The sequence below is a fragment of the Balaenoptera ricei genome, chromosome 7 (assembly GCF_028023285.1).
Source record: "Balaenoptera ricei isolate mBalRic1 chromosome 7, mBalRic1.hap2, whole genome shotgun sequence".
NCBI lineage: Eukaryota > Metazoa > Chordata > Mammalia > Artiodactyla > Balaenopteridae > Balaenoptera > Balaenoptera ricei.
The window spans coordinates 57,854,239-57,974,672 of record NC_082645.1 but is presented as its reverse complement, the minus strand read 5'-3'; the positions used below and the strand labels follow the sequence as shown (position 1 = coordinate 57,974,672).

The window sequence follows — 120,434 nt, the reverse complement described above, 5'->3', positions numbered from 1 at the left end:
AGAACAAGAACTAGTGACTGTCCTTAGAATATGCCCATAAGGGGACTTCCCTGGTGGCACAGTGGTTAAGAATCCTTCTGCCAGTGCAGGGGACACGGGTTCGAGCCCTGGTCCGGGAAGATCCCACATGCCACAGAGCAACTAAGCCCGTGCACCACAACTACTGAGCCTGTGCTCTGGAGTCCACGCACCACAAATACTGAAGCCGGCGTGCCTAGAGTCCGTGCTCGGCAACAAAGAGAAGCCACCGCAATGAGAAGCCTGCGCATCGCAATGAAGAGTAGCCCCCCTCACTGCAACTAGAGAAAGTCCGCATGCAGCAACGAAGACCCAACACAGCCAAAATAAGTACATAAATTTAAAAAAAAGAAAGAAAGAATATGCCCATAAGGACCATGTGAGATACTGAAATGAATTCCTGAGAATGCAGGCAACCACCCTTCCATACCCGATAAAGAAGTGAGGATGTGGCAAACCAGCTAGTGTGGGATGGGCTGTGGTCTAAAGGGAAGGATGCCTTACTGCATCCCGGGAGAGAGGAGCGTGGACTCTGACACGAGGTGTGCTGAAACCCCTGGGCTGAATGGGAAGAGAGTCTCTAGCATTAGGACAGCTGCCTCTACTTCTCCGTCAGAGTTGCATGCAAGTTGAACTTGGCTGCAAGTCCTCTATTTTGCTGTATGTCAGTTTGAGGTTTGATGCTCATGACCAGGGGCCCCTAGTTAATCACTCTTAATCATTGCTATTTAAAATTGTGACATTCTCAAACATGTGCCTGGACAAGTGTCAGCGAGAAGCCATGAATGAGTGAATCAGGTCTAGATAGCTCACTGCTTTACAGGACTGTTTCACAAGCTAATTTTCTGGTGTCGTAAGGCATTGCCTAGACTTAGTAAGAGTGGAAATGAGGAGCCCTCAACAGCCATTTGCAACATAGCAATAAAAATAATGTGTCTGCCTTCACTCTTTCTCCCCCAAGCTAAAAATACTAGTTTACCAACATCCACCTGGATTGAAAAGCTTATAGAGAACTGGATCTTGGACTGGCTGCAACGCGTCCTGCTGGAATCAAAATTCCTTCTTTGCCGGTCTTTCCCTATTTAAGCAAACTAGAAGCCACTGTTGCCAACAAACAAAACATCGTTTTCTAGTCTCTCCTCTCAGTAGACATCTGGTCCTTCTCAATGCTGCCTGCATGTGTTCTGTGACCTTGCTCACGCTTTATTTCTGACCTGGTGCTTGTCCTACTTTGAGACAAAACTCAAATTTCCCCTCTTCTGACACTCTTTCTTTGATGATTCCTGTCCCCACTGATGTGTCACATTTTAAATACTTGAGACGCATTGAACATTTTGACATTTGATGTTGTTTCGTCTTTATTTTTTCCTTAATTGCTTTTTATGTGGAGCCTTATCTTCCCTTTAAGATTTGAACATTCTCAGGGACACTAACTTAATGTTTACAAGTTGGAAATCAGCATAACACCTGACATGGTGTCTTGCAAATAGATGTTCAATAATTTGTTCTTAAATGGTTCAAGGAATGAAAGTAATGGCAACTTCTTTTGTTTCTTCCATAGTGAGTGCCCACAGTGATCCTCAATATAATTTTTTTTTTTTTAACTTTTTTTTGGGTTTATTTATTTTATTTATTTATTTATTTATGGCTGTGTGTTGGGTCTTCATTTCTGTGCGAGGGCTTTCTCTAGTTGTGGCAAGCGGGGGCCACTCTTCATCGCGGTGCGCGGGCCTCTCACTATCGTGGCCTCTCTTGTTGCGGAGCACAGGCTCCAGACGCACAGGCTCAGTAGTTGTGGCTCACGGGCCTAGTTACTCCGCGGCATGTGGGATCCTCCCAGACCAGGGCCCGAACCCGTGTCCCCTGCACTGGCAAGCAGACTCTCAACCACTGCGCCACCAGGGAAGCCCCCTCAATATAATTTTTTAAACAACTGTTGGTCTTCATGGTTTGGGGCCTTCCCTGAGGCATTTTGGTGTATGATTTTGAAACATGGTCCAAACTGGTCTACAGTGACCTCCAAGGCTCTACAATAGAGGTTCTCAAGCTTCAGCATGCTGGGGGCCGTCCGCAGAGTTTCTGATTTAGTAGGTCTGGGTAGGGCCCAGATTTTCCAGTTCCAACAGGTGACGCTGCTGCCGCCGGTCTAGTGGCCACAGCCTGAGAACCACGGCCCTCCTTCCACCATACTGATACTGCCTGCTACTGCTCCGCCCACGTATTCTACTCTAGCTACACGGACTTCTTGTGGTTCCTTAAACTTACCAGGTGTGCCCCTGCTTCAGGGATTTTGCATTTGCTGTTTTCCCAGATACTCATGTACTTTCTCCCTTATCCCAGGTCAACATATTTCATTCATGTCCTTTCATAATTCCTGACATGTCATCTTCTCCAACCACCTGATTTAAAATGGCAACACTCTCCGTCCCCTCCCCTGTCCGCCACACGCACACATACACACATTCACACATACACACGCTCCCTATCACATCCCTTTCCTGCAATGTTTTCCTCCGTAGCATTTATCACCATCTGACATATATGTTTTATTTTTTTACTCTCTAGTTCCTCCCCCCACCAGAGTATAAGGTTCCTGAGGACAGGGATTCTCATCTGTTTTGCTCATTCCTGTATCTCAGAGGATAGAACAGTGTTTGGCACATAGTAAGCACTCAAACAGTTGATGTTTTAACTGGAGGACAGCAGGGACCACGACCTTACCTGTTTTCAGACCATAAACCATAAAGAAAACACACCTACGGCTGAAACAAAATAGGAATGATTAACACGGTATTCACTCTGCCTGGGCCAACGCTGTCAAGGGGCCAGAGTTGAAGGAGCAAAGGAAGATGCCATTAACACTCCCAGGGCCTCTGGAGGGGTCACTGCTCTGTCCTCACTTCTCATCTATAAGCTGAGGGGTGGATGAAATATCTGCCATGTTGTTTCCTGCTCTAAAACTCCAGGCTCTATCTTCCTCCTGGTCTACATGCCCCACAAAGGGAGGTCTTAGGACAGTAGGACCAGTGAGAAGCTCTGCTCAGTTTTCTCCTGAGCATTTTCACCCTTTGGCTATTGTCAACAGTTTCACCACAACAAAGTTAGCAAAATTCTATTGAGAGTCTTCCCCCAATCAAAGGTACAATCCCACAGCTGTGCTGCCTTTTTGGTTTTTGTGTCGATTTTTTTTTACTGGGTCCTAATTGGTGCCAAACCCAATATTATTATATTTGCATTGTCTCAGAAGTCAACCTACCCCAGGGATTCTCAAACAGTTTAGATAGGGGAACATCAAGAAATCTTTCTTGCCTTTGCTGACCTTGATGTATTGAGATTTTAACATCTAAATATAGTAACACAAAAAATTTGGGGCTAAATCACAAACTATCAAAATCTTGTATATAGGGCTTCCCTGGTGGCGCAGTGGTTAGGAATCCGCCTGCCAATGCAGGGGACATGGGTTCGAGCCCTGGTCTGGGAAGATCCCACATGCCGCGGAGCAACTAGGCCCGTGCGCCACAACTACTGAGCCCGCATGCCACAACTACTGAAGCCCGCACACCTAGAGCCCGTGCCCCGCAACAAGAGAAGCCACCGCAATGAGAAGCCTGTGCACTACAACGAAGAGTAGCCCCCGCTCGCCGCAACTAGAGAAAGCCCGTGCGCAGCAACGAAGACCCAATGCAGCCATAAATAAATAAATTAAAAAAAAAAAAAAAAAAAATCTTGTATATAGATTCCAGTAGAGACAAACAGTAGTGGAAGCTGAATTTCAAAGAGAAACTTATGGCCGAAAAATGTTTAATTGAGAAAATTTGATCTTATCATTTAATTTGATCTTGCTTTCTGCAAACTGGGAAGCATTGGTCCATCCACGGCATTTCAGAGCGTGGGGTGGAAGAGGGTTAGCTTAGAGTGGTCAGGAGCATAGGTTCTCGACCTACTAGTTGTAAGACCCTGGGTGGATTATTTCACCTCTCTGAGCTTCAGTTTCCTCTACTATAAAATGGGAATAACAATGATAACACTTAACTCCTACGGTTACTGAGAAGTCCAAATAAGGTGGTACAAGTTAAACTCTTCAACTGAGTCAGGTACCCAATAAAGTGATGACCAATATTGGGTATTTACTATTCATTGCTGAAGGCCATAGCGAGGAGTGTTTAGGAAAGGGTTCACTCAGGTAGGGAGAGAAAGAAGAAATAAGAGCATTTGAGAAGATGGAAGGACCAACAAGAAGAGAGAGGAACGGATATGGGTGGCAGCACAAAGCTGTTGGAGAAGCTATATGTGTTGATTTGACTTGGTTTTCTGTTCTTTTGAACCTTTAAAAAAATCATTAATCTTTACTTACACAGGGCTTCATCTGGTGGGTAGAGCCTGAGGTTATTGACTGTTCAGACCAGGGTGCAAGGGTCATCTGAGCACTCAGAGTTTTGAGCAAAAGGCTGTTTCAGGTGTTCTTTGAGGTTATCTGTCTCCACGAAACCCTGGGCCTGGGGCAGGAATATCAGCGCCTGCAACCTAAAGATTTTCCAAGAGTGATCTTTTAAATTGAGGAGGAAAAGCTTTAAGGTATTTTTTTCTGCCTTGTTATGTTTTCAAGCAACTCTTCAAAAATAATGGCCTATAAACAGAAGAGTTGGACATGGCCAGAATCACAGTGCTCTTGCTGGGCACCCCCTGTTGGCGTCTCACCTCTCCTTCGAAGCTGAATCAACACTTTCCAAAGCCTGTTGACACCCTCAGAGGGATTCCCAAGTGCACTCTGTGTTTGGGGTTATTATTTTGAGTGTGTTCAACCTTTCCTCAGATGTCATTGAACTCTGCTTAGACTGACCTTCAGGGCACTGACCCTTAAGCAAATAGATAGTGTTCTCGAAAAAGCTTGAATTCTGTTCAGTGCTTTACAATGATGAAAACTGAAGTTGGAACGGGTTAGAAAACTTTGTGACTCTCCACAGTGGAGTCCATTGTTTCTTCTGGCTTCTTCAATTTCACGTTCACAGGTAAGTGACATGTATCGTCTAGAGCATGTGAAGACTGTGTTCTGCAAATTCATCTCCTCTAAGTCTTACTTTGTGGCGTGTTGTGTTTCTGATTCATTAAAGGCTGGCCTCTTGTTATGCAATAAACAATGCTACAAGGCTTGGCTAGGAACTTGCAGAATACATTAATGATTTCATAATATTGTGTATAATACAGATGAATCTTTGTTGCTATCTCATTTATAGTAATACTTTTTTTTTATGCATCAATTTTCTTGAGAATGTGTGTGCGTGTGTGTGGTATCTAGGTGCGTGTGGTGCAAATGGGCAAATAGACTGAATAATCAGCGCAAAGTAAAAACGTTACTGAGCTTTTTAAACTTGGCTTTATGAAAGCACAATTCTGTATGCACTGACCACCACAAATCTTACCCCAGAAAGCTGGTGCTGGTTTAATACAGAACTATACCGACTCCATTCTTCTAGTTTTCAATAATTCAGATGCTGGAAAATATGAGCTCTGGATTCATGGCTAGAAGGGGAAAAGGTGGATTCTAGAATCTTATTTCCATTTTTCAGTTTCTGTAGCCAGTAGAAATCACATGTTGCTGATGATTTGAACACATTGATCAAATATCATTCACATTTAAGACTGGGAATAAAGTATGGTTTTTCTAACGTTTTGAAGGGGGGAATAGTTTTCTAGACATTTTAGAGGCAAATTATAATGATTGTACTTAGAACTCAATATTGGGATCTAATAGTGGTTATTACTAAACTTTTAAGGTATTAACTTATTTACAGGCTATTTCTTTCTTTTTTTTTTAATACATTTATTTATTTTTGTCTGCGTTGGGTCTTCGCTGCTGCGTGCAGGCTTTCTCTAGTTGCAGCGAGCGGGGGTTACTCTTCGTTGCGGTGCGCGGGCTTCTCACTGCAGTGGCTTCTCTTGTTGCGGAGCACGGGCTCTAGGCACGCGGGCTCAGTAGTTGTGGTGCACGGGCCTAGTTGCTCCGCGGCATGTGGGATCTTCCCAGACCAGGGCTCGAACCCGTGTCCCCTGTATTGGCAGGCAGATTGTTTTTTTTTTTTTAACATCTTTATAGGAGTATAATTGCTTTACAATGGTGTGTTAGTTTCTGCTTTATAACAAAGTGAATCAGTTATACATATACATATATCCCCATATCACTTCCCTCTTGCGTCTCCCTCCCACCCTCCCTATCCCACCCCTCTAGGTGGTCACAAAGCACCGAGCTGATCTCCCTGTGCTATGCGGCTGGCAGGCAGATTCCTAACCACTGCACCACCAGGGAAGCCCCTACTGGCTATTTCTTTTTTCTTTTTTCTTTTTTTTAATATTTATTTATTTTTGGCTGTGTTGGGTCTTCTGTGCGAGTTGGGTTTCTGTGCGAGGGCTTTCTCTAGTTGCGGCGAGTGGGGGCCACTCTTCATCACGGTGCGCGGGCCTCTCACTGTCGCGGCCTCTCTTGTTGCGGAGCACAGGCTCCAGACGCGCAGGCTCAGTAGCTGTGGCTCACGGGCCTAGTTGCTCCGCGGCATGTGGGATCTTCCCAGACCAGGGCTCGAACCCGTGTCCCCTGCATTGGCAGGCAGATTCTCAACCACTGCGCCACCAGGGAAGCCCCCTGGCTATTTCTTAATAGAGGTTCTTTCTGTGTGCAGCCAACCCTCACCTTATGCCCTCCTCCCCCAGACTTAGTTACCCTCCTACTCTGCCTGTACCACTCTTGTCATTATCTGCTTGAAGCCTCCATCTCCCTGCCTAGCGGTTTACATGCCCTTCTCCCCACTAGATTGTAAGCCCTTGAATAATTTGTGTGTCCTACTACTAAGAGTAACGGTGACAAATATTTGCTGATGAATGCTGGAAGTGGATTTGGAAGTAATCTAGGAAAAAACACTGCTCACTCTGTGGTTTTAAAAGACACTGAAATTGCTAGAAAATGCCAAGTTCCTTAGCAGGAATCAAGTATTAGGTTTACTTTGCTTTATGAAGGTGAAAGAACTACACATATAGAGACCAGGAAGAAGAACAGGGAGGAACTTTGGTGTTAAATCCTGTTTTCTCCAAGAGCAGTTCCTTAGTTCTCCGTCTCATTTGCGATTCTGTGAAGCAGGCCTATCCGTCTGCCCCTTGAGGATCACTGTGTATTGCTTTCCCTTCTCAGTCAGCTGTAGCCCCCCCCCGGCTAAAGGGCCTCTGTTTCATCTTATCCTGGGACAGTGTCTCCACGTTGTTGACACACACCTGCTTATCTGCAAGGCAGTATTTTTCTTGCTTCTTAGTATAAGTCAGTATTTCTTTTCTCCTTTAATGATCCTTTGGAGAAAGAAATCATTTGCTGGGTTTGATCATAATAAGGGTGCCCTTCCTACATACCTAAAGGTCAGCAGTGAAAGACTTGTTAAGGGCTTTTTAAAAAAAAATCGGAACTTGTGGCTTCAAAAGGGACTTCCAAATTCACTAGGGGCAGGAGCAGTTCTGCTCTCTCTGCGCAGCTCAGGGAAGGGAGAGTGTGGTGCTGGCGGCCTTGAATGGTTTCACAGAGGCGAAGACTTCACGAGAGATAAGCTAAAGCCAATGTTCACAGTGTGATGCGAGGTGGGGAGGGTGTCCCCGCCCCTCGCTGGCCTCCCAGCTCCTCAGTGGCTGCTAGAGCATTTAGATCCTCCTTGCCATCGAGACCTAAACGTGGACAAATCTCAGCCTCTTCCTCCTGAATTCAGTCTAGGCAACATCAACGTGTTTCAAAAATAGCATTCGGAAGAAAATGAACCGGAATGCAGAACAGATGTCCCCAGAGAAAATTCAAAGCCGAGAACACTGGTAGAGTTGAGAAGCTGTGTCCTAAAGTGACAAGAGCCTGGGCACCGTTGGCTTGGCTGTCTTGCATCACACAGACTGTCTCATTTGGTCACCTCAGGCCTGTCTGCCCAGGAGTGAAGTGAACTGCATATGCCCCTGGCCTTGGTAAACGAGGGGGCACCGCTGCTGGGCCTGGGAGATTTCTGTCCTTCCCAGCCCGATCTCCCTGTCTCGCTGGGTGTGGGCTTATCAGACTGTTGTGTTTTTTGAAAGTATAAATACGATCCTATCCTTTTCTTGCCTAAAAGCCCTTACTAGTTCCCATTGCCCTGGGGATAAGGGCCTAAGTCCTCAGCATTAAGGATGATGGGGCCCTGAGGAATGAAGAATCCACATCCCCCAGAGCTGCCCCATCCACGTTGCCTCAGACTCACAGGACACCCTTGGGTCCTTGAACCTATGTATTGTCTTTTGAGTCTGGGCCTTTGCATGAGCCTGAAACGGCCTTCTCTCTCCTGCTCCCTTGGCTAACTTTCCCCATGTTCAAGGTCCCATGCTAACTGTTCTGGTTCCAGAGCCTTCCCCTACTCTCTAGACAAGGGCCCTGCTTGAGGGCCTAGGGGAAGCCTGTACTTCTCTTCTACTCACAGTCACAGGGCTTACTTCTTACGTGTCATCTGCCTTCCCTGTCACAATGTAAGCTCCATGAGGACAGGCAGGTTGGAGGGCTGGTGTGCCGTAAGATTCTTAAGTTGGGTAAATCAGCTCTCCAAAGATTTCTCCCCGGGCTTTGGGCTGTCCTGAACTGACTTCATAATTCAGGGGTCTGCAAACATATCTGTGAAGAGCTAGACAGTGAATGCTGAGGCATTGGCGGGAAGGTGGGAATGGTCTCTGTCACAGCAACTCAACTCTGCCATTGTAGCCCCAAAGCAGCTAAGGGCAAAATGAAAACAAATGGGCATGACTGTGTCCCAAGAAAACCTTATGTACAAAAACAGGCAGTGGGCTGAATGTCCTGGTTATTATCATATCCTTCAGCCTGGAAGGATTCCAGCTCCTGGGAGAACTGTTTTTACCCCAACCTGTTCCTTCCTTCCCTCCTTCCCTCCTTCCCTCCTTCCTTCCTTTCTTCCCTCCTTCCTTCCTTCTCTCTTTCCTTACCCCTTCCTTCCTTCCTTCCTTCCTTCCTTCTTTCCTTCCTTCCTTCCTTCCTTCCTTCCTTCCTTCCTTCCTTCCTTCCTGTCTGCCTTCCTTCCTCCCTCCCTCCCTCCCTTCCTTTCTTTCCCAATTCTTCTGCAGTATCAACAGCCAGTTGCTAGTGTTGACCCAGCTTTTGGTGAAGGTCAGCCCACTCATCTGTTGCTCCAGGCTGGTGTCTTGAGGTCACACTAGCAGCCTTGGTGGGATGGCCCATGGTGGGCTCTGACGTGTTGGCCTCAGGATCTTTGATTTGCTCCTGGCACGGCCTATAGAGCCTGTATCTCCTCCAGCTTTGACAGCCTCAACCCCCTGTGCCGCTGCTCCCTTCGCCCCTTCTCTGAGGTCTCTCACTGTCCCAGGTTCTCTTGGGCGACCATCCAGGTGTTGCTCTCTGTCTCCTCTCTCTCCTCCCCGGCAGTTGTCTTCCAGAATGCTGTTGCTAATGTTCTAAGGTAGAAAAATCCTTGCTATTACTACCAATAAAGTTCAGGAGACTGTTCTCTAATGTGGATTTCTGTGTTGATAAGGTTACACATTTTATCAAAGAAAAAGAAACTTTGACCCTGGAGAGTTAAACAGAAGCGCATGTAGTACTCAGGGTATAGACCACGTACCATTTGGCAGAGGGGGAAACTGGTGTTGGCGTGGGCGATTCAGAATTCTTGGGGGATTCCATGATTAGGTGGCCAAAATCTGCTGATCAGTGCTTAGAAAGCTTGATTTCCTACTTTTAACTTCTAGATTCTCTTAAGTTTATTGAAAGACAATTTTTCTGGGAGACCTTGAAAATTCTCAATCTGTTCCCAAAGAGATTTTTTAGAGATTAAAATAATTTACTATATAAAAAGGCAGAGTGAAGAGGAAATAGCTTGGTAAGTTATTTTCAAATCTGTGTTCTTTTGTGTGGGTTAAAGTACAATTTTGTTATTGTAAATTGTTAAGAAACCCTAATTAAAGCTTCTTGCAATGCATGATACCCAAGTACCTTTCACACGCTTCAGGAAGCTCCAGAGCAAATTGTTAGCTTAAATGCTATAGATAATAGCTGAGAGAGTAGAATTAGATGACATGACATGTGCTTGCACTCTTAAATCATAAATGTACCAAGTGAGGAAGAGACATGCTCTCACCACCCTGTACAACAAATGTGCTTGTCACTGAAATCTAGATTCCCACTATGTTTCCAGGGTTTCAGAGACTAACAGAGATGTTCTCCAGCATCTGCTCTAAGAATTTCCCAGGATCTCATCTAATAAAAAGGGAATTAACCAGTGGGGAAAACATGGTCTAACGATACATCAGGATACACTTATAATGGTATGAGGCCATTCATCTAACATCTAATTTTGGAAACATCGTTTTTTTCTGTAAAATACCACAAGCAAAGTCTTCGTTTATTCTTTCTAGTAATTTTAGTATCTCATTGCACTTCTCCAAATGTAGTGTTATAAAATTACTACTATCTTTGTGGGTGCACACAAGTAATTAACATTTTCAACACAATGGCCTTTAAAAGTCATCACGGAATTGACCAGAGATAAGGCAACTAGCTTCCGTTTCTTTTTTTTTTTTTCTCTTTTTATAATTTATTTATTTATTTATGGCTGTGTTGGGTCTTCGTCGGTGCATGCTGGCCTTCTCTAGTTGCGGCAAGAGGGGGCTACTCTTCACTGCAGTGCATGGACTTCTCATTGCGGTGGCTTCTCTTGTTGTGGAGCACGGGCTCTAGGCGCACGGGCTTCAGTAGTTGTGGCTCATGGGCTCTAAAGCGCATGCTCAGTAGTTGTGGCGCACGGGCTTAGTTGCTCCGTGGCATGTGGGATCTTCCCAGACCAGGGCTCGAACCCGTGTTCCCTGCATTGGCAGGCTGATTCTTAACCACTACGCCACCAGGGAAGTCCCCTAGCTTCCATTTCTGACTGAACAACCGATGCATGTCCTGTAGCACTGGAGAGAGTGTGTCTTTTAAAATATAGTTCCTTGGAGTGGACTACCGAAGTCCAGAGTGATGCATTGAATGCTGAGAAAGAAAACAAACAAAAGAACAGTCCCAGATATTCGGTTGCTGGCCTGGCACTCACAGCTAAGCTGTGTTATTCTCCTATAAGAAATAAACAATCTCATAGAATACTAACTGAACTAGTCAGGGTTCTGCAAAGGAACAGAAAGAATAGGATTATATATAGATACATAGAAAGAGATTTATTATGAGTCATGTGATTATAGAGGCTGAGAAGTCCTACGATCTGCCATCTGCAAACTGGAGACCCAGGGAAGCCAGTGGTGTAGTTCCAGTTGGAATCTGAAGGCCCAAGAACCAGAAGTGCAGATGTCTGAGGGCAGGAAAAGATGATGTCCCAGCTAAAACGAAAGGGCAAATTCACCCTTCCAAAAAATTAATTAGTTAATTTTTTAATTGATATATAGTTGACATATAACATTGTGTCAGTTTAAGGTATACAACATGTTGATTTGATACATTTATTTATTGCAATATGATTACCACTGTAGCTGTAGCTAGTACCTTTATCACATCACATAATTATTATTTCTTTTTTGTGATAAGGACATTTAAGATCTAGTCTCTTAGCAATTTTGAAGTACACAATACAGTATTGTTGACTGTTATCACTGTGCTGTGTATTAGATCTCCAGAACTTACTAATCTTCTAGTTGCAAGTTCGTACCCTTTAACAACATCTCCCCAACTCCCCCCAAGCCCCCGGGCCCTGGTAACCACCATCCTACTCTCTGTTTCTACAAGTTCAGCTTTTTTAGATTCCACATAAAAGTGAGATCATACAATATTTGTCTTTCTTTGTCTGGCTTATCTCACTAAGCATAATGTCCTCAAGTTCCATCCACGTTGTTGCAAACGGCGGGATTTCCTTCTTTCTAATGGCTGAGTAGTATTCCATTGACTTAAAAGGTGGAGAAATCAGGGCCTGGAGAAAGGTTAAAAAACATATCCATGCACTGTTGGTGGGAATGTAAATTGATACAGCCACTATGGAGAACAGTATGGAGGTTCCTTAAAAAACTACAAATAGAACTACCATACGATCCAGCAATCCCACTACTGGGCATATACCCTGAGAAAACCATAGTTCAAAAAGAGTCTTGTACCAAAATGTTCATTGCAGCTCTATTTACAATAGCCAGGACATGGAAGCAACCTAAATGTCCATTGACAGATGAATGGATAAAGAAGATGTGGCACATATATACAATGGAATATTACTCAGCCATAAAAAGAAATGAAATGGAGGTATTTGTAATGAGGTGGATGGAGTTAGAGTCTGTCATACAGAGTGAAGTAAGTCAGAAAGAGAAAAACAAATACAGTATGCTAACACATATATACGGAATCTAAGGAAAAAAAAAAAAAAGGCCATGAAGAACCTAGTGGCAAGACGGGAATAAAGACACAGACCTACTAGAGAATGGACTTGAGGATATGGGGAGGGGGTGGGGTGAGATGTGACAGGGTGAGAGAGTGTCATGGACATATATACACTACCAAATGTAAAATAGATAGCTAGTGGGAAGCAGCCGCATAGCACAGGGAGATCAGCTCGGTGCTTTGTGACCACCTGGAGGGGTGGGATGGGGAGGGTGGGAGGGAGGGAGATGCAAGAGGGAAGAGATATGGGAACATATTGTATATGTATAACTGATTAACTTTGTTATAAAGCAGAAGCTAACACACAATTGTAAGGCAATTATACTTCAATAAAGATGTTTAAAAAATAAAAAAAATAAAAAAAAAAAAAAAAAAAAAAAAAACATATCCAACAACATAGAGTGAAGCCTTAGGCAGTACTGGGATCTGTGGAACTCCAAAGTCACAGGCAAGACACTATGCCAATGGCCTCTAAACACTGCCAAATATTTGCACACCAGTGAAAAGAAACCTTTTTAAATGAAGAGCTAAGCCAGGAAAAAAAATAATTGGAGACAGGAGTTTTAAAAAATGTCTCATTTTAAAATTAGGAAATGCAATATTACAACTATGGTTCAAGTTGTTTTATTATTTTCTCATTAACAAAGAGTTTCTTTCTTTGCTTTTTGAAAAAAAAATTTTGGTCAAAATTTCAAAAATGGTATAACCAGCAAACATTGCAGCCTGAATGTAATATTGTTATATTAAAGAAATTTTGTTGTTGGATAAAAGAATTCTGAATTTGGTTTTTTTAGTATGTTTTTAACTGACCTCATAAACTACATAGTTAATGTTTCACACTCTGCATTTTTTTTTTTGGCTGTGCTGGGTCTTCATTGCTGCGCGTGGGCTCTCTCTAGTTGCGGCGAGCGGGGGCTACTCTTTGTTGTGGTGTGCAGGCTTCTCACTGTGGTGGCTTCTCTTGCTGTGGAGCACGGGCTGTAGGCCCATGGGCTTCAGTAGTTGCGGTGCATGAGCTCAGTAATTGTGGCACACGGGCTTAGGTGTCCCACGGCATGTGGCATCTTCCCGCACCAGGGATCGAACCCGTGTCCCCTGCATTGGCAGGTGGATTCTTAACCACTGGACCACCAGGGAGGTCCCTCTCACTCTGCTTCTTAATATTGAGTTCATTTTTTAAAATTTATTTTGTATAAATCATGTTGATAGATACCATCATCTTGATAGTACATTTGATATGACGTAATGAGAAGGGTACTTTATCTCTGTGGTCTTCCTTCCCAAAACACACAACTCCTGACTAATCATGAGAAAAACAGCAGATAAATCCCAATTTCAGGAACATTCTATAAAATAACTGCTCATTACTTCTCAAAACTGTCAAGATCATCAGAAAGAAGAAATTTATGAGAAATTGTCATGGCTAAGAGAAGCTTAAGGAGATTTGACAACTTAGTGTAATGTCTTTATATCTTCACAACACTTTGCACTATTGGATATTTAATCTTTGCCAGTATTTCAATGAATGGTTTTAGTATTTGTCACTGATCAGTACCCAAATTCATTCATTGGGTTGCAACATAATGATTTTTCTAATTTTATGGGCTTTTAAACATCTGGAATGGATATTAATTTTCACTGAATACTTTTTCTGCATCTATCAGGATGATCCAATTTTTTTACATTAGACAATCATTGCATTTCTGGGATCAACATTGCTCACTATGTTTTTTTCATAAACTGCTAGATTATATTGAACATATTTAGCATTCTAAACTCTATTTTCAAAAATAATTATAATTCTATTTTTTTTCTTATAACATTTTTATTTGTTTTGATGTCAAGGTTATACTTGTTTTATAAAATGAATTAGGTAGCAGTTCTCCTGGTCCATGCTGGACTTTCCATATTCTGGATCTAGGAGCTGCATTTACAAAGGAGCACTGAAACCTACCCACCAGTATTTGGGTGTTGTTGGTCAGCTCTACTGACCCAAGAATGTCACCAGTTGGCTGTGCCCTTCTAGTGATTTTTATTTTTACTCATTTAAAAAAATCAATCAATCAAACAAGCAAGCACAAATAAGCAGAAAGAACAAATAAATAAAAAACAACTATCCATCCAGCAACCAGAGAAAGCCATAATCAATGGTATGGGTTTATCTTTCCTAATAATTAGACTCTTTCATGGGGTTATTAACCAATTAAAAAAATCTACTTTTGTCTGAGATTGTTAAGGAAGATAATTTCTTGAACCAAATTATTCTTTCACTTGACTACTTTGATTAAGGAAGAGAAAATAAATAATAATCGCAATGATTCTTTTATTTTATTTTCTAGCGTTGTTGGCTGTGGACTGCAATTACCATGTCTGACTCGGTAATTCTTCTCAGCATGAAGAAATCTGGAGAGGACAATCATGGTTTTGAGTCAGACAGATCATGTAAGTGGCCTTTTTCTCTTACTGTCTCTTGTACAAAGAGAGGTGAGAACAAAAGTGGAACAAGCTAGTGAAGGTTTAAGGAGAAGAGAAAAATCAATGGCAATAAGTAGAACTGTTACTGGATGGTCTTCTAACATACTCTAGGTGTTTCTCCCTAGAATCCATCTAATGGAATGGCTGAGAGTGCTAGGTAAGAATGCACAAATCCTGGGTGAGTGAAAGCATCTCACCTATAAATATCTCTTCCCTGGGTAGAGTAGGGTTGTTCTAGCATTGGCTATTATTATTACCTTTATTCGTATATTGTTATAATTGATTATAGTAGTAAATGTTTAGTGAGTGCTGCTCCCTGAGAGGAACAGTACAAAGACTGCTGGCCAGAGTGAGGTAATGTGTGTAGCACTAGTACATGGTGTGTAGTGAGGGCAGATGATTCTAAGCTATTATTATTTTTTTTAAATCCTATGATTTTACATTTTATAGAAGAGGAAACAGAGAGTTGGATACATTTTTGAAAACTTGGCAAAGATTGTGTGACTAATAATTAATGGAGCTGTAATCGTAATCTGGTTCTGATTCCCAAACCTAGGAGGTTAATCTCTATCTACACTGTAATGCTTCTTTACTCTTAATGAAATGAAATGACGTGAAATTTAAATGCCAGGGGAACCAGGATGTGCTGTCCTATGACAATGGTTGGCATTAGCACCTCGGGTTCCTTTTCTTGTGGTTTCCCTACACTCAGGACCCTGAGCTCCCACTTTCACCTCCTCCCCTCCATATACTCTGACCTATGCTGGGGAAAATAGTATGTGACTCAATCCTATGGCTTCTACTGGCATGGGGGTGTCAATGACATCTTATCGTTTAGTTGATTTGTGGTCCACATTTTAAGTAGACAAATTCTGATGTTTATGAAGAACCAAACAAGAAATAAATATTCATTTTATTTGGTAGTTCAAAAAATCAGACTTTCTTTAGCTAATTTAGAAATATTGGTCTTTAGTTGACATCCAGAAGGTAAAAAGATTTCATTTTCTGGAGAAAAGTCAAGAAATGTAGTCAAGGCAGCAGTCCTGAATGTGAAAAAATGTCTTCTATAATATGGAGAGAGAGAGAGAGAGAGAGAGAGAGAGAGAAAGATGAAAAAGCAAATAATTATTTTGCATTGTTCCATGAATAAAAGTAATTATAGAAATGTTTTTCCAGAGTAAAATTGTTAATGACTATGTTTCATTTTGTCATTATTATTAACTGCTTTATGTATTGTTTTTATCCTGACAGATGACAATGATAAGAAACCAAAGTAAGTGACTACTCAACAATGCATCACATCTTCAAAATAATTTCCTAGTATTCCCATAAAAGGCACAAAGCAGAAACAATATTTTTACACACATTGCACTGCCTACAAAATGGTATATATAATCCATTATTTTTCTCTTTTAAACATTACTATAATTTGATTTCAAAAACCTTTGGGAATATTCCTTCTGGATTAGGTCCAAATCTCCCCTGTATGTCCAGGAACACCACAGAATTTCTGACCTAAATGAGCAGAGGAAAAATTGGACAAGTATGATTTCATGGGTACAGAGAAGAAAGCCCAAATTCTTCCCAAAAGCAAATAGTAGAAGCCTAAAATGTAATTATTAGATGTTTCTCTTTAAGAGTTTAAATTCTCTTATAAACAAATGCCACTTAATCATACTCAGCATGAGGGCAGGATTAGAGGAATCTAATTTAGAAAACAAGAAGGTACCAGCTAAGTTTCTGAAATAGAAGTGGTGGAAAGGGAGAGGTTGAAGGTATTTAAGACATTTTAAGTAATTCATGGCAGCGGGAGGTGGTAGGTGTGGTAACATTAGCTTTGGACTTGGAATGGTAGGGTCAGCTGGGCGCAGAAGAACCGTTCTTTCTCACTGGGTGGGAAAGAGATGGAAAAGGGCATGGATGCAGATGAATGAGCTGCAATGAGGGTGAGCAGGGAAGCTGAGTGAGTGCTTTGGTTTTTAGAGGATATGAACCTTTCTCCTGATAAGTGTGGTAACGTAGGATGAGAAGATGACAGTGAAAATTTGATAAAGCTGCTGAGGGGAATGGGAACAATCTGTAGAGGGATGAAGTACAGTGCTGTGGGTTGAGCTGAGGCTGGAGACCATACTCATTCATTCATTTCACAAATATTAATTGAGGGCCTACTGGGCTTATGTGCTGAGGATATAGAAAAGAACAAAGTAGGCAAAAATCTCTGTCCTTGAGGATCTCACATGCCCTTGAAGAGCTCCCTCCCTTAGTGAGGGATACATAATAAACACTATAAATAAATAAAATATATAGCCTGGGAGCTAGTGATAATTTATCACTCCCTTTCTAAGAAGAAACAAGTAAACATGGAAATGGACATTTGAAATGGTGTAGGGGAGAGTTGAAATTTTAAAGACTTTGGCCATGGAAGATTCCATTGAGAAGGTGACTTTGGAGAGAAGGTATGAAGGAGGTGAGGGAGTTGGCCATGCAGATATCTGAAGAAGGAGCATTTTGGTGAGAGGAAGTAGCAAGTGCAAACACCCAGAGGTGGGAACAAATTTGGCATGGACAAAAGTCAGCAAAGAGGCCAGGTGGCTTGGGTGGTGAAAATTGGAGTGAAGTAGGAGAAAACAAGGTCAGAGAGTTAACTGGCCAGACCACGGAGGGCTGTGGATGTGTCAGCAAGGATCTGTGATTCTACTCTGAGCTGGAGGGGAAGCTTAGGGCAGCCAAGTGCTAAGCACAGCATGTGCAGCACCTTTCAGATGGTGGAGAGTTTGTCTCTAGCAGGTCCAGCAGCCTGGCTTCAGGAGAAGGAGGAACAGCTGGCTGACTGCAGAGATGGGGTTTCCAAGGATGGATTTGGGGAAAAGGATTGAGGATGATGGTGAAAGTGTGGTCCAAATGGCCAGCAGTGGGACCTAGGATGCCTGAGTAAGGAAACAGCATCTTGATGGGGTTTAGCGATTGTAAGTAAATGGAGAATTTAAAGGACTGCGGGTCTCAACTGAGATGACAAATAGGTATGGAAGGAGGAAGGAAGTGAGAAAACAAGATGCATGCTCAGTCCCAAAGAGCTGATAGAGTAGACTAGTTCCTGGTGAAAACAAGACCTGGGGTATATTCATGAATGGATGACTCAGGTGAAGTGGAGATCCCTGGAGTTGAAAAGTTCAAGAATGGGTTGAGTACAATTTTATGAGCAATAAAATGAATAAGAAATAATAAGTTGGGACTTCCCTGGTGGCACAGTGGTTAAGAATCCACCTGCCAATGCAGGGGACATGGGTTCAAGCCCTGGTCCGGGAAGATCCCAAATGCCGCGGAGCAACTAAGCCCGTGCGCCACAACTGCTGAACCTGCGCTCCAGAGCCTGCAAGCCACAACTACTGAGCCCGCATGCCTAGAGCCCGTGCTCCACAACAAGAGAAGCCATCACAAGGAGAAGCCTGCACACTGCAAGGAAGAGTAGCCCCCGCTCGATGCAACTAGAGGAAGCCCGCGCGCCGCAACAAAGACCCAATACAGCCAAAAATAAATAAATAAAATAAATTTAAAAAAAAAAGAAATAATAAGTAAATATGATTTTATGGGAAGTAGGGGAGTTTTTTGGAATTTTTTATCATATCAACACTATTTTGTCATATCAACACTAATTTTTTATCATATCAACAATTTTTTATCATATCAACACTATGTAAAAATTTTAAGTGTGAGAAAGAAGCTATAAATCAGATAATCCAACCACCTCAACTTATAAGGAAATGTAGGTAGAAAGAGGCCGAGGTTCAAAGCTGAGGTCCAATAGTTATTTGCTACTGTAACTGGGAGTACAGAGTACTTTTAATTTTCTCTCAGCACCTCTCAGAAAGACCTCAGTGAATCTCTACTGAACAAGAGATACAGCTATACTGAAATCTCTAGAAGAGGTAAATCTGAAAGTAATAGCCAGTTTAAAAAAATTTTTTTATTTTATACTGGCGTATAGTTGATTAACAATGCTGTGCTAGTTTCACAGCAAAGTGATTCAGCTATACATATACATGTATCTATTCCTTTTCAAATTCTTTTCCCATTTGGGCCATTACAGAATATTGAGCAGAGTCCCCTGTGCTATACAGTAGGTCCTTGTTGGTTAGTTTTTGTTTTAGTTTTTTTAAAAATAAATTTATTTATTTATTTTTGGCTGTGTTGGGTCTTCGTTGTGATGTGCAGGGTTCTCATTGCGGTGGCTTCTCTTGTGGCGGAGCACGGGCTCTCGGCTCACGGGCTTCAGTAGTTGTGGCTCAAAGGCTCTAGAGCGCAGGCTCAGTAGTTGTGGCGCACAGGCTTAGTTGCTCCGCGGCATGTGGGATCTTCCCGGACCAGGGCTCAAACCCGTGTCTCCTGCATTGGCAGGCGGATTCTTAACCACTGCGCCACCAGGGAAGCCCCCTGGTTAGTTTTTAAGATACCAGTTTTGGAAAGAATTTTGCAGCCAGTGAGGGCTTTCTTTCTTACTAAAGAATGACTCATAAAATCACCATCTAGGGAGAATTTCTCATTGTTTTGGAAAGGACGGTCTGTAAACCCCTGTGTTTTTCCTCCTCAGGTTAGAAGATAAGAAGAAGAAAGGTGGCAGCAGTCAAGTTGGCTTCTTTCAATTGGTAATAAAACTGTGCTGATTTATGGCACAGGTTTTGCCACTGTGAATTGTTCAGGTGGCGGAGGAAATGTTGTAGTCACATTGGCAAGTTTTTTAACTACGATGATCACTTTTTCAGTCGTAAACTGTCTACGTGATAACATGTTAAATAGCAGTTAGAAATTTATTGCTGATTAAACACACAAATTCTATCTGGTAGATCATAAAAGTGTTCTAGAAGATAATCACTAAGCCCCTAATTATCATTTTAGTAAGGAAAATTATCATGGTAATCATGTCATGTATACTTATTCTTATGACGTCTTTAGAAATTCCATAGTGTAGGTATTTTTCTCAAATTTTCAGAGTGGAGGCATTTCTGGGCACAAATAGGCACTCTTCATTGTCAATATCAGTTCTGGGAGCCAATTTATACAGTTGCTGAATAACCCACACAGAATATCTACATGGCAATATCATCTGTGCCAGTGATTGTTTCCCCCTTAAGCTGGGAATGAATATCTAAGAACTAAAGTCAGCTCCTGAGATAAAGAGAATGAATTAAGAGACTAGGAAAGAGATAACATGAACTAACAATGTAAGAGTCTAATGATTTAGATAATCGATGTACCATTTATTTCAATATTAGTGAGAACTCTGCCTTTCAATTAAGATGATTCCCTTAGACTTGGTGTTGAATACTATTTATCAGAATCTAGTAACTAAAATTAAATAGTCCTCCTACCTCTCCTGCTTTTCACCCATAGATGATCTCTGAATCCTTTGTTTTTCAAGTTTCGATTTTCTTCAAAGACTGACATTTGGCTGATGTTTGTGGGAAGTTTATGTGCATTTCTCCATGGAGTAGCCTATCCAGGCGTACTACTGATTTTTGGCACAATGACAGATGTTTCTATTGAGTATGACATGGAATTACAAGAACTCAAGATCCCTGGAAAAGCATGTGTGAATAACACGATAGTATGGACCAACGGCTCCCTCTACCAGAACGTGACAAATGGAACGCGCTGTGGGTAGGCTGCTATTTTTTACTTTTCACTTTTTTGGCTTGTATCTTAGATTGTAATTCAAAATGTGTGAAGAGAATCTTATGGACTGAGCTGGAGTGGTGTCTAACACAGAGCAAAAAGAAACATAAATTTACCCGTATTTCTATAAATTACTCTGCCCTGAAGTTCTTCCTGTCCTACCGGGTTTTTAAAGCTTAACAACAACAACAGCAAAACACAGAACTGGAAATTGCTCATTAAATACATCACCCAAATGTCACCACTTTGTAGGCCACAGGCTTGAGGATGACACTACCAATACTTGATGCAGTTGGAGGATGACCCATGAATTTTACTTGAGTCATTGTCATGTCTCATATCCAAGACTTCCTTTTCCCTCTTTCCTGTTTCCTCCTCCCTCCCTCCCTCCCTCCCTCTCTCCCTCTCTCCTTTCTTCCTTCCTTCCTTTCTTTCTTTTCTTTCTTTCTTTCTTTCTTTCTTTCTTTCTTTCTTTCTTCCTTCCTTCCTTTCTTCCTTTCTTCCTTCCTTCCTTCCTTTCTTCTTTCTTTCTTTCCTTCTTTCTTTTCTTTCTTTCTTTCTTTCTTTCTTTCTTTCTTTCTTTCTTTCTTTCTTTCTTTCTTTCTTTCTTTCTTTCTTTCTTTCTTTCTTCCTCTCCTCCCTCCTGTTCCCCAGCTGCTGTGGCCATGGCTGATGACCCACTTGATCCCCAGCCTTCTCTCTACAATGGGAATTTCATCATTCCTGTGCTCTAGGACTTGGAATAGGGGCCGCTGGTCTCAGTTAACAGTTGAGTTTCTGTGGAAGAGTGATGTGGTGCTATGAATAGAAGACAGCCATGTGGAATTAACCAGAGCTCACCATGCTCCTGTTCTGTCTGTGATAAGCCCGACAGGCTGCCTTGTAATCAGTGAGTCTGTAGTGTACACAGAGTTGACTCACTGTCATAGCATGGACTTTGCAGCCTGCCTCATGCTGCCTCAGGGCCAGAACAAGCTCATTTGCACGTATGAACCCACTCAGGTTCAAGAACCAAGGGCAGGGCACATCCTAGCTAGAAAGACACTTGGGATGGCACCCCCAAGTGAATTCATATTTTTCTCCTTCATTTAAAAATTTTTCTACAGACTTGATTCCAGATTATGACAAATCCTTCTAAATCACTGATGTTCTTCCATAATATTATTTGTTGTTAGCATCTTTCCTTCATCTACTAATTTAACCAAAATTTTTGGAACACTAATTATGTACCAGGAAAATGTGTAAGCATCATGGATACAGTGGTACCTTATGAATCATGGTCCTTGTCTTTGTGGAGCTTGGGTCTAGTTGGTGAGACCATAATGAAATCAATGACCATGCAAATAAGTATGTAGTTATAACCTGGTTAGCACTTGACAGGAAAGTACAGAATAACATACAATGTGCAGAATTAGCCTTAACAAATAATAAGCCTACTCATAAGATATAAATTTCCAATGTCTAAATATGTATATTTCTCTTCTAAATTTGGAAGTAACACTCAGAACAATTTGCATAGAAGAGAGACTGTCTTCAATGACAGTATTTTTTTTTTTTGGCTGTACCACATGGCTTGCAGGATCTTAGTTCCCCAACCAGAGATTGAATCTGAGCCCTCAGCAGTGAAAGCATGGAGTTCTAACCAATGGACAGCCAGGGAATTCCCAATGACAGTCTTTTAAGTCTTTCATTTATGTTGGAGAACAGAATTGAACTGATTTTTACAGAGTGGTATGACTACAAAATGTAAGCTAATCCGTTTTCCCCCTTTGAAAAAAATCCATTCAGACTTATGTATGATGTAAATTGACCCCAGTCATTAATAATGCATGAAGATAAATTCTTCAAGGGAAAATCCCTGAAAGTATATCCTGTTATGTCTTAAAAATTGGAAATAAATGTTAGAGGGACCAAAATTTGAGACATATTTTGTCTCAAATGCTCATAAATATTTATTAGATGAACTAAAGAATGAATCTGCCTTTAACATCTGCATCACTGGCATCCATTAGAAAGGAATTCACCATGGCTACCCATTACTTTATTCATTTTTACTGGGTCCTATACTAGAGGGTGAGCAAATAATTCAGAACAAATAGGGGCTTTCAGAAATTCCTTGGCTTTGGCTGAATTCACATGATACCAAACATGTAAATAGATATTTGATTGTGTAGACCACACCTTTCTCAGGCCTTTCCTTTACCAGGAACTCCATTGATAAGTTAAATATTTTAATTGTGGGTTATTATGGTCATTGACATGAATACAGTTTGTTGCACTTCTGAATAAATGTTTAGCTTTCATGTGGTAAGATCACTGTGAAAATGGACTTGGGTGGGACAGAAGAGAGGGAGGGGACATTTTCTTACCTGTAGGTAGTAAACATGCCTCCAAAATTACCCAACTCTTTCACAACTTTCTTTCTTGGAAAAAGTATATCATTAAAAGTACAATGTCTCCACTTATTATAATTGGTGTGTTAGTCTCGTACTATACAAAGCAACTCAATGATTTTATCAACATAAGCATGCATGTATAATGTAGGAGCTGGATTTTCTCTTTCATTGTATCGGTTTCCACATATCAATTGTAATCCATTGGATGGAATTTTAGGCTGGAGCCTTCCAAATGGCTCTCGGTGAATAAGGCTAAAAAGGATTACAGAACGTTAGGCCTCCTGATTAGCTTCTCAGAATTTATTTGCTCAGAATAGTCAAATAATAAGGTAACAGAATGAAAGAAGAAGAAAGAAGGAAATATCACAATGCAGTTTACTTTTCTTTCTTTTTTTAATTTTATTTTTAATTTTTGGCTGTGTTGGGTCTTTGTTGCTGCACGTGGGCTTTCTCTAGTTGCAGCAAGCGGGGGCTACTCTTCGTTGCAGTGCGCGGGCTTCTCATTGCAGTGGCTTCTCTTGTTGCAGAGCATGGGCTCTAGGCACGTGGGCTTCAGTAGTTGTGGCACATGGGCTCAGTAGTTGTGGAACACGAGCTCTAGAGCACAGGCTCAGTAGTTATGGTGCACGGGCTTAGTTGTTCCATGGCATGTGGGATCTTCCTGGGCCAGGGCTCGAACCCGTGTGCCCTCCATTGGCAGGTGGATTCTTAACTACTGCGCCACCAGGGAAGCCCCATACTTTTCTTTTCTTTTATCCAATTACAGTGTAGAAACTCAAATGGAGGCTACAAAGTCTTGTAACTTAATTGTGGAAGTGGCATACTATCATTTCTGCCATTTTCTGTTGGTCACACAGACCAGCCCTGGTATACTTTTGGTGAGGATTACACAAGAGTGTGAATATCAGGAGACAAAAACAATCAAGGGCTCCTTGGAGGCTCACTACCACAGCCATTGGGAAGTTTGTGTCCTTACCTGCCCCACATATGGATGCATCGATGCAAAAATCTAAGTCTGTACTTTCTCTTGGATTTCAGTCTATTTTCTTAGCAATGTACATTTAGCTTGTGCACTCAAGTACTATTTTGAAGTTAGACACTTTAAGACAATGTACTTTGAAAAACAGCTTTATTGAGATACAATTCACATACCATAAAATTCACCCACTTAAAGTATAAAACTCAATAGTTTTTAGTATATTCATAGAGCTGTGCATTCATCACCACAATCAATTTTAGAACATTTTTATTGGCACACAGCCCCCCTACCCCATATCCCTTAAATTTCACTCCCCAATTCTCCATCCCCCCTCAGCCCTAGACAACCACTAATCTATTTTCTGTCTCTGTAGATTTGCCTATTTTGGACATTTCATGTAAATGGAATCATATAATATGTGGTCCTTTGTGACTAGCTTCTTTAACTTAGCCTAATGTTTTCAAGGTTCATCCACGTTGTAGCGTGAATCATACTTCATTTCTTTTTATTGATGAATAATATTTCATTGTATGGATATAATACATTTATAGCGTGGATATATTGAGTGGATTTATCCATTCATCAGTTGATGGACATTTGAGTTGCTTCCTCTTTTTGATTATTACAAATGATGCAGCTATGAACATTTATGTACAAGGTTTCCTGTGGATATATGTTTTCAATTCTCTTGAGTATATACCTAGGAGTGGAATTTCTGGGTCATATGATAAATAAATGTTTAACCATTTGCAGAACTTCCAGACTGTTTTTCAAAGTGGCTGTACCATTTTACATTCCCACTAACATGTGTGAGGCTTCCAATTTCTTCACATTCTTACCAATACTTGTTAGTATCTATATATTTTTAAATTAATTAATTAATTAATTAATTTTTGATTGCGTTGGGTCTTCGTTACTGCGTGCGGGCTTTCTCTAGTTGTGTTGAGCAGGGGGCTACTCTTCGTTGCGGTGCGCAGGCTTCTCATTGTGGTGGCTTCTCTTGTTGCGGAGCACGAGCTCTAGGCACGTGGGCTCAGTAGTTGTGGCTCGTAGGCTCTAGAGCGCAGGCTCAGTAGTTGTGGTGCATGGGCTTAGTTGCTCCACGGCATGTGAGATCTTCCCGGACCAGGGCTCAAACCCGTGCACCCTGCACTGGCAGGCGGATTCTTAACCACTGTGCCACCAGGGAAGCCCCAGTATCTATATTTTGACTGTAGCTCCAGTAGGCTGAATAATGGCCCCCAAAGATATGTAGGATATCCCTGGAATCTGCAAATGTTACCTTGCATGGAAAAAAGAGTCTATGCAGATGTGATTAACTTAAAGATCTTGGGTTTCGGGAGATTATACTGGATTACCCAGGTGGGGCCTAAATGCAATCACTAGTATTTCTTAAAGGGACAGTTACTAAAAAGAGGCAGAGGGAGATTTGACTATAGAGAGAAAAATAGAGGCAAGGTGACTATCAAGGAGGAGACTGAAGTGATGTCTCAAGCTCAGGAATGCCAGTAGCTACCAGAAGCTGGAAGAGGGAAGAAACAAATTCTTCCCTAGAGCCTTTAGAGAAAGTACAACCCCGTCAGCACCTGAATTTCAACCCAATGAAGCTGATTCCAGGCTTCTGGCCTCCAGAAATGTGAGAAAGATGGAAGTATGTGTATATATCAAAGGGCAACAAGAGGAATCTTTGAATGATGAGAATATTCTGCTCTTCATTGTATTGATGTCAACATTCTGGTTGTGATATTGTCCTATAGTTTTGCAAGATGTTACCATTGGGGGAAAACTAGATAAAGGGCATATATAATCTCTCTGTAATATTTCTCACAATTGCATTAGCCATTCTGGCAATATGCTACCTTAGTGTGTGGGTATTCTATAAAGCAACTTTACCCAGTGATAAACCATTTGTCCATAGGTCAATGTCCCATGCATTAATGAACATGCACCTTTCAACATTTTGGAAGTAGGATATGGACACATTTCTGCCAGTTTAGGTTGACACTGATATTCACTCTAAGGTGTCAATGCTACTGGGTCTACAGGGCATCAGAACCATTGAAAGGAGTGCTCCTGGTGAGGCAATGCACCTTGTCAGAAAGACCTCATATCGTTGTAAAATATCTTTTACCTTTTCCCTCTAATTGTCATTTCTCTCCCCTCTTCTCTCTTCAACAAATGCGTCAGGGGAATCTTAATGTATCCAAGTAGGCATGTATCAATTTTGTTTTGTTTTTCTTTTTGTTGAAAAGAAAGACAGCCTGTGGTCCAAATCACCTGTAAACTTTACAGAATCCTTTCTAGGATTTTATAATCACAGGAGCTTTCCACCATGCAGATGATGAAGTCTGATGTGCAGTCAAAGGAACCAAGTTGACGTCCCCTTTTCCTTCCTATCAGTTTTTCTGATAGGTTTGCTCTGTTGTCCCAGAAATATTCCCAAGTAGTCTTTAAAACTCTAATGATTCTAATGACTTCTTCCCAGAATCAAATAGAAGTGAGTTAACCATTCATCTCTGGGGTGCCTCAGGAGTGAAAACAATCACAAAGTAGACATGTCCTATCCACAACCCCCGACAGTGATGTAATGCTCCTGAACTTTGCTCCAGTAAATCCCACAGCTGGGTCAGTGCTCAGAGCTCTTAGTCGAGTACATTCATTCATGACTGGCAGCTGAGTTTTTCATGACAGGCACTCTCACCTCTGCTTACAGTGTCTGTAGAATAAATGCACCGCAGGGAATCTAAGTAAAACTTTTTGACAAATACTCATACTTATCTGTTTTTGGACACCCAAATTTTATTTCACAAACAGAAAACCAAGAGTATGCACTCATTTATTTATTTAAAAAAATTTTTATTGGAGTATAGTTGCTTTACAATGTTGTGTCAGTTTCTACTGTACAGCAAAGTGAATCAGATATACGTATACGTATATTCCCTCTTTTTAGGATTTCCGTCCCATTTAGGTCACCACAGAGCATTGAGTGGAGTTCCCTGTGCTATACAGTAGGTTCTCATTAGTTATCTATTTTATACATAGTATCAATAGCATATATATTATGCATTCATTTATACATTAGAAGTCTTAACTCATAAATACTGCATTATATGCTCTATACAAAGATACTTAGCTTTTGTAAGGGCCTCTGATCATGGATACTTGTATACAAGTTTATGACTTTCTAGATCTTTTTCATTCTCCAGGTTCCCTTAAATCATCATGAAAGACTCGGAATGTGGTGAACACAGACATATTAGCTGGTTTGGAGATTGTCAGAGGGGTTGACCAAGGCAGTTGTATCATTAGTATTTTGCAAGTGAAAGAAAAGTCAAGAAACATTCACTGAGTACCTACTTAATGTGTAAGGTATTGTACCAGGCTTCGGGAGTGAGAGCAAGCAGCTTACCTAGTCTTTGCTGTCAAGTAGCTTGCAATTTACTAGCAAGAGAAACATGAATATACTCGATATAAATATATTCAATGAAAATATTGAATAATAGTGCAAGATGGCAATAAAATCTGCCATGGAATAATAGTTTGTTCTGAATTAAATAAATTATACTTAAATACTTGGTCTGAGTTCAGTAGAGGGAGAGAACAATTCAAGCTTGGGTCACAAAAGGAAGGCCTGATAGAAAGCAGAAAGCTGGTAGACTGAGAGCATCTAGGCTAAAGATGCTATTTTCTGATTCTCTAAAGAAATGGACATCATCTAGCTTATCCCTGAGGATCGGGTATATCAACAACCAATATGTTAATTTTTTAATGATAAAATTTCTTATTTCCCGAAAGCGATTTCAGAATCATTTTTTCTCCCCTCCCTGCCTCTGCCAGTTCCAAACCCTGTGTTGCAGTGTGATAGTTGTAATGGGAAAATACTGTGCAGTTTTCTTGCTTTCCCACAAGATCTTTGACTTCAGCCTTAGAAATTGTCCTGGGGAGCGAGGATTCCTGGGCTGTGGTCAGCACAAAGACTGGGTTAATAAAGTGTTTTTCTCTCTCTATGGGAAGATGACACACACATTTCTCCTAGTGTTACTCTGAGAGGAAGGAGTTGAAAAACTGGCTTAAGATTACTGGACGGGTAACAGTAAGCCTCCTGATTTACAGCACACATCTCTCTACCTGTGCCTTTTCAGACACTTGTCTGGCTTTTTAGAACATTTCTCTAACTGTGATTGCGCTATCACTAATGATAAGCATGAGTGAAAGGGGCCTCAGTGGACAGAGCTCTGGGCTGCCATCTAGGGTCCCCTGTCTTCCAACAAATGCCCATTAATTATTTCACAACCCTCGCATCTCTGCCTGTAAAAATGAAGGAGATAGGCATCTTTGCTATGATGGATACCGTGAGGTCTGTTTGGGGATTTGGATCGATTGTAATTCTACACAGGTAAAACGCCTTACCCATATTTAATAGAAACATACAATATGTATATCTTAAATTCCTCTGTACTCACAAATGCAATCTTTGTTAGCTAGATCCTACCTGTGAGTCTTACCATTTTTTCCCTCTTTTGAAGGTTTCTGGACATTGAAAGTGAAATGATCAAGTTTGCCAGTTACTATGCTGGCATCGCTGTCGCGGTACTTGTCACAGGATATATTCAAGTTAGTGACGCCTCCATTTTATTTATAGATCAGTAGCTGGGTTCAAAGACGTGACAATGAAATGCAAAGTGTGTTCTTTAAAGCTATTCAGAAGTCCCAAGGACTACAGCTTTATTTCAGGCAGACAACAGACGGTGGGGAAGGATTCTTTCTCTCAGTTGGGGAGGAGCGCTTGTCCAGAGAAATGGAGAATAGACTTTTAGCTTCAGTGTCTTGTTCTCCCCTGCCCTCCCTGCTTCATCCTCTCGTCTAAACTCAGAAATAGACAGTTGTGGGTGTGTTCGTACAGGGAGAGCGAGTACGAACCTTCTTCGTACCTGGAAAAAGCTGGGAGTGGGGAGTTGGAGGAAAGCAAACTTGACTTTCTTTTTCTCTGTTTTTGCTAAAGTCACACCAAAATGCAGTCCAACCCAAGTTCTGTAAACTGAATCCATATTCTAGTTTTCAGTTATGGGAGGGCTTGGAGTTAACTCTTATTAAGGAAGAAAAGTATTTCATCTTTTTCCTACTAACTTAGGAAAAATAATAAATGCCCCCTACTCTCCATTCATTTAAGAATTCCAGGAAGTTAGTGTTATTTGTAAAGAGAAATGAGTCAGTTTTCACCGTTCTGGCACTGGAGTTTTAATGACAGTCTATTTTTCTTGCATGGGGGAAACTATCAGCAAGATTCCCTGCTTATGTCATAATGTTTGTCTTACTTTCTCTGAAAATCATTGTCCAACAGCTGGAAAACAATGTATGAATGCTTATTGACAGCCTTCTCAGGGGAAAAATTCATCAGAAGTGGCATGCAAAAGTAGTGATTTAAGAGCAATAATTTATTTTTGGTGTGATAAGCCTTCTTTTACACATGAGGGAAGTGAAGCTTAATAAGGTTAACTCTGCAAGTGGCCGAGCTGGATTCAAACCCAAGCCTCTGGCTTCCCTGTTTACAGTGGTTCGGCTCAGCCCCACTTTCGGCAGCAGATGTCAGAGCTCACACCTTAATTCCCAACAAGAGGCGTGCTGTGAATTACTTTTGTCCTTTTCTCAACTGTCATAGTGAAAATATTTTCTTCTGAAAAGAGAAGGAATTAATGACTATTTTTATCACAATGCTAAACATTTCTTGCTCCATTTACAGATATGTTTTTGGGTAATTGCGGCAGCTCGTCAGATACAGAAAATGAGAAAACTGTACTTTAGGAGAATAATGAGAATGGAAATAGGATGGTTCGACTGCAATTCAGTGGGAGAGCTGAATACAAGATTTTCTGAGTAAGTGGCTGGTAGGACGTTTTAATGAATGTGTGATTTTTCGCTAATGAAACACTTGTTTCCAAATTAAATAACAATTGGAAACACATTTTCAGTTCTTTTTGATGCATTTTGTCTCTTAAGTTGGGCTTTTATAGGGAGCATGGCTTTTTTCATAGGTTTCATGGCTTCATCAAAATGACTATTATTTTTTTTTAACATCTTTATTGGAGTATAATTGCTTTACAATGGTGTGTTAGTTTCTGCTTTATAACAAAGTGAATCAGTTATACATATACATATGTCCCCATATCTCTTCCCTCTTGCGTCTCCCTCCCTCCCACTCTCCCTATCCCACCCCTCTAGGTGGTCACAAAGCACCGAGCTGATCTCTCTGTGCCATGCGGCTGCTTCCCACTAGCTGTCTATTTTACGTTTGGTAGTGTATATATGTCCATGCCACTCTCTCACTTTGTCCCAGCTTACACTTCCCCCTCCCCGTATCCTCAAGTCCATTCTCTAGTAGGTCTGCATCTTTATTCCCATCTTGCCCCTAGGTTCTTCATGACGATTTTTTTTTTTCTTAGATTCCATATATATGTGTTAGCATACAGTATTTGTTTTTCTCTTTCTGACATACTTCACTCTGTATGACAGACTCTAGGTCCATCCACCTCAGTACGAATAACTCAATTTCGTTTCTTTTTATGGCTGAGTAGTATTCCATTGTATATATGTGCCACATCTTCTTTATCCATTCATCTGTTGATGGACACTTAGGTTGCTTCCATGTCCTGGCTATTGTAAATAGAGCTGCAATGAACATTTTGGTACATGACTCTTTTTGAATTATGGTTTTCTCAGGGTATATGCTCAGTAGTGGGATTGCTGGGTCGTATGGTAGTTCTACTTTTAGTTCTTTAAGGACCCTCCATACTGTTCTCCATAGTGGCTCTATCAATTTATATTGCCACCAACAGTGCAAGAGGGTTCCCATTTCTCCATACCCTCTCTAGCATTTATTGTTTGTAGGTATTTTCATGATGGCCATTCTGACTGCTGTGAGATGATATCTCATTGTAGTTTTGATTTGCATTTCTCTAATGATTAATGATGTTGAGCATTCTTTCATGTGTTTGTTGGCAATCTGTATATCTTCTTTGGAGAAATGTCTCTTTATATCTTCTGCCCATTTTTGGATTGGGTTGTTTGTTTGTTTGTTTGTTTGTTTTAAGAAATTCACGTTCTTATTTATTTATTTTATTGATTGATTGATTGATTGCTGTGTTGGGTCTTCGTTTCTGTGCGAGGGCTTTCTCTAGTTGTGGCAAGCGGGGACCACTCTTCATCGCGGTGCGCGGGCCTCTCACTATCGCGGCCTCTCTTGTTGCGGAGCACAGGCTCCAGATGCGCAGGCTCAGTAATTGTGGCTCACGGGCCCAGCTGCTCCGTGGCATGTGGGATCCTCCCAGACCAGGGCTTGAACCCGTGTCCCCTGCATTGGCAGGCAGATTCTCAACCACTGCGCCACCAGGGAAGCCCATGGGTTGTTTGTTTTTTGATATTGAGCTGCATGAGCTGCTTGTAAATTTTGGAGATGAATCCTTTGTCAGTTGCTTCATTTGCAAATATTTTCTCCCATTCTGAGGGTTGTCTTTTCGTCTTGTTTATGGTTTTCTTTGCTGTGCAAAAGCTTTTAAGTTTCATTAGGTCCCATTTGTTTATTTTTGTTTTTATTTCCATTTCTCTAGGAGGTGGCTCAAAAACGATCTTGCTATAATTTATGTCAAAGAGTGTTCTGCCTATGTTTTCCTCTAAGAGTTTTATAGTGTCTGGCCTTACATTTAGGTCTTTAATCCATTTTGAGTTTATTTTTGTGTATGGTGTTAGGGAGTGTTCTAATTTCATTCTTTCACATGTAGCTGTCCAGTTTTCCCAGCACCACTTATCAAAGAGGCTGTCTTTTCTCCACTGTATATTCTTGCCTCCTTTATCAAAGATAAGGTGACCATATGTGAGTGGGTTTATCTCTGGGCTTTCTATCCTGTTCCATTGATCTATATTTCTGTTTTTGTGCCAGTACCATAGTGTCTTGATTACTGTAGCTTTGTAGTATAGTCTGAAGTCAGGGAGCCTGATTCCTCCAGCTCCATTTTTCTTTCTCAAGATTGCTTTGGCTATTTGGGGTCTTTTGTGTTTCCATACAAATTGTGAAATTTTTTATTCTAGTTCTGTGAAAAATACCAGTGGTAGTTTGATAGGGATTGCACTGAATCTGTAGATTGCTTTGGGTAGTATAGTCATTTTCACAATATTGATTCTTCCAATCCAAGAACATGGTATATCTCTCCATCTATTTGTATCATCTTTAATTTCTTTCATCAGTGTCTTACAATTTTCTGCATACAGCTCTTTTGTCTCCTTAGGTAGGTTTATTCCTAGATATTTTATTCTCTTTGTGGCAATGGTAAATGGGAGTGTTTTCATAATTTCATTTTCAGATTTTTCATCATTAGTGTATAGGAAGGCAAGAGATTTCTGTGCATTAATTTTGTATCCTGCTACTTTACCAAACTCATTGATTAGCTCTAGTAGTTTTCTGGTAGCATCTTTAGGATCCTCTATGTATAGTATCATGTCCTCTGCAAACAGTGACAGCTTTACTTCTTCTTTTCCAATTTGGACTCCTTTTATTTCTTTTTCTTCTCTGATTGCTGTGGGTAAAACTTCCAAAACTATGTTGAATAATAGTGGTGAGAGTGGGCAACCTTGTCTTGTTCCTGATCTTAGTGGAAATGGTTTCAGGTTTTCACCATTGAGGATGATGTTGGCTGTGGGTTTGTCATGTATGGCCTTTATTATGTTGAGGTAAGAAGTTCCCTCTATGCCTACTTTCTGGAGGGTTTTTATCCTAAATGGGTGTGAATTTTGTCAAAAGCTTTCTTGCATCTGTTGAGATGATCATATAGTTTTTCTCCTTCAACTTGTTAGTATGGTGTATCACATTGATTGATTTGCATATATTGAAGAATCCTTGCATTCCTGGGATAAACCCCACTTGATCATGGTGTATGATCTTTTAATGTGCTGTTAGATTCTCTTTCCTAGTATTTTGTTGAGGATTTTTGCATCTATTTTCATCAGTGATATTGGCCTGTAGTTTTCTTTTTTTGTGACATCTTTGTCTGGTTTTGGTATCAGGGTGATGGTGGTCTCGTAGAATGTGTTTGGGAGTGTTCCTCCCTCTGCTATATTTTGGAAGAGTTTGAGAAGGATAGGTGTTAGCTCTTCTCTAAATGTTTGATAGAATTCGCCTGTGAAGCCATCTGGTCCTGGGCTTTTGTTTGTTGGAAGATTTTAAATCTCAGTTTCAATTTCAGTGCTTGTGATTGGTCTGTTCATATTTTCTATTTCTTCCTGGTTCAGTCTCAGAAGGTTGTGCATTTCTAAGAATTTGTCCATTTCTTCCAGGTTGTCCATTTTATTGGCATAGAGTTGCTTGTAGTAATCTCTCATGATCCTTTGTATTTCTGTAGTGTCAGTTGTTATTTCTCCTTTTTCATTTCTAATTCTATTGATTTGAGTCTTCTCCCTTTTTCTTCTTGATGAGTCTGGCTAATGGTTTATCAATTTTGTTTATCTTCTCAAAGAACCAGCTTTTAGTTTTATTGATTTTTGCTATCATTTCCTTCATTTCTTTTTCATTTATTTCTGATCTGATCTTTATGATTTCTTTCCTTCTGCTAACTTTGGGGTTTTTTTGTTCTTCTTTCTCTAATTACTTTAGTTGTAAGGTTAGGTTGTTTATTTGAGATGTTTCTTGTTTCTTAACGTAGGATTGTATTGCTATAAACTTCCCTCATAGAGCTGCTTTTGCTCCATCCCGTAGGTTTTGGGTCGTCGCGTTTTCATTGTCACTTGTTTCTAGGTATTTTTTGATTTCCTCTTTGATTTCTTCAGTGATCTGCTGGTTATTAAGTAGTGTATTATTTAGCCTCCATGTGTTTGTGTTTTTTACAGATTTTTTCCTCTAATTGATATCTAGTCTCATAGCGTTGTGGTCAGAAAAGATACTTGATATGATTTCAATTTTCTTAAATTTACCAAGGCTTGATTTGTGACCCAAGATATGATCTATCCTGGAGAATGTTCCATGAGCACTTGAGCAGAATGTGTATTCTGTTGTTTTTGGATGGAATGTCCCATAAATATCAATTAAGTCCATCTTGTTTAATGTATCATTTAAAGCTGGGGTGTCAAAGTCCCCTACTATGATTGTGTTACTGTCGATTTCCCCTTTTATGGCTATTAGTATTTGCCTTATGTATTGAGGTGCTCCTATGTTGGGTGCATAAATATTTACAATTGTTATAACTTTTTCTTGGATTGATCCCTTGATCATTATGTAGTGTCCTTCTTTGTCTCTTGTAATAGTCTTTGTTTTAAAGTCTATTTTGTCTGATATGAGAATTGCTACTCCAGCTTTCTTTTGATTTCCATTTGCATGGAATATCTTTTTCCATCCCCTCACTTTCAGTCTGTATGTGTCCCTAGGTCTGAAGTGGGTCTCTTGTAGACAGCATATATACAGGTCTTATTTTTGTATCCATTCAGCCAATCTATGTCTTTTGGTTGGAGCATTTAATCCATTTACATTTAAGGTAATTATCGATATGTATGTTCCTATTACCATTTTCCTAATTGTTTCGGGTTTGTTATTGTAGGTCTTTTCCTTCTCTTGTGTTTCCTGCCTAGAGAAGTTCCTTTAGCATTTGTTGTAAAGCTGGTTTGGTGGTGCTGAGTTCTCTTAGCTTTTGCTTGTCTGTAAAGTTTTTAATTTCTCCATCAAATCTGAATGAGATCCTTGCTGGGTAGAGTAATCTTGGTTGTAGGTTTTTCTCCTTAATCACTTTCAATATGTCCTGCCACTCGCTTCTGGCTTGCAGTCTTTCTGCTGAAAGATCAGCTGTTCACCTTATGGGGATTCCCTTGTGTGTTATTTGTTGTTTTTCCCTTGCTGTTTTTAATACTTTTTCTTTGTATTTAATTTTTGATAGTTTGATTAATATATGCTTCTCCTTGCATTTATCCTGTATGGGACTCTCTGTGCTTCCTGGACTTGATTGACTATTTCCTTTCCCATATTGGGGAAGTTTTCAACTATAATCTCTTCAAATATTTTCTCAGTCCCTTTCTTTTTCTCTTCTTCTTCTGGGACCCCTATAATTCGAATGTTGGTGCGTTTAATATTGTCCCAGAGGTGTCTGAGACTGTTCTCAATTGTTTTCATTCTTTTTTCTTTATTCTGGTCTGAGGTAGTTATTTCCACTATTTTATCTTCTGGGTCACTTATCCATTCTTCTGCCTCAGTTATTCTGCTATTGATCCCTTCTAGAGAATTTTTAATTTCATGTATTGTGTTGTTCATGACTGTTTGTTTGCTCTTTTTTTTTTTTTAAAAGAAATTCACGTTCTTTTATTTATTTATTTATGACTGTGTTGAGTCTTCGTTTCTGTGTGAGGGCTTTCTCTAGTTGCAGCAAGTGGGGACCACTCTTCATCACGGTGCGCGGGCCTCTCACCATTGCGGCCTCTCTTGTTGCGGAGCACAGGCTCCAGACGCGCAGGCTCAGTAATTGTGGCTCACGGGCCCAGTTGCTCCGTGGCATGTGGGATCTTCCCAGACCAGGGCTCGAACCCGTGTCCCCTGCATTGGCAGGCAGATTCTCAACCACTGCGCCACCAGGGAAGCCCTTGTTTGCTCTTTAGTTCTTCTAGGTCCTTGTTAAACGTTTCTTGTATTTTCTCCATTCTATTTCCAAGATTTTGGATCATCTTTACTATCATTATTCTGAATTCTTTTTCAGGTAGACTACCTATTTCCTCTTCATTTGTTAGGTCTGGTGGGTTTTTGCCTTGCTCCTTCATCTGCTGTGTGTTTCTCTGTCTTCTCATTTTGCTTTACTTACTGTGTTTGGGGTCTCCTTTTCTCATGCTGCAGGTTTGTAGTTCCCATTGTTTTTGGTGTCTGTCCCCAGTGGGTAAGGTTGGTTTAGTGGGTTGTGTAGGTTTCCTGGTGGAGGGGACTAGTGCCTGTGTTCTGGTGGATGAGGCTGGATCTTGTCTTTCTGGTGGGCAGGTCCACGTCTGGTGGTGTGTTTTGGGGTGTCTGTGGTGTTATTATGATTTTAGGCAGCCTCTCTGCTAATGGATGGGGCTGTGTTCCTGTCTTGCTAGTTGTTTGGCATAGGGTGTCCAGCACTGTAGCTTGCTCGTCATTGAGTGGAGCTGGGTTTTGGCGTTGAGATGGAGATCTCTGGGAGATTTTTGCCATTTGATATTACGTGGAGTTGGAAAGTCTCTTGTGGACCAGCATCCTGAACTTGGCTCTCCCACCTCAGAGGCACAGACCTGACGCCTGGCTAGAGCACCAAGAGCCTGTCATCCACACGGAAAAAGAGAAAAAGGGAAAAAAAAATATATATCATTGCTCCCCAACCCACCTCCTCAATTTGGGAAGATTCATTGTTTATTCAGGTATTCCACAGATGCAGGGTACATCAAGTTGATTGTGGAGATTTAATCCGCTGCTCCTGAGGCTGCTGGGAGAAATTTCCCTTTCTCTTCTTTGTTCCCACAGCTCCCGGGGTTCAGCTTTGGATTTGGGCCTGCCTCTGCGTGTAGGTCGCCTGAGGGCATCTGTTCTTCGCTCAGACAGGACAGGCTTAAAGGAGCAGCTGCTTCGGGGACTCTGGCTCACCCAAGCCGCGGGGAGGGAGGGGTACAGAGGAGGCGGGGCGAGCCTGCGGCGGCAGAGGCCGGCGTGACGTTGCACCAGCCTGACGCGCGCCGTGCGTTCTCCCGGGGAAGTTGTCGGTGGATCACGGGACCCTGGCAGTGGCGGGCTGCACCGGCTCCTGGGAGGGGAGGTGTGGAGAGTGACCTGTGCTCGCACACAGGCTTCTTGGTGGCGGCAGCAGCAGCCTTAGCGTCTCCTGCCTGTCTCTGGGGTCCGCGCTGATAGCCGCGGCTTGCGCCGACTCTGGAGCTCCTTTAAGCGGCGCTCTGAATCCCCTCTCCTCGCGCACCAGGAAACAAAGAGGGAAGAAAAAGTCTCTTGCCTCTTCAGCTGCTACAGCTTTTCCCGGACACCCTCCCGCCCAGCTGTGGTGCACTAGCCCCTTCAGGCTGTTTTCATGCGGCCAACCCCAGTCTCCTCCCTGGGATCCGACCTCCGAAGCCCGAGCCTCGGCTCCCAGCCCCCGCCCGCCCCGGCAGGTGAGCAGACAAGCCTCTCGGGCTGGTGAGCGCTGCTCAGCGCCGATCCTCTGTGCGGGAATCTCTCCGCTTTGCCCTCCGCACCCCTGTGGCTGCGCTCTCCTCTGTGGCTCCGAAGCTTCCCCCCTCTGCCACCTGCAGTCTCCACCCGCGAAGGGGCTTCCTAGTGTGTGGAAACCTTTCCTCCTTCACAGCTCCCTCCCACGGGTGCAGGTCCCATCCCTATTCTTTTGTCTCTGTTATTTCTTTTTTCTTTTGCCCTACCCAGGTACGTGGGGAGTTTCTTGTCTTTCGGGAGGTCTGAGGTCTTCTGCCAGCGTTCAGTGGGTGTTCTGTAGGAGTTGTTCCACATGTAGATGTATTTCTGATGTATTTGTGGGGAGGAAGGTGATCTCCACGTCTTACTCTTCCGCCATCTTGAAGCTCCTCCAAAATGACTATTAAAAATTGAAAGTCGGGATACTATAATTTGGTTTGTAGGTCCTGGACTAAAATACTAGAAATGAAGTATTATAGAAGAGAGTTTAAAGGATGTAGGGTTATTTGATCTTGAAAGAAGAAATTGAGGGATGTCACAATCTATGTACCCATAAGGAAAACAATATGATTAGAAAGAATTATCTTGCTTTGTCTGTTGACATAATTTCCACATATAATGACAAAAAAAAAAAAAAATTCAAAATAGTTTGAGAAAGATTCAAACTGAAAAACTAGATTTAAATCCAGTTTACACCTAAATACTAGTTTGGGTCATTAATAGTGCCCCCCTCACCCTGCCCATAATTTTTGAATGAGCCCTGAGTAATGAGAATCATTGAATCGTGTTGAATTTAAGTTTGAGGTCCCATGAAAGACAGTTAGTGGGTAGTGTAGTGAAGATAAAAGCAGGCTGAATGTTGGGGGCCCCTAGACTCCAGCACTCATTCTGCCCTTTACTTACTTTGACCTTGAACAGATACTTAACCTTGCTAGAATACAATTGTGTAATCTCGCTGTAATGTCTAAGGTCCTTTTTTGCTATCAAGTCCTGAGCCTTGTTTGCTCCATCTGGACAAGAGATTATGGGAATGTTCACAGGAATATGAATTTAATGTAATTATAGTCAACAAATACTCTGGAGCACTTACCCTATGCAAGGCATAAAGATATACCACAGAACTCCTGATCTCAAGGAACTTTCAGCCTAGTAGGAGGGATAAAGGGTTCAAGCAAATAATCAGAGCTAACATACATTGATTGCTTACTATATGCTAGGCGCTGGTCTACATATTGGGGTGGCCAAAAAGTTCGTTCGGATTTTCCATATGTTATGTAACGAACTTTTGGGCCAACCCAATACTTTACGTGTATTAACTAATCCTCACTGCTACCGACTGAGGTAGGTTCTGTTTTTATCTGCATTTTATAGATGAGGAAACTGAGACACAGAAAGGCTAAATAACTTGCCCAAGAAGAGCTTGTGTTTAAATTCGGAGTCTGACTCCAGAGTCTGTGCTGTTGACCACAATTCTATACTGCCTATAAGCAGAAAGCAATAATTATATACACATGTATACAGATTAATTACATTGCTATGGAAACACAGGAAAGAAGATATTACTTCTCCCTGGGGGATTATATAAATTTTAATGAAATAGGTGGTATGTGAGTAGAACCTTGAGGCTGAAAAGATTTAGCAGGTATAAAGGAAAGAAGGGCTGTTTAGGACAAACCAAGGATATTAGCTTTAAGAAAGAAAGAGACAAATAAGAGGGTTTCCAAAAGTCTTTGCCCATGTTGAATGAACATCAGTCAGGAAAACTGGATTAAGGACACATTCCCTTGGCTCTGAGGGGAGAAGCTTGCTGCCCTCCCAAGCTGCAGCAAAATTTCCAAGATGTGAGAAGCTATTAAGTTTCCCAAGGGCAATGGGGTACAGAAATAGGAGTGTTTAGAAAGGAAAGATTGTACTTTCTCAGCAAGATTGAATTGAATCGACCAAATTCAGTTTTAGTGACCAAAGCCTCTCTTGTTTCTAGTGATATTAACAAAATCAATGATGCCATTGCCGACCAAATGGCCATTTTCATTCAGCGCATGACCACGAGCGTCTGTGGGTTCCTGCTGGGATTTTACCGGGGTTGGAAACTGACCTTGGTTATTATCTCTGTCAGCCCTCTCATTGGGATTGGAGCAGCCATCATTGGTCTGGTAAGAATGTCTTCTCACTTCTCTCCATGGGAAGACTTTTGCACTGAGAAACAGCCAAAAATGTGAAGCTTGATTCCCTTCTCCTGAGTACATTTAGTCAACATCATTTTGATCATTTTGATTTATTTTGTTTGATTATTACTCAGTATCAAATAACATTCCATTATTAGATTAGGGATTAATAATGTTTTAATAACACAAATATTATTGTATTAATAACAATAACAGCTACATTAATTGAATATTTACTATTTTGCCAGGCACTGTTAGGAGCCTCAAGGACATGATCTCTAATTTTACAACAATCTTATAAAGTATTAATGCCATTTTAAATATAAGAAATGGAGGCTCAGAGAGGTAAAGGGACTTGTCTGGAACTGCACAGCCAGTGAATGACAGAATAGGATTCAAATTCAAGGAAGCCTGATTCTAAATCCCCACTCACTCTGCAGTGTGCCTGTGGCTTCCCGTGGTCTCCCAAGTTCAGATGCTCCCCTCAGAAAGGCCCAACAAATAAAAGAGATTTCTGCAATTGCAATGTGTTCTCCATTCCATCTGATCAGTTTCAGAGAGAGGGTTATCTGACCCATTCAGAGAAGTATCCCAGTCACAGTTTCCATTCCCCAGGTATGCAGGCCAAGGAAAAGCAGAGGAGTAGGAATTTGGGGTCATCCCAGTTAAAAAACACTCCCAAGGATTGAGAAATTATTCTATTTTACTTTTAGAGCAGCCACATTAGATAACAGGTCATGGGATCAGGCACACTATTAATTTGCTGTAAATGAGAATAGAATTTAAGTGAAAAGCTGCACACACATTCACATCATTGAGCAACAGGTACCGATCTCCATGACTGTATTTTCTAGCAAAATACTCTCTACACTCCACTGGCTGTATTACTCAAACGTTTCCCAGGTAATACAGAGTGACAATAGCAAAGAGCTCATTCCACTTAACTAGGTCACCACCTGGCTCTACCACCTGGCTCAAGAAAGATATGTTCGGGAGGGTGGGAGGGAGGGAGATGCAAGAGGGAAGAGATATGGGAACATATGTATATGTATAACTGATTCACTTTGTTATAAAGCAGAAACTAACACACCATTGTAAAGCAATTATACTCCAATAAAGATGTTTAAAAAAAAAAAAAAAGAAAGATATGTTCAACTTGTCAAAATGTCAGTTTCCTCATCTTTAAAATAAGGTTAGTACCTCCCAAAGTCATTGTGATGACTCAAAGCATTATCCATGTTATGCACTTAGCATGGCATCTGGCACAGAATTAATTACTAAAGAGATATTAGCTTTTATTTTTTTCCCAATCCACCAAATCATACAAGTTTTACAACAGTCTTTCCTACCAAATGCTTTCCAGCTGCACTCCAGGGAAACCTCAACTTCCACAGAGGGTCACTGGAGAGTCTGCAAACATTTGATTCAGCATTTTTTTCCCTCCAAAAAAACTTTAATCTCTTTCTTCAAGCCCACAAAAGATTAATATTCACACTCAAATGGATCATATGTCATGTCTTAACATGTTGGAGACCAACAACATAAACTGGTTAACTTGATTTCAAATAGGCTCAAAGCACATTTTCTCTTGTCGTCTCAGTGTCCATATTTCAACTTCTTGTAAATGTGTCACCGATTTGGAATGTTGTAGCTCTGCACTTGTTTCTTCTTGAATTCAGGTGTGTGCATGTTTGTGTAAAATGATACGAGCAATTTCACTAAGCTCAATTCAAAAGCAGGACAAAAAAAGGTGGAGGGGGCAATATATGACATATTAGAATATGACATATTAGAACTGATTGTGGGTTTTGTATGCCTTTGTATGACTTTTATATACCTACGATGGGAAACATGAACAACTGTTAGATATTTCCCAATATACATCTTTTAAGTTCCTATATCAGTTTAATTGAAGTATCAAGAGATTCTTTAATGTGCCATTACAATAAAAACTGATAACATTCGCAACTACTTAATTTTCTCATTACTATGCTCATTACATATTTCAGAAGTAAATTAGAAGAGGATTGTGGTAAAAACTGCCATACCACCCAAAGTCAAATTTTAATGTTGATTAAAATAGCCTTACTTTCCTTTATTGTTGCCTTTCAATTCACAAGATTTATAAAATGTGGACTTGTGAAATAAATATATTGTAATAAAATACCACTTTTACTTATCTTATATGTTAAACTTCTGTCTAAGATTTTGTTTGATAAGGGTTTTGCTGCTAAAAGTTCAGAAAAACTTGGAAGATAAACTCCCTTAGTCTGGATACTATATATATTTTTAGGTTTCTGAGTCAGTTAATCTTTCACAACATTTGCTTTTTCCCCTTGTTGTTTCTTAATCTATGCCAGGGAAGTCTTTGGTGGTTGATTCTAACTAGGACTCAATCCAGGTCCAATTTTAGAAAAACTAACTTTAATATTAAGTGCAGTGTCTTTTTCTTTCCTTTTGCAAAAAGCAAAACTAGTTAGTTGGGTCCCTACAGTTGAGTCAAGTGGTGTAATATTTATCTGAAGCTTTCTCCTATGGAATTACCTCTGCTGCATCATGCCTTTGCATGCTCAGAACCTCTCCCTTATTCTATATTCTAATGAATATGACACCTGCATGGGCCTCTGGTCTTTGCACCTGGTATTTGTCTGTAAACTGTGGCATGGCCTTTGGACAATAACAATGAACTCTGACATGGTTTGACTTGAAAACATCATTAATATGATGACTGAAACACTGTGGTCACATAGAATGCCCTATTTAGGACATACTCTGTGAGAAGTTTTGTTGAGGCTGACTTTTAATGGAGTCATTTTGATATGTCAACAATCAAACACCCATGGATGAGGCTTAACACGGCTCAAACTTGGACCAAATTCTTTCCTCGGTAAACGCTGTTCCAGTGGGAATCTAGTCTTGTATGAAACTGTGCTACATGTTTGCTCTGCTAGATGAATCAGTGAATGGTGGAGTGACTTACCTGATTATCTGGTCTTCACATTTTATTTTTTTCATTTGGACTTCAGAGTGTGTCCAAGTTTACAGACCATGAATTGAGGGCCTATGCCAAAGCAGGGGCAGTGGCTGATGAAGTCATCTCATCTATTCCAACAGTGGCTGCTTATGGTGGTGAGAAAAAAGAGGTTGAAAGGTTAGTTAATTGAAATGTCTGCCACTTTCCTGAATTTTGTTGATCTGCATACTATCCTGAATCTTCCCCATTTTGTATAAAGTGGCAGATTCACCTTGCTATGGTACCCTGAGGGAGCTTTTGTTCAAGAGGTAGCTAAGCTAAGCAATTAGAATGGTCAAAGCACCTACAAAAGACTCCCAAGCCTTTAGCTCTGTGTTCTTGAAGATGTTGCAGTTGGTGGCTTTTAGAAAGCCATCTTAAGTTGGATATTTGTTTCAAACTCTGATGGGGTGTGTGTACACACACCATACTTCATGCCAGTCTAAAACACTGTCTTCTGACATTAAGGAAAAGCCTACCTGATCTAAAATACAATTTTGCACATTTTTATTGAGCACTTTTTTATTCAATGTGTTTTATTCAGCTACTGTACTATATGCTCTTTTTAAGTCTAAGATTTCCATTTAATCAAATAAAATTTAGCATTGATATATTATAGACCATCATTCTAGGAGATTAACTGTTAATGGAAATCAAAACCTAAATGACCAAAACAACACAGTTGTCAAAACTTTGATTTTATTTATTCTTCCATTTATCTAGTATTTGTTGAGTGCTTATCAGGTGCCAGGTACTGATTTTATAAAACAGCCACCAACTTAACTAAACTTTTATTTCATATGTTGTAGATCTAGTATGATCACATTCTCAGTTGCTACCAAATTCACCAAATGAAAAAGAGAATAGAATTTACAACCTCTGATTATCCTCTTTTCATTTATTTTCTTTTGCTTCTTTTGTTTGTGAAGTGGTTACCTTACTTCTCATAAAAATTACATTAGCATATTTCCTCCACTATGGAAGATATTATCTTTCATGTCATGTGACTTAATGAGAGAATTCAAACACAAATAATACTAGACCCCTCATGGTCAAACATTTGTGTTGAAAATTCTTTTCTCTTGGGGCAAAGCTTACCCCACTGTACTCATCCAAGAAGTAATCAACTATGAGGCTTTGTTAGACATCATCCTTTCAACACATTGTCATTGCCAGGTTGAAGCAAATTTTAAGGAACTACACAGGCGTTATTGTTGTTTTCTTTCCCTAAAGCTGCCCTGTGTTTGGAATGATTTTATAATCATTGATTAAAACCACTGCGTTGTGGCCTGTTTTAAACATTTTAACTTGAACTGCTGCTGCTGCTATTGCTGTTGCTGAAATAGACTCAAATGTTTTCTCTTCACAGGTATGAGAAAAATCTTGTGTTTGCCCAGCGTTGGGGAATTAGAAAAGGGATAGTGATGGGATTCTTTACTGGATTCATGTGGTGTCTCATCTTCTTGTGTTACGCTCTGGCCTTCTGGTACGGCTCCAGACTCGTCCTGGATGATGGAGAATATACAGCAGGAACCCTTGTCCAGGTACTTCCATCTTGATGACCTAGATAGAACATTTCCTGCCGGTATCTCAGAAAAGTCCACAGTGAAGGCATTCTGTTTATCCCGTTAGTGTTTGAAGGAGGAAAGCCTCAACGATTTGATGGAGTCCATCTGTTGAAACAGCAGTACTTATGCCTTTTATAGTAAAGGGATGCTGAGCATTTGAGTTCCTGAGACTCGTGATTTCATGCTTTCCAATCAATGGAAGATTTTATAGCTGTAAAACAATGATTTTTCTGATTGAGTCCAAAAGATGAAAATGGAAAGTCAGGGATCTCCTAGCTAAAAATTAACAGCTTATGTGGTTGAGCTTAATAATGGCATAAGATATGTGCTAATGGACATAGTTGTTAAATACACTCACTCATAGTTACTAAAATACAAAGCCAATAATATCCTCAACTGAACAGGTAAGACAAGTATATTTTATTTCTCACTTGCACTGTAGCCATGCTATATAGCTAATGCCTTGGCTACTTTAATTTCCAGTATCTTTTCAGTTGTCCTTTCAAGAATTAATTATAGAGCATCTACTATATGCCAGACTCATACAAAGTGTAGAGAATTCAATAGTGAGCAAAAGAAATGCGATATTTGCCTTGATGGAATTTACAGTTTAGTTGGGAAGCTAAACAATAAATAATCACATAATGCGTAATGACGATGGTATTATATGCTACAGAGGACAGGGACCTCGACAGTGAATAGCAGGTGTGGATGGAGTCAGGGAAAGCTCTTCCTCCCGCTCACCTTTCCTCCTTAACTTACAGCGCCTCTCCTAACAGTTAGACTGTTGTCATTGTTCAAATTCCCAACAGGATGGCACTTCCCCAGTCAGGTCTTCCATGCTTATCCAATCTTTTATTCTTTTTTAAAAAATAATTAATTAATTAATTTGTGGCTGCGTTGGGTCTTCGTTGCTGTGTGCAGGCTTTCTCTAGTTGCGGCGAGTGGGGGCTACTCTTCGTTTCGGTGAGTGGACTTTTCACTGCGGTGGCTTCTCTTGTTGTGGAGCAGGGGCTTTAGGCGCGTGGGCTTCAGTAGTTGTGGCACGTGGGCTCAGTAGTTGTGGCTCGCAGGCTCTAGAGCGCAGGCTCAGTGGTTGTGGCACACAGGCTTAGTTGCTCCGCGGCATGTGGGATCTTCCCAGACCAGGGATCGAACCCGTGTCCCCTGCATTGGCAGGAGGATTCTTAACCACTGCGCCACCAGGGAAGTCCCCCAATCTTTTATTCTCCTGCATGGTTTGCTGAACTTTTCCTTCAGAGTCCTTGAGTGAATCTGAACACTTGCGTTTATTTACATTTGTTCCTGTCCCTTCCCACCCTCACACAGTAAGCTCCATGAGGTCAGGGAGGTAAAACATGAAATATATGTTCCATTTGGTCTGTTAATTATTCAATAAATTATATTAATTTAAAAAGCATGGAAGCGGTTTCATATAAGATTCTTAAAAAAAAATATTTTGGCTCCAGATTCTAGGTAGGACAGGCATCAATTAAATAATGCAAAATACCAAAATTTTGTGCACCAGAAATTTGCTAGCCAGAAGCCTGCAATTTGAGACCTACTGCTTTTATACAAATACATCTCTAGGGAAAGTTGAATAGAAATTTCACTTGCAAATAGAAATGATTATTAGAGGTCAGACCATAATCATTCTAAGACACTGACTTTATTTCATTCAGAGCATGGTAATACACTAAGAATGACTTTTTAAAATTCAGTTTTTCTTTGAAAGATAAACAGCTGGCATCACTTGAAGTTTGTTTAAAAAAATTAAATATGATAAATCATGTTAAAATGTTTTGTAAACCTTAAAGGGGTAGCATAGATGGAAAGTGTTACTATTATCGTAATTAAACCACTTTTTTTTTCACACTTTTTTTTTAAACCACTTTCTTAATAACTTTTAATATAGCTTTGCACATTTGAAAAGTCAGTGAAAGTACTGCAGGTCTAAAATCTGACTATAAAGTCCTTTGTCTTTATTGACCTAATGATTCTTAAGAACTTTCAACTTGACCAAACTAGAAATACCAGTAGTTGACTTCAGTCTCGGCAGCTTGTATCTGCTCGCTCTGCAGAAAGATATGCACTGAGAAAAGACATCCTTCTTTTGATTCCTTGCCTGCAAGGAGGGGACAGAAGTGTGCACAAATAACAGTTCAGAGGGAAAAATGAAAAAATGGTAAATTGAAAATACACAATTTCAGTTGGAACCACTGAATTTCCACTGAGTTACCCTTGGTAACTCTCTCCAGTGAAGATCCAATTTTATGGTTCTGTTGAAAGATAAACTGAGGCATATTAAAATTTTTAAAAGTTTGTTTGAGAAAAAATAACTCCTATTGGGCACACCAAACCAGAAGTGGTTAGAGGGGGTCTATTAATAAAAGCTAGGGGAAAGACTTTTATAGAGAAGAGGAGGAAGCAAAGTACAGAAATTATTTGATCGACTGTAGCTTAAGTAGTTGCCTTATTGGGGAAAGCCTAATTGGCTGTTCGTGATTGGTTGTCTTTAGGTTTTGATTTCTTAGCCTTGAGGCATGCAGGCTTAGGTTCTGATCGCTTATGTAGGCTGCTACATTAGGTGGCATTAAAGCCACCTCGGTCTAACGGCATCTTTGTTTAACTCATTTAACAAGTTCTCACCTTCAAGTTTCCTGTCTGTTGGATTATAGGCTACTCTATACCTTCTGTAAATAACTCCTTCTCTCAACTGATATTTCTTGAGTACTTACTATGTGCAGACATGGCATACTATGTGTCTCTAACATTTTAATCATCAATAACTAACCTCACCTCCTTTTCCTAAACTTTTCCTTGCAAGCCTCCACTTACATCTTAAGAAACTTTTCTTTGTGAAGATGAGCGACATTCTTTAACAGTATAATCATTGGTAAGCATTCCTTTTCTGTTTCTCTCTCTCCCTCTCTCTCTTTCTCTTGAGCGTGCATGCACTTTTTTGGCCATGCTCTGAGCAACAAACTGTAAAGGCTGAGTTTGCATAAGCTGAGTTGAGTGTTTTTAATACATTAAACTAATTAACAATTAGGTTAATCTAACACATTTTGTGATGCACAAAATCATTATTGGCTGCACGGTAATTGGGCATAAGTGGTAAGTATTTCACATAAATGACTGTAATTAGTATCACTTGTACATGGACAAAAAACATACTCTATGATCTATTACGAAAAAAAGATGAAAGGGAACTGAATGGTGCTGATGGCTGCTCTTTCATGCCCCTCTTAAGTTTCAGGACTCGATAATAAAAAAGTAACAGCAGTTATAGAGAGGAACATTATTCAGTGTATACAAGGTGTCAAGCACTGAGTGAAGTATTTAATATAATTACCATGTGTAATACTCACAACTTCATTCTGTAATTGATGCCGTTCTGTAATTATGCTACCAGTTAAAAATGAAATGGAGCCATGAGGTTGAGAAATATATGCCAGATAGCACAGGGTGGGATTTGAGCTCAGACCTCTGTGACTCTGAGGCTTGACTCATTAACTGCTGTTTTCCTGTTTCTGAATCTCTTCCAAGGGACCACAGATCCCTTTTTATTTAATTTATTTATTTACTTATTTAATTGAACTCTAGTTGATTTACAATGTTGTGATAGTTTCAGGTGTAGAGCAAAGTGACTCAGTTTTCTATATATATATATATATATATATATATATATATATATATATATATATATATATATAGTTTTTCAGATTCTTTTCCATTATAGGTTATTACAAGATATTGAAGATAATTCTCTGTGCTATACAGTAGGACCTTGTTGTTTATCTATTTTATATATAGTAATGTGTATCCATTAATCCCAAACTCCTAGTTTATCCCTCCCCCCTTTCCCATTTGGTGACCATAAGTTTATTTTCTATAACAGATCCCCTTTTCTCCAGCACAGCACACCCACAGATAAATTATTCCCCAGAGGTCTCTTTTGCCCTCCCTCTTCCCACACCACAGTCCACAGGGCTGAAGAGTGAGATATTTGGGGTGAGAAATGATGTGTGCTAGCTACTGCAATGGTACTAGGATGTGTACCTCTGTCTGTCTCACTCCCTCTTTCCCTGATGACCCTGAGCGAGATGTTCGCTTGAGGTAGTGTTTGCAAAGCCAGGCTGAGCAAGGGTTTGACTCCAAACTTCAGTTCAGGCCACTAGTGAGTTGGTCTAGAATCAGCAAACCATGGCCCACAAGTCAAATCCAGACTGTGGCCCGTTTTTGTAAATAAAGTTTTATTGGAACATAGCCACAGTCATTCATTTCCTACCATCTATGACTGCTTTTGTACTACATAGTCGAGGAATTGAGTTGAATAATTGCTTCAGCCCATATGGCCTAAAAAGCCTAAAATCTTTACTAACTGGCCCTTTATGGAAAGTGTTTACTGACCCCTGAACGAGGACATGTGGAAGACTTCTTTTGCTCAGTTAGAAAGACCTCTAATGAGGGTGGTATTAACACAAATTAGACCACAGGTACTGTTCTGTCTGTTCATCTTCTCACTTCCTAAGTGTGGAATCTCACTTCTTTCATCATCATCATCACTATTATTTATGTGGCTGACATTGGATTAATCACCTTTACACACATTATCATTTACTTCTCATAACAATCCCTTGAGGTATAGGCAATCATTATCCCTGTGTTACAGATAATGAACTACTGGGGCTTGAGAGAGTAAGTAATCTGCCAATGGGAGGAAGTACTTGCCATAATTAAGGAAAAGGACATATTAGGACAGATGAAGGACAGATGAAGAGAGAACGTTTGTCCCCATGCATAGAATAGGGAATTCAGGGAGAAGGCAAGAAGGGGCTGACCCACAGCATCCGGATATATGGAATAGAGAGGTTACTGAGAGGGAGGAGATGCCTGACTGGCTTTGAGAAGCCCCATGGTCCAGCCATAAGGGAGAAAGAGAATGGGGAGGGACTCAGGTATTTTGCCCTGATGTGCTATAACCCGTGGGAAGAATCCAGCTCATGAAACCACCACAGACTAGGTTCGTTCGATTACCCGAAAAAGACTACATTCATGCAGGTACCAACCTCTATTTTACCTCAGAAAATAACTCCAGTCCTCAATAGATGGTGGCCAACGAAACAGCCTCCATGTGAGTCACGTGACTAAAGCTCATTCTTTGGTTGAAAGGGTGAAGTCTTGTGCTTCTCCTAGAGGCCAATGTGAGGAATTGCCTCTTTGCCTCTTTATAAACAGCACTGATTAAAAACAGAGTGCTGACCTACTAGAGAATGGACTTGAGGATATGGGGAGGGGAAAGGGTAAGCTGTGACAAAGTGAGAGAGTGACATGGACATATATACACTACCAAACGTAAAATAGATAGCTAGTGGGAAGCAGCCGCATAGTACAGGGAGATCAGCTCAGTGGTTTGTGAACACCTAGAGGGGTGGGATAGGGAGGGTGGGAGGGAGGGCGACGCAAGAGGGAAGAGATATGGGAACATATGTATATGTATAACTGATTCACTTTGTTATAAAGCAGAAACTAACACACCATTGTAAAGCAATTATACTCCAATAAAGATGTTAAAAAACAAACAAACAAACAAACAAACAAAACAGAGTGCTGTTGGGTAGGAACATCTGATCATGATCAGGTAGCCTTCCCCTAACTTAATGAGATGGCCAGGTTGGTGAGTCAAAGGAGAGCTTCCCCAGCTCTGCACAGGAACCTGGCCACTCCACTTGTGTGCAGCAGCAGTAGATGAGCCTGGGAGCTGGACAAAATGTCAATCAAGAGCCTGGATTCAAATAATGCTCTACCCCTTAATACACGTTGAGACATTGGGTAAGTTAGGCAGCCTCCATACACCTCTGTTTCCTCTTCTATTGTAAGGATTAAATGAAGTAATACGAGTAGAGCACTTAAACACATACCTTACTATTATTGTTATTATTGCTAGTAGTAGTATAGCAGTCGTTATCCTAAAAACTAGTTCACTAGTAGCAGGAATATAGCAGTAGCAGTAGTAGTAGGCATATTTTGCATGTACCAGTCTCTAGAACAATCAAGCTAATCACAGTGTCTTTATCATTTCAACAACCCTTTAACCAGAAGTCTTTAACATTATAAGGCTGTTTATATAATGAATCAATTATCGTATCACTACTCTAACCCACTCAGTGTCTATATGCTGCCTTGCTTAGACCTCTTACTGATGTAAAAACATGTTCTTCTTTGTAGAAGAGTGATGTTCAATCAAAAATAATGTAGTCTTTTAAATCAAAACAGTAGAAAAATTGGAGATACTTTGCAGAACAAAAACTGTTCCTAGTGTTTCCAAAGAGCTATTTAGCTTTCAAACTCCCACAGAAGAATATTTCTGAGAAATCTTTGAGTTCACATGGGCAGCCCAAATGACAGTGAAGACTATTTGCAAATTGATGAAAACTATGTTTATTTCTTTTTATTACAGATTTTCCTCAGTGTCATAGTAGGAGCTTTAAATCTTGGCAATGCCTCTTCCTGTTTGGAAGCCTTTGCAGCTGGCCGTGCAGCAGCCACGAGCATTTTTGAGACAATGGACCGGGTATGTAAAAGCCAAAAGTAAAGGCCATTAGCAGGTTGGGGCTGGGGGGAGGAATGAACTCATGAGAAATTTATCCTCAGTGTTAAAAAATATGAGAAACTATCACAATGCCCTTAATTCAGCAGTACTTAAATAAGTGCTGTCATGAGCCAGACCCCATTCTGAGCTGGCAGTGCAAGAATGAAATAGAACAAATAAGGCCCCTGCTCTCATATCATATGGGAAATAGACAATACCGAAGTAGGCACATTCGAAGATAAGATAATATTAGATGGTGATAAGTACCAGGAAGGAAATAAAATAGATCAGTGTGATAGTGGTTGGGATGGGGGAAGGAGCAGTTAAATTTAGTGACAGTGACACCGTTTCTGAGCTGAGAACCCAAGGAGGTGAGTCAGCCATGCAAAAGGGGACTCGCGGGAGGAGAGATGCCTGAGAGGTGAGAGCAGGGAGGTATTCATGGAAGAGATCTCCAGGTTGGAAAAGGGCTTGGTGAATGCAAGGAACTAAAAGTCAGTGTGACTGAACAGAGTGAGCAAGAGACAGAGTCTGTAGGAATGGGAAGGGGCCAGATCACGCAGGACTTTAAGACCAAGTTCATAAGATTAGATTAACTTCTAAATGTGACAGAAAGTCTACAAGCTTGTAAAGGACCCTGGCAGCCTGACTAGGATTTCCCTGCTTAAGTTATTGAAGGACATCAGAGGTCAAGCTAGAGAGGTCAAAATTCAAGAACAGAAGCGGGAGGTGGCAATATGTTGTTTTATATTTTAGGGTGTCATTTATTGGGGTATAAAAAGATTGTTGAAAGCCACATAGAGCTATCCAAAGTCTACCTCATTCTTAGGGTTGTTGCATGCTCAAATAAGATGACGAGTCTGAAAGGCCCCTGATACGATTACAAAAAATTAAGGCATTTAAAAATTATTTTATTATTTTTACTAGAGACCAAAGAAGAAGAAATAGATGACACTGTAGCCACAAATAGAGATATGATCATGAATTTCTCTCACTAGTGAGGGAGAGGGAAGAAGTTGACCCTGGAGTGTTCTGGTAGATGGAGATGACCCTCACTCTTGTCTGATGACCTAGTGTGGTTAAGTTCTGAATTATGCTCACCACTAACAACAAAAGAGGTGGAATTCAGCCTATCAGTTGAAAGTTGGTATATTTGAAGACACCACTTGAGGACGTTCAGTTAGTTTTAATCACCATCTACAATAGATACTCAAATGTTGGGTACTACTGGACCTTGGCCTCTTGAGACGCCTCTACTTCCTCAAGTGAACAAATGGATGTATCACCTGTCTAGTTAGGTTACAGTGATGATTATATAAACGAAAAAAGCATATTAAAACACCTTGTACATTGTCTTCTGTGGTATCTCAATTTACGATACTCAATAATATCAATATATTATATACTAATATATTAATTATAGATCAATACTATATATTTCCATAATATCTTACGCCCAAACGAAATTTTTGGCCAACCTATTATATTATTTTATTGTCATTATGTAATAATATATCGTAGTATACAATAAATACTAATTAATTAAATTAATGTGAAAATATTTTATACCAATTATATGATCATTGACATATTTTATATTAATTATAATTAATCGTATATTAATTATTTATGTAAGTTTGGTTATATATAAATATATGTAATATATTAATACTATTATATAGTAATAGTAATTACAATAGTAATAATCTCACATTAATTTCTCAGTGAATGGTAGTGAATATTATTACTATCATTAATGCATATTTAATGTGGAAGCAACTTATCTTTGGCATATCACTGCAGTGTTTTACCTGATTGTTGTTCTGTTTTATGAATCAGTTCAAACCGAGATGGACAGTAAATGCATATAATACATGCTGTTGCTATATTCCTTTTATATTCTACTCCAGAAACCCCTCATTGACTGCATGTCAGAAGATGGTTACAAGCTGGATCGAATTAAGGGTGAAATTGAATTCCATAATGTGACCTTCCACTATCCTTCCAGACCAGAGGTGAAGGTAAGTGCCAATTTCTTCTTTGATGATTCATTTCCAGAGCCACAAAATAATTGTTTTTATGAAGCATGACTTATTTTCCAGGAACGAGGCAGGGAGACACGTTTCTCTGGAAGTATCCTCAGGTGTCCTGTCGTTCCTCAGGCCACAAACCATATTCCTTGTGATAATAATATATGCAAATCTCTCTGGTGGGAACACAGTCTGGTAGCACATTCAGGTTAAGTCAACTGAGTGATGCTCTGTTAAAATGAGTGGCAGATCCTGTCACTGTGAGCACAAGCTAAACAAACTGCAAAACAATCAGAACAATCCAGAAGGGTAGCTTATCAACCACCTCTTTAAAGCTTGCAGAAGGCGGGACACTGAGTGGGTAGGGTATGAAGTGGCAAAGGAAAGCTGCTGTCTTGACGTTTTTTATTTCCTATACCTAAGTTCACGAGGATCTCTAGATCAGTCCTTGAAGGAAAGGTAATCTTGTGATATTATGGTCACATGTCTTACACTAGGTGATTGTTCAGGGGACATGATGAAGAAAATTTACAGTTTTCCCACACCTACTGAGCAAGTATCTTTAAAGCCAATTTACCCCACAGGAAAATTAGGATCTACTCCCCAAATGAACCGGCTTTGGGAGGAGACTTATTCCTCATTTTTAAAAGAGTATCTTTAGCCACCCTTTCTTTTTACTTTTTTTAATTGAAATATAGTTGATGTACGATATTGTGCTGGTTTCACGTATACTACATAGCGATTTGACATTTGCATACATTATGAAATGATCACCACGATAAGTCTAGTAACCATCTGTCCCCATACAAAGTTATTACAATATTATTGACCATATTCTTTATGCTGTATATTATATCCACGTGCCTTTGTTTTATAACTGCAGGCTTGTACTTCTTTATCCCCTTCACTTATTTTCCCCTCTGGGAACCACTCCTTTGTTCTTTGTATCTCTGAGTCTATTTTCATTTTGTTTTGCTTGTTTGTTTATTTTGTTTTTTAGATTCCACATGTAAGACCATACAGTATCTGTCTTTCTTTGTCTGACTTATGTCACTTGGCATAATACCTTCTAGATTTATCCATGTTGTCACAAATGGCAAGATTTAATTTTTTATAGCTGAGTAATATTCCATTGTGTGTGTGTGTGTGTGTGTGTGTGTGTTTATATGTGTATACCACATTTTCTTCATTCATCTATCGATGGATACTTAGGTTGCTTCCATATCTTGGCTATTGTAAATAATACTGCAATGAACACTGGTATGCATGTATCTTTTCAAATTATTGTTTCTGTTTTCTTCCAGTAAATACACAGAAGTGAAATTGCTGGATCATATGGCAGTTCCATTTTTAGTATTTTGAGGAAACTTTGTACTGTTTTCCATAGTTAGCTACCCTTTCTTAATACTATTTCTATTACCCCCACAGAACTCAATCCCATGCAACTTAATTCTAATACTACATACTTATAATGTAGGTAAATATATATATATATATATATATATATATATATATATATATATACACACACACACTCACACCTCATACATATCTGTATATAAAACATAGTTACATATATTCTGATAATATTTCTGAAGTATATTTTTGATTACTATAATATAGCACATATATATATATAAACATTAAATGTCAACATATGTAAAAGTGCTTTGTGAAATATAGATCACAAGGTAGTACTTACTCAGTAAAGATTTTTGAACAGATGACTGAAAGCTTCATTTATAATATCTGTTCGGAGCTAGTTCATAATAGCTGTTCAACAAATATCGGTTGAATTGAAATACATTTATGTCATTTCTGTTTTATCTTCTATTCCCAATGCCAGTAGTTTGTTTTAATAAAGTCTTCTACTGCTAAGTGGCTTTCTCCCCTAAGCTAATTGGGACAGTCTCCTTGAGGTATCCTGACATGTCAGAAACATTTTAAATTAGATTCTGGAACATACTTTTCCAAGTCGGCCTGGCTTATTTACTTCAACAGTGTTTTATTTGTTGGCTACAGCTATCAGTTTATTACTAAGTAATGTGCTAAATGCTAAAACCACATCCTAGGCATTGTTTACTAATTTTTCTGGTTATTGAGGGAAATCAGTGGCTATTGCTGTGAGGGCATAAATAAACACATACACAGTGCCTTCACAAAGCATTCTAACTTGTAACCTAATTGACAGCAATCTGAACATTGCTCTTTTCTTTTCTCTGCAGATTTTAAATAACTTAAGCATGGTCATTAAATCAGGGGAAATGACAGCTATGGTAGGATCCAGTGGAGCTGGGAAAAGCACGGCACTGCAGCTCATTCAGCGATTCTATGACCCCAGTGAAGGCATGGTGTGTATTTTCTAGAAACTTCTTAATCCACGGGGATAGGAAATTGCAAATGGTTATACATTGGTCAGACACAAAGGCCTAACATACACTGAGACCATCCTGACATCTGCATAGTTGACAATGATTTTTGACGGAACCAACTGGACTAATTCCCTCCATGGTGGTTGTGTTTGATAAATAACCAGTCTATCTGCTCAGTGATGTAACTGAATGTGCAGATACATTCAAAATGGTATTGCTACCTCTTCAGTGAGGGAACATTTCCATTTCTTTCTTCTTATTGTAACAAAATTATTATTGTTCCCTAAGGTCCTCCAAACGCTAAGTATAAGAAAGCTTACATGACCAGAATTAACAGAGAACAGCTCCTGATTATTGCTTTGAGAAATTAGGTAAAAAAACTACTGTCTCTTTCTCCTTGTGTTTACCTGACTATAAGCATAGATTGAAACTAAAAAAATATATATTAATAGTTGCTATTTATCAATATTATATGTCAAGTGCTTTATGAAAATCATCACTTATTTTCACAGTGACCTCCAAAGATAAATATGCCTGTTTTGCGAATGAGGAAGGAGAGAGATTGAGATCTGAACCCAGATCTGTTGGATGCCAAAGGCTGTGCTCTTTTCACTCTGCCTCAAAATCATTCTTGTCAACATCTCCTTGATGCCTTTAGATAGGATCATTTGACTGTATATTAAATGACTTCCATGCAATGAGCTCTATATAATACATGTACTGTCAGAGTGACATGGCAAATGTGATAGAGTTTTCTTTTTTCACAGACACTTTGTTCTCTGATTGGGTATTCTTTGCTACATACCACCATAACTATATTCTGAATATATAGAAATCATGTTTTCTTGATGTAAAATTTTTACTTTTTTCTAATAGCAATATTTATTTACTTATCACACTTACAGTTTCAATTGCTTTTGAACAGCCAAGTGTCATTTGATGAATCTGGCCAGAAAGTAAGATTTTGTTCTAAACATATATACACAAGATAGAGATCATTGCTTATTTTCTTTGTGTCTTTTGAAGTTCATTTTGGCCTCAAGTCAAAAGATAGAAATATTCAAAGTATGGTGAATAACGGACTCTACTCTTTATTAAAGAATTTAAAACTTTTCTACTCCTGGGCCAATCATGTTAAACTATATCAAGTGATCTTTATATCAATTGTGTTTCTACAGTGAATTGTCCTACAGCTATACTTGATTTCAATTTATGTTGTCATCCTTATATTAACAACCACATTGTAAGAGGAATTGTTTCTTTTACAATCTCGTTGGTCTCTTTTTTTTCTCCCCATAGGTCAAGTACAACCTAGTAGTATGACTCAGAACTCTGAAGGATTCCAAGAGAAGTGACCTTGTATTCTTGTTCTCTAGGTGACCTTGGATGGCCATGACATTCGCTCTCTTAACATTCAGTGGCTTAGAGCTCAGATCGGGATAGTGGAGCAAGAGCCTGTTTTGTTTTCCACCACCATTGCAGAAAATATTCGCTATGGCAGAGAAGATGCAACAATGGAAGACATAGTCCGAGCTGCCAAGGAAGCCAATGCCTACAGCTTCATCATGGACCTGCCACAGGTATCCCTAGCCTCTCATTCCAGAGGGAAACCCAGAAGTCATAAAAGGCAAAAAAATTACACAGTAATGTGCATTTCTTTTCATTTGATTCCTAAATTATTAAATTCTTAATGTCATGTTTTAATTTTATGCCCAGAAATGTATCTTGAGTTTCTCCCTTTTGTCTGAAAATATGTTGTTGTTAATATATTAAAAATCTACCAAACTGGGGTAGCTTTCTTTTATAAGCTCCTTTGACCTGGATACAATTTCCTTATTCTGTCTATTAAACATTTGTCTAAGTGGATGATAAATTTGTCATGTGGCAGTAACTTTCACAATGCCCTTTTGATGTCTATCATTGTCACTGCTCTTTAATTTTCTTGTGCTTGGGCAGCTAATACTGTGTCTTCAGTACTGTATCTCACATATTCAAAATTTCCTCATTTATCTTCATTTTATACAACACGACAACCAAAACCAACTCCCTAATAATATACTTGTATGGATTTCACGGCCAATGGTCTGCTAAATGGAAGAGTTATTATTACTAGTTTACACATAGTTAGTGCTTACTACATATCAGGCACTGTTCTAAGCACTTTACATCTATTAATTCATTTAACTCTCACAATCATCCTGTCAGGCAGCTACTATTATTATCCGCATCTACCGATGGAGAATTGAGGTTCCAAGAGGTCAAATCACTTGCTCAAGGCAGGAGAGACAAGGATCTCATCCAGGTGGTCTGGCTCCAGAGTCCGTGCTCTAGAATACTTCCTACTCAGCCTTCTAAAATGTTTGTATGAATAGGATTTCAGCTGTGAGTATTATATAGTCTAGTGGTTAAAAAGTATAAAGCTTTAGAATCAGTCTGCCTCCATACAAATCCCAGCTTCTCTACTTGCAAGCCTTATGAACTTGGGCAAGTTACTTTTCCCCCTCAGGCCCCAGTATTTCCTTATGCATCAATTGAGCAGAATAGTAGTACCTAACTCATGTGGCATCTGTGAGGACTAAATATGACGATATGTGTAGAGAGCTCAGATTCATGCTTTCTACATGGTAGATGCTCAACTCATGTTGGCTGATAATAAGCAAGATAAGAGTCTGACCACAATGCCCCATTGTGAGATTCCAATATAACGCTAGACATGCAAGATACTCAGTAACTCTTTGCTATTCATGATAATGATTTTAAAGCTACTTTGATCTTTCATTCATAATATATGACAGTTTTAGCGTTGTGTTTTTCTGTGTTGTCTAGCTAGAGAAAAGAGACAATGTTTTGATACATGCTCTAATCCTCTAAGATGGATTTTCAGGACCCTGATCCACTTTTACTGTGGTGGAAACATTTTATTTGAAGTTGAGCTAAAGAGAAACACTTTTACATCCCAGAAGGAAAGGATAAATCAATATCTTTATTTTATACACAAATATTGATTAGATAATACCCTGTTTCAGGAAAGAGTCTTTTTAAGTGAAAGGCGGACCTGTGAAAATTCATGCTTGAGGAGGAAGCTAGAAAGGACCTTTGTAAAGAATCGGTCAGGATCCTTCAAATTCTTCCTCTTCATTACTGATGTCACCTTCTTCCTAGCAATTTGACACTCTTGTTGGAGAAGGAGGAGGTCAGATGAGTGGCGGCCAGAAACAAAGACTAGCCATTGCTAGAGCCCTTGTCCGAAACCCGAAGATCCTACTTTTGGACATGGCCACCTCGGCACTGGACAATGAGAGTGAAGCCATGGTGCAAGAGGCACTGAGTAAGGTTTGTTGAAAGTCTGAGTTCCTTTCATAAGTCTGTGTGGAAATTCTTGTGTTGCTGTAGGAAAGGCAGCTGTGGAGAGAGGAGAGACAGAAAGACGGACAGAGAAGGACTACATGGGTCAGTGTGTCCATCTGGAAACTATTGGCTCACCACTATGTTCCTCACAGTTGAATGGAAGACATTATGATTTGCTTCTAAAAGCTGCACGTGTAAAATTTTAAATCTTGCTAAGTCTAATGTAAAATATGTGATTTAAAAAATTTCCATTTTGGTTTTCAGCTATTGATTAATAGCAGCTACCGGACCAATTGCTGATTGGTGTGATGTGATGTGCTGGCATTTATTAGCCACAAGAAAGCACGCTGGCATTTTCTAATGTCTGTACAGCCTATTTAAGGATCTTCTCAGGAACTGAGGCTCTGCCTTACTTGTGGATTCAGAGACTGCCCAAATGTCAATGTCAGCTCTGTCTTACAGTCTGGCTTAACTGTGCACTGTACACTCTTACAGGTTCAGCATGGGCACACAATCATTTCCGTCGCTCATCGCCTATCCACGGTTAGAGCTGCAGACGTCATTATTGGTTTTGAACGTGGTACAGCAGTGGAAAGAGGCACCCATGAAGAACTGTTGGAAAGGAAAGGAGTTTACTTCACTCTAATGACTTTGCAAAGTCAAGGAGATCAAGCCTTTAATGAAAAAGACATAAAGGGCAAGTGCCTTTTCCATTATGCTTGTACATTATATTAAATAATTAGCTATATATAATGTTTTTTGGATTTCTATGCATTTTAATATACAGTATCGTATTTGTTCTCCTCAGAGCCCTGGGAGACATTGTATAAATGATAAAGGAAAGAACAATGCTCAGGAGGTTTAGTTATTGATCAAGTCATAGAGCTAAAACACAGGTCTTTTGTGGAAGAACTTTCAATTCCATCCCTTTTTTCCCTCACAGTTTGCAAATAGGAGAGTCTTCCTAGAGTGTCCTGCACTCAGTAGGAGCTCTCCTCTAGTTGGCTGAGTGAATTAACCAATGACTAAAAAGGTTTATGCTTATTTTCACTAATGTAGATAGATACTTCAGGCCCTAGGGTACCTTCTCTTTTTCAATCTGAATTTTCAGGTTTGGTGGTTTACCTCAACCTACGTTAACCGAACATTCCAAACTTTCTCTACCATATCACATCTGGATTTGTGAACACCATTGGGTAAAATGACTGTATACATTTAACACATGTGATTTATTCTGAAAAGTTTTGTTTTCTTTTTTTAACTTGGTGCGTCTATCATTTTTTTTTGCCACCTCTAGTGGGCTTCTCATAAGTTTTTTGTGGTTCATATCGGCTATATCTATAGGTTATCTATTTCTGTGGTGATAACACATAGGCTATCATATAGTTCAAAAGATTCAATCTTGCTCAGTATTTTGATTTTTTTGTTGTTGTTTTTGTTAGAATGTGCTGGACAAGCGCTAACTTTCATTTATTGCAATAAAGTTAATAGACTGTTTTAGCATCAGACACAATAATGATATGCTAGGGAAATATAGTAAATAATAATTTTATTTTGATATGGTTCTGCTTATTGTATACACTAAGGGATCACTTGTGTTGTGTTGAATAGGAAAAGATGAAACTGAAGATACCTTACTTGAGAGAAAACAGACCTTTAGCAGAGGGAGCTACCAAGCTAGCTTAAGGTAAGCTCAAGTCACAGGGCAGATTTTTAAGTTTTCAAATGTTCTTACGAGCCCTCTGCAGCTAAGATCCCCTGGCAATACCTCAGGTACAACCTGGAGAGCCCTTACTTAAGCACAGCCCCAGGTCTTGTGTAATAATGAACATGCAAATGAATACTTGGTTGCTATATTGACATTTCTGTCTCCAATTCATACAGATTTTTTGTTTAAATTTGGCTTCTCATTTTATTGAGGGTAGGGGTCATGATAAAGATGCTCTGTAGTTAAAATGTTGTTTATTAAGCTTAGAAAGGGGATTTTTGAAAAATCTGTTTAGACTTGTCTCCCAAAGCTAACTGTGGTATTAAGCACTGTCTTAAATGGAGGTCAAATTCATGCCTTTAGCTTCATTCTTTAACCTACTGAGCTGTAATTGAATTACAAATATTTCTGCTCCCAGAATTACCTGTCCAAAGTCAAATCATTCTTTAACTAGATGAAATAAGAGATTCATTGTCTGACGTTTAAAGAGAATTTTCCTAAACATGAATTTTTTTTTCCTAGATCAACACATGGGCATTGACTTCCAAAGCATATTTTTGGAGCATGCTATATAGCAAGACTATAAATTTAGCTTTTCATTCTGGTTTAAAAGTTTCAAAAACAAAATAGTTACTTTAATGTTAAAAGTCTATGTATTAAGAATAATTCTGCCCAGGAGTATTTGTCTATATTTGTGAAAATGTTATTCAAGATCTTTTTTTCTTAAGGTAGGAAACTATTTGTAGGCAACAGACTGACAGCGTATTTCTCCACCATGGAGTTTACCATTTCTAGGACATTTAATTCAAGGCCGTGCTCTGAACAAAGACTCAGTTTAGGACTTGCTCATTCAAGGTAGCTAATTGTTTATTGAAAAATGGTTAAAGAAGCTTAAAATATAATATTCAGGTAACAACTCCAAATAGTTCAAACACAGATTTACTTATTTTTAATATTCACTGATTTTTATTTTTCCTTTTAAGAACAAGTCTATTCAGAAAAATTCTAAGAAATGCTAGTTTTATTGAATTTTTTGAATTTGGAAAGTAATAAAACAATAGCTTCATGTTTCTCTATAAAATAAACGCTATAAAAATTGCCAAAAATGTTAGGCAATTTTTATAGACATCTGGTATTATGTTTAACCAGCTTTTTTTCTGATTGGAAGAAACAAAATTATAAAGGTCATTAGAATCACAATCTGGAGATACCAACTAACTTCTCAAAAACAGAAAATGACTAGGCAACTCTTTTGATCACTAAGTTAAAGGTTGCAAAGAGGATATGTATCTCATGGTCATGTCAACAAGAAAATTAATATTTTCTTAATTTTTCAGATGAACAAAATTTTTCCCATTCTACGTAGTTTACTTACAGTTTACTATTAGGAACAGATAACCATTTTTAGTATAAATATTTCCTATTTGGCTATTAGTTCTCACAAATTCTCCAATTTGGTGACTAGGAAGAGAAACACAGAAATACCACCTATACACAGAAAGTAGCTATTAACCTCCTGCAGAGAAAGATTTATAAGTTTGAGTAAGAATGTCTGTTAAAAATATCTTATTTTGTATGCTGACAGATCTTTTTTTTAAGATGACTCATTGAAATGTTCATTTGTATCTTATTTCCTTGGCTTCAGTCCTTCTGATGCCTAAGTCTCTCTTTAGTAATATATTTTAGGTTCAAGAACAATTTCATGGATGACAGTAATTTCCTAAATAATAATGTTGAGAGAGAGAACATATATTCCCAAATTAGCTGTTTTTATTTGTGGTGAGAAGTGGTACTCGGCTTCTGAGGAAGGGAGGGGCAGATGTTGTAAGTTTCTGAAAAGGGGTGTGATAGAACTCTAATGTTGGTGTTTATGGCAGACCAGAGGGGGCAGGTCAGGCCCCTGTCTTGCACCCTTACTGCCCATGGTCTCACTGGGACAGCTTATGCTAGACAGGTGGAATGGTGGGCAACAGGGAATGAGAGAAAGAGAGATTTAAGAAATAGAAGACGAAGTAGTAGAAATTTGAGGGGACGAGGATCAAGGTCTTCCATGCTGAGAACTGGGCTGTAGGCAACTATATTTTGATGCCCTCTTCTTCTGCGCATACTCCTACCTTGGCTTCTACTGCTCTGAGTTTCTTTTTAGGCCCATAACCTTAAGTCTCAGCCCTGTCATGCACTCTGCTCTCTCTAGCTGACACATACCTATTTCTCACACCTTCGGGAGATGACCTCTCAACCTTAGTTAACCTAACTTAAAGAGATGACTCTATTGCCACAGAGTTTCAGGCCAAGTGGGAGGGGATTGGGGTGTCCCAGAGGCCAGTTTGGTAGCAGGGAATCGGGGTGGTGTGGTTTCATGCCTGATCACAATGAGACTTGGCAATAGTCTGAGCAAGAGCAAGGAAGATGAAGGACTTGACATAAATGCACCTGTTGAACATGGTGACTAAGGGGATGGTGATGCCATCAACAGAACGTGGGAACAAATTAGAGTCATGCAGTTGATGCGTTGCTGCCTTCTCAAGAAGGCTGCATGAGCATCAATAATAAGCAGGCACCACCTTGGTATTTGTTTTAGTCTAACTTCACCTGGATACAGATGATAGAGAGAGACTTATGAATAGCTCCATCTAGATTGCACTACCACAGCCGATGCAGGTCTCCTCATCTCTAAATCATTCTCTTTACGCCGTACTTCTTCAGATTAAGTGCTTTGATAGTGTAACTTCTATCCTCTCAAGTCTTCAGGATTGCCTCTATCACTTAAGACTCTATTTGCAAATGGCTAAAAACCTAAGCCAACCTGGTTTAACCTTTAAAGGGAAAGAATAAGTTAACATAACTCAATAAATAGTCCAAGGAGGCTTTGGTATCAAACAAGGCTGAGGCTTCGATGATTTGTCCAAGATACATACAGTTTCTTTCTCTTCCCTTCTCTGCTCTACTTATTTTTCAGTATTCATTTTTCAGGAAGCTTCTTTCCTTGACATAATTGCCAACAGCTTCCAGTGTCACATACTTTCAAGTTTAATCTAGAGGAGAGTAGGAGTCTCCTTCCCAGAAATCTCAGGGAAAAAACAAAACAATTTGAATCAATCACTTCATGTATCTGCTCTATATACTAAGTATATAAAACTAGTAACTCTGTCTCCACACTTCTCTTTATACTGTTCTGTCAATCAGCAATGCTCTGCCCTCCAGCCTACAGATACCCAGATCCTACCTTAACCACCTCCTCTGTGAAACCTTTTATGGTAACACCTGACATACATTCCTTTTTCCTTTAAATTTCCATACTGCTTATTTAAATCTGCCTTATAGCACTTACCACATTCTCCCTTACATCAGGGTTGGATGCATGCATTGTTCTTCCATAAAGCTTTAAGCTCCTTAGGGAGAAGTCTGTAACTGACCAGTCTTTGTATCCCCCAAAGCACCTGGCACTGGTTTGCATGTTGTAGGTGCATGGTAAGCTTCTGTCGAGTGAATGAATGAACACACCAAGTTAAATTATATTTCAATAAGAGATTTGTTAACTAAATCCATCCCTATGGGCAGTATATAGCCTGGAGAAAACCTCACTAGGGGCCCTCTTTCCTCCTACCGGTCCATTTGTATCCAGGTGGCATTATGCTAAAGCAAACATCAGGGTGAAAGAGAAAGAGAGAGAGGGAGAGAAGGAGAGATATCAAAACTACAACCTACAAACAGAAGGGAGGTAACAGAGATGGACCATTGCCATTATAGCAATTAGTAGAACCATGTGGGTTTGGAATGGATTTGAGTCTTGGACCTTTTTTTGGTGGACTAGTGGAACAACTTTGCCCCCCTTTTCTTTCTCCCTCCTCAGTTATACTCTGAATCAGGGTCTAGCCTGCTGTCCACAGCAACCAAACTGATTAGCTTTGCCTTAAGAATAGCTCTATCAAACTTGATCAGGAAGCTCCCTTATCTGCTTACCATGTAACCTAGCAGACATTTCTGTTCATTTGACACAAGTGATGTAAACTCAGAACCAGCTGAGTCCTGTTCCAACCTGCCCATAATTTACAGGCTAATTCATCTTTCTGTTTACTTCCAGAGCTTCCATCCGGCAACGGTCCAAGTCTCAGCTTTCTTACCTGGGACCTGAACCTCCATTAGCACTTGTAGATCATAAGTCTACTTATGAAGAGGACAGAAAGGTCAGGTACCGATCGCTCATGGGGGGATGGAAGAAGTCTCTCCTGGAGACTACTGTATGCCCTTTAAATGAAGATGAGTTTTCAAGGCCTTTATCTAGTATTATTTCACTAAGTCAAACTAAATGGGAGACTCCATTAAGACCTGATGGGAACTCTAAATTTTACATAATGTTTTACATGGTATTTTAAAAGAAACACAAATTAATTAAATACTTTTAAGAATACATGGTAACTAAAACTGAGCTATTAAGGGTTAATTGATAGTTCTTAGATGAACCATTCTAATAAACACAAGCAAATTACAGGTACTTAGCAGATTATTTGATTATGTAGATATCCTTAAAAAATTTTTAAGAATATCTGAAAACTGTTTTTGTAAAATTTTAAATCTCCTTCTTAAATTATAATAACCTTGGCAAAAGTGTTTGACAACAGAAATATTTGATATACAAGTTATCACAAATTTTAAATTAATGGGGACTGATTAGGTTTTATGGGCATTTGTTCAGTTCATACAATTTTATAATAATTGTTTAAGGGTGCATTTAAAATTAACACTATTAATTTTAGCATCATTCAAAACAACATAAAAATGAAAGAGATAGGAGAAGAATCAACACATGTAACAATATTAAACTTTCTTCATCAGGATGTCTATTGCTGTGGTGGGTACAGTCTAACTTTCACATAAGGTGAACATCCCTCCTCCTCAAATCCTTGCTTAATCACTGAACTTCATTCTTCAGCCCTGATACTCCCATTTTCGATCCTCCATTACTCTTCATTTGAATCTTTTCATGGCAGTTTTCTTATTGAGGCTTATTTCAGGTCATGTTGTCTTATCCTGTTACTAAATTATAAGCTTCTTAAAGTTAGTGACTATATATTATTTATGTTTGTATCAACTTGGGCACCTTGCTTTGCCCTGAGAATAGCTCTGTCAAACCTAACCAGAAGGTCCTTTATTTGGTAACCATGTGACCTAGCAAACATTTCTGTTTATTTGACACATGTAAACCTAGAATCTGTTGAGTCCCATTCCAACCTGCCCATGATCTACAGACTCTTTCATCTTTCTGTTTAGTTACTGAGCTGCATGTAGTAGGACATCAAGGGATTTTAAAACTAGGATGAAAAATTAAATTTTTATAGTAAAATAAGGTCCAAACCACAAGATATACCAAAGAAAATGAGTCAGAGAATATTTTAATTACAAGCACATCCATTGTACATGATGTAATTTCAAATTGTCTTTAAACAATTTCAGTATGAGAATCCATTTTGGAAGTAATTATAAACACTGATTCACAATGCCAAATTTGGAATAAAGTACTACTTAACGATCTTATGACTATGATGGAAGGATTATTAAGGCTCTCTTTTAGTTTTAATATATTGATAATAAATAGATAGAGGTCTCAATATCTAATAGAGTTGGTTTAAATAAATTTCATAGAAGAACACCTTGTCTCAGAAGCAGCAGGATGAATCCAGTGAGAGAAAACGTTTAGCAAGCATGGTTGCTTACTTCATCTTGCAGTTAAGGACTCAGCACCTCTTCTAGTTCTAGAAACAGGTTCTTCATTTATGTCCATGGTGCTGCCACTCATAACTACAAGATGTATTACGTAAGGAGTTTAATAAGCTTCAAGGGAGAAAGAACTAAACACTGCACTGACGTTTCAAACGTAACAGTACCAATCATATTCAATTTTTGAAAAATAAATTTATTTATTTTATTTATTTATTTTTGGCTGCATTTGGTCTTTTTTTTAAACATCTTTATTAGAGTATCATTGCTTTAAAATGGTGTGTTAGTTTCTGCTTTATAACAAAGTGAATCAGTTATACATATACATGTGTCCCCATATCTCTTCCCTCTTGCGTCTCCCTCCCTCCCACCCTCCCTATCCCACCCCTCTAGGTGGTCACAAAGCACCAAGTTGATCTCCCTCTGCTATGCGGCTGCTTCCCACTAGCTATCTATTTTACGTTTGGTAGTGTATATATGTCCATGCCACTCTCTCACTTTGTCCCAGCTTAACCTTCCCCCTCCCCGTAACCTCAAGTCCATTCTCTAGTAGGTCTGCATCTTTATTCCCGTCTTGCCCCTAGGTTCTTCTGACCATTTTTTTTTCTTTCTTTTTTTCTTTTTTTTAGATTCCATATATATGTGTTAGCACACGTTATTTGTTTTTCTCTTTCTGACTTACTTCACTCTATGACAGTCTCTAGGTCCATCCACCTCACTACAAATAACTCACTTTTGTTCCTTTTTATGGCTGAGTAATATTCCATTGTATATATGTGCCACATTTTCTTTATCCATTCATCTGTTGGTGGACACTTAGGTTGCTTCCATGTCCTGGCTATTGTAAATAGAGCTGCAATGAACATTCTGGTACATGACGCTTTTTGAATTGTGGTTTTCTCAGGGTATATGCCCAGTAGTGGGGTTGCTGGGTCATATGGTAGTTCTATTTTTAGTTTTTTAAGGAACTCTATACTGTTCTCCATAGTGGCTGTATCAATTTACATTCCCACCAACAGTGCAAGAGGGTTCCCTTTTCTCCACACCCTCTCTAGCATTTATTGTTTGTAGATATTTTGATGATGGCCATTCTGACCAGTGTGAGATGATATCTTATTGTAGTTTTGATTTGCATTTCTCTAATGATTAATGATGTTGAGCATTCTTTCATGTGTTTGTTGGCAATCTGTATATCTTCTTTGGAGAAATGTCTATTTATATCTTCTGCCCATTTTTGGATTGGGTTGTTTGTTTTTTTGATATTGAGCTGCATGAGCTGCTTGTAAATTTTGGAGATGAATCCTTTGTCAGTTGCTTCATTTGCAAATATTTTCTCCCATCTGTGGGTTGTCTTTTCGTCTTGTTTATGGTTTCCTTTACTGGCAAAAGCTTTTAAGTTTCATTAGGTCCCATTTGTTTATTTTTGTTTTTATTTCCATTTCTCTAGGAGGTGGGTCAAAAAGGGTCTTGCTGTGATGTATGTCATAGAGTGTTCTGCCTATGCTTTCCTCTAAGAGTTTGATAGTGTCTGGCCTTACATTTAGGACTTTAATCCATTTTGAGTTTATTTTTGTGTATGGTGTCAGGGAGTGTTCTAATTTCATTCTTTTACATGTAGCTGTCCAGTTTTCCCAGCACCACTTATCGAAGAGGCTGTCTTTTCTCCACTGTATATTCTTGCCTCCTTTATCAAAGATAAGGTGACCATATGTGCATGGGTTTATCTCTGGGCTTTCTATCCTGTTCCTTGATCTATATTTCTGTTTTTGTGCCAGTACCATACTGTCTTGATTACTGTAGCTTTGTAGTATAGTCTGAAGTCAGGGAGCCTGATTCCTCCAGCTCCATTTTTCTTTCTCAAGATTGCTTTGGCTATTCGGGGTCTTTTTTGTTTCCATACAAATTGTGAAATTTTTTGTTCTAGTTCTGTGAAAAATGCCAGTGGTAGTTTGATAGGGATTGCATTGAATCTGTAGATTGCTTTGGGTAGTAGAGTCACTTTCACAATGTTGATTCTTCCAATCCAAGAACGTGGTATATCTCTCTATCTATTTATATCATCTTTAATTTCTTTCATTAATGTCTTATAGTTTTCTGCATACAGTTCTTTTTTCTTCTTAGGTAGATTTATTCCAAGGTATTTTATTCTTTTTATTGCTGTGGTAAATGGGAGTGTTTCCTTAATTTCCCTTTCAGATTTTTCATCATTAGTGTATAGGAATGCAAGAGATTTCTGTGCATTAATTTTGTATCCTGCTACTTTACCAAACTCATTGATTAGCTCTAGTAGTTTTCTGGTAGCATCTTTAGGATTCTCTATGTATAGTATCATGTCATCTGCAAACAGTGACAGCTTTACTTCTTCTTTTCCGATTTGGATTCCTTTTATTTCCTTTTCTTCTCTAATTGCTGTGGCTAAAACTTCCAAAACTATGTTGAATAATAGTGGTGAGAGTGGGCAACCTTGTCTTGTTCCTGATTTTAGTGGAAATGGTTTCAGTTTTTCACCATTGAGGATGATGTTGGCTATGGGTTTGTCATATATGGCCTTTATTATGTTGAGGTAAGTTCCCTCTACGCCTACTTTCTGGAGGGTTTTTATCATAAATCGGTGTTGAATTTTGTCGAAAGCTTTCTCTGCATCTATTGAGGTGATCATATGGTTTTTCTCCTTCAATTTGTTAATATGGTGTATCATGTTGATTGATTTGCATATACTGAAGAATCCTTGCATTCCTGGGATAAACCCCACTTGATCATGGTGTATGATCTTTTAATGTGCTCTTGGATTCTGTTTCCTAGTATTTTGTTGAGGATTTTTGCATCTATGTTCATCAGTGATATTGGCCTGTAGTTTTCTTTCTTTGGTACCTCTTTGTCTAGTTTTGGTATCAGGGTGATGGTGGCCTTGTAGAATGAGTTTGGGAGTGTTCCTCCCTCTGCTATACTTTGGAAGAGTTTGAGAAGGATAGGTGTTAGCTCTTCTCTAAATGTTTGATAGAATTCACCTGTGAAGCCATCTGGTCCTGGGCTTTTGTTTGTTGGAAGATTTTAAATCACAGTTTCAATTTCAGTGCTTGTGATTGGTCTGTTCATATTTTCTATTTCTTCCTGGTTCAGTCTCAGAAGGTTGTGCATTTCTAAGAATTTGTTCATTTCTTCCAGGTTGTCCATTTTATTGGCATAGAGTTGCTTGTAGTAATCTCTCATGATCCTTTGTATTTCTGTAGTGTCAGTTGTTGCTTCTCCTTTTTCATTTCTAATTCTATTGATTTGAGTCTTCTCCCTTTTTTTCTTGATGAGTCTGGCTAATGGTTTATCAATTTTGTTTATCTTCTCAAAGAACCAGCTTTTAGTTTTATTGATCTTTGCTATCGTTTCCTTCATTTCTTTTTCATTTATTTCTGATCTGATCTTTATGATTTCTTTCCTTCTGATAACTTCAGGTTTTTTTTTGTTCTTCTTTCTCTAATTGCTTTAGGTGTAAGGTTAGGTAGTTTATTTAAGATGTTTCTTGTTTCTTAAGGTAGGATTGTATTGCTATAAACTTCCCTCTTAGAACTGCTTTTGCTGCATTCCATAGGTTTTGGGTCACCATGTTTTCATTGTCATTTGTTTCTAGGTATTTTTTGATTTCTTCTTTGATTTCTTCAGTGATCTCTTGGTTATTAAGTAGTGTGTTGTTTAGCCTCCATGTGTTTGTATTTCTTACAGATTTTTTCCTGTAACTGATATGTAGTCTCATAACATTGTAGTTGGAAAAGATACTTGATACGATTTCAATTTTCTTAAATTTACCAAGGCTTGCTTTGTGACGCAAGATATGATCTATCCTGGAGAATTTGCCATGAGCACTTGAGAAGAATGTGTATTCTGTTGTTTTTGAATGGAATGTCCTATGTATATCAATTAAGTCCATCCTGTTTAATGTATCATTTAAAGCTTGTGTTTCCTTATTTATTTTCATTTTGGATGATCTTTCCATTGGTGAAAGTGGGGTGTTAAAGTCCCCTACTATGATTGTGTTACTGTCGAATTCCCCTTTTATGGCTGTTAGTATTTGCCTTATGTATTGAGGTGCTCCTATGTTGGGTGCATAAATATTTAAATTGTTATATCTCCTTCTTGGATTGATCCCTTGATCATTATGTAGTGTCCTTCTTTGTCTCTTGTAATAGTCTTGATTTTAAAGTCTATTTTGTCTGATATGAGAATTGCTACTCCAGCTTTCTTTTGATTTCCATTTGCATGGAATATCTTTTTCCATCACCACACTTTCAGTCTGTATGTGTCCCTTGGTCTGAAGTGGGTCTCTTGTAGACAACATATATACGGGTCTTGTTTCTGTGTCCATTCAGCCAGTCTATATCTTTTGGTGGGAGCATTTAATCCATTTACATTTAAGGTAATTATCAATATCTATGTTCCAATTACCATTTTCTTAACTGTTTTGGGTTTGTTATTGTAGATCTTTTCCTTCTCTTGTGTTTCCTGCCTAGAGAAGTTCCTTTAGCATTTGTTGTAAAGCTGGTTTGATGGTGCTGAATTCTCTTAGTTTTTGCTTGTCTGTAAAGGTTTTAATTTCTCCATCAAATCTGAATGAGATCCTTGCTGGGTAGAGTAATCTTGGTTGTAGGTTTTTCTCCTTCATCACTTTAAATATGTCCTGCCACTCCCTTCTGGCTTGCAGGGTTTCTGCTGAAAGATCAGCTGTTCACCTTATGGGGATTCCCTTGTGTGTTATTTGTTCTTTTTCCCTTGCTGCTTTTAATATTTGTTCTTTGTATGTAATTTTTGATAGTTTGATTAATATGTGTCTTGGTGTGTTTTTCCTTGCATTTATCCTGTATGGGACTCTCTGTGCTTCCTGGACTTGATTAACTATTTCTTTCCCATATTGGGGAAGTTTTCAACTATAATCTCTTCAAATATTCTCTTGGTCCCTTTCTTTTTCTCTTCTTCTGGGACCCCTATAATTCGAATGTTGGTGAGTTTAATGTTCTCCCAGAGGTGTCTGAGACTGTGCTCAATTCTTTTCATTCTTTTTTCCTTATTCTGGTTTGAGGTAGTTATTTCCACTATTTTATCTTCCAGGTCACTTATCCGTTCTTCTGCCTCAGTTATTCTGCTATTGATCCCTTCTAGAGAATTTTTAATTTCATTTATGGTGTTGTTCATCACTGTTTGTTTGCTCTTTAGTTCTTTTAGGTCCTTGTTAAACGTTTCTTGTATTTTCTCCATTCTATTTCCAAGATTTTGGATCATCTTTACTATCATTATTCTGAATCCTTTTTCAGGTAGACTGCCTATTTCCTGTTCATTTGTTAGGTCTGGTGAGTTTTTGCCTTGCTCCTTCATCTGCTGTTTGTTTCTCTGTCTTCTCATTTTGCTTATCTTACTGTTTTTGGGGTCTCCTTTTCACAGGCTGCAGGTTTGTAGTTCCCGTTGTGTTTGGTGTCTGTCCCCAGTTGCTAAGGTTGGTTCAGTGGGTTGTGTAGGCTTCCTGGTGGAGGGGACTAGTGCCTGTGTTCTGGTGGATGAGGCTGGATCTTGTCTTTCTGGTGGGCAGGTCCACGTCTGGTGGTGTGTTTTGGGGTGTCTGTGGCCTTATTATGATTTTAGGCAGCCTCTGTGCTAATGGATGGGTTTGTGTTCCTGTCTTGCTAGTTGTTTGGTATAGGGTGTCCAGCTTGCTGGACATTGAGTGGAGCTGGGTCTTGGCGTTGAGATGGAGATCTCTGGGAGATTTTCACCGTTTGATATTACGTGGAGCTGGGAGGTCTCTTGTGGACCAGTGTCCTGAACTTGGCTCTCCCACCTCAGTGGCACAGCCCTGATGCCTGGCTGGAGCACCAAGAACCTGTCCTCCACATGGCTCAGAATAAAAAGAAGAAAAAAAAAAGAAAGGAAGAAAGAAGAAAATAAAATAAAGTTATTAAAATAAAAAATAATTATTAAAAAAAATTTTTTAAGTGATTAAAAAAAAAAAGAAAAAAACGGACAGACAGAACCCTAGGACAAATGGTAAAAGCAAAGCTATACAGACAAAATCACACACAGAAGCATACACATACACACTCACAAAAAGAGAAAAAGGGAAAAAATATATATATATCCTTGCTGCCAAAGTCCACCTCGTCAATTTGGGATGATTCGTTGTCTATTCAGGTATTCCACAGTTGCAGGGTACATCAGGTTGATTGTGGAGAGTTAATCCTCTGGTCCTGAAGCTGCTGGGAGAAATTTCCCTTTCTCTTCTTTGTTCGCACAGCTCCCGGGGTTCGGCTTTGGATTTGGACCCGCCTCTGCGTGTAGGTCGCCTGAGGACGTCTGATCTTTGCTCAGACAGGACAGGGTTAAAGGAGCAGCTGCTTCGGGGGCTCTGGCTCAGGCCGGGGGGAGGGAAGAGTACGGAGGAGGCGGGGCGAGCCTGCGGCGGCAGAGGCCAGCGTGACGTTGCAGCAGCCTGAGGCGCGCCGTGCGTTCTCCCGGGGAACTTGTCCCTGGATCACGGGACCCTGGCAGTGGCGGGCTGCACAGGCTCCCGGGAGGGGCGGTGTGGAGAGTGACCTGTGCTCGCACACAGGCTTCTTGGTGGCGGCAGCAGCAGCCTTAGCGTCTCATGCCCGTCTCTGGAGCTCCTTTAAGCAGCGCTCTTAAACCCCTCTCCTCGCGCACCAGGAAACAAGGAGGCAAGAAAAAGTCTCTTGCCTCTCCGGCAGCTGCAGACCTTCTCCCGGACTCCCTCCCGGCTAGCTGTGGTGCACTAACCCCTTCAGGCTGTGTTCACGCCGCCAACCCCAGTCCTCTCCCTGCGATCTGACCGAAGCCCGAGCCTCAGCTCCCAGCCCCCGCCCGCCCCGGCGGGTGAGCAGACAAGCCTCTCGGGCTGGTGAGTGCTGGTTGGCACCGATCCTCTGTGCGGGAATCTCTCCGCTTTGCCCTCTGCACCCCTGCGGCTGAGCTCTCCTCCGTGGCTCCGAAGCTTCCCCCCTCCACCACCCGCAGTCTCTGCCCGCGAAGGGGCTTCTAGTGTGTGGAAACCTTTCCTCCTTCACAGCTCCCTCCCGCTGGTGCAGGTCCCGTCCCTATTCTTTTGTCTCTGTTGTTTCTTTTTCCTTTTGCCCTACCCAGGTACGTGGGGAGTTTCTTGCCTTTTGGGAGGTCTGAGGTCTTCTGCCAGCGTTCAGTAGGTGTTCTGTAGGAGCTGTTCCACATGTAGTTGTATTTCTGATGTATCTGTGGGGAGGAAGGTGATCTCTGCGTCTTAATCTTCCTCCATCTTGAAGCTTCTTCATTTGGTCTTTGTTGCTGTGCGTGTTCTCTAGCTGCGGCAAGCAGGGGCTACTCTTCATTGTGGTGCTCGGGCTTCTCATTGCGGTGGCTTCTCTCTTTGCGGAGCCTGGGCTCTAGGCACGCGGGCTTCAGTAGTTGTGGCACGTGGACTCAGTAGTTGTGGCACGTGGGCTCTAGAGCGCAGGCTCACTAGTTGTGGTGCACGGGCTTAGTTGCTCCGCAGCATGTGGGATCTTCCTGCACCAGAGCTCGAACCTGTGTCCCCTGCATTAGCAGGCGGATTCTTAACCACTGTGCCACCAGGGAAGTCCCAATCATATTCAATTTTGCATTTTAATTTTTTCCCCCTGGTTTCTGGGCAAATATTCTACAATAAAAGCAAGAGCGTTAGGAAGGAAGGAAAAGAAAATCCAATTTTGTTGTTTTTGTTGAAGCTAGTAGATGGCTCAGCATTGTTGCAGAGAACAATCAGATTTCCTGGAGGTCTGAAGATCAGGTTCCCAGAGTTCTCATGAGGCAGGGAAAACTTAGAAGGGAGTTCTTTAAATAAATGGAAACCTAAATCAAATATAGAGATTAGTTTTAGAGAAACAAAAATGGTCCATAACCCAGTGTAATTTTATAAAGATGACACTCTGATTTCTCTCTCTAGTTAAGGAAGGAAAAGGAAGAAAGGAAGAAAGTGACAGGGACACCAATGAGATTTTGCTAAAGCTTGAAGCGAATAAAGGTCTTATGCTTATATTAATACTGCTCATTTGTATGATAATTATATTAGAATCTTTTTGATTTAAAAATTAAGTATTTTTTAAAAGGAAACAACAGAATCAGGGTTAATAAAATTTAATCCTGTTTGGGTAAAGTATGGACTTTCTCATCCAAGTACATTTTAAAGTTTTTTAATAGTTAACTAAATTCTGTAAGATCAAGCACTGGCAAAATTCTTTTTTTTTTTTTTTTCCTTATTTTGATGAAGAAGCTCTAACCTGACCTTCTGTTAATTGGGAGATGTTCTACCTTCTGTGGCAGTGCAAAAGTTTTACTTATATAAAGGAGTTATCTCCACCTTGTGGTCTCTTAGAGTTTTGACTCCGAAAACTTCAGGAAATGGTTTCAAAAGTCTGTCCTTCCAAACTCTAAGTGGGGTGTCTGACCCAACATCTCATAGTTAGCTGGTGACAGAGCCATGACTACAGCCTGTTTTCTCTTCCTCTCCAAGCTATACTCTTGGCTCTCATAAATGGATTCAGATCTTAGTTACAATGCTGACAAAATTAAGATTAGGATTAGGGGAAACCTGCAGGCTAGAGGTTCCAGTCTCTGATATATAGGCATCTCATTTAGGGAAACTAAAAGGTAAAATATATAGGAGATTGAGTCAAGGTCAAATATTAGAAATCCGTAGCTTCATCACAGCTAATTTGGAGACAGGGTTTAGGCAATGGTTGAGAGATAGGACAGAGGATCTATAAAAATGACTATCAGTTTTTGATTATTTGGAGAGTCCCTGCTTCTTGGGCATAGTTACCATTTCCTATCATCATATCTTAAAGTCGTTATCGAGGCAGGAGACCCCTATGGATTGGCATGATATAGTCAATGTAACAAAGTATAGAAATCGGGACATAAGATTTAAGTAGGAAGTTATATTTTCACCTGACCTACACAAGGAGATGGAAGGAAGGAAGCTGGGAAAAGCTCATTGTCTAGCATTGTACCATCTACATTGTAAGTGAGTGATCAGTGTTTTTTAAATAAATGTTTTGTTGCATGTATGCACCACGGGCATAAAAGCTTCATTCATTCTTTCATCCAATAAACACTGATTGCACACCTATCATGTGCCAGGTATTGTGTTACGGATGCAAAGATGAACAAGAGCCACTGTCTTTCTCCCTGCATTGGAGCTGCTAGCAGGATACTTCTTGACATATGATAAATAAATGAGCACTGTGCAACTTGACATTGACACAATAGAGGCAGGAACCCTGCAGTGAGGAAGCATATATAAACTTTTATAACTGTATCACTCTGTGAGTTACTGGTTTGCTATATATATATATATATATATATATATATATATATATATATATATAATCTTTAGCTTTTTAGCTTTTTTTAGATGAGTAAATTCGTCTTTAGCTTTGCAAAATCCCAGAGGTAAAAACTCTTCTGTACATAGTGACTTTAATTTTCTTTTATTCTTCTACTATCTTTCAGCAATATCAAATAAAAGTCAATCAAAAGTCAGTTACTCAGGGACAGATTTCCTAGGTTTTGAGTCATTCAGTCTTAATAGCCTCATCTTTTGGGGGGTTGGGGCATAGTTTCCTTTAAAGTCAAATTTTTAATGAAAGGGGAAAAAAGAAAATTATTCAAATTAATTAAATTTTGCTTCCTGTTAGCCTATCTTGGAATGTTAACTACTGGACAAAAGGTACTTCATACTGCTTTTAGATGTCTTTGGTTTTGTTGTTAAGGTTTAGGGATACCTTCAGATATCAGATGACCAGGGAAATTTCTATCATGTCAGACTGAGGGTGGACCATCCTGTGCGACAGTGGTTCCAGGAAATGTTGGAGTTTAATGTCCCTAGATGGTATAGCACAGCTGACACTTTCAAAACGTTCAAACATGGCACCCCAAACACTTAGTTCTGGAAGGAGTTTTGGAGATTGTATACTGCTGAGGACCTCAAAAAATGGGCTTTGTCATCAGAATTACCTGAGGAGTATTTTTTAAAACACAAATTCACTCTTAGGCTTACTAAATTAATATTTCTGTTGATGGGACCCAAGTGTCTGTAATTTTAATCTTCGACCCACATGAGTCTGGTAAGCATCCAGAACTGGACACCAACCACTGTTTAGAACTGTAGAGGGTCTGATATTTTGCTCTATTGCAAGCTATAGCCTGACCCAATTTCATGGATGCCAGCAGAATACACAAGAGCTCTGCGTCAGAGACAAACAACGTTTTACTCAAAGCACAAGCAGGAGCCAGAGTATAGCATTTGCACTAGTTCCCCAGCCCAACCCCACTTCCTGTCAAGTTGATGCAAAGAGAGCCAGATGATACCAGCAAATGAACGGGGAGAGGAATCCTGGGCTTGAGGAACCTGATGTTTTTATAATGGGCAATAAGCACATCTGTCCTTTTCTTGGGATGGAGACACTACCTCTGTCCTCCAAGGCTATTTGCTGTACAAATATCCTTGAAAAATTAGCCTGAACAAAGGTAGTCAATGCCTCTTTTCACAAGATGTGCAGAAACATGAGAGACCCATAGAGAATTGTCTCCCCCACGCAACTTTCCTTTTGAGGAGGAGGTAACTGAGCCTCAGAGAGCTGAAGAGCTCGGTGATACATTCCATTAGTGGCCATATGAGGCTCATCCAAGAACCCCATTCTTTCTACACCTGTTTCCCTCATGCTTTCCCAGCCACCTGTCTTCCTCTCTGCATTGATTTCCTAGAGTTTAGTAAGATGTCAGAGATGAAATCATTGAAGGATTTGCTGCATGAGTGAGTAGTAATGACAAGTGCAACAGTTGACGGCAGGCCAAGAGAGAACTTGAAACGGATGCGTTGACAAATCTATCACCAGCTGAGCTGCCTTCGCCCATCCTATTTGGCTTGCAAGTAAAATGAGAGGGACACCAGGCTTTTATTTCAATTGACTTGGCAATGTAGACTTTGACTTTGGAAGCAAAAGGATAGTATTTGAAGTTCCTTGCTGTCTTCTGTTCCTGACATTCAGCTCCCTAAGGGGTAAATTACTGCGTGTTAATGGAAGAGAGCACTAATAGTTTTGTAGTCAATTTGCTGTAGACATTTTTAGTATATTTTAATAGAAAAAGTAAAAAATAAATCAATACAGATCTATATACGTCACCTAAAACCCTTTCTCAAACAAAGTGAGCAATAAATTTAACAAATTTTTGAATAATGGGCCTAAAGACCAAACACTGAACAATATCTATAACAAGGAAAAATGATGATAAAAACGATGATATTCTGAATATATTTGCCTTTAAGAGGATAAAAATTTGCTAGCTCTGACACTTTACTGGCAACTAAAGAAATTGGAATAGGGAAATTTTGAAATAATTTTGACTCCTTGTGAAGAAAATACAGAATTTAGAAATCCAAATTGATTACTATTTACTTCTGGGCACTAATTAAGGAAAACCTTAGAGAAAACATGCAATTGATAACCGTCGACACCACTTAATACATTTTTAAAATTATTTTGCCTTGTTTAGATACACTGGCCTGCCTTAGAGCTTTAGCCAGTTACAAGATTTTAGAGCTTTGACATTTATGAAGGACATATCTTGAAAATTTCACAAGTCCTCAAATATGTAAATACCACTATAGCACAAAAACTTTTTAAAATTGGGGGGTTATTTTTCTTACAGATCCAACATATTTATTACTCCCCAAGAGTTAATACCTATGCAATTGTGAAATGAGAACTACGAGCTCACCTTCAGATGAGCAGACACTCTAAGTTCGATCCCATCCAAGTCACAGCATGGTGGCAAGCAATTCAGAATGATTTTTCACAAAATAACAAATCACTTCGTCTCGTAGATCTTTAAGGCCACTCATAACCAATCAAACCATGACTCAAAGCTGTGAATGCCAAAGGGTCTGCTGTATAAGAAAAGAGTATATGCAGAAATTTAGATGATTAATGTAACTCCCTCTTCCCTCAAGGACAAGAACATTCCTGTGGAAGAAGAAATTGAACCCGCCCCAGTTAGGAGGATTCTGAAAGTTAATGCTCCAGAATGGCCCTACATGCTGGTAGGGGCTGTGGGCGCAGCTGTCAATGGGACAGTCACACCCTTCTATGCCTTCTTCTTCAGCCAGATTCTTGGGGTAAGCAAACAGCTGGACCAGCTTTATTCTCCTCCTACCTTTGGTTTGTCTATCAGTGGATATCGTCATTTTTTGATAGGTTGGCTCTTTGTTGTAATGTTTTTAGCTCTTTTCTTTTTTTAAGCTCTTTTTTTAGCTCTTTTTTCTCATCTCTAAAGGATTAAAAATGTCTCGAGTCTCCATCACACAGGAGGTAAGAAGGTGAAGCGGTCTGTCATTTGGGCTGGCAGCACCCTTCAACAGGCATCGTGTCTGTAAAAAAACAGCACTATAGCTGCAAATTTAGTGTCAAAAGAGGGCAGTTAACCTATATGCAAACCAAATCAGAATACAAAGCTGGTTGGTTGAATAATACAAAAGGATTGGGGGGGCCATTTTGATCTTGCTGAACAGCTGAGGTACAAGGTTTGTCTTGTAATAGCAGGTGTTCATGCCTGTTGTATAATGCTCTTCTCTTCTGCTGGTTGCACCATTGAAATGGGGAAGTGGGGAGAAAACAGGAAAAGGAAGAGAGAAGTAAAATAAGGCATGGATAAAGAATAAGCTTATTTCAGTTTTCACCTCCTAGGAATTTTGATATTCTCCATCTGACTTCATTGTTATAATAAAATAATAATAATAATAATGACTACAAACATTAATTAGGCACTATCTAAGAACTTTGTATACAATAGTTCACTAAACTTTTCTAATAACCACCTGTGGTAGGTATTCTTATTGTTCCCATTTGACAAAGGAGCAAACCAAGGCATAAAGAACTTAGGGGAGCGAGTGGTGGATCTGGGATTTAAATCCAGGCAGTGTGACTACAGAGCCAAGTTCCAATAAAAACTTATCATTGCAAACTTAGTTCTCAAAATGCTATCACATTCTCTTAGTTGAAATTTACACACACACAAATCCTGTGAGGTCAACAAGGAGGCAAACCTAGAATCTAGAGAACTGTAACAACTTGTTCAAGGTGACACAGGGTCACATTAGGTGATGGGACCAGGACTAGCACCAGCTGTTTTGAAGGATTTGTGAGAGTCCTAAGTTTTAGTTTCCCTCTCTACTATTCTTTCTCTCTTGCGGTCTCTCTGGCAGAGTTCCTGACCAGAAGTTAAGTCCCCTCAGGCATGAGTTGTATAGAAAGACTTGTACAGTCCACAAGCAAAATCAGATCAATCCTATAGAGAGGGCCTCAGCCACCGCTTCAATTTTCACACTGCCCCCTTGTGTTAAGTGAGGAAATCATCAGAAAGGTAGTAAATTGGAAACACAGGGGCCAACTCTGGTAAATTGAATTTCTGGTTATGCTGAAAATATTTTAATAATTAATTTATATTCATTAGTATCTAGTAAATACCATACCCTAATCATAATAGAAATTTTCTTTTATTCACTCAACAGGTATTTGTTGATTATCTCCCCTAGACTAGGGACTTGGGAACACAGTGTCAGTCAGGGCGCCTTCCCTAATGTAGTTTCCAGTCTATGAGGAAGACAGACATTAAACCAAAAAATCCACTCATCATTCACCAAATATTTATCGATCACTTACTGTTTTCCAGACACTGTTGCTGGTATTAGCAGTACAGTGAGGAGCAAGAAAACCAGAGCCCTCCCTGCTCTCATAAAGCTGACCTTCTACTAGGGAGAGGCTCTGGAAATGCATTCCACTGAGCAGTGATGCAGATGTAGAGGGTGTAGGGGGTGGCATTGAATCTGTTAAGACCCAAGACTATGCCCTAGATGTACACTTTTAAAACAATTCCAGGATGTCAACTTCTTTGCTGATCATCTCTTTCTCTCTTATAAATGCAGAGTATGGAATGCATTCACTCAACTTTATCCAAACTCTGTGTATGAACTGCTTTGGGAAGAGTCCTGGGTTCCCTGCCAGGAGACTTTTTTTCTGCCCTGGGGTCACATCATGCCACTTCTCTGGGTCTCAGTTTCCTTAACTATAAAAGGAAGGATTGACAAAGATGATCTGTAAGATAACTTCCAGCTCTAGTGGTCTATGAAATGGCCAAGTCAAAACAAATTTGATGATCCAGTTATAACCCCTGCCCTTGGTTATTGGTGGTGAGAATATTCTCTGTGATTCTTCTGGTCACAACCAGAAAATCCTAGCCTGAGCAATTCAGCTTTTCACTTAAGGACCGAAGGATCAGAGTAGCAGGATCTAGTTGGTGAAATCCAAAATCTGCTCATCGTTAAGGCTCTCGCGGGGTTGTATTTGCTAAGAGGATAAAGCTTTACTATTTTTCTTCTTTGATAAAGAAGGTTGTTTTTGTGTGCCTCTTAGCATAATTATCACATATTCATCAGTGGATTAATGATGCTTTCACCTCATAGGGTATAATCATGAGTCAGATAATAGTCTGGTTTTAATTGCACTGTTTTCATTCTGACATATCTAAAGGGCACAATATCCACAGTTGGTACTGAGACCACAGTTTGGAACGAGGACCCAGCAAATCATTGGGCGTTAGGGGCCTGGTTGCTAATCTAGCGAAGGGTCAATGTGCACGTAAAGCAGAATTTCTCTGGTTCACTTTCCCTGGGTTTATTTGACTTGGAAAAGGTGCCAAGTGTTCCAAGCACTGCAGTTTGGACATAGCGTGCTGGGGGAAAGCATGAACGCTGGAGTGAGCCAGCCCTGGACTTGCCGCAGGTCTCTGCTCTGTGCTGTCTGCATGCATCTGGGCAAGTGGTTTCCCCTTGATGAGTCTTAGCTTCCTTATCTATAATATGGGGCGAGAAAATCTACCTCACTGGGTTGTTTTAAGAATCCTAATTTAAGGAAATCCTCATTTAAGTTAAAGTAGGTTAAGTAACACATTTGCATCTGGTAAATAGCAAGAGTCTAGAGAATGCTCATTTTCTCCTTAAACAAACTTACCTTTACAAGATGATGTAGATGTGCTTGAACTACAGCTAGTCTAAAAAGAGAAGAACCGGGGGATGGGCAGTCCTTTGGGTTGCATTTCAGTAAGAATGTACAAAGAACACATGCAGTAGAGTTTGGGGTGGGGGGGAAAGATTACAGACAGCTGATGCCCAATCTTGAACTTAATATTAGCCAAACATTCTTTTTTAACACTGAGAAGATGGGTAATATCAAGAGCCAAGAGAGAGTGCCCAGAAGAAAACCACTGCACTGGAATCTGGAAACCAGGCATTTCCTTATCTAATAATAACCACCAGCTAAATGAACTTGGACAAAGGACTTGATCTTGTGGGCTTTAGTTTCCCATCTATAAACTAAGAGTTAAACTGGCTAATATGCAGTATTATAGTCCATGATTATAATAGGTGACCTTAGAGAGGAATGAGAATTATGGCATCACTGTTGGGGGTTTGTGGGGATTTGTATAGCGATTTTTAAAACCAAACTGAAATATGTCTTTAAGTCCTTGTATTTGTAAACTGTAAAGTAAACTTACATGAGTTATTCCATGGTGGGATGAATGACTGTGGCATCTTTTGAACCCACTTCGTTCATTAAGAATGAATGTATTCTTTATTGCTAAGAACCATAACGGGCCCAAAAGCTCTGTCCTAGAAACAGTACATCTCATTAATTTAGAACCCCTTCCACTACTTTGGAATTTGTGATAATTTCAACGGGTTACTTCTGCTTTACAAAAAAGGATTTGTTAATGGAGTAGTATACATTGTTTACAGGAGATTTATTTGGCATATAGCAGGCATTCGATAAATATTTGTTGAATAAATGGTTTCCTTTGAGCAACTGCTTTCTGGCATTGTTCTAGTTACTCAAATTAATGCAGAGCAATAAGTAAGGATTTATTGTGCAGCTCTCTAATAAATAGCTTTTCTGAACTCTCACAGTTCCCTCACTTAGTCTGAATTAGGAGGGTTTTGATGTACCTAAAATCTATTTCACTGTAGGGCGATGTCATTAGAATATGCAGCTATTCTTTCCATTTTCTTATTGCAACAGCTTGGGTCCCAATCAGTTACTTGAGCATGTGCCTGTAAGTTCAGAATATACTTATGAGTATAGTTTACCACTTATTATAAACTGAAAAAAAAAACCCACTCATAATTTCCATAGTTTTTTGAGGGGAATGTTTTCAGCTTCTTGTGATTTAGAGCAACAATTTCAGCCTCTGATGGATGGAAGCTTTTCTGTCCTAAGACAATTCCAGTCAATGCCTTGATAGCTAGTTGCTTTTTTGTGTGTGTGTGCCAGTTGCTTTTATAAGAATGCTATTATTTGTATATATATAAGTAATCTATAAAACTAATAGTGTGCTGAATTGGGCGATTGGGATTGACATGTATACACTGATGTGTATAAAACTGATGCCTAATAAGAACCTGCAGTATAAAAAAACAAACAAAACAACTAATACTCAGGACATTTCCAATGTTTACTAAGAGGGAGATGGTCATTTGAGGCCGTGAGTAGAGAGGGTTTAGTTCCACTTCTCTCTGTTGTGAGGTAAGATGAGGCTGTAACTGGAAGGTTCTGCAGTGCTCTGACCGCCACAGCAACAGTCAGCTCTACCCACCACCAGAGCCTCCCATCAAGCCTCTTAGATAGCCTCAACCACCAGAGGGCAGACAACAGAAGCAAGAAAAACTATAATCCTGCAGCCTGTGGACCAAAAACCACAGTTACAGAAAGATAGAGAAGATGAAAAGGCAGAGGGCTATGTCCCAGATGAAGGAACAAGATAAAACCCCAGAAAAACAACTAAATGAAGTGGAGATAGGCAACCTTCCAGAAAAAGAATTCAGAATATAAAACTAATAATAGGCGAGGTACCTGAGTGGGAAAGCCATCTTTATTATAGGGGAAAGACATAGGTCATATTGCTTTGAGTTTTGTCCCGGAATAATATTCTCAGATTCTCAAGTAACTTCCCCCCTTCTTTCCTTCCTCCTTTCTTTCTTCTTTTCTTCCTTCCTTTCTTTTTTTCCCTTGCCTTATTATGTAAAGAATTTGAGGCATTTCATCATATTTTTCATCTGTATCAAAGAAAAGCCAATACAATTGCCTACATCAGGCAAAGAAACGAGACAAAAATTCTGTCAGTCATAACCACTGGGTTTTATTCACCAGCCTTCCTTCCCCACAGAGAATTAAGTGCACATGTTCATAGTTAACTTTGGTTTAACGCTAGTATGTTTCAAGTGAACTGCTTTTTAACCCAAAGCCTAAGAGAAATTTCTCTTAAACATATTTGAATTGATTTCTTTTGCTATTGTTTGTTAATATTAAAGTTACTTCCTTGCTTACTGTCTTGCAAAGACTTTTTCAATTCCTGATAAAGAAGAACAAAGGTCGCAGATCCATGGTGTGTGCCTGCTCTTTGTAGCAATAGGCTGTTTATCTTTTTGCACTCAATTTCTGCAGGTAAGGAATTTTATTTTTCAGTAAGCAATTTAGTTATTTTCCCCCTTCTCCTGGTAAAATATCACTAAAGACTCCATTACGTTTTAGGGATATGCTTTTGCTAAATCCGGGGAACTCCTCACCAAAAGGCTACGTAAATTGGGTTTCAGAGCAATGTTAGGGCAAGACATTGGCTGGTTTGATGACCTCAGAAATAGCCCTGGAGCACTGACAACAAGGCTTGCTACAGATGCTTCTCAAGTTCAAGGGGTAAGCCGTGGGGGAAACCAGGGATGTAGTAACTGGAGTAGACTTTCTTTCCTTTATGTATTCCAATAATCACGTAATTCCAATAACCACGTACATATTTCCTATGAAACAGGAACTCGTGGGGGGATACCCCAGATCTACATTTTCACCCATTTCCAAAGCTGACAAACAGCAGCTAAAGTACACTGTCTCCTAGGTAATGTCCAGAATCAGTGTTATGGCATGAATCAAAATCTGTCAGAGTTTTGCATTTCCTCTGAGTCTAGCAATTGAGAAGAACTTTCCCTCCTTTCTCAGATCGTTTTGGTTTTTTTTTAGGCCCAGAGGCTCAGATTCCACGAGACTTAATGGCGCCCCCAGAGGGTGTGTGTGGAAAAAAGTCTCCTTCCACAGGCGCCTGGCTTGTAAGTTAGTCTTAGGAAAAGAAGCAGTTCTAAGCAGCCCAGCCGGGAACCTGAGGGAAAGACAGAGATGATTGCTATCTAGAATCCTGACACATTCCAAGGGCTGTCTTTTCTGACTAAGGGAGACTAAGCTGTGGTTTCTAAACCCCAGAACCTGTAGCCTTGTTCAGGAGGTTTGCACACGTGTACAAGATGAGGCTACACCTTTATAAAACCAGGCATTTGGGTTAAAGGGATGAAAGTTCAGTTTGCCTCTCAACACCACTGCTCACTTTCCATGAAAATCAGAAAAAGAGGAAAAAGAAAAGTCATGGTTTGTCTGTGAGACTCTTGGGAAAAAAAACTCACTGGATTTGTAGTGCTGTACTGTATATCTCGACTTCTACCAGTTCAACCAACAATATGAACCATGATATGGAGAATTTCAAAGGAACATGGAATCCTTTTTAGAGGAAAATCCCCGTAAATTTTTCATTTTGATCATTCTAGGCTTTTTCTATTGTATAAATAGAAAATGTGTTTCCCACAGTCATTGGGTCACACTGTACATATTATTTTGTAATCTTTCTTTTTTCTCCTGAAACAATCTGATGTGAGCCTATTTTGGTCCTTATATATCCTTCTACAGTGAATTTTTAAAGAATGCTTAATTCATCATTTTAATATATCATCATTTCTTAAAGAATTCCCCGTTTAGGTCCTCCCTCCCCACATAAGCAATTTATATCATTTTGCATCAAGCTTGTGGCATACCCTTGATTATTTTTTTAGTTCTCAAAATATAACCACTGGATCAAAATATATAGTCATTTTGAAAGGTTTTAATATGCATTGTCTTACTGCTTAAGGTTTTTACCAGTTTTACTCTCAACATTTGGGTATTCTAGTGTCTAGTTCACCTTATTCTTGACCTTAGATTAAATAAATAAGCCATAATCTCATCTCTTCTATTTTTGCAACCTTCAATCTGCAAGGAGCTTTTATAGTTATTTATTATCACTAGAATTAATCTCACACTAACTGGTCTAGCTCTGATACCCATGAAATGAGATTAGTCAATACATGAGCTCCCAAGAAGGTGTGAATAAGATGTACTTTTATTAATCCAGCCTTCAAGTGCATTGGGGGGTCTCTTTAATTAAAAGACCCTCCCTTTTTAAAACATAGAACTACCGTATGGTCAGTAATTCTACTCCTAGGTATATATCCAAAAGAATTGAAAGCAGTGACACAAACAGATACTTGTACACCCATATTCATAGCACCATTATTCATTATGGCCAAAAGGTGAAAACAACCCAAGTTTTCATCAACAGATCAATGGATAAACAAAACATGGTATATACACACAATGGAATATTATTCGGCTTTAAAATAAATGAAATCCTGATACCTGCTGTAACATGGATGGATCTTGAAAATATTATGCTTGATAAAATAAGCTAGACACAGAGGGATAAATATTGTATGATTCCACTTATATGTGGTACCTAGAATCGGCAAAGTCATAGAGACAGAAAATAGAATAGAGGTTAACAGGCGCTGGCTGGGGAGAGGGAGGAAGGGATGTTAAATTGAATGGGTATAGTTTTTGTTAGGAATGATGAAAAAGTTTCAGGAATAAATGTGGTGAGAGTTACAACTGTGAAGGTATTTGATGCCACTGTCTTGTACATTTAGGAATGGCTAAAATGATAAACATTGTTATGTATATTTTATCAAAATAATTTTTAAAAAACCTATCTGTTTGCTACAAAATAGCTTTTTCATGATATTTAGTTAGAGACTGTGTGTCTGAAATTGGCTGATCACTTTTGGTTTGCAGGCTGCCGGCTCTCAGATCGGGATGATGGTCAATGCCTTCACTAACATCACCGTGGCCATGATCATCGCCTTCTTCTTTAGCTGGAAGCTAAGCCTGGTCATAGTGTGCTTCTTCCCCTTCTTGGCTTTATCGGGAGCCATACAGACCAAAATGTTGATGGGATTTGCCACTCATGACAAGCAGGCTATGGAGGTCGCAGGACAGGTAATCTCCCAGACCCACTTTTCAGACTGCTTATGGCTGAGTGGCTGTCAGACTGCTAAGAATGAGGGGTGCAAACAGACTTAAGGAAGCTGTCAGCCTACAAACGTTCATGGTTAGAAACTTCCCATTAGCCTTTTTCATATATGCCTCTGATGATATGGGATTGAGCAGGTGTGGAGAAATAGTGGGGAAAACACAGAGGGTTACATGTTCAGTTTCCTGTCAAACAGTTATTTTTTCTACATCCCAATTTGGTGTAGTATTCTCCTTTGCAAGAGAGGATAGTTCACTTTCCTGTCTATTTGTTTTTTTCAGCTTAATGGTTTCTCCAGGTCATGCCACCCACACAGAGAGGAGTTACTATCTTTTTAATGGCACATGCTTTTAACTTTCACACTTCAGTGTCTGCCTGACTTGTGGCAAATGTCTTTCCCAAAGAGAACCATGAGGTATATACAGTTTAGGTCTCGAATACACTTAGGTTTTAGCTGTGCACTTTTAAGAGTGTGTTTTAATTAAATCTGGTTATCAGAGGTAAATGAAGATATGGTGGCATAGACAGATATCAGGGATAAGGAATCATGCACACACACATAAACACACCCTCACCTTTTAACAAATTTACTATAAACTAGGTTTTTTCTCTTTAAAGAGAGAATGTGAACATTGCCCAAGTAGGCAGAAGCCAAAAGAATTTCGTATGCCAATAGTAGGAAGTAGCCCACTTTTGTACCGTTTTTAGGATAGGACCCTAATTCAGAAACAGTGGTTATTTACCCTAGAGTAGGGATTGAAACAAATACAAATTCGTAGTATAGACTAAAAGATAAACTTCATACTCAGTTTTAATCTATCTTATATAGTATTTGGTCATAATTTTTTAAGAAATAGAATCTAATATTTTAGGTTTATATTATTAAACAATCTTTTTCTCTCAGACACATCTAAAGATACCATTTTGAACATTTCAAATGAATTCACAAAGATAGCCTTGTGTACCGTTTTCCCCCCTCTTCTCTCTTCCTCAACAAGTAGAGGCAACAAAGCCATGTAAGGATCAAGTAGAACTTGTGTTGAACTGATAGAACGTCTCAGGGTCCAGTCAAATTGATCTCCAGCCACTTCTCTGTGTTCCCAGATGATGCCCCCATCTGTGCTGTACACTGCCTTCCGTCATTTGCACCAGATCTAATCCATGTAACGGCTGAAAATGTCACGAAAGCAGTTATCTCCGCTCTTTTATTTCTAAAACTCTTTTTCATTCTTCAGATTACAAACGAAGCCCTCAATAATATTCGCACTGTGGCTGGGATTGGAAAGGAGAGGCAGTTTATAGAAGTGTTTGAGACTGAACTGGAGAAGCCATACAAGACAGCCATCCGAAAAGCAAATGTTTACGGATTCTGCTTTGGTTTTTCCCAGTGCATTGTGTTTGTTGCTAATTCTGCTTCCTACAGATATGGAGGTTACTTAATTCCCAATGAGGGGCTCCATTTCAGCTATGTGTTCAGGTGAGGACTACCTGGCCAAAGTCATAAAAGATCAGCGCTCTAGAGAGGAATAGTCTGGTTCTATCCATTCGCTTCTGCTGCTTAAACCATCCCAAACATGGTGTCTTAAACAGCTCAGACTTATTATTTCTTAAAGATTCTGTGGGCTGTCAGGGTGGTTCTTCTGGACTGGGCTGACTCAGTCAGGCTTCTGAGTGCCCTTCTGTCTCCACATGGCCTCTTAGCAGCTGAGCTTGTTTTCTTCACATTGTGCTTTCGGAGTTCCAAGTGCAACAGAAGATTGCAAGCCCCAACATGCAAGCACTTGCCAACTCTGCATGCATCACATTTTCTAATATCTCTTTGGCCAAAGAAAGTCATAGGACCAAGTCCAGATTCAGAGAAAAGAGGAACGGACCCCATCTTTTGATGAGAGGATCTGATAAGTGTTTCTCCTTTACTCTCACACGGCTATCACATGGCACTGACACCTGATGGATGTCCTACAGTTCAATTTATCCTGACACTATTTACCTGGAGATAGCGTTGGGTCCTCCCACAGGTTAAGGGCTCAGTCCTATAAGACTGCCCCTCCCCCAACCCTCCACACCAAAGCAAGTCCAGGTCATCACCTGTGCTTCTGACCAACAAGCTATAGACCCAAGGTTCCCATGATCTCGTCCTCAGCTTTGATTAATATGCTAGAGCGGCCCACAGAACTCAGAGGAACATTTACTTACTAGATTACCAGTTTATTACAAAAGGATACAACTCAGGAACAGCCAGATGGAAGAGATGCATAGGGTACGGTATGTGGGAAGGGCTTGGAGTTTTCATACCCTCCCCAGGAATGCCACTCTCCTCAACTCTCCACGTGTTCACCAGCCCAGAAGCTCTCTGCACTCTGCCTTTTGGGTTTTTATGGAGGCTCCATCAAGTAGACCTGACTAATTAAATCATTGACCATTGTCGATTGAACTCAATCTCCAGCCTCTCCCCTCCCCTGAGGTTGGGGAAGGGACTGAAGTTCCATCCCTCTAATCGCATGGTTGGCTCTCCAGGCAACCAGGCCCCACCCTTAGGTTATCTAGAGTTTTTACCAAAGTCACTTCATTAACATAACAAAAGACACCTCGGTCCTCTCAACACCTGGGAAATTCCAAGGGTTTAGGAGTCTGTGCCAGGAACTGACAAAAGACCAATATAGTTTTCTTATCATAAGTCACAATATCGCAGAGGAATAAAAAAATCATATTGCAAAAGGGTTTGTACAGGGTAATAGGACAAATTAAGCATTTTCACAATCTACCGTACTGGTTAATGCTGAGAAAATCTAAAGTCCTTGAATAAGATGGTTCCTAGAACTACCTTATTTGAACTCTACTTCTTGTAAAGAAGGCACATGTCTAGCTGACTCTCCCTAGGTAGAGACAGCAAAGACTAGTGAGGGGAATTTTGTTCTTTTGTTTATAGCTGGAGTCTGCTCTTCTAATAAGGTTAGCTTTGAGTCCAGTTTCTCACATTTCCAGACACCTAAGGGTGTCAGGGTACCAAGGGACTGGGTGCACATGCATATGGGTGTGGTGTGATGGGGCAGGGAACCTTGGAAGGATGAGGGGGAGACGGTCTGAGAAAGCCTCGGAGGACATTAGGAAAATTGGCCCTAAAAGACATCTCTTCTCCAGCCACGAGTTCTGTCTGCTCGCCCTCTATCTTCTTCTAGAAATATAGAAGAAATTTTTTTCTCCTGCCCCACTATGCCCACCTCAACCAAGAAAGTCTCCTTTCTAAATTTTTGTGTATGTAGAGCTACTAACCCCAAATCAGAAATCACAAACTCTTGACTTGTTTAGTTTATGTAAGACTTTTGAAGAATTATTTGCCAACGTGTAAAAATTGGGACACTACAGAAAGCTCCCAATTTCTGGCTTCTCTTTAAAAAATGAAAGATGACCTTTCATCATTTCCTATTTTATTCTGGGTGCTTGTCATAGCTTTAAGTTTTGGACTGGGCTCCTAGAGATGTCTGGCTTTGCCAGTCTGGCCTAAAACAATTTCTGCTTATGAACTGAGCAGTAAAACACACAGAGACACCCCACCTCACCCCCACTGAGGCAGGCCCCATGGTGCATTGCAGTGCAGGTGGACAACTTCGGGGGGTGCCCCTCGCAGCATGGTCTATAGAGCAAAAGGGCTATCTCTTATCATATTTATCATTCATTTATTTATTCACTTATTTGCTCGTTAATTATGCACACATTGAGGCTGGGACAAGTAGAAGGATACAGGCAATTGCATCATGCTGTCTGAATCATGAATTACATGCTTGCTTGGTACAGAATTGATGCTTATATCGCCAATCATTGTCTTATACACATTAATCATAGATTCATAGAATGTTAACATTGTAAAAATGCAACCCAATCCGGTGGGTGATCTTTCAACCTCCCTCCTTTTTTTTTTTTTTTTTTTCCTAAGAAGTCTTTTTTTCTCAAACAAATTTTTTTTAAAAGGCTGTTGTAGTTGAAGCAGGGTTTGGAGATCTGAGGCCCCCTTTTTCAATCCTCCCCTCACCCTTTCTTCTTAGAACACAATTTGAAAAAGGCTAATCTCTCCAATCTCCCATTCCCAGACAAGTCTAAAGAGACCTGCTCAAGGCTGCTCGGTCCTTTCCAGGGCTAGACCCCCAAACTCCTGCCTCTTAGGCTGTCACACCAACCACACCGCGCCCTTTCTACCTGGGTGTCTGTCCAACTACAGGGTGATCTCTTCAGTTGTACTGAGTGCGACAGCTCTTGGGAGAGCCTCCTCTTATACGCCAAGTTATGCCAAAGCTAAAATCTCAGCTGCACGCTTTTTCCAACTGCTGGACCGACAACCCACAATCAATGTGTATAGTAGTGCGGGTGAAAGATGGGTAAGTATAGAGGGGTAAGAGGGCAGTGGGGGAGGCTTGTGCTTCTGTGTGTGTGCAGAGCAGTCACTGGGGCTGGTTATTCAAGACCACTTATCTTCTAAATTCTGCAGTATATGGGTGAACTCATATGCCCTCGGAATGGACAGACAGTAGATTTACAAATGTAAAGGAATGAAGTACCTTAGCATTAAAAATTCTTCATAAAGCTGGAACTTGAATAAGGCAATGATATCCAGTGAATACTTGTTTTATAGTACACAGGTACTATAAAACACACTTAGTTCCGGAATGAATGAAGCTACATGTCTTTTGAGACCTACCCAACCACCAGGATTTCTACTGATATCCCGGTACAGAATGTAGAAAAACCAGTTTCTCCTGTCCAATAATACTGATTTAATTCATGTTTATCTGTGTTCCACATGAGCTCATGTGGACTCCCAGAAAATTAATTTGATCTCAATGAAATATTACTTTTTCTAATTGATAGTCCCTACAGGTGTTTTAAAATCTTCCCTGCCTAATTTTTAATATCCCAGTATGTTCAAGAGAGCCAAAAACCCCTAAACCCCAGTAAAGTCAACTAAATTCAGAAATCTTTTAAAATTGGTCAAATGCCCTATTTCTCCTTCAGCTCAATAAAAGGTAAGTCTCTGTGTGGTTTAGTAAATGTCTATCCATTTCTAGAGTTCACACGTCAGAGAGTACAACTCAAGGTATTTCACCTTTGCAATTCAGGGCTCAAGTAACTTTCTGTGTAAGTCATTTCAAGTGTAATACTATTATTTTAAATCTCTGGGGGAACAGAGCTGTAGGAATTTGCACAGTTACTGGCTTCTGTGATGTAATCATATCCTGTATTTTCTTCCATGCAGAATGTCAAAGAATGGGTGACAAGGAAATCCCCTTAGGTTAGAATGGGAATAAGAGATCAAATATCTTTAAATTCAATGCTCAAGCCTCCTTTTATTCTACATCTGCTGGAATAGGGACTAGAATGCCATTTCATTAAGTTGCTGTCTTTATACTTTGCACTTCGGCAGCTCAGTGTTGAAGGTATCTTAAGCAAGGATTTAAAACTCAGGCTTATGTGCATTTTCAATAATCTAGATTCTAGTAGAGCATATATAATTCTAATCTTCTCGTCCACAGGACAACTTCCAGGGGCAGATTGACTTTGTTGACTGTAAATTTACATATCCTTCCCGACCTGATATACAAGTTCTGAATGGTCTCTCAGTGTCTGTTGGTCCAGGGCAAACCCTGGCATTCGTTGGAAGCAGTGGATGTGGTAAAAGCACCAGTATTCAGCTGTTGGAACGTTTCTATGATCCTGACCAAGGGAAGGTGGTAAGCAATGCAAAATTGTCAATGCATTTGAGAATTTTGCTTTCTGCAGAGTATCTCCAACCCCTAAAAGTCATCTTCAAGGTTGTGTCTTGCCAGACTCATTCCAAAGCGCTTGCCTTGGACAGTATTTTCCAGTTCCAGTCATTTGCTGGTTGACCTGATTCTACCTCACAATTTCTAACATTATATTCTTCCCAGTTCCAGATGGTCTCCTGACCAGTTAGGCAAAGAAAACTGCAAAGCTGGAGATGAGTGTACTTAACAGAAGCATTCACTTACCTGTAAATGGGGCAGAAAGTGCAGACTAATCAGGAAACTAATGACTGGGAATGGAAAAAGTGTGGGTGATAAGAAACACAATGATAAATGAGTAAGAAAGGGAATTTAGTATGAAAAATCTGAGACAATCCTGGTTCAAGAAGCTAAAGTCTAAATAATATAAGGACCTCAAATTGGTAGTCATATGCCATAAATCTTTGGTAAGGATGTTTGAAAAATTGGTGGTTTGCTTTGTTGCTTATTTCCACAGAATTTCTTCCTCTTTTCTCTTCTTTTCTTTTTCCTTTCTATTTTTTCCAAATAATATATGCAGAGGAGCACAAAGTAGAATAAGAAAGATTTGTTTAAAAAAACAAAACAAAACCAACCCCTTATTCCACCCTTTCCACCCCCCATTCTCCATTTTTCTGCTCAAAAGCAACTATCTTTAACCACTTTATGTTTTTAGATCTCCCAATGATTACCTCAAAGTCCCTAAATAATATGCTTATGCTGCTGTTTCACGATTTAATGAATTTAGACCCTCTGTTGATTTATTCTCAAGAGATGGAAATTTAGCTTACCCTCACTTCTCCCCCTCCTTTTACCCACCTCCTCCCAATATGGTTACATTACTTTTAAAAGTTCTTTTATTTGTAAATTTAATTAATACACTTCTGTTTCTTTTCCATCACCTATAGATAACATCTCTTGAATTCTCATTTTCTAAGATGAGAATATTAGCAATTCTACCTCCATTTTCACCTCTTCCTCCCTCTTTTTACCTCTCAAGTCCTAATAACTATACTTTTATATTACCTTTTTTTCCTTTAATTGGAGTATAATTGCTTTACAATGTTGTGTTACTTTCTGTTGTACAATGAAGTGAATCAGCTGTATGTATACATACATCCCCTCCCTCTCAGACCTCCCCCCTCCCCCTCCCCCCCATCTGGGTCGTCACAGAGCACCGAGCTGAGCTCCCTGTGCTATACAGCAGGTTCCCACTAGCTATCCGTTTTACACATGGTAGTGTATTTATGTCAAACCTAATCTCCCAATTTGTCCCACCCTCCCCTTCCGCCACTGTGTCCACATGTCTGTTCTCTATATCTATGTTTCTATTCCTGCCCTACAAATAGGTTCACTATTTTTCTAGATTCTACATATATGCGTTAATATATGATATTTGTTTTTCTCTTTCTGCCTTACTTCACTCTGTATGACAGACTCTAGGTCCATCCACATCTCTACAAATGACCCAGTTTCATTCCTTTTTATGGCTGAGTAATATTCCATTGTATATATGTACTACATTTAAAAAAAAGAATATGAAATGCTTACCTTTTGTTTATAACATTTATTATCTTTCATGCTTTTACTCTAGGTTGATTCTAAAAGTTGAAAATCTATTAACAACTTTTATTATGGCTAAGTAAATATTGTTCATCTCATAGTTAAGTAGTGAGGTACATTAGCATTACATTTTTCTTTCTTGATTGTTTTTCTGAAAGACTCTTTTTTCTTGCATTCTCTGCCTTTATAAAATCTTTAGTTTCTTCCAATGTCTCTCTCCTGATATCTATTCTGAGGAACCTGCTTCTTTCCCTTATTTCTGCCACTGCCTGGACTAATTACGTCCTACACCTGCTGAACAACTGTCAGCCTATGAGTTTCCTGCAGTATCTTTTGGATTAGATCCATTATTTCCTAGTTCCCGTATCTTCCTCTTTCTTTGGTTTTCCATCTCATTTTGTTGGAGTGCATCTTCAAGTAGTTTTCTAAGAAATGATTCAGAGGTGTGGGTCTGATTGATTATTTAATCCTTTTTTTTGAAAAAGGACTTTCTAATATCCCTGAATAGTATAATCTTCATTGCAATGAGGATAGATAACATGATGAGAAATGATGAAAGAAACTTGAAAGAGGCAACTAAAGTTTCCCTTGCATAAATCAAAATAAGAAAACAAGCAAACAGATAGTGGTAAAATCCAGGAAATTATGAAAATAAGGAGTAAGAGTTGATTATCTGTAGTTTATAATCACTTTTATTAATTTTAGGTATAGAGATTTTAATTTGTTTGGAAGTATTTGGTGATTGATGAATCTAGAAAGTACATTGCACTGGGGGTCTGATCTCTACAAAGGAGAGGATCCAGTTTCCCCAAATGTCAGATCTTTCATGTCTATCACCTAGGTAGACTGTGAACTACATGACATGCAGGGACCTGAATCCTTCACGTTTGACTTCTTCAACATTAACATGTATGTTAAGTATATTTCTCTGAATGTACGCAGTGAATGTTCTGGTCGCAGGTAGAAAGCAATGCCCATGAAGAAATCAATACGATTCCTTGCATTTCATAGACACAATATATTTTGTTACATCATCATAAAATGTTTCTACAAACATTTTTCAGTAGGAAAAATACCACCTTTAATGCAATTTTTAAAAATCCTCTTTGCTCTTAAGGAAGCTAACAAACGCAGACATTCAACGTTTTCAACATTTAATTGGGTACCTATGATGTGCCCAGCACTGCATTAGGCCCTGTGGGAAATTCTAAGGAGCAAGAAGCATGTCTTATGTCTTCTAGGAGCTTACAATACTAGCATATAGACAACAATTAGCAAACAGCTCCAGTATTTAATTGTTAAATCGTGCTTTGCAGTCTATAAGTACTATGGAAAATGCATAGAGGAAGATGAGCAAGGGCTAATTGTTGAAGAACGCCTTATATTTTTTCTAGTAGTGTTTGTTTTTTACACTGCCAAAAAATTATCTAAAACATCATATATTTACACCATTTAATATAATCATTTTCTGAAATCATGGGGCCAAATACTTTACAGTATTATAGTATGTGAGACATACTGTACCTTTACTATTCTAAAGCTTTTAAGTGAAAGAGCTCAAATGGTAGACATATGAGTTCCTGTAATTAACTGCCTAGGTAGATCATGAGTTCCTAAAAAACAGAGATTATTTTTTCTTTCTTTCTTTATTATTGTTTTAACATCTTTGTTGGAGTATAATTGTTTACAATCGTGTGTTAGTTTCTGCTTTATAACAAAGTGAATCAGCCATACATATACATACATCCCCATATCTCCTCCCTCTTGCATCTCCCTCACACCCTCCCTATCCCACCCCTCTAGGTGGTCACAAAGCACCGAGCTGATCTCCCTGTGCTCTGTGGCTGCTTCCCACTAGCTATCTATTTTACATTTGGTAGTATATATAAGTCCCTGCCACTCTCTCACTTCATCCCAGCTTACCCTTCCCACTCCTCATGTCCTCAAGTCCATTCTCTATGTCTGTGTCTTTATTCCTGTCCTGCCCCTAGGTTCATGAGAACTTTTTTTTTTTTTTTTTTAGATTCCATATATATGTGTTAGCATATGGTATTTGTTTTTCTCTTTCTGACTTACTTCACTCTGTATGACAGACGCTAGGTCCATCCACCTCACTACAAATTATTTTTTCTTTATATAGCATACAAAAGACTGTCTAGCATGGTGCCTTTGTGGCAGGTAATTCAGTATATGTTTGTTGGTTGACTAAGTAAACAAATGCACTTCTTTCTTACTGGGGTCTGTTATCTCAATTATTCAGAGGTTAGTATCAGTGAAATCAAGGAAACAGGTTTGATTCTTACATTGTCCAATAGCTTTACATAGGAAACCCCATTTCATAACCCATGGAGTCTCAAAATTGAGCAATTCTGTGTACTTGGAGAGGATGTGCTGCACCAAAGGATAAGGGGAAGTTTTTTTTTTTTAACTAGATACTGTCTGGAGTGCCTTTCCTGTTTGTATAATACTACCTGTAGAACTAGAATTTGGGAAACAAACAACCATGTCTGATCACAACTTTGACACCACTTCTGGCAGACACCACCTCCAGAGGTCAAAGGCAACATAAGTTAGTTCCAAGAGTCCTTGGATTGTTGTCTCTTAAGCAAAGCAAATATCTTGCATAACACTAACTCCAGGATACAAACTTTCCTCACTGCTGGAATTCTAAAACTCAGTGCCCTGGTTGTCACCTCTATTGGCAGATGATAGATGGGCATGACACCAAAAATGTAAATGTCCAGTTTCTCCGCTCGAAGATTGGAATCGTTTCCCAGGAACCAGTGTTGTTTGCCTGTAGCATAGTGGACAATATCAAGTATGGAGACAACACCAAAGAAATCCCCACGGAAAAAGTCATAGAAGCCGCAAAGCAGGCTCAGCTGCATGACTTTGTCATGTCCCTTCCAGAGGTGGGTACCAAGTCAGAGTCATTCCCTATGGCAGACGGGGAGGGAGAGAGGTAGAATGACTAAAAAGTATTATGACTGTGGCTCAAGGAGAAGGTCAAAGGCAACACAACTTATTTCCCAGTGCCCTGAGATCGTCTCAGTCTTTTACGCAAAATATATGTCCTTCATCAACATAATCTTTAGTTTTGGAAAGTAGTATATTATCCAACGCAAAGAATGCTCTATTACTTGTTGTAAGTAAAGCAGTACCACATTGAGCATCAGCTTAGCATAACGGAAAAAAATCCTGAGATTTGGAACAGACATTGATTTGAATCCAAGCTTGGCCACTTTCTAGCGTAAAGTTACTTCTGTAACAATTACTTTTCTGAGGCTCAGTCATCTACAAAATGCAAAAAATAACTTAGAATGAGAGAGCACACATAATAGCCTCACAAAGAAAGCTGCTGCTGTTACTATTGTCATCATGATCATTTCATTACTTGGCAGCAACTCCTGTGTGTGGTGGGTAAGTTGCATTTGCCTTGGAGTGCCTCACTTTCCCAGAGCCAAGTTTGAATGTAGTGTGATATTGACTCTGCATTTTTCCATCCACCAAGGGTCTCTCTTGGTGGTTGGTCACTAAGAAAATTAAGACATGGAAACTGAAAAATAGTAATAGGGAGAAAATGATTTCTGTAAACATTAAATGATAAGCTGGCTAGAATAGTTAGTACAATACCTGATGCATAGTAAATACTCTGTGAATGTAACTGTTTTTTACGTAGGCGTCAGGTAGGGATTTTCCTTCATAATTTCATCTAAAACAACAAATATGTTAATTAGTTATTAATATCTGCATTTTTCAGGTGAGTTTGCAGCTCACAGAAATTTAAATAATTTGTTCATGATCACAGAGCTGGTATGCAGCAAGAGTGAAGATTGAAAGTTAGGCTTGTGTTCCACAATGATGCTACCTCAACAAGAGAATGGACCAGGAGATCTCTTGAAGGCCCTTGTATGCCTAGGATCATTCTGTCTTGGAAAGATCTTCCAGACAGGAGTTTGGAAATCAGGGAATCTTAAATCAGGGAAGATCTCATACGCAAGGAGAAAGAGATCAAAAATACAAACCTAAAAGAAATGCAGAGAAAGGGATACAAAGTCCCCGTGTTTCCCAACATGAAAGGTCATAAAACGCCATATTTTTTTTAATATTCCTAAATGGATTTGACATCCTTTATACAAATTATTCCCAATTTCAAAAAAAACAAATTGTTTAAACCCTCAGAGGGGTCATTGATGTGGGCTCCATACAGCACAGGAGCAATGGCTGTTTCTGGTTCTCAAACTTACCATATTTTTTCCAGAAATATGAAACTAATGTTGGGTCCCAGGGGTCTCAACTCTCTCGAGGGGAGAAACAACGCATTGCTATTGCTCGGGCCATCGTACGAGATCCTAAAATCTTGCTACTAGATGAAGCTACTTCTGCCTTAGACACAGAAAGTGAAAGGGTAGGTATTGATTTTCTAAAGTCTTAGATCATTGTAAATGAGTTTTTTGCTGTAATATTTGTCCTTATAAAATGGCAGTATTGTTAATTTTCTGATTCATTAATAGTAGAAATTGCCACTCCTTTGCGGCACCCAAAGACAATAGTCTAGAGAAAGTGATTTTAAAATAGGATTGCTTCAAATAAAAAAAATTTTTTTCACTTTAAAATAAGAATTCTTTTTAAGGTTGTTTAGGCTAGGTGACACTTTTTTCATGGGCAAATAATGAGCTTTCTTAAATAAAATAAAATAATCCAGGCCATCTGATAGGCATTTCATATTTTATAGTTCTAAAGTTCCATGGCAGAGCAGGTGGGAAGCATACAACCCAAAGTTAGAGGTGGTATCTGATGTGCAGTTTGCATGAAAGGAAATGTAATTGGGCAAAACACAATTATGAAACTTACCATTTAAAATTAACTCCTTAAAAGTCAGGATTCTGTTTTAGAGAGAGCTAAAATGTCCTCAATGAAGAACAGTACCAGGAGTGACCGTTTAACTGTTACCTTACATTGTTTCCTTGGTTTCATTTTAGCAAACTAGACCCTCAAGTATTGTAAAATTACCTTGTGATCTTGTAGTTTGGTTCATTCTGGCTTCACTGAAATTTTTCAGCTTGTAGACTGCAATTTAAGTCACTGATGCATTGCATTCAGCAAATATTCATTTAATCCTCTCTCTCCTGTCAAGCCTTTGGGTTTAACCCCTGAATATAGAGATGTTAATCAGGTGGTATGAAACAGAACTCTCGCGATGGTGGGCCAGGGAACAAGCACGCATCTTTGCATCAACTTTCCATCTTCTCTTTGCAGACGGTGCAGGTCGCCTTGGACAAAGCCAGAGAAGGTCGGACCTGCATTGTCATTGCCCATCGTTTGTCCACCATCCGGAACTCGGATATCATTGCTGTCATGTCACAGGGGATAGTGATTGAAAAGGGGACCCATGAAGAACTGATGACCCAGAAAGGAGCCTACTACAAACTAGTCACCACAGGAGCCCCCATCAGTTGACCTGACCTGAGAACTTCGTGCACAGTTGGTGCACCAATTACAGAAGTGCTGTGGGGTTTTTTTTTTTTTTTTTTTCTTTAAGCAGAAATAATGATATTTTACTTTTACAGACACGGTCATACATTGGCATCCGAGCTAATTTCTAATGACTTTCAATAGTAATTTAGTTTTAAATGTCTGTATATAGAACATGAAAGAAACTAGGGTCAGTGGCAGTGAGAATCCAACATCAAGCAGCTGCTCAGCCATCACCCAGTGCTTTCTCCATGCAGGAGCCAGTCCCAGTTACTATGTGGGTATTAGCAAGACTTGGAGGAAATGAGACTTCGAATTTCTCAGGGACAGAGAGCCATCCTTTGCATTTGTGAACCCTCAGTGTACACAAATCCTGGTGGAGAATAGGCACTCGACAAATGTTTACTGAGTTGGGCCAAGATCATATGGAGAAGAACAGAAGGACTGAAGACCAACTGTATTTTTTGACTGAAGTTTGCTTGCATGTGAAAGCAGATTCATTTATGTCTAAGGATGAGGATGGGGAAAGGAGGACTTTGATACTCTGGATGCTCTCAGGCTGAAAGGAGCAGAAAAAGGCAAGTATTAGCGGGAGCTTACCAGCCAGGGATGTTGATTTATAGATTCAAGGTGTAGTATGTGGGTGGTGAAGTCCCCATTTGCCGGACTAGATTCTGCCGGTGTGCCTGGAGCAGGGGCTCTATCCCGAGCCTGTACTCCTCCTCATCCCCCTCCACATTGGTTGCTGTCCTTTGTTTCTCTAGATTCTGCCGGTGTGCCTGGAGCAGGGGCTCTATCCCGAGCCTGTACTCCTCCTCATCCCCCTCCACATTGGTTGCTGTCCTTTGTTTCTCCAAATCCCAGCGTGAAATGAAAATAGTGAATTTTACCTTGTATAAGTGCTTTCTTCCTATGGCCAACAAATGAAATTCTGCCTACAAATTAAGGCTGAGCTATTGTATATTGAGGTATATTATTTATGTTTCTGGTCCAGTGTTTCCTGGTAAATAACCACACAGGTGGTTTAACAGGTTAACTAGTTAGGTCAGGAGAACTGATGGTTGCAAAGTCAGGGAGGGAGAGGGTGGAGGACAGCATTCTAGCTAAGTTATGACAAATGGCAGTGACAAGTAAGTTGCAGAATAAAAATGCCATGAGAAGGAATTAAGCTTTGCAGTAAGCATGTGCTCATCTTGTAATATTGAAGAAAGAAGACCAAAATCTGTTTAAGTTTGCATTTCAAAGAGGAGGAACATAAGCTCTGTGCTGGGAGGCTGCCAGTTTCCTGGAATAGAATGTGTGGGGTGAGAAAAATGGATGATTAAGAGTTATTTTTTAAGGGTTTCCCTGGTGGCACAGTGGTTAAGAATCTGCCTGCCAATGCAGGGAACAAGGGTTCAAGCCCTGGTCTTGGAATATCCCACATGCCACGGAGCAGCTAAGCCCATGCGCTGCAACTACTGAGCCTGTGCTCTAGAGCCCGCGAGCCACAACTACTGAGCCCGTGTGCCACAACTACTGAAGCCTGCATGCCTAGAGCCTGTGCTCTGCAACAAGAGAAGCCGCGATAATGAGAAGCCCGCGCACCGCAATGAAGAGTGGCCCCTGCTCGCTGCAACTAGAGAAAGCCCACAGGCAGAAACCAAGACCCAACGCAGCCAAAAATAAATAAATTAAATAAATAAAAATTTTAAAGAAAGAGTTATTTTTTAAATAAGGTCCTTGGAAGTTATTGATAGAGGGAAAATGTTGACTGGAGGAGGCTTGAAATGATTTGGGAAAAACATTGAATTACAACTTCAAAAATATAGAAATAAAGTTGTGAGTTTATTTTGCAACACCAAGAGTGCCAATGTCTTCATTTTTGTTCCGTATCCTGTATCACTCACAAAGATTTGATTTCTACAGTTTTATATTATTGTTTCTCAGGTGATGGAGGGACTTGCTTAATCTGTTGTGTCTGACACTTATCTCGTCTTCCTGTAATTTCTAATGCTTTCAGGGTGGGTTCTGCTGTGATCAAACTCTCCCTGTTACCCCAGTTAATAAAAGTTTACAGAAGAAAAAAATAGAAGGATTGGAAGATGAAGTTGGGGAAATTTCCCTGAGGGTAGGACAGAAAGAGATGAAAAGTTAGAAAATAAAATTTAGAGGAACAATTCAGGAGATGCAATAATTAGCTAACAGCAGATCCAGAAAGACAGTGTAGAGAAAACTGAGGGGACAAATGATTAAATAGTCCAAGAATATGTCCTATAATTGAAGGATGTGAATTTCCAACTTGAAAGAGTTCACCAAGTGTCAAATACAATAAATAAACAAAGATCCTACCTGGGCACACTATTATGCAATTTTGGGAAACTGGGGGAAAGGAGAAGATACTAAAATTTTCTAAGAGACATATAATAAAGAAACATAATGACATAGGATATCTTGACAATGACACTAAAAGTCAGAAGACATCAAGATTTGCCTTCAGAATTCTGAGAGAAAAATTATCTCCATCCTTGAATTGTATACCTAGCAAACTATTCTCAAGAATGAGAGAGGCCTAAAGAAATTCTGTCATGTAAGTGTCTCAAAACTGCATTGAAGCAGATACCCATAAACCAGAAATGCTACTATTTGAGAAAAAAATAGAAGAGTTGGCCTCTAGATCCTTTTGTATAGAAACACCTTTTCATACAGTTACTCTAAGTCTATTCTACATGTGCTCTTATGAAATTATTTCAATAAAAAGACTTTGAATTTAGTAGTGCAGTCATGCATGCAATTTTTGGCAATCATACACTCACTTAAAAAGGTAGATCCTTTAATTTTTTGATGCTATGTCCTGAAAGAGGAAAATACATAGGATCATAATTAGGTATAGTTCACCACATATTTATTAATATTAATTAATTATTAATTATTTATGAATTAATGTAAGTTTCCTATCCTAAGATAATATCAGAATATTCTCATCAGGTTGCTTTAGGATCCTGCCTCATGTTTCCAACTAAGAGTTGGATCTATTAATATCTCTTATGCATGCAGAATCTCTCTGCAGTCAGATCACATAAGGATATTAGTGGAGATAAAAAATTGCAAATTTGGTTGCTGTTTCCAAACACATTTTGAGACAAATTTACATATGCGTGTGTGCCATTATAAAATAAGCATTATGTCCATTTGTATTTGCTGAAAATGTCCAGATCAAGTGAGTAATCTCACCTGCCTATAAGAGAGGTCAGGTGAAATTAACTTAAACGAAATTTGAAACACAATTCCAATTTCTTTCACACTGTGTTCAGTTAAATGTCCAATTAATTTAAATGGATAGACTGTAAATAAAGCAATGCACATGATTATCATCTAATTAGCACTGGCCAACATTATAATGTGCTCATTAGTAAGTTGTATGGTATCCTTAAGGCTCATAATGAGTAATCAGGGTACGCGTGATTGGCATGTAGCTGTCTGGATGCAACTACTCAACCCAATAAATTAGCGCTAAGACAAACTGTGCAGTAGAAAAAGGAAGAAGAATATATAGCCAGTCAGTGAGTTGGCAGTTCCTTCCTTCCTATAATTCAGGTACAGTTCTTACTCTCAGGTACAAAGAGATAGATGTGAGAAGAACAGAATAGCTGGAGATAGAAAGGGAGCTGTTTACTGAAGGTGACACAGAGCTAGTGTCTACAGTTAAGAATGACTACAGAAAAGAAAGAAAATTGTGCTATCTTATTGGTTGAGAGTATATATTTCTGATATATCAAGTATGGAGTCAAAGTAAGAGATGAGCAATGTTTTCATAAAATACCTTAGAGTTTGAAAATTCAATTAATCATTTAAATATACCCCATAGTAACATTCACAAAGCATTTCATAATTTAGAAAGCACCTCGCCTTCATAATTTTTGTGTGTTATTGTGAAACCATTTAGTAGGTTGCAGAGGAGGAAGGCAGCTGTAAGTTGCATTCATTGTTATATACATAAGAAGCTGTAGGTTGACACCCAATCCTACACCCTTTCCCCTTGCTTTCCCCTTGAGATAGAGGGGCCTCTATCTCAGAGGTTGGAAAGTAAAATATTTACCTTCCCAGACTCCTTTGCAGCTAGGGTAAACCATGTGACTGTTCTGGTCAATGAAATATAGACACAATCTCTATGGAGGCTTTCCCTTCTGGAACAAAGCCTGGGTTAAGGAAGCCCGTTTGCATTCCCCTTTCTTCTTTCCTGGATGCACAGCAGTAATGCTGTGGCCATTTGGATAGAAACCACACACTATGGATGGCAGAGCAGGAAGAGAGACAGAGCCTGATTCCTGGACATTCTTAGGCAGCCGTTGCAGCCTGGACTGCCCACCCCCAGCCAACCTGCTACACAAGAACAAAACACCTCTCACTTGTATAAGCTACTGAAGTAGTTTGTCGCAGTTGTAGTTTTTGTTGTTGATTATGGATTAACACACTCAGTAGATACACTTGGATTTTTATTAATAAAAAATGTTGAAACATAAGCATAAAGACAATAAAGCAATGTTGAAGTATTGATGTGCGCACAAATGACCTCAAAATATGACTTTTATATCCAGAAGTATTCCAAAAACATTGAGTGAAAGAAGAAATTGCTCAGTCTTTTTGCAAAAGTCACTGCTGTGAGAAGGAGATGCCACTGGATGGATGTCCTTTGCAGCTCATTCTAGTGGTTTTTCAGGAACATTCCATATACCCTGCTTTATTACGCTTTGAGTGAATGAGGCCTTTACTTAGAAACTTAGTGTTTTGTGATTATGCTTTCTCATCCTCTCCCATTATACAATTGGTGTCAGACTGGGAGTGATCTGTATTCCATTGGCAAGATATAGCTAGAGTCGAAAAGAAAATGATTCAAGAAGAGGATGAATTTGAAAGGGGGGAGACAGGGGTTTAAAAGAGATGGGGAATAATGTTACCAGCTAATTTGTAGCTGGAGACAGTGTCAATCCAAACGTTCCAAGCCCACAGGCCAGAGATGTCCCTAGAGTCTACCCAGAGCCTGGATCCCCTGGGGATCTACCGCAGGGAAAGGCCTATATTGAACTTATCCTTGATTCTCTAGCACGTAAAGGCATTTAATAAGTGTTTGTCAGGTGGGTGGACAGAGGGGGTTAGAGAGAAAAATGAGCAAAGACAGAAGGGGCCCTACTTGAGTCTGAGACGATTTTAGAAGCCATGTGGAACTGAATCTCTAATGTAATTTAGCACGGTCATCCTCAAAAACCTTGGCATCATAAAATTTGGCGTTAGAATTTTTGTTGTATTCAAGAAGTACATTTCAACAGCCATAAAGAATTGAAAAGTAAATATTATCTTTATTTCTCTGAGAGATCCACAATTAGTCCACAACAAACTTACTAAAATGCTCTTTCAAAGTTCTAGCACTTTCCTCACATAGCAAGTTGGTTAAACCCTTCCTCCCACAGAGTGAATTTTCTTGTGCTTCCCTTCTTCTCACTCAGCCTGTTACTGTACATATCCCATTAGTATCTCTTCCAGCAAGAAGAATTTCTTCTTTAGGATGTTAAGGAAGGGGAAATGGAGCTGGTGATTTAGTTACAGGATTTCTTTTGGAAGATACTCGAGCAGGAAGTCTGTGAATACTTTCATATGAATAATTTTGCCCTCTAAGATCAGTTACATTATTTCACGTCTCCATGCATCTCCTTTCATAGCGATACAATTCAGATACTAATAGGAATAGGATGTTTTAAAGACTAAAATGTATTACATAAGTCTAAAATTGTTTATCAAAGTAGCAAATTACAAAATGGAGTACACGTTAGAATTTACAGCCTTGTTCATTTGCATGTAAGTAAAATTTAATGTACTCTGGCTCTCCTTCCAGTTTTATTGAATGAGATCCTCAGAGTTGCAGAATGTCAGAGCTGGAAGGAACCTTTCATTCTAAGCTTATTTTAAGCCCCTCATTTTAGAAACTGGTCAACTGAATCCACTAACATTAAATGGACTCCCAGTATCCCAGTGGTTAGACGCAGAGACAGGTTAGAACCCAGTCTAAGGACTCCATTCCGGGTGCTTGCTGCCAAACTCCAAGAAGTCTTTTGTACATCTATCTGTCTGTGAATTCTCTAGCACCTGCCCCCTTGAGTTCTGACACCTTTTGGCATCCATATAGGGATGTGCGGCACCGTCTCTTGATTGGCCAGCATGAGCAGGGCACCAATACTCCAATGCTAAAAGGATAAGATGCACACAAAAATCTCACAAACTCGGACAGGAACACTTACTTCCCCCTTGTTAAGTCAATGCAATCTTCAAATAGAAAGACAGCAGGGCCTCTACAATTTCTTTCACTCAAAAGAATTATAAAAAGGCGGAGTTTGGAATGATTCTGTAGAAAAAGAGGTCTCGAGGATCAGATGCTTTCAATGAAGAATTACTGAGTTTGAGGGCAAGGGTGGCATCTAAGAAAGGCAGTGATGGGTGAACTCAATGCCCACCTTTAGAAAACCCCTTCAATTAATGGCAGGGCGTGTGAGCAGGGATGACAATCTGGCCAGGACTGTTCCCAAGACTGAATTCAAGAAGAAGTCAAGTCTTTGAACAGAAGTTGGGGCGTGATTGGCCCAACTGATATGGAAGGCAGCAGGGAGCTAGAGGAGGAGGAAGCTCTTCATCTTAATCAGCTCCGGGTTTCTTTCCCAGGCACATATGTGGACTGCTCCTCCTGCAGAGCGCCCAGATTGTCCCAGGGCAGTGGTTTCTGCCCTCACTTGGGCCAGCACTGGAAATGGGCCAAGGTGGGTGAGAGCGATCGCTCCTGTTGGCAGCCCCTGGTCTGTGCCACAAATCCCACTCGGCAGGACTACAGCTGCCACTCTTCTCATTACCTTCCCTGGGTCCCAGCAGCTTCTTCAGAACATAGTGTTTTGGGGGGGAATATCACAGTTTTTGAGCAGAAGATAGATTCAGAAATCACCTGGCAAAATGTTTGAAGAAAAGAGTCCAAGAAATTAAAAACCAAATAATTAATCAGCTTTGTGTTAACCTTTATAACCTCAACCTTTGAATTTCTTCCCTCCTTGAGTGCAATCACATCTGTGCTACCAAAAGAAAGGAGATGTGATTTCTTCCAAGTCATTACTGTGATCTCCATCAAAGAATAACAAAGACAGTAATTAGTACTCCACACCAAATCAGCCTCACATTTGATATAAATTGCATTTGTCCTCTGCAGAGCTAAAAGGAAGCGTTTCTAATTCTTAGAATTTTCTCATGAGTTGCTGTCATTTGGCAGAAGTTTCTGGAGTATTGCTTCTTATAGACCTTTCTTGCTGTTAACGTTTTTTCTTAAGAAAAACAAAATGAAGACTTAAAAAAATAAACAAGTACCACCACTTTACCTTCAGTGTGGAATCACCATCAGAAAGCATTAAAGGTAAGGGGAAGAAAAAATTAGGAACACCGCCTTAGTTTCTTGGCAGTGTTGAGGTCCATTCTTCCAGAAGGCTGTTTGTAATTTCCAGAGAGGCTAGGACAGTCAGTCAACAAGGGCCAAATCCTCAGGTGCAACTAGATACCAGCGATCCTTTTTGAATAGATTTTGAATATCTTCAGAAGTACTGATATCCAGCATATGGGTATGAGAGACCCAGACAAGCAGGAAAACTTGGTCAGAAAGTCATCCAGCCCTGTGAATACTGGATAAAGTCCCACTCAGTTTTGTGAACCTTCAAGGGTTTCTGGGGCACAGTGCAGGGAGAGGGAACTCAGACTCCCTGATTTGAGGTGACAGAGCTAAGAGTCCTGGGACACCAAGGCAGTTAGAGCTCACAGGACAGAGTAAGACAAGAGAGCTGCACAGAGAGAGACTCCCAGATCTGCAGAGGATTTCTCTCGAAAAAGTAGCAGAGTTTACTATTAACTTTTTATGGTCACTTTAATCCTTCGAGCCCCAGAAATGTTTCATGTCAGTTACCACACATGTTAAAATTTCTTTTTAAATGTGTGAAGATCACAATGGGATTTACTTATCACCATGAATGTTTTGAACCTGTTGACAGTAACTATTATTTTTTTCATCTGGAAAGTAACATCCATGGGCTAATCAAAAGATCTCCTGGTTGGAATAAACATACCTTGTCCATGTTCCGCCAACAAACCACTGATACCTCAGTCTCTCCATATACAAAAAAGCAGTTAATATTGATTCATGCTGTCTCACAGGAATGTGGTACAGGTGACAATATAAAAAAATTTTTTTTCTCGGGGAAAAGCACTTTGGGACTTGATCTGTGTTATCCAATTCAGTAGCCACAGACATATATGACTATTTAACTTTAAATTAATTAAAAGTAAATAAAATTTTAAAATGCAATTCCTCAGTTGCATTAGCTGTGTTTCAAGAGTTTAATAGCCATATGTAGTTGTGGCTACCATACAGATACAGAACATTTCCATCATTGCAGAAAGTTCAATTGAAGTGCTGGAATATACAGTCTTCATATCCTTAAGAAGTGACTCACATTTTAAAAACCAAGTCTTTTGACTTTCTCTTATACCAAGTTTTTTTTGTATGTATATGTACCAGTTTGATCTTGAATTTATTTACAGGGTGTGAATAAATATAAAGCATTTAGAGATATAACTTTGAGTTTAAAGGGCACCTTATAATAATTTTTTAAATCACCCTTCTGTTGTACTGAAATAGGCATAGAGAAGGCACCAACTTAACCCACTAAGGCAGATGTCCATTCAAAAGGTTGTCAATGGGAAGGGATTCTACACTCTTCTTGTTAATTTGCATATCTTTTCAAATGTATGTTTCTCAAGTCACTTGTCTAGATTTTCTCATCTTGAAAGCTCATGATATTGACATTTTTCTTCTGAATATGTAGATATGTGGACATTCTGAATATATGGTTATAGTTACAGTTAAGTCAAACAAGCTCAATTCCACTTACTTTTGGCAAATAAATTGGAAGCAGAAGAGTCTTTTCCATCATTATTAAAGGCAGGCATTTTCGCCAAGGCTGTGAGAAGCTCTTCTTCTTGCTGCCTAAGTGGTTTCTTTCCTTCTTTTTTAAAATTTATTTTATTATTTATTTATTTATTTTTGGCTTCATTGGGTCTTCACTGTTGCGTGCGGGCTTTCTCTAGTCGCGGTGAGCGGGGGCTACTCTTCATTGCGGTGTGCGTGCTTCTCGTTGCAGTGGCTTCTCTTGTTGCGCAGCAGGGGCTCTAGGCACGCAGGCTTCAGTAGTTGTGGCACAGGGGCTCAGTTGTTGTGGCTCGCGGGCTCTAGAGCGCAGGCTCAGTAGTTGTGGCACACGGGCTTTGTTGCTCTTCAGCATGTGGGATCTTCCCGGACCAGGGGTCGAACCCATGACCCCTGCATTGGCAGGCGGATTCTTAACCAGTGCGCTGCCAGGGAATTCCCTAGTTATCAACTTAAAGTCCAGAATTACTAGGTCCAATGAGGGGAAAAAAACTTTACTGAAAAATTTTTAGTATATTAATATTCCATCAATAATAATTTTCTGAAATAAAGCTGTGGATTTTCATCACAGTTCAGTACACACAGAACCCAGCTAATAGATATAAGCATTTCATAGTTTTCCTGGGTTAGAGCATGACCTTGAGGAAGGCACTTGATTTCCCTGGTTTTGAAAGATTAGCTCCTAAAAATAAAGTATAAGGATGTCATAGTGAAGAGATAAACCTTTGGGGGGTAAATAATGTTCTAAGACGAACATCTTCAGCAGAATTTATTAAAATATTGGAAAGCACTACCATAAAACAGAGACCAGGAGTTAAGCAGAGATTCAAGTCCAGACAGTAACCTGGCCTGTTTCCTTTCCTGTGGATATGTAACCATAACTGGAGCTACTGCTGGCCCCATCAAGACCCTGCATGCATGGTCTAAGTCAAACAGCATGTGGTATTTTAATGTCATTTCTGAAAAAATAGCTGATTTACATGGCAAACATCATAGAACCTATGTAAAAGCATTCATTCTTACAGATTTTTACTTCTTGAAGAAACAAAACATAGTGTCATGGAAATACATGTCAGAAGATTGGGTTCTAATTCCTGTTCTGACGGTGGTGTGATAACGGTGAGTTCTTTCAACTGAATAAACCTCCATTTCCTTATCTGAACACTGAGGGGATCAGGTTTGATTGCCGTTAAAATGCCCACAGGAGCCAGAAGCAGCCTGACTTTAAGATGATAAAGTTATCTGATACTGGGGGTCCTGTAGGGTACTGAAAACTGTGATAGCCTGCAAAGAGCACGTCTCCTACTGGGGTCAGTCAGCAACAGTGGATTGTCTCCAGGTGGGAATGCAGGCCCTGTGTTACCATATTGTCAGATTTTTCGGGAAAATACAGAAATTCAGGTTTTTGTGTCAAATATCCTGGTTTTAAATGTTGGCAACTAATCTAAAATAGGGAAAAAAAAAGACCACCCCGAAGGCCAAACTAATCATACACATGAATGGATTGGGTCCTATGGCCGCCACTTTGTGACCTCCGAATGGAAGCCTCCAGTCTCTCCCCGCCCTGTGGTCCTACCGGAGGATGGAGGAGGAGGGTCTTCCTGGGGCCACACGGCAAAAACCCTCCGCACAACTCTAATGAATCTTTTTTTCACTCGGTTTCATTAACATATGAATACAGTAGGGAATCAGGGCAACCACAGTCAGCGGGATGGACGCACTTTTACAGAAAGACAGCACGTAAAATAAATACTCCGTGTGAGTCGGGATCTTGATGAAATGGTAGAGCTGCAGTGTGGTCAACGAGGCCAGGGTGCAGAGCAGCCGGAAGCTCAGCCTATAGCCGTTTTCCCCTCGGCAGCTCCTAAGGAACATCTCCGAGTTGATTGCAAAGCCCAAGCCAAAGAGGACCCCAAGGTTTCTCACGAGTCCAGCAAAAGGCGTGGTGTCAATGTGAACCCAGTCAGGGTTGGCACACCACTTCTTGGCTATGGGCACGGACCACAGCAGGTCAATGTCAAGCAGTCTGAGAAGCAGGTAAAAGCCAAGTGCAAACAGGAAGAGGAAGAGGTTGGTCTTCAAGTATGTGCTCAGGCTGGCCGTTTGGATCCTTGGAGTGTGTTCAAAGGCCTCTGCCACAAGCATGCCTGGGGATTGGAAAGAGACACTGAAGATAACCGTGTGCCTTTGAGCCTCTCAGGAATTATTCCTCTCTGCATTAAAGAGTTTAGCCATAGTTTTCAGTGATAAAGGGCTGTAGAAACCTAGGTTCTATCCATTTTCCAAAGCCCTTTTTTAAGGCAATAACTAAAACCACACTTGCCCCATGGTCTTTTCACCATCCACATTAGTGCAGGGGGATGGGTCAGGAGTCCAGGGCACTGAGTGACAACCACTTTATAGGCAGAGCACTGATCTAGGTGCTTGCAATTAATTTTTCAATTGCCATAGCCAATTAACGTAGAGAGCCTTTAAAAGGTACATGGGGCTGAACAGTGTAAACTCAGTCATGGTGAATGCTGCCTTGGAAATACAAAGCAGCTGCTGAATGAAGTCCACAGTCAGGTAAAAATCACTGCAGGTATTTCAGAGAGAGTGGCATGGTGTGCAGGTTGGAAGGCCTTATTAAATCCCCCAAACCGAGACACAAGCACGCCGTCCTAAGTGGTGGTTTGGGAGTTGGACTCAGCTCTAGCCACAATTCAGAGAAGCCCATCTCACTAAGAGGTAAGGGGTTTATCCTACTGAGTGAGAATGTGCCATTGTGTCCATGGAGACTTTGAAAGGTGTGAGGAACCACTTAAGCTCCCAGGGTAGCATTAAATATCGGTGGCTTGATAGGATTACCTGAGATTGGGGAACATTAGCAGAGAGAGTCAACATAAAACAAATGAACCTGAAGCGTTCAATGACACAACTAAAGGTAAGTGATCATATTTACCACCAATTACTCCAAGAATAACTTGATGAGGAAAATGTGTTGCTATGAATACTCTGGAGATGCAGACACTGATTTGAATCAACCAAAAAAGACTCCAAAGAAATGACCAGGTGAGTCTACGATGGAAGAATAGATACAAGCATAAAAGGCAAAGAAATTGTATCATTCATAAAAATGGGGGCGGGGGGAGAGGTGACACCAGATGATCTTTCTCAGAGGAATCTTCTAGCTGTGATATAATATCATGATTCTAGAGTTTTTTCTTCCAGAATTTTTTTCTATGTACTCAATAGGATTTGAAAAGCTTTAACAGATGTTTCTACATTTATCAATGCATTAAACTTAACCAGTGCTATATCCTGAGATTTTAATAAATGCTATAAAAGGAAGCCAACTTGGCATCCTGAAAATTATTTTAATGAAGTAGGGGAAATTCAAGTTTGGGGGAATTATTAATGTCCACAACGATCAAGAATGAATTATGTGTATTTTTTACTCCTTGTCACATGTGCTTCCTCTTTCCTCTCTCAGCCTCTCTTTGCTTGAAGAAAACTCACTGGAGAGGCAGCTGCCACACTGATGAAAACACATGAGCATTCCATCAAGGGCACGTTTTCACTGGGTTTAATTTCACAGACTCTCAAGAGTCCTGGCTCCTTGTTTTTTGACACGTAGAAAATAAGGAACAGAAAAGTGACCTATGGGTTATATGTCTTGGATTAGAAGCAGCAGTGTGCAGAAAACTTATAAAAATATTTAAATCCAAGCAATGCTCATCATTTTAATACAAAAAGAATTAGCAATAATGAGTTCTAGGAATCCTTGAGTGTTCTGAATGATTTGTTCCTGATAATTCAACCAAACTTAGATTACTGAAAAATTAAGGAATACAGAGAAACAAGACTTTCAAAGAGAAAGTAAGCAGGAGTTATCCATAGGGAAGAAGAATCAATAAGGGTGTGGTAATGTTTAGGTAAGGTGTAGGCACTCAATACATTTTGATGGATGAAGGAAATGTTGCAGTTATAAGAATCAAAGAGGAGTCAAGGGAATTATTTTTTAGAAGGAACAAATGATTTTCCAGGTTTGGGAACTGGAGGAGAAAATGAACTAGAGAAAAGGTAAGGCTTAGCTAGATTCCTACTTTGAAAAACTGTCTATGGATAGAAAATGCTAATTTCTTTTAATTACAACAACTCTCTATTGTTATTGTTTGGGATAATGAATACCTTAAGGCATACTGGTCACAGTCCCATCAGGATAAACTTTAAAGATGCCCAAATTCCTTTGGTTACTTGTTTTGTATATTACCCAATATTATTCTAAAAAGTAGAATATGAGATGGATCTTGGAAATTTTTTATTATAAAGAACTTATATAATGGTGTATGTTTCAGTATTTTTTATGCAATTAACTGGCAAATCTTATCTCAGGTAGCCTAATAGTTTATGATTAAAGTGGTGCTCAGAATTGTTTTAATGATAAAGTATATCAGGAAAGAAAAGAAGGAAAAAGTCAAATTTCTACAAAAATTTTGAATAATCTTAAAGGTCTAGGCCTTTCGGAATGTTATGAATCTACTAACATTAAATCTACTAACATTCAAATTTAAGTTTGTCTCTAGAATGTTTTTAATTTAAAAGGTTGCGTAATCTTTAAAGCTAGAATATATTTTATTGATGTCAAAATCATTGGCTATTCAAAGAAGAAAGCATAATTATATGAAAGTAACGGATGCATTCAAGGGGAATGATGCTTCTCAAAATGTCTAGTTAATCTTAAAGCAAGGGAATGTGCATGCAAAAATACATCATTATGTAATTTTAGATGACCTATTTGTGAGCTACCAAAGTGATTATTGTATTATGGAAACCCAAAGGCACATTTAGAAAATCATTAATCAATTAAACATATCCAACCCTATAATGTAATTGCTGTGAACTAATTAAGGTATTATCTTAAAGCAAAATATTAATTTTCTATTCATTTTGATATTTTGGATATGATAGAATTGAATAAGCACATTTCAATAACTAAAAATACACTAAGCTGAATTTTTCAAAAGACTTTCTGTGTTTGAAACTGTCATGTTCCAGGGCTACAGAGACTGGAGCAAAGCTGACCTGTGCAGAGTGGTGAATGACTTATCCATCCGACTGATGGTGTGGCCCAGGGCAGCTGTCACCATGACATACCAGACACATGATGAGCCCATTGCATGGCCAGATGGACTTCCTGCAACAAGAAGGTGGCAATCCATTTGAAAGGTGGCTAATAGAGTATGACTATCAGAAATGGACAATAGAATAGCACATTAGCCATGAAAATTATAAATAACTCAGAAAAAAAAAAAAAGCCACGGGGCACAAGCTCTATGTAATGTTTAGAAATAGGTAGAAATAAAGAAAACTGAGTCAAATTGAGCCTCAAAATACTATTTCAAATTTTTTCCCCAGGTTATTCAAGTTCATCAAAGTCCAGAAATCAAAATGTTCAAGGGTAACTAAGAACTCAGGCTGCTGCATCAGAAAATCTGCCACATCCTTAGTCATTCTTCATATCTAATTGTTTTTAATTGATGAGAAAACTGAAGTACTTGGATTGGATCTTGAATCAGCTTATTTTCCTTTGGTTGAAAAGTCAAACATCTAAAGGCTATCATTGTTATGTCTGATTTACCAACTGACTGCTGGGTACCAACAGCTACCCCCATGCCTATCTTGTGGCTGGCCGCTGCAGAAGGAGTCTTTGTCATTAAAAGGATGAGGGAAGCTATAAAGGGGTATTAATCCTGGCAGAAGAAATCAGCAGACAGGTAACCTTTCTATTCCCGGAATGTCTTTCCCATGTTGCTTGATCTTTTTTTAAAAATCACTTTACTTTGATGTCCTCCCTGAGTTTTTACCAAGGGGAGATTCATTCAGGTTAAACACCAGTCTCTTTTTGAAGAACACTAAGTTAAATAAAGACTAATCTATTTCTTATAGATCTGTTTCTTTCAAGTCTATTTCTTAAACAGGAATTTTCAGAGCCTTTTATATGCTTCATGAGTTGTACATCTCCAAGGAGTGAATGTAAAATGTAATATTTCTTTTCTTTTTTTTCAGAAAATGTCTCATAAGACAGAACACATGCTGGGAAGTTCTGGGGTAAACCAAAGTAGCATTTCAATTGTTTGAAAGGCTATCCATCCATCCATCCATCCATCCATCCATCCGTCCATCCATCCCACACTGCTTTCACAAAGGTAAAATACACACCATCCCTGACATGATGGAATGCACAGTCTATTGGAGGAGCCAGATATTAAAGAATTAACTATAATATAGTTTGATAAGTACTATAACAGATGGATGTCTACTCTTATGAGAGCAAAAAATAAAGATATCCAGAAAACTTATTAGGAACTTACACATTGACTGTATTGAGGGTTAGTCTCAGGATGTCAAATGCCAAGAACTTTAGGCTATGTAACAAATTGTGGTGAGGTGAGGTACAATATAACACAGTCTTAGAAATTAAAACAACATGTAGTTTACCTTTATATATATATTTTAAAAAAACTTTTTTAAAATCTTAAACTCAACTCCCATAGTAAAGATTTTACACTCATAGAAAGTCTTACTTATAATAAAAAAGAAAGTGGATCAAGAAGTCTACTTACATACTGTATACACAAGAGAAAAAAGAAATTTGAAAGAAATAATTATAAGATTAGAGAGAATTTCTATAGGCAATAGTAATACCAGGAAGTCCTTATCTTTCTTATGGAAACTGTGTCTATTGTCTCCTCATTCATGTGATTCTCAGAAGATCTATAATAACTGTGAAAGTTGCACAGCAACAGATAAATCAACATTTCTAGGATTTTAATATAGTTTTTGGGGAATTTGTTCTAGCTAATTGTTTTTTGTTTGTTTCAGTATCAAACCACGACATTCTTCTAAAAAATGCCAACTATAAAATCATTTGGGGACTATTCTCTTAATTAACGCTTTTACAAATACAAAAATGAAATTTTCTTACTCATAAAACTTTTGTCCTTTTCATTAGCAATTTTTGTTTATGAACTTTTAGCATCCTCATGCATGACATTTTCTTTAGTACCCTGTATGATATCGTACAGTTATTAGATGATAATCATACACAATGGCTCTCTATTGGAATATCTTTAGTTAACCTGCGACTGCTATAATTGCTTACCTGGACCTGTTTCACACGTAGTGGGGAACTGTTCAAGGCATGGACTTGAGTGATTTGGGTAAATCTGAGTTTCTTGGACCCACCAGTAAGGCCGATGACCAAATAATATCCTGTATTTAAAGAAATATAAATATGCATATATATTTAAATATACAACTATCACTTAATTGGAGACTAACGATTCTCTCGTATAAAAATGAGTCAAGCAGAACATTGATGGGGAAAACTCGTGATTAAAAGACTTTGAAAGAACTTGCTTTCTGGCCTGTGTCTCAATACAGAGCATGACAGTCATTTGGAGTTTGGGCATCCTAGGTTCCAATAAAAACAGGGACTTTTTTCCTTGCAGGCGAAGTCCTTGGGTGCTTTGGATACTTAGACTGGAAATATCAAAGTGGTTCCTGGAATTATCAATCTGTTCATTATGGCGCTGCTCGTTTAACTCACTCCTTGGTTAATCCCATCATATATGTAACAGGCTTTTGGAATTTTCTTCTAAGTCAGATCAAGTATACATTTCTATGCCTTTATGTAAGTTCTATTTAGGAATAGGTGTTTCAAGTTAACTGGTATGTTTGAAAGATTTTCCAAGTAAAACTATACACATCTGAAATGTGATCATTAAGACCAAGCTACAAATTTAAGAATAAGCTTTAGGAAAAATGAAACAAAACAGAAGGCTTACCATTTAAAAATAAGATTGAACCAATCCCCAACGACTGCTACCCATATCATCTTGGTTCCAACTGCCTGATTAAGTTGAAACCAAAGTGGAAAATAAATAGAAAAGATATTCCGGGGATCTCCAACATTGGACATAAAATTTAGAAAACTGTAGTAAGCTCGGTAGTCCTTCTGCAAATGCTGAATAATGAGCACTCCGTTCCTATGAAGGAAATCCATCTTGAAAGAGAGGCAATTCTAAACATAGAGCAAGTGGAGCCGAAGTGCTCTGAGTCCCACCGTTTTTATATGGTACCTTCGTGGCGTGTCCAGCCATTACTGCAACATGTGATACTGACCATCTGTGGAGAGGGCATGTCTGCCCTCCTCTACTGAAAAGCTCATCTGTTTATGATTTTACCTGGTGCCGAAGAGGTGAAGTACATGCTGATCTGTGACAAGTAGACGAGAAATTTGGGTAGAGACACAATGCATTTCTTATGCAATCTCTCTTTTGTGTGAACAGTTGGATCATGTTTGCTTGAAATTTTTTGCACAGTTCATTTCCTTCAAGGACAGAGACATTAGCAATTTCTATGCTTGGCTAGAAGACTATGCCAATAATTACTGCATGTCAAATAGCCCTTAAAGCCATGCATTTTAATTTAAAATAGACTGTGGCTCTTTGACTATTTTATTGGGTCTTTCAGGAAAATGGATGAGTAAATATCTGGGCATGAAAAATTTATATGATAACGACAGATTGTTTTCTGATTGCAGACTTTTAAATAAAAAATATTTTGAGATTTCTTTAGCAAAGAGAATAATATGATGGATATGGAACAGAGAAGGAAATACATGGAATATATGAAATCTGGAAGGAAATGTGTTGCTTTTTGACCATGAAGCCAGAAAGCAGAGCTGGACATCACTGGGTAGTAGATCTCCTGGGTAGTAGAACCGTTAGGAATGAGACATACTTTTATTGACTAGAGAATACAATTGAGAGCATGGGAGACTTGCTCACGTGACAGATTTCAAAGGGCTTTTGACCAATCAGGAAAATGGTTTGCTGAAAACAGAGCGTGCAGTACAAGTACATGGGAAGCACCAAAACAAACATGTAGATTGGGAATAAACAGAAGGGCAGCTCAAAAGGAACTATGAATCTAAGTCAGAAATGAGATGCTGGATTTCAGAGAGCAAAGTTTTGTCTGCGAGGATGTCTGTGAAAGCTATCAAGCCCCACCAGGTGGCGGAGGGTGGAGGTAGGTAACCTGACTTATTTTACCATTCAAAGTGTTGTCTTTGCTACTCCCAGCTACTTAGGCATCTTCTTCACAGGCTGTAAGTATCACTTTGAGCTTCTCTTGGAGCCCTGCCCCATCATTTAACGGCACCTTGTTATGGGGATCCAGTGTCTACAGGTATCTCCCCAGGCTCTGTGGCTTCTCCTAGAGGAAATGTCTTGATTGACCATTAAAATCTTTTGGGGTGCTTCCAAACATCTCACGTCTTTGTCCTACCCCAGATAAATTAAATTTCTGGTGATGGGACCTAGGCATTGGCATTTTAAAAATACTTTCCAAATGATTGCAATGTGCAGTCAGGGTTAAGAATCACTGGGATAAAGCAATTCATATCTAACCTATTCTCCTTTTGGTCTTAAACCCCTCTCTATGCCAAAAGTCAACCTGAAAGAAACTTCAATGACATTTAATATGTCAGCTATTGGGTGTAACTGGACTTCCTGTCAAATTTGATTTTTGCTCTTGTTATCAAGACTTCAGAGAATCTATCTCTAGAATTAAAAAAAAAAAAAACCCTAATTTCCAGAAGAGGTGAAGCAATGGTGGCAGTTGAAATGCACTCCTCATAAAACAGGACGTAGTGATGGCAACTTTGCTCACTGAGTTTTCTGGGCTGCTCACCTGGAAGGAGCTTAAAATACAGCCTGGTTTCTGTGGGTGAGAACTCGGGTCTGATAGTCACTAAGTGGGATGGCAAATGGCACCAGGTCATTTTTCAGAAAGTGACTTTACAAGGCTTCCAGGAAATGAATATTAATCTCTGTCCACAGTGAGAGCCTTACCAGTCTCCTTTATCATTCTTATTGCAGTGGGAGGAGAACCAGGAAGTAGTCAGCCAGCCCTGGTTCTCCCCACATTTTGCTCTTCCCTCAGGCAGCCCATGAATTACACTCACCCTCCTTCTGCCAGTAGTGTGCTAATCGGAATCCGAGTGATGTAAACGCTGGGATAAAATCAATTGTGCTGAAAACTCAGTTGTGCTTTAGAATGTCTTGCATTTATGCTCTGCCAATTATTTACCTTTAAAAATACTCCATCTTATTATCCAATTTTAATTTCACAGAGGTCTAGTAGTCCTCATTTTAGGGATGAGGAAATGAACAAGTAACCTGCCCCAGGTCATTTCTTTAGTGCAGGAGCCCTGTTTGGAGATGAAATTTTGTTTCCAGGGCAATGTTTCTTCTTAGTCTAAGCCTTGGCTGGGTTGCTCAAGGCCAACATTGATGAGATTTTTAAACAGCTGCAAAATGAATAAAAGCTGATGCTATAACCAGCTTGTTTCAAATGCTTTCAACCACCCAGAACTCCAGTTTACCTGTATCATGACTGGTTGACACTGAAGCACATCTGGCCAGCTGCTTGATCACTAAGAGAACTTCACAGATACATTCACCACTTTGAATTGTTGGCTGGGTTATCCCATCATTTGACAGCAGGGACACAGTGGGGATTCAGTGGCTATTATTACCTTCCCAGTCACTGACATCTTCCCTGAAGGAAATATCAAGCGGCATGAAGATGGGCACCTCAGGGCTTGAAGGTGGCTCTGATTCCCATCCTCTACTGATGGCCCTGGGACCCAGCACACATTTTCTTCTCTGGGAACAGTCATGTATAGAAATAAATTAAAGCCACCCAAATGAGAGCAAACAGAGGTTATTTACTATTCTGTTCACTATAGCAAGAGTCAGCCACCGTCTCATGCATCTGACACAAACTCAAAAATGGGCAGAGGAGTGGGAACACTTTATAGTGAAAAGAAGGAAGGCCTCAGGTATGTTCTGATAAGAGGTTGTTGGCATGGGCAAGCTAGAGAGGAGTTTACAAGAAGCAGAGCATCTTAGGTGAGTGGTTTGGGAAACATATTTTGCTTTCTCTGGTTGGTCCTGAGTTGAAGCCAGGGGCAAAAAATAGGGAAGCTAGCAATCACTGACCAAGTCCTGACCATTCTTGGCATTTTGCTTCAGAGGCTGTGGTCAAAGTTCTGTTGTCATGTTTGGTCCAGCCATTGTCCATTTGTATATTCAGTCTTTCACAAGACAAATTGAATAAGCATATGTCAGAAGTAGTTTATGTGGCATCCCACCAAGAAATAAGGGACTCCCATGTCTATCCTGTGATTCTATAATTCTTATTATTCATTGAGTTAAAATGAAGACATACACTTGCTTGCCAAGGAAAAATCAATTTATTCAAGTATATCACTACTCTGTGAGGCATTAGCCTTGACTAATCAGAGTCTGTACTCCTGGCTTTTTTGTTTTTGCATATTCAGGTTCTATAATTTTCATAATCTCTTTAATGAACCATGAGGAAGGACATTGTTTTATTCTTTTTCTAAGAAGTGTTTGAGCTACATATTTCATCATATGCATTTTCTTCAGAAACGTCCTTAAATCAAGGTGTGAATGATATCAAATACATTGTGTCTTATAATTAAAAATTCAACTTCTTGCTCATTCAGTCCTTCAGAGTCTGTGGACTGTACGGAAGTAGGCTGCACATTAGCTTTTCATCTTAGGTGGATAATTTAGAAAGACTGTCGCCTGAGGACCATCTGGTTCTGTAGACTGTGGGATGATTAACCAAAGCAAAGCACCTTGATTTCTTTCGCCTTTTAACAGGATCTGCAAAATCGGTTTCTTCCCCATAGTTCATCATTTTTCATCTATTCACAGCTTAGCTTATATGAACTTTCTCAGAGTTGCCTTCTCTGATGAGCTTCCTCACCATTCCTGTAATAGTGTTTTCTCTCCAACACGCTTTTCTTTTAGGGATTGTATTAGTCTGCCAGGGCTAATATATGCAGTACCAGAATGGGTGTTTTGTTTTTGTTTTTTGTTTTTAATTAATTAATTTATTTTTGGCTGCGTTGGGTCTTCGTTGCTGCACGCAGGCTTTCTCTAGTTGCAGTGAGTGGGGGCTACTCTTCGTTGCGGTGCACGGGCTCTAGGCACGCGGGCTTTAGTAGTTGTGGCACGCGGGCTCAGTAGTTGTGGCTCGCGGGCTTAGTTGCTCTGCGGCATGCGGGATCTTCCCAGACAAGGGGTTGAACCCGTGTCCCCCGTGTTGACAGGCAGATTCTTAACCACTGCGCCACCAGGGAACTCCAGACTGGGTGGTTTAGATCACAGAAGTTAGAGCCTACAAGTCTGAGATCAAGGTGTCGGCAGGGTTGATTTCTTCAGAGGCCTCCGTCCTTGGCTTGCAGGTGGCATCTTCTCCCTGTGTCCTCACATGGTCTTCCTTCTGTACAAATGTGTCCTAATCTCTTTTTATAAGGACAACAGTCATACTGCATTAAGGCCCACCCTAATGACTTCATTTTAACTTAATTACTTCTTTAAATACCCTAACTCCAAATAGTCACATTCGGTAGTACTGTGGGTTAAGACTTCGACATATGAATTTGGGGGGATGCAATTCAGTGCATAACAGGAATTTAATTACAGTTTGTAATTGTATATTTGTCTTGAGCTTATGTGCTTCATCTCTCGCTCTTGCACCACAGTACAAGCTCCACACAATAAGGGATCATGTTTGCTGTGCATACGAACCACCAGTACAGTCCCTAGCACAAGCCCATGCAGGGGCTGATTTC

The 120,434-nt window shown here is 39.5% G+C and overlaps 2 protein-coding genes across 5 annotated transcripts; one reads left to right on the top strand and one right to left on the bottom strand.

The window, feature by feature from the left end:
- Nucleotides 1–14,808: 14,808 nt before the first annotated feature.
- Nucleotides 14,809–100,571, top strand: ABCB11 (ATP binding cassette subfamily B member 11). Of its 3 annotated transcripts, none has more exons than XM_059928045.1 (27): nucleotides 14,809–14,884; nucleotides 16,169–16,190; nucleotides 19,506–19,560; nucleotides 20,334–20,572; nucleotides 28,489–28,576; nucleotides 29,703–29,836; nucleotides 39,112–39,283; nucleotides 42,322–42,446; nucleotides 43,678–43,852; nucleotides 50,340–50,453; nucleotides 52,382–52,492; nucleotides 54,727–54,852; nucleotides 56,250–56,453; nucleotides 58,036–58,206; nucleotides 58,717–58,918; nucleotides 59,839–59,908; nucleotides 64,014–64,116; nucleotides 77,664–77,828; nucleotides 83,101–83,205; nucleotides 83,293–83,454; nucleotides 85,684–85,887; nucleotides 87,157–87,398; nucleotides 90,138–90,294; nucleotides 91,447–91,644; nucleotides 95,964–96,170; nucleotides 97,520–97,666; nucleotides 98,518–100,571. In XM_059928045.1, the coding sequence occupies exons 1-27, from the start codon at nucleotides 14,809–14,811 to the stop codon at nucleotides 98,716–98,718; spliced, it is 3,975 nt and encodes a 1,324-aa protein (XP_059784028.1). In that variant the 3' UTR covers nucleotides 98,719–100,571. The 3 variants fall into 3 exon arrangements, with proteins under 3 accessions (XP_059784028.1, XP_059784029.1, XP_059784027.1); XM_059928046.1 differs by having other exon boundaries at nucleotides 95,964–96,174; nucleotides 97,521–97,666; XM_059928044.1 differs by having other exon boundaries at nucleotides 59,833–59,908.
- An 8,780-nt stretch (nucleotides 100,572–109,351) lies between these two features.
- On the bottom strand, nucleotides 109,352–115,763 carry G6PC2 (glucose-6-phosphatase catalytic subunit 2). 2 transcript variants are annotated; one of them, XM_059927229.1, is made up of 5 exons: nucleotides 115,546–115,763; nucleotides 114,861–114,970; nucleotides 112,781–112,892; nucleotides 110,658–110,773; nucleotides 109,352–109,863 (listed from the first exon to the last, which is right to left on the bottom strand). In XM_059927229.1, exons 1-5 carry the CDS (start codon nucleotides 115,761–115,763, stop codon nucleotides 109,352–109,354), a joined length of 1,068 nt encoding a protein of 355 aa, XP_059783212.1. The 2 variants fall into 2 exon arrangements, with proteins under 2 accessions (XP_059783212.1, XP_059783214.1); XM_059927231.1 differs by lacking the exon at nucleotides 110,658–110,773 and having other exon boundaries at nucleotides 109,839–109,863.
- Between the last annotated feature and the right edge of the window lie 4,671 nt (nucleotides 115,764–120,434).

Excerpts from the sequence above, each read along its gene's own strand:
- ABCB11 (XM_059928044.1), top strand. The coding sequence starts at position 14,809 with ATGTCTGACTCGGTAATTCTTCTCAGCATGAAGAAATCTGGAGAGGAC. Across the intron at positions 19,561-20,333 it reads AAGTTGGCTTCTTTCAATTG|TTTCGATTTTCTTCAAAGAC; the intron begins GTAATAAAACTG and ends TTGTTTTTCAAG. Across the intron at positions 83,455-85,683 it reads ATGCTTCTCAAGTTCAAGGG|GCTGCCGGCTCTCAGATCGG; the intron begins GTAAGCCGTGGG and ends TTTGGTTTGCAG.
- G6PC2 (XM_059927229.1), bottom strand. The coding sequence starts at position 115,763 with ATGGATTTCCTTCATAGGAACGGAGTGCTCATTATTCAGCATTTGCAG. Across the intron at positions 114,971-115,545 it reads TTCAATCTTATTTTTAAATG|GATATTATTTGGTCATCGGC; the intron begins GTAAGCCTTCTG and ends CTTTAAATACAG. Across the intron at positions 109,864-110,657 it reads TATTCTTGGAGTAATTGGTG|GCATGCTTGTGGCAGAGGCC; the intron begins GTAAATATGATC and ends TCCAATCCCCAG.